Source organism: Castanea sativa, chromosome 12 (genome assembly GCF_040712315.1).
Source record: "Castanea sativa cultivar Marrone di Chiusa Pesio chromosome 12, ASM4071231v1".
NCBI classification, from domain to species: domain Eukaryota; kingdom Viridiplantae; phylum Streptophyta; class Magnoliopsida; order Fagales; family Fagaceae; genus Castanea; species Castanea sativa.
Window position 1 is genome coordinate 3,361,226 of NC_134024.1, and position 140,625 is coordinate 3,501,850.

General features: G+C 32.8%; 7 protein-coding genes, 2 long non-coding RNA genes and 3 pseudogenes across 15 annotated transcripts; 1 reads left to right on the forward strand and 11 right to left on the reverse strand.

Moving 5' to 3' along the window:
- The first annotated feature begins 8,949 nt into the window (after nucleotides 1–8,949).
- On the forward strand, nucleotides 8,950–13,954 carry LOC142618260 (uncharacterized). The gene is made up of 4 exons (XM_075791169.1): nucleotides 8,950–9,579; nucleotides 11,229–11,845; nucleotides 12,196–12,711; nucleotides 13,426–13,954. The coding sequence occupies exons 1-4, from the start codon at nucleotides 9,312–9,314 to the stop codon at nucleotides 13,582–13,584; spliced, it is 1,560 nt and encodes a 519-aa protein (XP_075647284.1). The 5' UTR covers nucleotides 8,950–9,311; the 3' UTR covers nucleotides 13,585–13,954.
- A 298-nt stretch (nucleotides 13,955–14,252) lies between these two features.
- Nucleotides 14,253–20,122, reverse strand: LOC142620851 (12-oxophytodienoate reductase 2-like). Its single transcript, XM_075794154.1, has 5 exons — nucleotides 19,889–20,122; nucleotides 17,131–17,271; nucleotides 16,889–17,019; nucleotides 15,180–15,365; nucleotides 14,253–15,020 (listed from the first exon to the last, which is right to left on the reverse strand). Exons 1-5 carry the CDS (start codon nucleotides 19,957–19,959, stop codon nucleotides 14,428–14,430), a joined length of 1,122 nt encoding a protein of 373 aa, XP_075650269.1. The 5' UTR covers nucleotides 19,960–20,122; the 3' UTR covers nucleotides 14,253–14,427.
- Nucleotides 20,123–26,856: 6,734 nt separating this feature from the next.
- LOC142618939 (putative 12-oxophytodienoate reductase 11) lies at nucleotides 26,857–32,577 on the reverse strand. The gene is made up of 5 exons (XM_075791994.1): nucleotides 32,362–32,577; nucleotides 29,590–29,730; nucleotides 29,348–29,478; nucleotides 27,798–27,974; nucleotides 26,857–27,617 (listed from the first exon to the last, which is right to left on the reverse strand). The coding sequence occupies exons 1-5, from the start codon at nucleotides 32,430–32,432 to the stop codon at nucleotides 27,025–27,027; spliced, it is 1,113 nt and encodes a 370-aa protein (XP_075648109.1). The 5' UTR covers nucleotides 32,433–32,577; the 3' UTR covers nucleotides 26,857–27,024.
- Nucleotides 32,578–40,010: 7,433 nt separating this feature from the next.
- On the reverse strand, nucleotides 40,011–45,656 carry LOC142618598 (putative 12-oxophytodienoate reductase 11). The gene is made up of 5 exons (XM_075791541.1): nucleotides 45,495–45,656; nucleotides 42,726–42,866; nucleotides 42,484–42,614; nucleotides 40,932–41,108; nucleotides 40,011–40,751 (listed from the first exon to the last, which is right to left on the reverse strand). Exons 1-5 carry the CDS (start codon nucleotides 45,563–45,565, stop codon nucleotides 40,159–40,161), a joined length of 1,113 nt encoding a protein of 370 aa, XP_075647656.1. The 5' UTR covers nucleotides 45,566–45,656; the 3' UTR covers nucleotides 40,011–40,158.
- A 3,573-nt stretch (nucleotides 45,657–49,229) lies between these two features.
- LOC142621315 (uncharacterized) lies at nucleotides 49,230–54,424 on the reverse strand. 7 transcript variants are annotated; one of them, XR_012841750.1, is made up of 4 exons: nucleotides 54,214–54,416; nucleotides 53,492–53,555; nucleotides 52,264–52,740; nucleotides 49,230–52,149 (listed from the first exon to the last, which is right to left on the reverse strand). It is a non-coding gene; the product is annotated as an uncharacterized LOC142621315 (long non-coding RNA). The 7 variants fall into 7 exon arrangements; XR_012841751.1 differs by having other exon boundaries at nucleotides 49,230–52,159; XR_012841748.1 differs by having other exon boundaries at nucleotides 49,230–51,431; nucleotides 51,987–52,740.
- Nucleotides 54,425–56,176: 1,752 nt separating this feature from the next.
- Nucleotides 56,177–61,286, reverse strand: LOC142618902 (uncharacterized). The gene is made up of 2 exons (XR_012841388.1): nucleotides 61,136–61,286; nucleotides 56,177–56,573 (listed from the first exon to the last, which is right to left on the reverse strand). It is a non-coding gene; the product is annotated as an uncharacterized LOC142618902 (long non-coding RNA).
- Nucleotides 61,287–69,664: 8,378 nt separating this feature from the next.
- LOC142619328 (12-oxophytodienoate reductase 1-like) lies at nucleotides 69,665–119,929 on the reverse strand (annotated as a pseudogene).
- LOC142619512 (putative 12-oxophytodienoate reductase-like protein 1) lies at nucleotides 85,506–93,660 on the reverse strand. The gene is made up of 5 exons (XM_075792634.1): nucleotides 93,446–93,660; nucleotides 92,468–92,492; nucleotides 92,256–92,317; nucleotides 92,014–92,144; nucleotides 85,506–85,660 (listed from the first exon to the last, which is right to left on the reverse strand). The coding sequence occupies exons 1-5, from the start codon at nucleotides 93,658–93,660 to the stop codon at nucleotides 85,506–85,508; spliced, it is 588 nt and encodes a 195-aa protein (XP_075648749.1).
- LOC142619326 (12-oxophytodienoate reductase 2-like) lies at nucleotides 94,313–100,004 on the reverse strand. Its single transcript, XM_075792394.1, has 5 exons — nucleotides 99,844–100,004; nucleotides 96,961–97,101; nucleotides 96,719–96,849; nucleotides 95,240–95,416; nucleotides 94,313–95,060 (listed from the first exon to the last, which is right to left on the reverse strand). The coding sequence occupies exons 1-5, from the start codon at nucleotides 99,912–99,914 to the stop codon at nucleotides 94,468–94,470; spliced, it is 1,113 nt and encodes a 370-aa protein (XP_075648509.1). The 5' UTR covers nucleotides 99,915–100,004; the 3' UTR covers nucleotides 94,313–94,467.
- On the reverse strand, nucleotides 103,902–110,546 carry LOC142619329 (12-oxophytodienoate reductase 2-like; annotated as a pseudogene).
- Nucleotides 114,444–120,240, reverse strand: LOC142619327 (12-oxophytodienoate reductase 2-like; annotated as a pseudogene).
- An 11,836-nt stretch (nucleotides 120,241–132,076) lies between these two features.
- Nucleotides 132,077–137,781, reverse strand: LOC142619334 (12-oxophytodienoate reductase 1-like). The gene is made up of 5 exons (XM_075792398.1): nucleotides 137,711–137,781; nucleotides 134,518–134,658; nucleotides 134,276–134,406; nucleotides 132,839–133,015; nucleotides 132,077–132,669 (listed from the first exon to the last, which is right to left on the reverse strand). Exons 1-5 carry the CDS (start codon nucleotides 137,779–137,781, stop codon nucleotides 132,077–132,079), a joined length of 1,113 nt encoding a protein of 370 aa, XP_075648513.1.
- Between the last annotated feature and the right edge of the window lie 2,844 nt (nucleotides 137,782–140,625).

A 140,625-nucleotide genomic window follows, 5' to 3' on the forward strand; every position in this document is an offset into this window, starting at 1 on the left:
TTTTTTTTTTTTTTTTTGAGAGAACAGTTAGCACTAACCTAACACAGCATATCTTAGTAGAAGATACATATTTGAGTACATAGTCAATTCCAATTTTTTGATACAGTGCTATTTTAGTATACATTACTAAGAATGGTGACACAAAATTTCACTATTATTAAAGTAGTATGTTATCATTGATATTCTATAATAAAAAAATTATGTCAATGGTAGGTTCTTATAAAAGTGAAATTACCCCACTCATAAATTATGATTTTTTTTAAATATCTCTAACATTGGTCTTTAGTCCAATGTTTTCCAGTTTAGTATAACTTCAATATATAACAGAATGGACTTTAATTTTCGTTTTTCTCTTTGATTCCTTTCACCATATTCCTCTTCCTTCTCTCATGATCTGGCTTCCATTAGAACAACGGAACAGACAAACGCAGAAACTTGCCTACTCTTAGTTATAGGGTAGCTAGTAGTGTTTGGAGAATATAAAAGTTTGGTGACCCTAGCCACAAGCCAAAAGTACCAATTAAGTATGCTTTTAATGGTTATTAGGACTTGATTCCATGTTGATGACCCAATTACTAATATGTGAAGAATCAATTATTAGAAATTTTTAGTAGCACCAGACCCACAAAACTATGCCACACCTTTAATGACCTTGACCAAGATAAATAAGCAAATCTTGCTTTTCTTTGTCTTGTGGACTATTTGGTCAAAAGCATGGGGATGAGGGCACTTACGTGGCCGTGGCAAACGTAAAGGAATGCGAAGTTGATTCTGAAAATCAGAATGTTGATGGATGAAAAGTGCACATTTGTGAAAAGCCTATAGAAGGCAAGAGAATTTGATTTCTAGTTTCATATTCTTATTTCCCTTTGAATCAAACTTCTAATGTCAAACTTGATAGTGAATTTATAATGGTCACAATTTGTAAGTAGAGAGATCCAATCATCCAACTATAACATGTTTATCAACGTTTACATGCACTCAACTAATGTTGGAAAGAGTATTTGTACAATATATATGAAACAATGAAATCATAGACATGAACTCTTAACGTGTAATAGGCTATGAGTTTTAGGCCCACCTTGTTTACTTGTATAGCATACATACTTATATTTCACACTCTATCTCCTATATAAAAGCACTCATGTATATTTTATTACTTGAGAAATACAATATATTCATTCAGAATTATTAATATGGTATCAGAGTCATTACTCTGACATTTTTCTTAGTAGTCTTGTCTCTCTTTAGTATTACTCCAAATTCATAGTCACTTTTGCCCTCATAGCCACCACTGCAGCCATTCATCGTTGAATCGCTAACATCTCTCAATGATCAACTCTAGTTCTGGACATGCACCCCCCGTCGTTTAGGAGTCTCACACTGCACCTTGCCCCAATTGTGTTTTTACAAATACCACTAAGATCGTTCTCCATTGATCTGCTATCCCATGGAAACCTCGCCCTCATTGAAGCCTTCATGCGCCCTCATGCGCCGCCTAAACATTCTACACCTCATTCATGCACTTCACGCGCGACACACAAACTCCTCCTAATCTCTCTATTGAACTAAACAAGGTTTGTTACCTTCGATGTACTCTTTGTGACCTTAAACAAGCTCCACGAGTTTGGTTTGCCAAGTTCAGTTCTACTATCTTTCGCTTGGGTTACTTTGCCAGTCATTATAATTCTGCCTTATTTCTTCATCGCATTGACAAATGCACTATTTTGCTTCTCCTATATATGGATGATATGATCATAACTGGTGATAACCTTAGTGGCATTCAAAAACTCAAGGATTTTCTCAATCAGTAGTTTGAGATGAAAGATCTTAGATATCTCAGCTACTTCTTGAGTCTTGAAATCACTCATTCTATAGATGAACATTATATTACTCAAGCCAAGTATGCTTCTGAACTTTTATCTCGAGCTGGACTCACTGATAGCAAAACTGTTGACATTCCAATTGAACTTAATGCACATCTGACTCCCTTATGGGAGAAACTATTGTCTAATTCCTCTCTTTACAGATACTTAGTTGGCAACCTAATTTATTTCACTGTCACTCATCTAGACATTTCCTATGTTATTCACCAGGTGAGCCAGTATCTGTTTGCTCCACGATCGACTCACTATGCTACTATTCTACACATTCTTCGAAATCTGAAGGGTACTTTCTTCTATGGCATTTTCTACTCTGCTTAATCTCCTCTTATTCTCCTTGCATTCTCTGATTCTGATTAGGCAGGAGATCCCACTAATCGCAGGTCCATCACTGGCTATTACTTTCTTCTTAGTTATTCTCTGATTTCTAGGCGAAATAAGAAACAAATCATTGTGGCCCGCTCCAATACTAAAGAAGTATATCATGCCCTTACTAATACCGCATTTGAGCTCTTTTAGTTTCGATGGCTTCTTAAGAATTTTGGTGTGTTTACATCTTCTAATATTCCTCTTTATTGTAATAACAAAAGTGTTATTCATATTGCTCACAATAATGTCTTCCATGAATGGACTAAACACTTCAAGTTCAACTGTCATTTTATTCGTTATCATCATATCCATGGTGCTCTCAAGCTGTTTTTGGTCTCCTTTAAAAATCAACTTGCAGATATCTTCATCAAGTCACATCGTAAAAGATACTTTCATGCTTTGGTTGATAACATCAAGTTGGTCTCACAACCACCTTAAATTTGAAGAGAGCTATTAACGTGTAATAGGTTGTGGGCCTTAGACCTACTTTGTTTACTTGTATAACACATATACTTATACTTCACACTCTACCTCCTATATGAAGGCACTCATGTATATTTTAATACTTGAGAAATACAATACATTCATTCAGTATTTCTAACATGAACAATTTTCTTAAAGCTATCAACCTTAGTGATTACTAGATATATATGAATCAAGAAAAATATGATACTTAAGTCGTCCCAAGATCACTTCCCTTTTAGACATTAATCTTTCATGCATCTATTTTTGGATTTTATTTTATCTAATGGTGAACCCTAATTTGTGAGATAATTGGGTGTTGGATTTGCTAGTTATTACAAAAGTAGAACTATATATAAAAAACAGTTCTTCAACATAGCTTGTCCATCTTTGTGCTTTATGTAGTTAAATTGGGATCCTTCAGAGTTTTTCTTTTAATGTTTATGACGTCGTAAAATTTAATATTTACTCATTTCAAAATAAATGGCTAAATTTAAAGTTTTACAAACTCTATGGTACTGGCCTTAAGAATTTTATAAAATCTTTCTCTATAATTTATAATAATCGAAATAATGTGTAAAGTACTATAATTTATAATAATTCTATATGTAATGTAAGAGTATAAGAGAGTCACCCTTAACAAGTGTTCCTACATATACTTGCGTAGAATTTGAAGTGCAAGGCACTGGTCACTTGTTAACTACGAAAATAAAACAGAGGAGCAAAAGCGCTCATACAAAGTGCCCACAGCATCAAAGCTAACCAACATCCCCATATCAGCTGGTGGGGATTGATAAAAAACAAAATCTTGAGAAAGTAAAGCACCTCTCCTAGCAAGGGTGTCGGATGGATTCAACTAGCTACTGTGAAATACAACATGTATTCCACTTACAAGTTACAAAAAAAAAAAAATTATTCTTACATGAAAGATGTGGAAGAAACTGTCCAGTTTAAACTTAATTTAAGCATAAACAAATGCAACTAGCCACTATAAAAAAAGAGTATGCAACGTACTACATGGTTTTCACGGAAAATTCTTAGGTACTCTCAGAGTATAGTGAAATGGTGCTCTCTCCTCTCACATTCATGGTAGACCCCACCATGAATTTAATGAGTAGACCCTACCATGAATGTGAGAGGAGGGAGCACCATTCTCCGTGCTCCGGGAGTACCTAAGAATTACTCTCCCACTGGGTACAAGAGAGAATCACGGACGCTTTAAATTTTCTTCTTTGGTTTTCAAGGCATTTTCTGGTTGATTTCCAATTTCTTTGTCACCTTCAGTTTGGCACTTTTTTTTTTTTTTGGGTAAGATTGGTAAATACTAAATAGTGGGAGGGGAAGGTTTCGAAATCACATACATTGGATGACGGCTTGTTAATAAGAGATGCATCTTGAAATGGATGCTTGAAAATTCTCTGGATCAACAGTGTAATAAATTGGGTCTAAGTCTTTTGACTTACATTATACTCCAAAATAATGAGCCCACTATTTGAGTACTCCCATGGGAGTGAGAAAGAGATTTTTTTTTTTTTTTTTTTTTTATGAGAAGAAAGAGATGTTTAATTGAAAAAAAAAAAAACTTTTTTAAGTGAGGGAGAAAGAAATTAAGGACCAAAAAGAAAACCAGCCACGAGTGACCAATTGTTTTTATTTTTATTTTATATTTTTTTGGAAAACATCTAGCTAGTGCCATCTAATTAAATTGATTGGTACTATATAATACATAACCAAGAAAAAAGGAACCAAGCTCAGGCTGCTTCCCTCAAAATGGGTTATTTCAAGCATTAACATCTTAGCATAAAAAGTCAGTAAGTCATAAACAAAAACCTCATAACAATTTTTTTTTTGCTGAGCCTCGTAACAAAAACTTGAATCTTCTAAGGTGAGTATTACTAATTTTACAAAAAAAGGTTTACAAATTATGTAAAATAAATAAATATGATCAATGCCATTTCAATAATATTTGTGTAGTAAAATTTATGATATCATTACCATCATTTTATATTCATAAAGGCAGGAACAACATGCATCTTACAGGTTGCTTTGGACGTCTCTTTCTCTTAGCTTCTGACTTTCCATTGCTCAATGCTCATAGCTCATAGGTGTTCAACCTCTTCCTTTATACTTATCTGGTCAATCTATCTACTTTATTCAAGCATCATATAAAAGACCAATGGCTTCTCGCCTAATATATAATTTTCTGAGCTCTCCATGGAAGTGGTCAGAATTTAAATGGCAGGATATATGGATATGTGACATATGTCGTGTTTCTAATGAGAGAGATGACATCTGGTCTAAAGACAAGAAGGATCTACATAAACATTATTCCAAAATATAAAGAATAAAAGAGAAAAAGGTGAAGGGTATCACAGTAGGGTGATTGACTAAATATATGAGTCGTGTAAAGATGATGGAAATAAACCACAATATCTGATCACCTGTCTAAATCATCTTTTTCTTTGGTTAGTGTCAATTACTTATTGGAGAGGGAAAAAACTTACATTCTCTCGGAACTGAACTCTCATAAAGGGAGTGGGCTTTACGCGTGAGACCCGTCCACCCCTTTTATGAAAGCTTAAAAAGTTGTTTCGAGAGTACTTAAAAATTGCTCATGAGAGTTTAAAAAACTATTTTGAGAGTACTTAAAAATTGCCTATCAAAGAGACTTTGATTAAGATTTTAATATTATATATAAAAAATACTCCTTAATTTAAAAGTTTAAGTTAATTTATGAATTTAAGTTTAATTGGAATCTTTAGGTATTTTTAATGGAAATTCTTCATTCCTTAACTATCAAATTATAAAAAATAAATTGGGTTCAATTATATTATATTAAATTTATAATTTCTTAATTTTTGTTCTTGTGAGTTTTCCATTCAAGCATATATATTCAACCGTTTCAGTTAGATGCTAGGAAGCATTAAGGACCTTAATTTTTTTTCTTTTTTGGAAAAAATATAAAAACCCTCCAAATAAACGTGTTTTTTCCTTTAGATCAGTCATCCATGAAAAGGACATAATTAGTGTGGTGTAAGACAGGTCACTGTCTTTGATCCTGGTAAGAATAATTCATATGGTATTATGGTGCAGTGCATGGTATGATCTAAATTACTATTTGAGATTACTTATCTATCTTTATCTCAACAACAAAAAAAAGATGTCTAATACTCTAATTACTATTATTTTTATTTCCCTCTTTTGGGTAATTAAGTAGTTATATATAGTATATAAAATAATCGGTATCAAGTTAGCTTAAAGCAATTCATTTTTCAAACAATTCAGATTCTAAAGCCATCTGATTAAACAATATAAAACTTAGACTATGCAAGAACAATTTTAGCCAATCAAGTCGCAGAGATTCTCTGAGCATGCTTTAGGCAGCAGGAGTAATACATTAACTTATCAGCATCACACTCCAACAGAAGAGTGGCATGTAAAAATAAATAAAAAAAGAAGGCTTCCTTGTTCTTATGCTTATCACTCTGTATGCCTTATGCTCTAATTATTTCCCACAACCAACGAAAGAGCATTTTGTTTTTGTGATTTGTGTTAATGTCAAAGGAAGTGACTGTGATTCCCGCTCTAATACTTTGTCTTTTTAGTTATGATAGAGTTTGAATTTACGACATTCATTCCTTGATAATTGTTATTTATTATTTTACCAATCAGTATTTAATGTAGGTAAAATTTAAATCAAGTTCCTTATTTGATCCCAAAATGCAAACCGGAACCCACCCAATACATTGTTGAGAATCAGCATGCAATTTGCCAAAGGCATGCATGTAGTTTGGAATATCATCAATTTCCCAACTATCTGATTTGATGTAAAGAATGTCCTTTTAAATGGTGAATATTTAGTTTTCTATAGTCCTTTAATTATGATCATAATTCATGAAATAAGGAATGATAACTTATTTTAGATTATATAACACCACCTTCAGATTCCTAAAACATCAAATTTTTATTCCATATTTTAAAAGCAAATAAAGTAGATATAGATCAAATTCTTAGAGCAATAAGTATATCTTTTGGATCAAACTGCAGTCCTTTTGGGCTATGCATGTTGGCTATTCGTCCGAGAAAACTTATTCGCATGTGAATGGGCCAGCCTTTTTATGCATTGGTGAATGATATTGGGAGCTTAGATGGTCTATACTTGTTCTAAAAGCCCGGAGTTGTATATGTTTCCATGATATGTAACACCTTGAATGTTAGTAACTCTCCTTCATAGCCAATTGGAATGAGATACCTTTCTCGTATAATTTATAAAAAAAATAATAATCAACATTAATACCAGTATATTCGATTGGAATAACACCTCATGATAACACCTATTTGTTTTTGTGTTTTTCTTTTTTCATAAACAGTGATATATTATTTAGAAAAATTCCTCTAGCACCTACTATCATGTATTATTTTTAATAAATTCATCAGTCAGAGGAGTCCATGAGATCAGCCTAATAGCTCTCAGATGAGCTTTGACTAGAGCCTGGCCACTAATATAGGTGAAGTCAATTGCATGGCTGATAATAATGTGGTCAATGGAAGCAAGAGATGTGGAAACAGTTTTAAAGATGAGATTATTTCGAGCCAACCAAATGGTACCGGTAGTGAAAGCAAATATAGTTGGCCATGTAGTATTGTGAAGATATGTGTAATGTGTTATTGACCAGGTTTGAATAGCTCGAGTGTTTGATGTCCATAGTATAGAAGTATGGGATGGTGATCATGATAGGAACAAGGAGGGAGACTACCAAATTTGTGAGGCCCAAGGGCAGTCACAAAGAACATGGATAGGGGTTTCTAATTGATTGCAAGGAGGGAAAAGTTGCATTGGGAAAAGGGGGGAGTGGAAGACAATACTTTTTTGATTTGATTTGATTTGATTCTTTAATTTTACAATCTCCTTTAGAATAAATAATTGATATACCCAACTCTAATCCTTGATGACAATGTTATTATGTACTTCTAAAATAACACATAAATTAGTAATATTGAAAAATTATTTATAACATATCTCCCTTCCTCCTTTTTGGATGAATAAAAAACTCATGTGTTAACAAAAATGTGTTACAAGATAGTGTCACAACACCATTAAAAAAAAAATTGTAACTTTGAGTTTGGGTTTAAAGAGAGATGAATTATAGTAGCAAGCCCTAATAATAGGGGGGAGAGTATCAAACCCATGGCACTAATTTGATCGTTGGACTTAGCACAACTTGGGACTTTAGGGTTGATATTGTCAATTGTTTTGGGTTAGCATCAGGTTTAACAGCATGAAACTTGACCCTTGTCAAGCATATATCAACTAGGGAAAGGTATTTAATCAACTATTATACTAATTGATCAAAAGCTATTCTAGCATTATGGGTGACTCTCGGTGTTGCACAAAGAGAAACTCCCCATCGTCATATTAGAAGGCTATTTTGAAGTTCGTGAGCCAAAACTTGGTTAGTGGGAGGCTGAATTTTCATTAAAAACTTTAAACCTAGTTGTGGGGAAGCCTCGATCTACAAGCGAAGATCATCACCTCCCTCCCTTCATTGATGTTAGTCTCTTCTCTTCATCATCAACATGTCATAATCTCAAAATCGATTGATCATCAATGGGCCATTAGCTGGCCAAATACTTGATCCTCAATGATTAACAATGGATTCTTACATTTCCAACCCAAAATAGTTGGGTTGAGGTGATGGGTGGAATAGTACCCTTCTAAACCCAACCCATGAACAATCTTACCTATAAATATTTCATAAATCTCTTAATAGATTATCAAATATTATTTGTTAATATATATATATATATATATATTTTTAGTAGAAATATATTGTTTTATATTTGTTACACACTAGACTTAGACTTCCTATGACACCAACTAAAAACACAACCGTCAAAATCTATTAAATTAAAGTTTCTCATCTATTTATTATTGAATATTATATACTTGTATTATGTTTTGTACCTTAAAAAGCAAGCAAATTATAGATTATTATTGAAGACCAATTATTAAAAATTTTGATTTAAAAACCTTTGTGTTAGATGGGGGATGTGGACAGGGATTTGGATAGAAATTTTTTCTCAGGGACAAGGATAGATTGCCATCCCTATTTATTCTTATCTTTATAAAAAAAAAAAAGAAGAAGTCATGTCAACCCCACACGTGCGAGGTTTAGATAATAGATAAAATGAAAATATCAATTATTTATAGTCTTCAACACTCACAATTTCAGTTAAAATAGTGCATATTAATAGAGTGTACATAGCTTTTATTCTATTTTTAGACTTGGGATTTCCGATTCCTCAAATCTTATGGTGTTTTCCATTTCTCCACGTCAACTTTGCTTCAAAGCAAAAACTCTCTCTCACTGTCTCTCTCTAATCTCCATCTGTATATCTCTAATTATCTGCTAGATTTTACTATGGATTTCACAAAAACCAAACAAAACCCATCTCCCCAACCCCAAGTCCCACATCTTCACGCGCATCCACGGCGCGTGCAGCACCACATGACTGACTAACTGTAGCGCCTCAAACTCAAACTGAGTGACTGAGAGACACTCTGACACAAACCCAATTCCTCTTCATTTCACAAACATGGGCTGTTGTTGTTATCGTTGTTGTTTTTCCTCTTGGTCACTTCTTTGTCAAACACTGTTTCTTTTGAATTTGGCTGCTTATCATTTAGCTCATGCCTCATCAGACGAGTACATATCAGCCATAGGAGACCCAGGTATGGAGAGCCCAGATGTGAGAGTTGGATTAGAAGCTTGGAACTTTTGCAATGAGGTTGGAATGGAAGCACCCAACATGGGTAGCCCCAGGCTGGCTGATTGTGCTGACTTGGACTGCCCTTTGATCATTGGTATAAATATATGCATGCTACTTTTCTCATTCCAGTTATAGATATTTGATTACAAAGTTAGCTAATTTATCTACATTGTTAACAATTAATGCTAATTTCATGTTGGAGTATGTATTTATTATCATGGATGTGTGTGTGTGTGTGGGGAAACCCATGTAGGTAATGAAGTAGTATGATCATTGATCAGTGGACATAGGTTCTAGTTTCTGAATTAAATGTGGCAAATTGTCTTATGTGAAATTATGCTGATTACAAGAATGTAATAAAAATGTTTCCTTTCTATTTTTTTTTTTTCTAAATTAGGACATAGGTTTTATTTTTTTGATAGATAAAGGTTAGGATTTGAATCTAGGACATAGGTTTTAGTTTGCAAATTAACTGTGGCAAATTGTCTTATGTGAAATTATGCTGATTGCAAGAATGTGCTAATAATGATTCCTTTCTCTCTAATTAGGACATAGGTTTTACCTTTTTATTTTTGATAGATAGGTTAGGATTTGAACCTAGACATAAGTTTTAGTTTCTAAATTCAATGTGGAAAACTTTCTTATGTGAAATCATGCTGATTACAAAAACGTGCCAAAAATTGATTCCTCTCTCTCTCTCTCTCTTAGGATTTTGTGGTACAATCAGAAGATTTTGATGGCTTAATCATGTTTCTCGGAAAATGGAAATTCTTGAATTGGTTTTGATATTTTACCTCAAGCAAATCCAGATATATAATCTATGTGTCCTATACATAGAAGATACAACCAAAACTATCAGATTTCAGATTGCAATTTTATCCTTAACCTTTTCTGTTAATTATTTTCAGTAATTCAGGTATGGTTTCCGGGGTCTAAATTATCTTGATGCTAATTGACACTCAATACCAAAATTTGTCACCATGGTTTGATTCACTACGGTGAGAATGGAATAAATGCAAACTTTACTTACTTTGATCTAAGCTTGGACGATAAATGAAATTGTGACTTTAGATAGTTATTTTACATATAACAACACATGCTCATATTTACAGACTTGTTCTTGATATTTGGTATTCCCCACGGTGTACTTTGCTTGTTTTTTTTGCTCCTTTGGAAATCCAAAGAGGGTATTTCTGGGACTTATCGAAAAAACATTAGACCAAGGAGTTGTTTTCCATTTGCATAGAGTAATATTGAGATGCACAACTTCTTATAATATATTTATTTTCCCATTTTAGATAAGTGACTCCAATGGGAGTTGGTAGGGGATATTTGAACCATTGACCTCTTCCATGATTCTTATTGAAAGTTTATAAAAGACCTATCATTTCTCACTTCCTTATCTTTCCTTACTCCACCGTTCTGTTTCAAGGCAGTTAAAAGGATAATTGTTCTGAAACATCTGCATAGCCATTAACTGGCCTAGCTTCTATTGATTTATGACACACATGTCATCTTTCTTTTGGTAATGCTTATTGTATTTTAAAATCCCCTTAAACCATCAGTTTTTCCCCCATTCAGTTTTGCTATATGTACACTTTTATCCAACCAACTCTTTTGAAGAATCTATACTTGATTTAGCTAAGATAACAGTGAATTATATAATATATAATTGAATGTAATCATCTACTACATTGATTCTTTACTTTGAGGCCATTGTTAGTTTTATGCTTCTGTAATCAGATACCTTGGGCCACACCACAAAGTGCGAAGTTCATCACAAAGTGAATGAATCAGATAACAGCTTAGGGGCTGGTGATAAGTTTCCTGTAACGAGATTCAAGCCATACACGGACCCTGACCTGTTTGCTGTGGAAAAGGAACAGTATCTTGCTTCTCTGTGTGAGGTGCATGATTCCTCAGATCCGTGGTACTTCTGGATGATTATGCTCAAGAATGGAAACTTTGACAAGAATACTACCCTTTGTCCTGAGAATGGCAAGAATGTCAGTAAAATCATAACAAAGAGAAATTTTCCATGCTTTGGTGAGGGGTGTATGAATCAACCACTTGTATTCCATAATTATACAAGATTGGTTTCTTCAGGGGACCAAATAGAGTCTTTAACAGGAGGATTTTATGGAACATATGACCTTGATGCCGATTTAAGCAAAGGTGTAGGAAATACATCATACTTCTCAGTCACATGGCAGAAGAATTTGAGCACAGGAAGTTGGGTTTTCTCACAAAGATTAACAACATCTTCAAAGTATCCTTGGCTTATGTTGTATCTACGTGCAGATGCAACTGAAGGATTTAATGGAGGTTATCACTACAGTGGCCGTGGAATCATAAGAAAGGTTTATTCCTTGTCTTCACTTGTTTCTTGCTAGCAGGAAAATTTTTTTGTCTAAACACATTGTCTCTATAAATGAATTCTTACTGATCACACTACCCTTGAGAGAAATCAGAATGCAGTTGAGTTGAAATTTATGTATTTCAATGTATAACAAGTAAATTAATAGTTCATAAAATTTAGATGATCTCTCTTAAACTCAATGAATCCTTAACCCAACTAATTGGGGTTGGCCAGATGCTCTCTCTACTTTGTTTTTTTTATCAAGGTTTCATGATCTGCTGTAATTGACACTTTTACTAGTTCTTTATATTCTATAGTTAATGAATTTGTCTTTTGGGATTTTATTTTTAGTTGCTAGAATCTCCAAACTTCAAGGTAAAGGTGACACTTGATGTCAAACAAGGAGGAGGGCCCAACAGTCAATTTTATCTTCTTGATATAGGAAGCTGTTGGAAGAACAATGGAGATCCATGTGATGGTGATGTTCTGACAGATGTGACTAGATACAGCGAAATGATAATAAATCCAGCTACTACAAGTTGGTGCCGTGCTGATAACCTGGTCTCCTGCCCGCCTTACCATGTTAGTCATACTGGTGAGAAAATATACAGAAATGAGACATCTCGGTTTCCGTATTCTGCTTATCATCTCTACTGCAGCCCAGGAAATGCCAATTATCTGGAGGAACCATATGATATCTGTGATCCATATAGCAATCCACAGGCACAGGAACTGGTGCAAATTCTGCCACATCCTGAATGGGCTGTGCATGGATATCCTGAAAAGCAAGGAGATGGATGGGTTGGAGACTCTAGGACTTGGGTGCTTGATGTGGGTGCTCTCTCTAGTCGATTATACTTCTACCAGGTAATTATGATATTTTTAGTAACTTAGCCATTATCAAATTTGTTATGAAATCCTGGTTGAAATCACACACACACAAAGGAATGATATGCGGATGTGGACACATAAAATTTGGCTAATTGCTAAGTTCACGTTCATAGTAAATGGATGTTTGTGTGCTATGCATCTAGGTGCATTCAAAATTTTTATCATCTACTTCTATGCATAGAAAATTCAACTAATTATAAGTCCTTACTGCTAACTGTAAGTTTCTATATGTTATCTTTGAGGTGAGACTCCCCAAAGGCCTCGTGAGACTTAAGAATTTTCAGGTCTTCCTCTATCTCCTGTCTGATCTTCTCTTATTCTTAATTTCTGCACTACTGTGCAAACTTGTCATCCGTATCTGTCCTTTATCCCATACTCATCCTTGAGGTGCTACAGCTTTGTCCAAAAATTCTAACCCTAACTCTATGGAGCTTTCAATCTTCAGATTGGATACAATTGAAAAATATCATAGGTTTGCTTTGGATTTATCATTTATTTAGACCTGCTCCCAGCACCCTGAAGGACCTGAACCCATTAGAATTCAGAGCAATTGCTTCCCTAATTCACATTAGTGAACTTTTGTAGTTTAGTCTACTTTAACTTGATTAATGCTGTTGAGTTTGTCCCTCTGCTTCAAGATGGACAATATAGTTATAGGGCACTAATGGGAAACATATTATTATTGCCCAGGATCCAGGAACTGAACCAGCAAGGCGTGTATGGTCTTCAATTAATGTTGGTACAGAGATATATGTTAGCAGCACAGGGATGACTGCAGAATGGTCTGTCAGTGATTTTGATATACTGGTTCCTGAAGATGTTGCTAGCTCTGGTGTTAGCTTTGACTGATCTTTGCACAGTATATTCACCTTTTCATTTAGTAAAGAATAAGTAAATAGAGTAAGTAGAACCCATTACAGTTCTACTTAAACCATGTTATCATGTCAGCAATAGATTCAACACACATACACATGATAAGTGTTGTGTATATGTTCTCTTAAATCCAGATAATCCTCCTGACTTTCTTCGCTTTTCAACTATAAACATTGGAGCTAACCTTATGATACCAATTGTCAATCATAATAACTTTTCTTAGACCCTTCTTGGTTGCCAAGAAACTGTTGAAATGTTATTTGCTAATCATGTGTATGTGTATAATTCCATATGTAAACTCCACTTGTGTTTGTGCTTAATGTAACATATTTCATTATTTTGTACACAACCGGTCTCAAGCTTAGACAGATAAGGTTGACAGCTAGCTTGAAATTTAGTCACTTTATTATGAGCAACTAAGCCTACATGCCCTAAATATGGATAATATCACAAGTAATTGAGTAAACGCTTATAATGGTTCAACGCAAAAAAGTAAAGGAGACTGGTCCTTTGTAGCTAAAGCTGAAAGCAAAATCCTATATGCGTAGTTGTCAATTTAAGTAAAGAATCATTACTTGTAATAGCCAAATTATGCTTCAAAATCATGATTAGTCTGGCACATAAGCAGATCAGCACCAATAATATTAGAATAACCACTTCAAAATTATTTAGATATATCAAATCTTTTTGTTGCAATTGTACAGTACAATGAAAACACACCTATAAAAAAAAAACAGTACATGAAAACACTAAAACAAGTAAGGAATTACATGGGGCAATGTTTTTGGACAATTTAGTTTCACTCTCCTCCTTGAAAACCTAAGCAATGTCTTCAAGGAATGGATAATCAGTGTATCCAAGGACAGGGTCAGAGGTGTAGAATGTCTCTCTGTTGTACTTGTTGAGGGGAGCATTGAGCTTAAATCTCTTAGGCAAATCTGGATTGGCTAGAAAATGACGACCATAAACAACAAGATCTGCATGGTTTTCAGCAATAGCTTTGTTCCCATCTTCCCTGTCATAACCACCAGCAACAAAAAAGTTACCCTTAAAAGCCTTTCTCATTGGCACAAGACTATGGGGACTTTCACACTTTTCTCCGGCTGTCTTCATTCTTGGCTCAACCATGTGGCAATAAAGAATACCATATTTGTTTAAGGATTCAACCATGTAAAGGCCTAAAGCTTTTGGATTTGAGTCCCCAGATTCCATATAGTCTGCAAAAGGAGATAGCCTTATTCCAACCCTGTCTGCTCCTATCTCATTAGAAACAGCTTCAACTATTTCCAGAGCAAACCGACAGCGATTTTCGAGGGATCCACCATATTGATCCGTTCGATTATTCACTTGATCCTTCATAAACTGGTCAATTAGGTAACCATGCGCCCCATGGATCTCTACTCCATCAAAGCCTGTGTATAAGACAAATAATGACATTTTAATAAAGGAGCTGTGTAATAACAAAGGTAACCATTTCATTTTTCTTTCATAAAGTACAAAGTACACTCCTTCACTCCTTTGTACTTGGTCAAATATCATTTATCTTATAAAAATACATGAAAAGAACTTACCAGCTTCAATAGCATTCCTTGCAGCAAGTCTAAAATCATTGACAATTTGAGGAATTTCCTCTATTCTCAGCCGCCTTGGAGGAGTGAATTCTGCACCATCAATTCCATAATTTCCTTTAGATCCAATTTCAGGGGTGAAAGGTCTGTCAGAGGCAGAAATTGGGGCTTGACCATTTGGCTGAAAACCTGTAGACAACAATATAAAGAAAAATAAACATCCAAATAATTCAAATGAACTTGATAAGAAATCATCAATCACCACTTAAAGAATTAGAAAAATGAGAGTTATGATTTGTTAAATTACTTAGAAAATGATCTTTCTTTTCTTCGCAAAGATTTTTTTTTCCTTCAAAAAAAAAAACATTTATCTAAAGAAGTAATTGACAAGACCTTTCTTGATTTGAAAAACACAAGAAAAATAAAAATAAATAAGAGACAAAATTAATGCTTCTTTTGGATTAAGAAGGCATAATAGCTTCATTATGTGTTTCACATGATTGTATAAATATTCCACTCTAAAAAAGGAAATTTCATGATCTTATCCCATTTATATATAAAAAAAAAAAAAAAGGAAAGCTCATGATCTTAGGGCAGTTTAACGCGCCAAAAAGTGATGGTTGAATGTTTGTGACTACCATAGATATAGGACTCAATAATGATTTTGAAAACTGATTTAGAGCAAGTGGTGTCTGCATATCTAAAACAAAACTACAAAGATTTTGAAAGACCAACCACCTGAAAGAACCATGCTTTTGAAAAAGTGGCAAGCAACCACACACTGGCGTTTTCTACCGAAATGACTACTAGTCCGTTTGGATTGAGGGGAACAGAGGGGAAAGAGAGTTGATTTGGCCCAAAATTAGCTTATTTTCAGCTAACTCTACTCTACTCTCCTCTATTCCCCCTTTTTCTCCCCTCAATCTAAACGAGTCCTAAATAACATTCTATTCAATGGTGATATAAAACAGCCTTTTAAGCCAAAGTGACAACATCATCAGCTTTTTATCAAAGCAACTACTGTGATTCCATTTTGTAAAAGCAGTGGGTTTCACCTTATTCTTATACATTAGATGCTAAAAAAAATGACATTAACATATTAGACTTATAATAGAAGATGCCCCTTCCGCTCTTCCATTGAGGCAATGATCATCATGAAAGCCCCCTTGTAATAAAAAAAATTCATTTATAGTAGAGTAGATTATGCAAAAAATAACACCACTATATTGATAGATCAATAATTTTTCAAAATAATTATATTGTTGCATAAATTTCTCATACTCCCTATATCCAACAACCATCACTTTTGCTAATTTTACTCTCTAAAATGAGAGTCAAGCCAATTAATGCTCTTCCTCAAAAAGTATGTTTATTTGTCAAATGTGACACTCATTATGCATTGCAGGGAATAGCATTCTACAGCACCAAGGCATGGTTATTTCAACAATCAATCAAAACTTCCATTCAATTTGATCTTTTTCAAATAGGTTCACATGCAATACTTCCTTCAAGATATCAATAGTTAAGTAAACTCAATATGGTATAGAAAACCCAAATCTACTCATTTACAATTCATGAATCATTCACCATAAAGTCTTTGTAATTTAGTATATTACAAAACATTCAACTCTCTCCATCCATTACAAAAGTTCAATTGTCTACAAGCAATATTAGAAGAGAAGATATAAATGTGGTCTTAGTCAAAGACAAACCTTGATTTGAAACCCTCCCCACATGCCAAATTTGACAAAAGAAAACTCCTCCTTTGGCATGAACAGCATCTACAATGGGTTTCCAGGCTTCAACTTGCTCTTTTGTCCATATACCAGGTGTGTCTGGATACCTTTACAATAGCAAAGAAACCTAAGAAGTCATAAAAATTTTCAAGGCAAGAAAGGGAACACTAAAAATGGAGATTGTCTTTCAGTGGGAAACATGGTAAGAAATTGATTACCCTTGAGCAGTGTCAGAAACTCCAGTGGCTTCAGTTATTAGTAGACCACCTTTGGTGGTTCTCTGAGAATAATATAAGATAGCATGTGGTTGAGGAACATTGCCATAAGATCTCTGTCTGGTCAATGGTGCTAAAACAACTCTGAAAATACAAATTAAATGATAAATTGAGTAAATCAAGTAAGAAATCTTTCTAACTGAAGAAAGTAGTACCCTATAAGAATCAAATATATATTGACTGTAACAAAGTCAGAAAGAATAATACGATTAAGCCCCTTTCTCCATGTTATAATAGATACTAAAATATAAAATAAAAAAGGCAAGTAACAAATGAAGCCAAATCAAACAATACATTTTTGAATGACTATGGCAGAGATAAGGTTTGAGAAGCTGAAGAAAAACACAAAATCAAAAAAACTTTGCAAATAATATAATGCTTTTCCTTGTGAGTAAACAAATAAATACCTAAATGAGAAAGAGTGACAGAGTCAGAGACAGAGAATGCTTGACTTGATCTATAATTTATTTTTTTCCTTTAGAGTTTGTTCATCGTTAAAGTTCAACCATATTGTCAAGTATTAAAGATATATTTCACAAAATGCAGTACTGGAGTGGGGTAGGAGAACCTCAAATATCCTATAGGTCCTTTAACTATGACAATTTCTATATCATTCATAGCTAATTTGCCATGCACTTGAAATTTGAAAATACTTTGTTTCAAGTTCAGGGCCTACGTTGTTTTTAATTCGTGTAACTCTCTTTTCAACCTATATCATAAGCTTACCTTTTTCCAAGACCTACAAAGCTGCAGCAAAGAGCACCAAGTTTTTTTTTTTTTTTTGAAAAGAAAAAAGAGTGGCACTTAGTTTATGACTGTTTTCAAACGTGAAACTTAACAATTCTAATGAGGGCATTTTGGAAAGAAGGCAAGTATATATTTGTGTAGTATGGACTTCAAAAGTGACTGCTTATGACATTTCAACTCGTATAGTATCCAAACCTAGCCTAGACTTAGTGTACAATAAGTTAAATTGGTCAGGTCGCTTCCACTCCTGGTCCAACCCCTGTACAAGCAAAGCAAACTGAATGCAGCAGTTGACCTCTGATATTTCTTATTTCAATAGAATCACAGTAACTGCTTTTCTGAGGTAGAAAATCATATTTTGGCAGATCCAAAAGGAAGTTTGGACTTCCTAGTTGTCTATTTTAAACACCCTTGAGTACAATCCCATGAGTACTGTAAATTTGTTGGTGAGGGGCCAGTGGCTTGTGCAATACATGCATGACCACGTTTTACTTTAAGAAAATACCAGAAAAGATAAGTAAGAAACAAAATGAAGCATGTTAAAACTTGGAACAATGAACTTGATGAATTTTTATGCACAAAATAGGGTGAATCCTGACAGCCAAGGTGATCAGATACCTTAATCTGCAAATCTAAAACCAATTTACACAATAGAGATGATTCACAAAATCCAAATAAACCAAATGCCAGATTTATTTTCCTTTTGAGATCAAAAGAAAAAATCATCACTAACAACTCATGAAATGAGCAGAGCGCAGCATGACAGTTAATGCAGTTCCAAAAAAATTCATCAATCTTAACAGTATCAAAAATTAGCAAAGTCTTACACTTTTAGCAGATTAATATAGAGAATTCTTGAAAAAATGTGTCATTTCTTGGTTAAACACAAAACAAACACAGATGTGAACTGACAAGAAAATGCTCAAAAGGGTAAGAGTGCTAACTAGCATAAGGTCTTCTAAACATTTTAGCATTTGATCCATCAAAAAATTACTTTATCTATTTTAATATATCATTTTATAATACACTCCGAATCACCTCTTCTATTTTAAGATTACATCACATTAAAATAATTTAAAACACTCATCTATATTAAAAAATTAACAAAACAAATATATTTTATTGTGGCCCCCATGTGACAAAGAGAGAGAGAGAGAGGGAGAGAGGACTTGGGATGTGACATGGGAGAGAGAAATTGAAGTAAAAAAAAAAAAATCAAAATATGTTTAGCACATATAAGCTCCTACAGTTCTAAATATGAAATTGTATTGTTCATCAATGCTAAATTTTTTAGCATTTAGAACATCTGATGTGAGAGGCTTTTTGGTGTGCCAAATGCCAAATTTTTGGCATTTGGTACACCTAATGCTAGTGCTCTAAATAATCAACGGATAAAGCTTAACTACAAAATTGGTTATAGCTTAAAGTTACAATTTTACTCAATATCTTTTTATTAGAGGTGAATTTTGATAATTCCACTATTGAATTACATCTTCTTCTTATATTTTTCATGTTTGCAAAATTTCTAGAAAATTAAAGATCAATAACTACGTCATCAATAAATTATTTAAATTGCTAGTTTTTATAATTTAAAATTATGCGTAAAATATAAACTTATAGATCATGTAGTATATAATATTCAATCGACACAAAATTTGATATGTGTATAAAAAATGTAAAGAACATACAATTCAACGGTTAGATTTTCAAAATATGTAATAACGTTTATTTTATTGAGTAATTACAAATAATTTTATAGCTAAATTTTGTCCATAATCAACTAAGATTTCTTGAAAGGTGAAACCTTTGTAAACAAAACAATTCATCATCCCAACTGGGATATGTCACAATCACAAAAAATCAAAACCCATCACACATATTAACAATTCTGATAATACTAAACAACAAAAACAAAAACAAAAAAGAAAGAACTTTGCAAGGTGTATTGGTATACCTATGGGAAAGGTTGAACTTGCCCAGTTTGTAAGGAGTAAGAAGAGGAATGGTGGGAGCTTCAGCAGCCATTTTCAACGATTCTATTCTATTCTTTCCTGTTGAATGCAAGTACTTTGCTAGTTTGCTTCTGTTTCTGATTTCAGACAAAAGTGGGAATGAAATGCTTGTTACACAAATGGGTATTTTATAGATTTGCGTCCCAAAAAAAAAGACAAAGTCTCACAATAAGCTAGCAGGATGGTTCCAATTGGACAATGATGGTATTCATAATGACGTCTGTGCTGAAATGGTATTCATAATGATGTCTGTGCTGACGATCGGAAATACCATACATTGAGCCCTCAAAAAATGTTTGGCCACCAATATGGACCATGACGCTATTATTTTATTTTTTTGGGTAAACGACCATGACCCTATGAACCATGTGTTCTGCTTCTATGAACAGCACCACTTTACGTCGGCAGTAAATTTCATAATTTTTTTAAAATTACAATTTTGAGAATACAGATTGTGTTTTAGATTTTAGTATATTATTTTTACATTATATCACCACTAATTTTATTTTTTATTTCAAGAAAAAATAACTTTTATTATTTATTACTCATAATTTTATTATGAAAATATTATTAAATTTGCCATGTCATCAGTTATTTTACTTATAAAAGAGCAATATTTGAAACATAAAATAGTTCACAATTTTTTTATAGCTTCTTAGAGCATCACATAAGTGAATACAAACTTTTCTTCTATTTTACGTAAAAAAATTACCTTTTTTATTTTACACGCTCATTCTTACAAAACAGTCATTCATTTATCTATATTACAAGTTTATTCAATAAAATATTTATTTTTTTACCATTTTTTATTATTCTCTCTGTGATAAAACTCATCTTTCCCTGCAACTGATAAAACCTACTAAAATACAGCAGCTTTTACAGATTTTGGAAGGCAAAATCGCATCTTGCAAAAGATATTCCTCAATTTTCTTACTGGGTTTTCTTTCTCTCTCAAAATTTTGCTTCTTCCTCAGTCACTGATCAAAATTCACCATACCAATCCTCAAAACTCTCAAAAAAGACATGGCCATGTCCAACCTTCTCTACCCATTAAACCCAACAACCTTCACTGTCTCTCTCGCGTAAGCCACTTCACTCAACCTTCCTATCTTCTTTCACAAAACAACCTTATCTCATCACTCTAACTAACTTTGCATTGCAACCAAACCCAGAAATAAAATCCCAACTAAAACCACTCCGACGAAGCACTCGTTCATCGCCTCATCGCTTCAGTGGGTTCCGACGAGCCAGCGGCGCCGGTGACGAGGACGGCAAGGGTTGGAGCCAGAAGGAGGTGAGAGAAGGAAAAAGAAGCAGAGAGAAAAATTGAAAAAAAAGGAGAGCAACAGATACACGAGGGAGAAAAAACTAATAATACAATAATTGTAAGTGTTACAATTAACCTGCATATATGAACTATAGCAATTATGCAGAAATGTGTAATTTTACACCTACTGGTAGGGTGTTTTTTTATGTACATCAAAATAAAAATTATAAATAGTTTTCTTAATATGAACTACATATATATTTTTTTATTTTGAAAGAAAATTGGAATATGCCCACTTTTATGAGGTTAAAAAAATTTATTTTTGTAAGGGAGGGACAAAGCCACCCAATGGGGCCATGGATCCTCTAGATTTTTATTTTTAAAATTAAGAGTATATATGTTTTATGAGATTTCTAGAATTTGGGCCAAAGAAAATTATTTTTAGCCCTGTAATATAATTTTAGTCCCCTTTAAATAATAATAAAAATAATTCAAATGACGGTGGTGACCACAAGAACAACATAATTAGTTCAAATAACAACAAAACATCTAGCCCATACAACAACAAAAATTAGCCCAATCAACTAGAACATCACTTTAAAAATCATTATTTATCAAATTTGATCAATAAATCTTAGATCTATTAATTATTTTTTATAAAAAAAATCCCTAAATTTATACAAATACCAATCGAATAAAAAGCGAATATTTCCTAGGCATTGTCAATTGAATAATACACATAGACACAATTAATTAATATCAAAATGATAAGTTATAAATTTATAGTTAGCTCAACTGGTAAAGTCTTTGATGATTAAATAAGAGATCTGTAGTTGCCTACATCAAAAACTTATTGATATTTTGGTCTCATGAGCGGATGCCATATGTTGATAAATTTATAATTAGTAACTGTTGGTGGATGGGTTGGAATCATTATTTTTTAACTTACTACCTAATACTTTAGTTTATTTTATCTATTTTGTCTTATCTATTTTATTGGGCAGTCCACTATTTTTGTGAGTCAAGCTATGAAGTACGGGTGCGGCGTTTGGGCCGCCGCACCCGCGTCGGGCGCGGCCCGACGTGGCAACGCGCAGGTGACGCCGCTGCCTGCGCGTTCGTGCCGCGTCGGGTAATAAAAAATCATTTTTTTCAACGCGATTCGTGCCGATTCGCGCCGATTCGGGCCGATTCGCGCCGATTCGGGCCGACGCACACGAAATCGAGCCGACGCGCGTTGATTCGGCTTGAATCGGTCCGTATCGGGCGCAACGCCGATATCGGCCGAAATTCAAAAAAAAAAAAAAAAGAAACAGGTGCGAAACGCATTGTTTTACTTAGCCCAAAAAAAAAAAAAAAAAGCCAAACGGTTGAGTTTTGTAAAAAAATTTTTGAAACCCTTATATGCCTAAGCTCCTTCACAGATCACTCGTCCCAGCAGCCATAAACCTCTCTTCATTTTTTTTCAAGTCTGGTTCTGTACTCTCAGCCGCCCCAGTCCCTGCCTCTTCAAGCTAGTGCTCTCAAGTCTCTCCCACTCTCTACCTTCAGTCCTTCACTCTTCAGCACATCTCATTTTTCAGTGCTCCACTTCGTCTCCCTTGCTCTCCGTCTCCCCTCATTGTCAGGTATCATAGCTGATGGCTCTCACACTCACACTCTTAGTTTATTGTTAATAGATGATTTTTAGTTAGTTAATAGCTAAATTTGCAACTATTAGTTATTATGATTTGTGATTGTGTTGTGGACTGTGATGAACTGATTTTTTTCTATTTTTTATTTTATTTTTTGTGAGTCTTGTGACGTTTAATTTTTTATTTAGTTAATACTTAATAGTTATTATTACTTAGATTTGTGATTGTGTTGTGAATCTGTGATGATCTGATTTTTTTTTTTTTGTGAGTCTGTGACATTGGGTTTGATTTTTTATTTAATTAATAGTTATTATATATTTGGAAATTATTTGTAGGTTAAATTGAATCTGTTGAATTTGAAATGGATGAAGCTACTAGCACAAAAAGTATGTGACTAAAATAGAAAAACCATATGGTTCTACTGTTAAATCAGGTGGAAACACACACTTTAAGTGCAACTATTGTGGTAATATTTATTTGGGATCCTATTTTAGGGTTAAGGCTCATTTATTAAGAATTGTTAATAAAGGTATTAAAGTATGCCTTAGTGTGACACCGAGCCATAGGTTGGAAATGCAGCAAATGCATGATCAAGTTGAGAATGATAAGTTAGAAAGAGAACTGAGAAAACAAATTCCCTTACCCCCACCTCCCCCAAGCCGTGGGCCTATTGAGAGTATTCCCCCATTTCGGACACAAGAAGAGAGTGATAGTACAAATCCCTTTGATGGTAATAAGAGGAGGAAGGTTGTGAATCCTACGGTGGAGAAATTATTCCAGAATAATGCTGGACATGAATTGGATAGTCAAATTGCTAGGATGTTTTACACCGGTGGGATTTCATTTAACTTTGCAAGGAACCCATATTATCGTAGTTCCTATTCATATGCCGCTACTCATAGCATTCCAGGTTATATTCCTCTTGGATACAATGCTTTGAGAGCAACACTTTTGCAAAGAGAAAAAGCTCATGTTGATAGACTTTTGAAACCAATTAAGGACTTTTGGGTTGAAAATGGTGTAAGTATAGTTTCTGATGGATGGTCAGATCCACAAAGGAGGCCTCTTATTAATATTATAGCTATATCAGATGGGGGTCCAGTGTTTATTAAGGCAATTGATGGGTCAGGTGAGTTCAAAGACAAACATTATATTGCTGGGGTGTTGAGGGATGTTATAAAAGAGATTGGACATGAGAAAATTGTCCAAGTCATCACTGATAATGCTAATGTGATGAAATCTGCTGGAGCTTTTATTGAGGGTGAGTATCCTAAAATATTTTGGACACCTTGTGTTGTCCACACTCTCAATCTAGCTTTGAAGAATATTTGTGCAGCAAAAAACACTGAAAAGAATGAAGTTACATATGAGGAATGTAGTTGGATTACACGTATTGCTGATGATGCATCCTTCATACGTGTTTTTATCATGAACCATTCAATGAGGTTGGCAATGTTTAATGAATTTTGTCCATTAAAATTGCTCCAAGTTGCTGATATTAGATTTGCTTCAGTTGTTATAATGCTAAAAATGTTGAAGTTGATAAAAAGATGCCTTCAAGCCATGGCTATTAGTGAGCAATGGGCTTCTTATAGGGAGGATGATGTTGGAAAAGCTCAAAAGGTGAAAGAGATGATTTTAAGTGATCTTTGGTGGGATAAGGTTGATTATATCCTTGAATTCACGGCACCTATTTATGATATGATACGAGTAGCTGACACAGATAAGCCTTGTCTTCATCTTGTGTATGAGATGTGGGATTCAATGATAAAGAAGGTAAAGGTAGCAATATATCGACATGAAGGCTTGGAAGATGATGAGTATAGCTCATTTTGGAGTGTGGTGTATGATATACTTATTGATCGTTGGACTAAAAATTGTACTCCACTACACTGCTTGGCTCATTCCTTAAATCCTAGGTAAGTACATTTATTTTCTATTTTTTATTTTCTTTAGTTCCCCTTTCTAGTAAAACACACGTTTCATTTATATTTGTTTTTTAATCTTTAACTCTAGGTATTACTCTACTGAATGGCTTTTGGAGAATTCAAAACGCATCCCTCCACATCGAGATCATGAAATTTCTATGGAAAGGAGCAAGTGTTTGGATCGATTCTTTGAAGATGTGAATGAATTAAATGTGGTGAAGTCTGAGTTTGCTGCATTTTCAGGAGGGAGGTTTCCTTCACCAGCTGTCTTGACAGATAGGTGGGTCTTACAACCTTTGGTTTGGTGGCAATACCATGGCTCCGCATTTCCAACTCTTCAAACCCTTGCCCTTAAACTTCTTGGACAACCTTGTTCATCCTCATGTGCTGAGAGGAATTGGAGCACATACAAATTTATTCATTCCTTAAAAAGAAACAAAATGGCTCTGCACGTGCTGAGGATTTGGTATATGTGCATTCTAATCTTCGACTCTTGTCAAGGCGCAATGCGGAGTACATAAATAGAGATACAAAGATGTGAGATATTGCAGGAGACTCTTGGAATGAGAGCGACATACATGGAGGAGCTAGAATTCTTGAGAATGCAGCTCTTACACTTGATGAACCAGAGTTGGAGGCCATGGTTATTGGGAATGTTAACACTAGTGTTACTACTAGTGAAAGTGAAGTTCGAAGTGAAACTATTGATCTTGATGATGATGAAATTGGTGTTTGATTGTCTTGTTGATTGTCTTGTTGATGTATCTTTTATTTTGTTTTAGTATCAAACTTGTGAGTTGTATTTTAATTTTCGAACATCATGGAATGTTTATATAATGAAGTTGTATTCTAGTTAATATTTACTATTGTTCTTAAATTTGGTATATGTTTATATAATGTGAAAAAAGTATGTTTAGCAATATATTAAAAATATAAATAAAAATATTTTTAATAATTTTTTAATCACCGCACCCCGCCGTACCCTACTTTTTCAGAAATTGCCGAGTCCCACACCCGCACCCGAATCCCGAAACGTACCCGTGCTTCATAGGAGTCAAGTTTGTGATCTATGTCTCTGTGTTTTGAGCACTTTGGCATTGTTTGGCTTACTAAATATAATTTCTCACTTGTTTATTTATTTAATTATTACTATTTTAGTTTGGCATTTTTTTCCTTTCTCAAAAAAATAAAAAAAGTTTGGCATTCTTTCCATCCGATTCCCCATATTGGATAGAGTAATTGTGGCTTTAGAAGACCAAACTTGCCTTTGCAATTTGGAAATTTCAGTGGAAAAACTCAAATCCATATTTAGTAACTTAGCCATTATCAAATTTTTATATGGAATCCTGGTTGAAATCACACACACACATGCACACAAAGGAATGATATGCAAATGTGGACACATAAAATTTGGCTAGATGCTAAGTTCATGTTCATAGTAAAGGGTTGTTTCTGTGCTATGCATCTAGGAGCATTCAAAAATTTTATCATGTACTTCTATGCATAGAAACTTCAACTAATTATAAGTCCTTACTGCTAACAGTAAGTTTCTGTATGTTATCTTTGAGGTGAGACTCCCCAAAGGCCTCATGAGACTTTAGAATTTTCCATTCTTCCTCTAACTTTATGATACCAGTTCTCAATCATAAATAACTTTTCTTAGACTCCTCTTGGTTGCCAAGAAACTGAGGAAATGCTATTTGCTAATTCCATTTGTAAACTCCACTTGTGTTTGTGCTTAATGTAACATATCTCATTATTTTGTACACAACCGGTCTTAAGCTAGGAAAGATAAAGATGATAGCTAGCTTGAAATTTAGTCACTTTATTATGAATGGAAGTGAGCAAATAAGCCTACATTCCCTTAATATGGATAATATAACAAGTAATTGAGTAGCCACTTATAATGGTTCAACACAGACCTTATGCACACGCCAAAAAGTAAAGGAGACTGGGTACTTTGTAGCTAAAGCAGAAGGCAATATCTTGTACACATAGTTGTCAATTTAAGTAAAGAATCATTGCCTGTAATAGCCAAATTATGCTTCAAAAACATGATTAGTCAAGCACAGAAGCAGATCAACACTAACAATACTGTCACTTGAAGAGAATAACCACTTCAAAATTATTTAGATCTATCAAATCTTTTTGTTGCACTTACACAGTACAATGAAAACACTTAAAACAAGAAAGGAATTACATAGGGCAATGTTTTTGGACAATTTATTTTCACTCTTCTCCTTGAAAGCCTAAGCAATGTCTTGAAGGAATGGATAATCAGTGTATCCAAGGACAGGGTCAGAGATGTAGAATGTATCTCTGTTGTACTTGTTGAGAGGGGCATTGAGCTTAAATCTCTTAGGCAAATCTGGATTAGCTAAAAACAAACGACCATAAACAATAAGATCTGTATGGTTTTCAACAATAGCTTTATTCCCATCTTCCCTATCGTAACCCCCAGCAACTAAAAAGCTACCTTTAAAAGCCTTTCTCATTGCCACAAGACTATGGGAACTTTCACTCTTTTCTGCAATTGTCTTCATTCTTGGCTCAACCATGTGGCAATAAAGAATCTCATATTTGTTTAAGGATTTAGCCATGTAAAGGCCCAAAGCTTCTGGATTTGAGTCTTCGGATTGCATGTAGTTTGCAAAAGGAGATAGCCTTATTCCAACCCTGTCTGCTCCGATCTCATTAGAAACAGCTTCAACTATTTCCAAAGCAAACCGGCAACGATTTTCAAGGGATCCACCATATTGATCTGTTCGATCATTCACTTGATCCTTCATAAACTGGTCAATTAGGTAACCATGAGCCCCATGGATCTCTACTCCATCAAAGCCTACGTATAAGACAAATAATGACATTTTAAAGAAGGAACTATGTAATAAAAAAGGTAACCATGAGCCCTGTTGTTCTTTCAGTTTTCTTTCATCAAGTACAAAGTACATTCCTTCACTCCCTTGTACATTTGACTAATCAAATATCTTTTATCTAATATAAACACAAGAAAAGAACTTACCAGCTTCAATAGCATTCCTTGCAGCAAGTCTAAAATCATTCACAATTTGAGGAATTTCCTCTATCATTAGCTGCCTTGGAGGAGTGAAGTCTGCAACGTCAATTCCATTAGATAAAATTTCAAGGGTCAAAGGCCTGTTAGAGGAAGAAATTGGGGCTTGACCATTTGGCTGAAAACCTGTAGACAACAATATAAAGAAAAATAAATATCCAAATAATTCAAATGAGTTTGATAAGACATCATTAATCACCATTTAAAGAATTAGAAAAAAAATGAGAGTTATGATCCGTTAAATTTATTAAAAAATGATATTTCTTTTCTTCACAAAGATTTTTTTTTCTTAAACAAAAACATTTATCTAATGAAGTAATTGACAAGAACTTTATTGATTTGCAAATCAAAAAAAAGAATAAAAATAATTAGAGGCAAAATTAATGCTTCTTTTGGATCAAGAAGGCATAATAGCTCTATTATGTGTTTCACATGATTGTACAGTAGAAGGATGGGGTTCCATAAATATTCCACTCCAAAAAAGGAAATTTCAAGATCTTATTCCATGTCAAAAAAGGAAAGCTCATGATCTTAGGGCTGTCTAACACGCCAAAAAGTGTTGGTTGGCTGTTTGTTACTACCATAGATATAGGACTCAATAATGATTTTGACAATTGATTTAGAGCAAGTGGTGTCTGCATATCTAAAACAAAAGTAGAAAGATTTTGAAAGACCAACCAACTAAAAGAACCACGCTTTTGAAAAAGTGGCATGCAACCATCCACTCTAGCCTTTTTCTACTGAAATGACTAAATAACATTCTATTCAATGGTGATCCAAAAATGTTTTTTAGCTGAAATGACAACATAAGCTTTTTGTCCAACCACCTGCTGTGATTCGATTTTTTTAAAGCAGTGGGTATCACCTTCGTATCCTAAAAAAAAAATGACATTAACATATCAGACTTGTAACGGAAGATGCCCCTTCCATTGAGGCAAGATCATCATAAAAGGCCCCCTGAAATAAAAAATCCATTTATAGTAGAGAAGATAATGCAAAAAATTACACCACTACAATGATAGATCAATAGTTTCTCAAAATAATTATATTGTTGCATAAATTTCCATTACTCCCTCAATCCAATAATGATCATCACTTTTGCTAATTTTACTCTCTAAAATGATAGTTAAGCTAATTAATGCTCTTCCTCAAAAAGTATGTTTCTTTTAAAATGTGACACTCATTATGCGGGAATAGCATTCTACAGCACCAATGCATGGTTATTTCAGCAGTCAATCAAAACTTCCACCTAATTTGATCTTTACCAAATAGGTTCATATGCAATACTTCCTTCGGGATCAACAACAATCAATAGTTAAGTAGCACAATGTGGTATAGAAAACCCACATCTACTCAATTCATGAATCATTTACCATAAAGTCTTTGTAATTTAGCATATTACAAAACATTCAACTCTCTCCATCCATTATAAAAGTTTCAATTGTCAACAAGCAACATTAGAAGAGAAGATATAAAGGTGGTCTTAGTCAAAGACAAACCTTGATTTGAAACCCTCCCCACATGCCCAATTTGACAAAAGAAAACTCCACCTTTGGCATGAACAACATCTACGATGGGTTTCCAGGCTTCAATTTGCTCTTTTGTCCATATACCAGGTGTGTCTAAATACCTTTATAGTAGCAAAGAAACCTAAGAAGTCATAAAAAATTTCAAGGCAAGAAAGGGAACCCTCAAAATGGAGATTGTCTTTTAGTGTGAAACATGGTAGGAAATTGATTACCCTTGAGCAGTGTCAGAAACTCCATTGGCTTCAGCTATCAGTAGACCACCTTTGGTGGTTCTTTGAGAATAATATAAGATAGCATGTGGCTGAGGAACATTGCCATAAGATCTCTGTCTAGTTAATGGTGCCAAAACAACCCTGAAAATACAAATTAAATGATAAATTAAGTAAATCAAGTAAGAAATCTTTCTAATTGAAGAAAGTAGTACCCTATAAGAATCAAATATATATTGCCTGTAGCAAAGTCGGGAAGAATAATACGATTAAGCCCCTTTCTCTATGTTATAATAGATACTAATATATAAAATAAAAAAGGCAAGTAACAAATGAAGCCAAATCAAACAATACATTTTTGAATGACTATGGCAGAGATAAGGTTTGAGAAGCTGAAGAAAAACACACAAAAAAAAAAAAAAAAACTCTGCAAATAATATAATGCTTTTCCTTGTGAGTAAACAAATAAATACCTAAATGAGAAAGAGTGACAGAGTCAGAGACAGAGAATGCTTGACTTGATCTACAATTTATTTTTTTCCTTTAGAGTTTGTTCATCGTTAAAGTTCAACCATATTGTCAAGTATTAAAGATATATTTCACAAAATGCAGTACTGGAGTGGGGTAGGAGAACCTCAAATATCCTATAGGTCCTTTAACTATGACAATTTCTATATCATTCATAGCTAATTTGCCATGCACTTGAAATTTGAAAATACTTTGTTTCAAGTTCAGGGCCTACGTTGTTTTTAATTCGTGTAACTCTCTTTTCAACCTATATCATAAGCTTACCTTTTTCCAAGACCTACAAAGCGGCAGCAAAGAGCACCAAGTTTTTTTTTTTTTTTTTTGAAAAGAAAAAAGTGTGGCACTTAGTTTATGACTGTTTTCAAACGTGAAACTTAACAATTCTAATGAGGGCATTTTGGAAAGAAGGCAAGTATATATTTGTGTAGTATGGACTTCAAAAGTGACTGCTTATGACATTTCAACTCGTATAGTATCCAAACCTAGCCTAGACTTAGTGTACAATAAGTTAAATTGGTCAGGTCGCTTCCACTCCTGATCCAACCCCTGTACAAGCAAAGCAAACTGAATGCAGCAGTTGACCTCTGATATTTCTTATTTCAATAGAATCACAGTCACTGCTTTTCTGAGGTAGAAAATCATATTTTGGCAGATCCAAAAGGAAGTTTGGACTTCCTAGTTGTCTATTTTAAACACCCTTGAGTACAATCCCATGAGTACTGTAAATTTGTTGGTGAGGGGCCAGTGGCTTGTGCTATACATGCATGACCACGTTTTACTTAAAGAAAATACCAGAAAAGATAAGTAAGAAACAAAATGAAGCATGTTAAAACTTGGAACAATGAACTGTATGAATTTTTATGCACAAAATAGGGTGAATCCTGACAGCCAAGGTGATCAGATACCTTAATCTGCAAATCTAAAACCAATTTACACAATAGAGATGATTCACAAAATCCAAATAAACCAAATGCCAGATTTATTTTCCTTTTGAGATCAAAAGAAAAAATCATCACTAACAACTCATGAAATGAGCAGAGCGCAGCATGACAGTTAATGCAGTTCCAAAAAAATTCATCAATCTTAACAGTATCAAAAATTAGCAAAGTCTTACACTTTTAGCAGATTAATATAGAGAATTCTTGAAAAAAATGTGTCATTTCTTGGTTAAACACAAAACAAACACAGATGTGAACTGACAAGAAAATGCTCAAAAGGGCAAGAGTGCTAACTAGCATAAGGTCTTCTAAACATTTTAGCATTTGATCCATCAAAAAATTACTTTATCTATTTTAATATATCATTTTATAATACACTCTGCATCACATCTTCAATTTTAAGATTACATCACATTAAAATAATTTAAAACAAACCTCATCTATATTAAAAAATTAACAAAACAAATATATTTTATTGTGGCCCCCATGTGACAAAGAGAGAGAGAGAGAGGGAGAGAGGACTTGGGATGTGACATGGGAGAGAGAAATTGAAGTAAAAAAAAAAAAAAACCAAAATATGTTTAGCACATATAAGCTCCTACCGTTCTAAATATGAAATTGTATCGTTCATCAATGTTAAATTTTTTAGCATTTAGAACATTTGATGTGACAAGCTTTTTGGTGTGTCAAATGCTGAATTTTTGGCATTTGGCACACTTAATGCTAGTGCTCTAAATAATCAACGGATAAAACTTAATTACAAAATTGGTTATAGCTTAAAGTTACAATTTTACTCAATATCTTTTTGTTAGTGGTGAATTTTGAGAATTCCACTATTGAATTACATCTTCTTCTTATATTTTTCATATTTGCAAAATTTTTAGAAAATTAAAGATTAATAGCTATGTCATCAATAAATTATTTAAATTGCTAGTTTTTATAATTTAAAATTATGCGTAAAATATAAAGTTATAGATCATGTAGTATATAATATCCAATTGACACCAAATTTGATATATGTATAAAAAATGTAAAGAACATACAATTCAACAATTAGATTTTCAAAATATGTAGTAACGTTTATTTTATTGAGTAATTACAAATAATTTTATAGCTAAATTTTGTCCATAATCAACTAAGATTTCTTGGAAGGTGAAACCTTTGTAAACAAAACAATTCATCATCCCAACTGGGATATGTCACAATCACAAAAAATCAGAACCCATCACGCATATTAACAATTCAGATAATACTAAACAACAAAAACAAAAACAAAAAAGAAAGAACTTTGCAAGGTGTATTGGTATACCTATGGGAAAGGTTGAACTTGCCCAGTTTGTAAGGAGTAAGAAGAGGAATGGTGGGAGCTTCAGCAGCCATTTTCAGTGATTCTATTCTATTCTTTCCTGTTGAATGCAAGTACTTTGCTAGTTTGCTTCTGTTTCTGATTTCAGACAAAAGTGGGAATGAAATGCTTGTTACACAAATGGGTATTTATAGATTTGCGTCCCCAAAAAAAAAACAAAGTCTCCCAATAAGCTAGGAGGATGGTTCCAATTGGACAATGATGGTATTCATAATGACGTCTGTGCTGAAGTGGTATTCATAATGATGTCTGTGCTGACGATCGGAAATACCATACATTGAACCCTCAAAAAATGTTTGTCCACCAATGTGGACCATGACCCTATTATTTTATTTTTTTTGGGTAAACGACCATGATCCTATGAACCATGTGTTCTGCTTCTATGAATAGCACCACTTTTCGTCGGCAGTAAATTTCATAATTTTTTTAAAATTACAATTTTGAGAATACAGATTGTGTTTTAGATTTTAGTATATAATTTTTACATCATATCACCACTAATTTTATTTTTTATTTCAAGAAAAAATAACTTTTATTATTTATTACTCATAATTTTATTATAAAAATATTATTAAATTTGCCATGTCATCAGTTATTTTACTTATAAAAGAGCAATATTTGAGACATAAAATAGCTCACAATTTTTTTATAGCTTCGTAGAGCATCATATAAGTGAATGCAAACTTTTCTTCTATTTTACGCAAAAAAATAACTTTTTTTATTTTAGACGCTCATTCTTACAAATCACTTATTCATTTATCTATGTTACAAGTTTATTCAATAAAATCTTTATTTTTTTTACCATTTTTTATTATTCTCTCTCTGTTGGATAAAACTCATCTTTCCCTGCAATTGATAAAACTCACTAAAATACAGCAGCTTTTATAGATTTTGGAAGGCAAAATTGCATCTTGCAAAAGATATTCCTCAATTTTCTTACTGGGTTTTCTTTCTCTCTCAAAATTTTGCTTCTTCCTCAATCACCGATCAAAATTCACCATACCAATCCTCAAAACTCTCAAAAAAGACATGGCCATGTCCAACCTTCTCTACCCATTAAACCCAACAACCTTCACTGTCTCTCTCGCGTAAGCCACTTCACTCAACCTTCCTATCTTCTTTCACAAAACAACCTTATCTCATCACTCTAACTAACTTTGCATTGCAACCAAACCCAGAAATAAAATCCCAACTAAAACCACTCTGACGAAGCACTCGTTCATCGCCTCATCGCTTCAGTGGGTTCCGACGAGCCAGCGGCGCCGGTGACGAGGACGGCAAGGGTTGGAGCCGGAAGGAGGCGAGAGAAGGAAAAAGAAGCAGAGAGAAAAATTGAAAAAAAAAAGGAGAGCAACAGAGACACGAGGGAGAAAAAACTAATAATATAATAATTGCAAGTGTTACAATTAACCTGCATATATGAACTATAGCAATTATGCAGAAATGTATAATTTTACACCTACTGGTAGGGTGTTTTTTTATGTACATCAAAATAAAAATTATAAATAGTTTTCTTAATATGAATTACATATATATTTTTTTATTTTGAAAGAAAATTGGAATTTGCCCACTTTTATGAGGTTAAAAAAATTTATTTTTTTAAGGGAGGGACAAAGCCACCCAATGGGGCCATGGATCCTCTAGATTTTTATTTTTAAAATTAAGAGTATATATGTTTTATGAGATTTCTAGAATTTGGGCCAAAGAAAATTATTTTTAGCCCTGTAATATAATTTTAGTCCCCTTTAAATAATAACAAAAATAATTCAAATGACGGTGGTGACCACAAGAACAACATAATTAGTTCAAATAACAACAAAACATCTAGCCCATACAACAACAAAAATTAGCCCAATCAACTAGAACATCACTTTAAAAATCATTATTTATCAAATTTGATCAATAAATCTTAGATCTATTAATTATTTTTTATAAAAAAATCCCTAAATTTATACAAATACCAATCGAATAAAAAGCGAATATTTCCTAGGCATTGTCAATTGAATAATACACATAGACACAATTAATTAATATCAAAATGATAAGTTATAAATTTATAGTTAGCTCAACTGGTAAAGTCTTTGATGATTAAATAAGAGATCTGTAGTTGCCTACATCAAAAACTGATTGATATTTTGGTCTCATGAGCGGACGCCATATGTTGATAAATTTATAATTAGTAACTGTTGGTGGATGGGTTGGAATCATTATTTTTTAACTTACTACCTAATACTTTAGTTTATTTTATCTATTTTGTCTTATCTATTTTATTGGGCAGTCCACTATTTTTGTGAGTCAAGCTATGAAGCACGGGTGCGGCGTTTGGGCCGACGCACCCGCGTCGGACGCAGCCCGACGTGGCGACGCGCAGGCGACGCCGCTGCCTGCGCGTCCGTGCCGCGTCGGGTAATAAAAAATCATTTTTTTCGGCGCGATTCGTGCCGATTCGCGCCTATTCGGGCCGACGCGCGCGAAATCGAGCCAACGTGCGCCGATTCGGCCTGAATCGGTCCGTATCGGGCGCAACGCCGATATCGGCTGAAATTCAAAAAAAAAAAAAAGAAACAGGTGCGAAATGCACCGTTTTACTTAGCCCAAAAAAAAAAAATGCCAAACGGTTGCGTTTTGTAAAAAAAATTTTGAAACCCTTATATGCCTAAGCTCCCTCACAGATCACTTGTCCCAGCAGCCATAAACCTCTCTTCATTTTTTTTCAAGTCTAGTTCTGTACTCTCAGCCGCCCCAGCCCCTGCCTCTTCAAGCTAGTGCTCTCAAGTCTCTCCCACTCTCTACCTTCAGTCCTTCACTCTTCAGCACATCTCATTTTTCAGCGCTCCACTTCGTCTCCCTTGCTCTCCGTCTCCCCTCATTGTCAGGTATCATAGCTGATGGCTCTCACACTCACACTCTTTGTTTATTGTTAATAGATGATTTTTTAGTTAGTTAATAGCTAAATTTGCAACTATTAGTTATTATGATTTGTGATTGTGTTGTGGACTGTGATGAACTGATTTTTTTCTATTTTTTATTTTATTTTTTGTGAGTCTTGTGACGTTTAATTTTTTATTTAGTTAATACTTAATAGTTATTATTACTTAGATTTGTGATTGTGTTGTGAATCTGTGATGATCTGATTTTTTTTTTTTTTTTGTGTGTCTGTGACATTGGGTTTGATTTTTTATTTAATTAATAGTTATTATATATTTGGAAATTATTTGTAGGTTAAATTGAATCTATTGAATTTGAAATGGATGAAGCTACTAGCACAAAAATTATGTGACTAAAATAGAAAAACCATCTGGTTCTACTGTTAAATCAGGTGGAAACACACACTTTAAGTGCAACTATTGTGGTAATATTTATTTGGGATCCTATTCTAGGGTTAAGGCTCATTTATTAAGAATTGTTAATAAAGGTATTAAAGTATGCCCTAGTGTGACACCGAGCCATAGGTTGGAAATGCAGCAAATGCATGATCAAGTTGAGAATGATAAGTTAGAAAGAGAATGGAGAAAACAAATTCCCTTACCCCCACCTCCCCCAAGCCGTGGGTCTATTGAGAGTATTCCCCCATTTCGGACACAAGAAGAGAGTGATAGTACAAATCCCTTTGATGGTAATAAGAGGAGGAAGGTTGTGAATCCTACGGTGGAGAAATTATTCCAGAATAATGCTAGACATGAATTGGATAGTCAAATTGCTAGGATGTTTTACACCGGTGGGATTTCATTTAACTTTGCAAGGAACCCATATTATCGTAGTTCCTATTCATATGCCGCTACTCATAGCATTCCAGGTTATATTCCTCCTGGATACAATGCTTTGAGAACAACACTTTTGCAAAGAGAAAAAGCTCATGTTGATAGACTTTTGAAACCAATTAAGGACTTTTGGGTTGAAAATGGTGTAAGTATAGTTTCTGATGGATGGTCAAATCCACAAAAGAGGCCTCTTATTAATATTATAGCTGTATCAGATGGGGGTCCAGTGTTTATTAAGGCAATTGATGGGTCAGGTGAGTTCAAAGACAAACATTATATTGCTGGGGTGTTGAGGGATGCTATAAAAGAGACTGGACATGAGAAAGTTGTCCAAGTCATCACTGATAATGCTAATGTGATGAAATCTGCTGGAGCTCTTATTGAGGGTGAGTATCCTAAAATATTTTGGACACCCTGTGTTGTCCACACTCTCAATCTAGCTTTGAAGAATATTTGTGCAGCAAAAAACACTGAAAAGAATGAAGTTACATATGAGGAATGTAGTTGGATTACACGTATTGCTGATGATGCATCCTTCATACGTGTTTTTATCATGAACCATTCAATGAGGTTGGCAATGTTTAATGAATTTTATCCATTAAAATTGCTCCAAGTTGCTGATACTAGATTTGCTTCGGTTGTTATAATGCTAAAAATGTTGAAGTTGATAAAAAGATGCCTTCAAGCCATGGCTATTAGTGAGCAATGGGCTTCTTATAGGGAGGATGATGTTGGAAAATCTCAAAAGGTGAAAGAGATGATTTTAAGTGATCTTTGGTGGGATTAGGTTGATTATATCTTTGAATTCACGGCACCTATTTATGATATGATACGAGTAGCTGACACAGATAAGCCTTGTCTTCATCTTGTGTATGAGATGTGAGATTCAATGATAAAGAAGGTAAAGGTAGCAATATATCGACATGAAGGCTTGGAAGATGATGAGTATAGCTCATTTTGGAGTGTGGTGTATGATATACTTATTGATCGTTGGACTAAAAATTGTACTCCACTACACTGCTTGGCTCATTCCTTAAATCCTAGGTAAGTACATTTATTTTCTATTTTTTATTTTCTTTAGTTCCCCTTTCTAGTAAAACACACATTTCATTTATATTTGTTTTTTAATCTTTAACTCTAGGTATTACTCTACTGAATGGCTTTTGGAGAATTCAAAACGCATCCCTCCACATCGAGATCATGAAATTTCTATGGAAATGAGCAAGTGTTTGGATCGATTCTTTGAAGATGTGAATGAATTAAATGTGGTGAAGTCTGAGTTTGCTGCATTTTCAGGAGGGAGGTTTCCTTCACCAGCTGTCTTGACAGATAGGTGGGTCTTACAACCTTTGGTTTGGTGGCAATATCATGGCTCCGCATTTCCAACTCTTCAAACCCTTGCCCTTAAACTTCTTGGACAACCTTGTTCATCCTCATGTGTTGAGAGGAATTGGAGCACATACAAATTTATTCATTCCTTAAAAAGAAACAAAATGGCTCCTGCACGTGCTGAGGATTTGGTATATGTGCATTCTAATCTTCGACTCTTGTCAAGGCGCAATGCGGAGTACATAAATAGAGATACAAAGATGTGGGATATTGCATGAGACTCTTGGAATGAGAGCGACATACATGGAGGAGCTGGAATTCTTGAGAATGCAACTCTTACACTTGATGAGCCAGAGTTGGAGGCCATGGTTATTGGGAATGTTAACACTAGTGTTACTACTAGTGAAAGTGAAGTTCGAAGTGAAACTATTGATCTTGATGATGATGAAATTGGTGTTTGATTGTCTTGTTGATTGTCTTGTTGATGTATCTTTTATTTTGTTTTAGTATCAAACTTGTGAGTTGAATTTTAATTTTCGAACATCATGGAATGTTTATATAATGAAGTTGTATTCTAGTTATTATTTATTATTGTTCTTAAATTTGGTATATGTTTATATAATGTGAAAAAAGTATGTTTAGCAATATATTAAAAATATAAATAAAAATATTTTTAATAATTTTTTAATCGCCGCACCCTGCCGCAGCTGCACCCTACTTTTTCAGAAATTGCCGAGTCCCGCACCCGCACCCGAATCCTGAAACGCACCCGTGCTTCATAGGAGTCAAGTTTGTGATCTATGTCTCTGTGTTTTGAGCACTTTGGCATTGTTTGGCTTACTAAATATAATTTCTCACTTGATTATTTATTTAATTATTACTATTTTAGTTTGGCATTTTTTTCCTTTCTCAAAAAAATAAAAAAAGTTTGGCATTCTTTCCATCCGATTCGCCATATTGGATAGAGTAATTGTGGCTTTAGAAGACCAAACTTGCCTTTGCAATTTGGAAATTTCAGTGGAAAAACTCAAATCCATATTTAGTAACTTAGCCATTATCAAATTTTTATATGGAATCCTGGTTGAAATCACACACACACACACACACGCACACAAAGGAATGATATGCAAATGTGGACACATAAAATTTGGCTAGATGCTAAGTTCATGTTCATAGTAAAGGGATGTTTCTGTGCTATGCATTTAGGAGCGTTCAAAAATTTTATCATGTATCTATGCATAGAAACTTCAACTAATTATAAGTCCTTACTGCTAACAGTAAGTTTCTGTATGTTATCTTTGAGGTGAGACTCCCCAAAGGCCTCATGAGACTTCAGAATTTTCCATTCTTCCTCTATCTCCCATCTGATCTTCTGTTACTTATTCTTAATTTCTGCACTACTGTGCAAACTTGTCGTCTGTATGTCTGTCCTTTCTCCCATACTCATCCTTGAGGTGCTACAACTTTGTACAAAAATTCTAAACCTAACTCTATGCAGCTTTCAATCTTAAGATTGGATGCAATTGAAAAATATCATAGGTTTGCTTTGGATTTATTATTTATTTAGACCTGCTCCCAGCATCCTGAAGAACCTGAACCCATTAGAATTCAGAGCAATTGCTTCCCTAAGTCACATTAGTGAACTTTTGTAGTTTAGTCTACTTTAACTTGATTAGTGTTGTTGAGTTTGTCCCTCTGCTTCAAGATGGACAATATATGTTAGCAGCACAAGGATGACTGCAAAATGGTCAGTTAGTGATTTTGAGATTCTGGTTTCTGAAGATGTTGCTAACTCTAGTGTTAGCTTTGATTGATCTTTGCACAGTATATTCACCTTTTCATTTAGTAAAGAATAAGTAAATAGAGTAAGTAGAACCCATTACAGTTCTACTTAAACCACGTTATCATGTTAGCAATAGATTCAACACACATACACATGATAAGTGTTGCGTATATGTTCTCTTAAATCCAGAGATTATCCTCCTGACTTTCTTCACTTTTCAACTATAAACATTGGAGCTAACTTTATGATACCAGTTCTCAATCATAAATAACTTTTCTTAGACTCCTCTTGGTTGCCAAGAAACTGAGGAAATGCTATTTGCTAATTCCATTTGTAAACTCCACTTGTGTTTGTGCTTAATGTAACATATTTCATTATTTTGTACACAACCGGTCTTAAGCTAGGAAAGATAAAGATGATAGCTAGCTTGAAATTTAGTCACTTTATTATGAATGGAAGTGAGCAAATAAGCCTACATTCCCTTAATATGGATAATATAACAAGTAATTGAGTAGCCACTTATAATGGTTCAACACAGACCTTATGCACACGCCAAAAAGTAAAGGAGACTGGGTACTTTGTAGCTAAAGCAGAAGGCAATATCTTGTACACATAGTTGTCAATTTAAGTAAAGAATCATTGCCTGTAATAGCCAAATTATGCTTCAAAAACATGATTAGTCAAGCACAGAAGCAGATCAACACTAACAATACTGTCACTTGAAGAGAATAACCACTTCAAAATTATTTAGATCTATCAAATCTTTTTGTTGCACTTACACAGTACAATGAAAACACTTAAAACAAGAAAGGAATTACATAGGGCAATGTTTTTGGACAATTTATTTTCACTCTTCTCCTTGAAAGCCTAAGCAATGTCTTGAAGGAATGGATAATCAGTGTATCCAAGGACAGGGTCAGAGATGTAGAATGTATCTCTGTTGTACTTGTTGAGAGGGGCATTGAGCTTAAATCTCTTAGGCAAATCTGGATTAGCTAAAAACAAACGACCATAAGCAATAAGATCTGTATGGTTTTCAGCAATAGCTTTATTCCCATCTTCCCTATCGTAACCCCCAGCAACTAAAAAGCTACCTTTAAAAGCCTTTCTCATTGCCACAAGACTATGGGAACTTTCACTCTTTTCTGCAATTGTCTTCATTCTTGGCTCAACCATGTGGCAATAAAGAATCTCATATTTGTTTAAGGATTTAGCCATGTAAAGGCCCAAAGCTTCTGGATTTGAGTCTTCGGATTGCATGTAGTTTGCAAAAGGAGATAGCCTTATTCCAACCCTGTCTGCTCCGATCTCATTAGAAATAGCTTCAACTATTTCCAAAGCAAACCGGCAACGATTTTCAAGGGATCCACCATATTGATCCGTTCGATCATTCACTTGATCCTTCATAAACTGGTCAATTAGGTAACCATGAGCCCCATGGATCTCTACTCCATCAAAGCCTACGTATAAGACAAATAATGACATTTTAAAGAAGGAACTATGTAATAAAAAAGGTAACCATGAGCCCTGTTGTTCTTTCAGTTTTCTTTCATCAAGTACAAAGTACATTCCTTCACTCCCTTGTACATTTGACTAATCAAATATCTTTTATCTAATATAAACACAAGAAAAGAACTTACCAGCTTCAATAGCATTCCTTGCAGCAAGTCTAAAATCATTCACAATTTGAGGAATTTCCTCTATCCTTAGCTGCCTTGGAGGAGTGAAGTCTGCAACGTCAATTCCATTAGATAGAATTTCAAGGGTCAAAGGCCTGTTAGAGGAAGAAATTGGGGCTTGACCATTTGGCTGAAAACCTGTAGACAACAATATAAAGAAAAATAAATATCCAAATAATTCAAATGAGTTTGATAAGACATCATTAATCACCATTTAAAGAATTAGAAAAAAAAAATGAGAGTTATGATCCGTTAAATTTATTAAAAAATGATATTTCTTTTCTTCACAAAGATTTTTTTTTCTTAAACAAAAACATTTATCTAAAGAAGTAATTGACAAGAACTTTATTGATTTGCAAATCACAAAAAAGAATAAAAAAAATTAGAGGAAAAATTAATGCTTCTTTTGGATCAAGAAGGCATAATAGCTCTATTATGTGTTTCACATGATTGTACAGTAGAAGGATGGGGTTCCATAAATATTCCACTCCAAAAAAGGAAATTTTAAGATCTTATTCCATGTCAAAAAAGGAAAGCTCATGATCTTAGGGCTGTCTAACACGCCAAAAAGTGTTGGTTGGCTGTCTGTTACTACCATAGATATAAGACTCAATAATGATTTTGACAATTGATTTAGAGCAAGTGGTGTCTGCATATCTAAAACAAAAGTACAAAGATTTTGAAAGACCAACCAACTAAAAGAACCACGCTTTTGAAAAAGTGGCATGCAACCATCCACGCTAGCCTTTTTCTATTGAAATGACTAAATAACATTCTATTCAATGGTGATCCAAAAATGTTTTTTAGCTGAAATGACAACATAAGCTTTTTGTCCAACCACCTGCTGTGATTCGATTTTTTTAAAGCAGTGGGTATCACCTTCGTATCCTAAAAACAAAATGACATTAACATATCAGACTTGTAACGGAAGATGCCCCTTCCATTGAGGCAAGATCATCATAAAAGGTCCCCTGAAATAAAAAATCCATTTATAGTAGAGAAGATAATGCAAAAAATTACACCACTACAATGATAGATCAATAGTTTCTCAAAATAATTATATTGTTGCATAAATGTCCATTACTCCCTCAATCCAATAATGATCATCACTTTTGCTAATTTTACTCTCTAAAATGATAGTTAAGCTAATTAATGCTCTTCCTCAAAAAGTATGTTTCTTTTCAAATGTGACACTCATTATGCGGGAATAGCATTCTACAGCACCAACGCATGGTTATTTCAGCAGTCAATCAAAACTTCCACCTAATTTGATCTTTACCAAATAGGTTCATATGCAATACTTCCTTCGGGATCAACAACAATCAATAGTTAAGTAGCACAATGTGGTATAGAAAACCCACATCTACTCAATTCATGAATCATTTACCATAAAGTCTTTGTAATTTAGCATATTACAAAACATTCAACTCTCTCCATCCATTATAAAAGTTTCAATTGTCAACAAGCAACATTAGAAGAGAAGATATAAAGGTGGTCTTAGTCAAAGACAAACCTTGATTTGAAACCCTCCCCACATGCCCAATTTGACAAAAGAAAACTCCACCTTTGGCATGAACAGCATCTACGATGGGTTTCCAGGCTTCAATTTGCTCTTTTGTCCATATACCAGGTGTGTCTAAATACCTTTATAGTAGCAAAGAAACCTAAGAAGTCATAAAAAATTTCAAGGCAAGAAAGGGAACCCTCAAAATGGAGATTGTCTTTTAGTGTGAAACATGGTAAGAAATTGATTACCCTTGAGCAGTGTCAGAAACTCCATTGGCTTCAGCTATCAGTAGACCACCTTTGGTGGTTCTTTGAGAATAATATAAGATAGCATGTGGCGGAGGAACATTGCCATAAGATTTCTGTCTAGTTAATGGTGCCAAAACAACCCTGAAAATACAAATTAAATGATAAATTAAGTAAATCAAGTAAGAAATCTTTCTAATTGAAGAAAGTAGTACCCTATAAGAATCAAATATATATTGCCTGTAGCAAAGTCGGGAAGAATAATACAATTAAGCCCCTTTCTCTATGTTATAATAGATACTAATATGTAAAACAAAAAAGGCAAGTAACAAATGAAGCCAAATCAAACAATACATTTTTGAATGACTATGGCAGAGATAAGTTTGAGAAGCTGAGGAAAAACACAAAATAAAAAAAAAACTCTGCAAATAATATAATGCTTTTCCTTGTGAGTAAACAAATAAATACCTAAATGAGAAAGAGTGACAGAGTCAGAGACAGAGAATGCTTGACTTGATCTACAATTTATTTTTTTCCTTTAGAGTTTGTTCATCGTGAAAGTTCAACCATATTGTCAAGTATTAAAGATATATTTCACAAAATGCAGTACTGGAGTGGGGTAGGAGAACCTCAAATATCCTATAGGTCCTTTAACTATGACAATTTCTATATCATTCATAGCTAATTTGCCATGCACTTGAAATTTGAAAATACTTTGTTTCAAGTTCAGGGCCTACGTTGTTTTTAATTCGTGTAACTCTCTTTTCAACCTATGTTTATATCATAAGCTTACCTTTTTCCAAGACCTACAAAGCTGCCGCAAAGAGCACCAAGTTTTTTTTTTTTTTGTTGAAAAGAAAAAAGAGTGGCACTTAGTTTATGACTGTTTTCAAACGTGAAACTTAACAATTCTAATGAGGGCATTTTGGAAAGAAGGCAAGTATATATTTGTGTAGTATGGACTTCAAAAGTGACTGCTTATGACATTTCAACTCGTATAGTATCCAAACCTAGCCAAGACTTAGTGTACAATAAGTTAAATTGGTCAGGTCGCTTCCACTCCTGGTCCAACCCCTGTACAAGCAGAGCAAACTGAATGCAGCAGTTGACCTCTGATATTTCTTATTTCAATAGAATCACAGTCACTGCTTTTCTGAGGTAGAAAATCATATTTTGGCAGATCCAAAAGGAAGTTTGGACTTCCTAGTTGTCTATTTTAAACACCCTTGAGTACAATCCCATGAGTACTGTAAATTTGTTGGTGAGGGGCCAGTGGCTTGTGCAATACATGCATGACCACGTTTTACTTTAAGAAAATACCAGAAAAGATAAGTAAGAAACAAAATGAAGCATGTTAAAACTTGGAACAATGAACTTGATGAATTTTTATGCACAAAATAGGGTGAATCCTGACAGCCAAGGTGATCAGATACCTTAATCTGCAAATCTAAAACCAATTTACACAATAGAGATGATTCACAAAATCCAAATAAACCAAATGCCAGATTTATTTTCGTTTGGAGATCAAAAGAAAAAATCATCACTAACAACTCATGAAATGAGCAGAGCGCAGCATGACAGTTAATGCAGTTCCAACAAAATTCATCAATCTTAACAGTATAAAAAATTAGCAAAGTCTTACACTTTTAGCAGATTAATATAGAGAATTCTTGAAAAAATGTGTCATTTCTTGGTTAAACACAAAACAAACACAGATGTGAACTGACAAGAAAATGGTCAAAAGGGCAAGAGTGCTAACTAGCATAAGGTCTTCTAAACATTTTAGCATTTGATCCATCAAAAAATTACTTTATCTATTTTAATATATAATTTTATAATACACTCTGCATCACATCTTCAATTTTAAGATTACATCACATTAAAATAATTTAAAACAAACCTCATCTATATTAAAAAATTAACAAAACAAATATATTTTATTGTGGCCCCCATGTGACAAAGAGAGAGAGAGAGAGGGAGAGAGGACTTGGGATGTGACATGGGGGAGAGAAATTGAAGTAAAAAAAAAAAAACCAAAATATGTTTAGCACATATAAGCTCCTACCGTTCTAAATATGAAATTGTATCGTTCATCAATGCTAAATTTTTTAACATTTAGAACATCTGATGTGACAGGCTTTTTGGTGTGTCAAATGCCGAATTTTTGGCATTTGGCACACTTAATGCTAGTGCTCTAAATAATCAACGGATAAAACTTAATTACAAAATTGGTTATAGTTTAAAGTTACAATTTTACTCAATATCTTTTTGTTAGAGGTGAATATTGAGAATTCCACTATTGAATTACATCTTCTTCTTATATTTTTCATGTTTGCAAAATTTTTAAAAAAGTAAAGATCAATAGCTATGTCATCAATAAATTATTTAAATTGCTATTTTTTATAATTTAAAATTATGCGTAAAATATAAACTTATAGATCATGTAGTATATAATATCCAATTGACACAAAATTTTATATGTGTATAAAAAATGTAAAGAACATACAATTCAACGGTTAGATTTTCAAAATATGTAGTAACGTTTATTTTATTGAGTAATTACAAATAATTTTATATCTAAATTTTGTCCATAATCAACTAAGATTTCTTGAAAGGTGAAACGTTTGTAAACAAAACAATTCATCATCCCAACTGGGATATGTCACAATCACAAAAAATCAAAACCCATCACGCATATTAACAATTCAGATAATACTAAACAACAAAATCAAAAACAAAAAAGAAAGAACTTTGCAAGGTGTCTTGGTATACCTATGGGAAAGGTTGAACTTGCCCAGTTTGTAAGGAGTAAGAAGAGGAATGGTGGGAGCTTCAGCAGCCATTTTCAATGATTCTATTCTATTCTTTCCTGTTGAATGCAAGTACTTTGCTAGTTTGCTTCTGTTTCTGATTTCAGACAAAAGTGGGAATGAAATGCTTGTTACACAAATGGGTATTTATAGATTTGCGTCCCCAAAAAAAAAAACAAAGTCTCCCAATAAACTAGGAGGATGGTTCCAATTGGACAATGATGGTATTCATAATGACGTCTGTGCTGAAGTGGTATTCATAATGATGTCTGTGCTGACGATCGGAAATACCATACATTGAACCCTCAAAAAATGTTTGGCCACCAATGTGGACCATGACCCTATTATTTTATTTTTTTTTGGGTAAACGACCATGATCCTATGAACCATGTGTTCTGCTTCTATGAATAGCACCACTTTACGTCGGCAGTAAATTTCATAATTTTTTTAAAATTACAATTTTGAGAATACAGATTGTGTTTTAGATTTTAGTATATAATTTTTACATCATATCACCACTAATTTTATTTTTTATTTCAAGAAAAAATAACTTTTATCATTTATTACTCATAATTTTATTATGAAAATATTATTAAATTTGCCATGTCATCGGTTATTTTACTTATAAAAGAGCAATATTTGAGACATAAAATAGCTCACAATTTTTTTATAGCTTCTTAGAGCATCATATAAGTGAATGCAAACTTTTCTTCTATTTTACGCAAAAAAATTACTTTTTTTTTTTATTTTAGACGCTCATTCTTACAAATCACTTATTCATTTATCTATATTACAAGTTTATTCAATAAAATATTTATTTTTTTACCATTTTTTATTATTCTCTCTCTGTTGGATAAAACTCATCTTTCCCTGCAACTGATAAAACTCACTAAAATACAGCAGCTTTTATAGATTTTGGAAGGCAAAATCGCATCTTGCAAAAGATATTCCTCAATTTTCTTACTGGGTTTTCTTTCTCTCTCAAAATTTTGCTTCTTCCTCAATCACCGATCAAAATTCACCATACCAATCCTCAAAACTCTCAAAAAAGACATGGCCATGTCCAACCTTCTCTACCCATTAAACCCAACAACCTTCACTGTCTCTCTCTCGTAAGCCACTTTACTCAACCTTCCTATCTTCTTTCACAAAACAATCTTATCTCATCACTCTAACTAACTTTGCATTGCAACCAAACCCAGAAATAAAATCCCAACTAAAACCACTCCGACGAAGCACTCGTTCATCGCCTCATTGCTTCAGTGGGTTCCAACGAGCCATCGGCGCCGGTGACGAGGACAGCAAGGGTTGGAGCCAGAAGGAGACGAGAGAAGGAAAAAGAAGCAGAGAGAAAAATTGAAAAAAAAAGGAGACCACCAGAGATATGAGAGAGAAAAAACTAATAAAATAATAAATCCAAGTATTGCATATATGAATTTTAGCAATTATGCATAAATGCAAAATTTTAGATCTACTAATATGGGTGTTTTTTATATACATTAAAAAAAAATATAAATAGTTTTCTTAATATGAGCTACATATTTTTCATTTTGAAAGAAAATTGGAATTGCCAACTTTTACGAGGAAAAAAAAAATATTTTTGTAAGGGAGGGACAAAGCCACCCAAGCGGGCCATGGATCCTCTAGATTTTTATTTTTAAAATTAAGAGTATATATATTTTATGAGATTTCTAGAATTTGGGCCAAAGAAAATTATTTTTAGCCCCCTAATATAATTTTAGTCCCCTTTAAATAATAACAAAAATAATTCAAACGACGGTGGTAACCACAAGAACAACATAATTAGTTCAAATAACAACAAAACATCTAACCCATACAATAACAAAAATTAGCCCAATCGACCAGAACATCACTTTAAAAATCATTATTTATCAAATCTTATCAATAAATCTTAGATCTATAAATTATTTTTTATAAAAAAATCCCTAAATTTATACAAATACCAATCGAATAAAGAGAGAATATTTCCTAGACATTGTCAATTGACTAATACACATAGACACAATTAATAAATATCAAAATGATAAGTTATAAATTTATAATTAGCTCAACTGATAAAAAATTTTGATGATTGAATAAGAGATCTGGAGTTGGGTACATCAAAAACTGATTGATATTTTGGTCTCAGGAGCGGACGCTATGGTAAATTTATAATTAGTAATTGTTTGTGGATGGGTTGGAATCATTATTTTTTAACTTACTATCTTAATACTTTAGCTTATTTTATCTATTTTGTCTTATCTATTTTATTGGGTGGTCCACTATTTTTGTGAGTCAAGTTTGTGATCTATGTCTCTGTTTTGAGCACTTTGGCATTGTTAGGCTTACGAAATATAATTCCTCACTTGTTTATTTATTTAATTATTATTATTTTAGTTTGGCATTTTTTTCCTTTTTCAAAAAAATTAAAAAAAGTTTGGCATTCATTCCATCCGATTCCCCATATTGGATAGAGTAATTGTGGCTTTAGAAGACCAAACTTGCCTTTGCAATTTGAAAATTTCTATGGACAAACTCAAATCCATATTTAGTAACTTAGCCATTATCAAATTTTTTTAGGGAATCCTGGTTGAAATCACACACACATGCACGTACAAAAAGGAATGATATGCGATTGTGGACACAAAATTTGGCTAGGTGCTAAGTTCATGTTCATAGTAAATGGATGTTTTTGTGCTATGCATCTAGGAGCGTTCAAAACTTTCATCATGTACTTTTATGCATAGAAACTTCAACTAATTATAAGTCCTTACAGCTAACAGTAAGTTTCTATATGTTATCTTTGAGGTGAGACTCCCTAAAGGCCTCATGAGACTTAAGAATTTTCAATTCTTCCTCTTTCTCCTGTCTGATCTTCTATTACTTATTCTTAATTTCTGCACTACTGTGCAAACTTGTCGTCTGTATGTCTGTCCTTTCTCCCATACTCATCCTTGAGGTGCTACAGCTTTGTACAAAAATTCTAAACCTAACTCTATGCAGCTTTCAATCTTAAGATTGGATGCAATTGAAAAATATCATAGGTTTTCTTTGGATTTATTATTTACTAGTATATAACTCGTGTATATGCACGGGTACAATTAAAATAATCGCAATTAAATAATTCAAATTATATATTTTTTAGAAGAAATTTAAATTATACATAGTATTAGCTTACACATTTTTTTAACCATACATTTTTAAAATATTTAATTAGATTTAAACTTTTCGATTTTTGTACCCAATAATTCTTTCTACATAATTTAAAAAATTAAATGGACACATTGCACAAAATTAGACTTCAATTGAATTTAGACTTTTTGATATTTACACTCAAATTCCCTTGACCCAAAAATTAAAAATTAAATAAAACACATGACGCAAAATTAAGGATCTAATTGAATTTTCTTTAAGCTTAATTTAGATTAATTATTTTGTTTAGCTAATGTCATAAAATTTATAAATTAAAAAAAAAACACTTATTAAGAATATCATATTCAATATGTAAATAACTATCAAAATCAAATATATAAATCATTGAATTATAGTTTTTTTTAATGATATTTGATAACTAATAAACTGAATATGTACACATATATTTAAAAAATTGTGCTTCTTTGGAAGATTGAAGTTGAATCATTTTTTTTTTTTTGAGATAGAATTCTACTATAGCCATTGATTATGAGGAGATATGAAATAGAATTTTAATAACATTTATTAATTAGAGATTAATAATAAATAGTTTTAAATGAGTCCTATGATAACACATAATTTCCATCACAATATGATTCTTACAAATAGATTTCTTTTAAGCATATTATAAGCAACTAAAGTGGATGGTAACTTTTTCTCAACAAAAAAAAAATAAAAAAATAAAAAGTGAATGATAACATCCCTTGTGATGGATACAAAATATTTCTAGCAATTAAGGGGAAAAAATCCTAGCTAAAAGAGAATGTTGAGAATATCCTTGGAAGCAATTTGGTAGAGAATCATGGTTGTAGTCAGTTTCATGTTCTTTGTCTTAATACTTCATCTAAAGAAATTGATCAAATGAGGCCAAGTTAAAGCTGCAAAAGAGTAAAGAAGTTTAGAAATCAAATTTAGCACCAACTTTGATAAGACAATAACAACTATAACCATTGTTATCGAGAAAAAAAAAAAAAAAAAAAAGGTATCACAATTATAGCCCATCATCAAGAAAATTTCCTCAATGAGCGAAATTGTTTTAGAAACCACTCTAAATAAACTATAGACAGCTTTAATTTCATAATGAAATATTTTAACTATATACGGTTTCATATGATTTAGAGGATAGGTGATTAGAGATGGCATCACAACATTGTCTCTAACCTCCATATATGAAAGAAAAGCCAATAGGCAATAACAAAATGCTATTCTAAAAGAGAACCAAATAATGATTAGAGCACAACTATCATTCAAAATCAATAGCCAAATGGGTCTTCTGAATTAGAATCTAATAGGAAATTTGCGTATCCCCAAATTCATCAAAAAAATGAAATTTAAACTCTAATCAACCACCAATCTATTTAAACTTATTGTATCTGAAATTTCAACTAAAAATTTTCTCAAATTTGAATCACACACATAATCCAAATTCAATAATATCAATAAAAAAAAAAAAATCAACCGGTACATACAATTCAAACAAAACCAATACTAAAAAAACACATTCTCTACTGCTTTTAGTTTTTCTTCATCATTCAACCTTAATCAAAATCAATAACTCAAATACCTAAATCAAAGACACTCAACCCAAAATGACAAAACTTAAATCATATTTAACATCAATTTCTTTTTAAAAAATACCAGCACTGTAGTGGCTCCGTCGGTATATGGGTGGAGGCTGGGCTGAAGGTGGGATGATGGTTTGACATGGTGGTAACCCTCAAAGGTTTTAAGAAAGATAGAGAACAGCTGAACTTGTTTGAACTCTGAATACATAAGGTTCGCATAAAACTATAAGGTGAGTTGGGTAATAGGTTTGGAAAAAAAAATGAAAGACATTAATTTAGATTTAAAAAATTGAGGAAAAAAATGCCGAGGTGGAAATTTGTGAAGCTAGCTAATGTGGCATCATATTATGAAGTCAACTGAAAGTCAAAGGCTTCGGTTTTATAAGATATATAGATAAGATAAAATTATTGAACATCATGAAAGCTACACAATTTTGAGAAAAAACATTGATGAATTGATAACAAATTTCAATGTCAAAGTCATAAAACCAAACATTCCTCAGATTTCATCACCAACCAAATGGGGCCAACCACACACACTTTTACATAACTGTCTTTATCATCAACCACACATAGGTCTCTCTCCCTCTCAAAATATACAATTCATTTATCATAATTCTAAAAATGCTTTGAATGTTCTGTCCTATGGGGAGCATAAAAAAAAAATTATCTCACTTTCCTATTTTTAACACTGAGAATCATGAATAGAATTACTAGGATAGATTGATATTAGGCATCAGATTTAATAAGCAAAATACCATTGTCAATAGCAATCTGCAAGAATTAAAAAAATCAGCAAAATGTGAACTCATCCAAATAGGTAACCTACTGGTATGAAATCATGCTCTTGTTGCATATTGGGTCTCCCAGTCAATTTTTACAATCTTGTTTTCCTACAATCACCAATAACAAAAGTCACGTCCTGCAAATCTATCCCATTTTACCTTTTTGTTTCTCCAAAGGTTGCAATTGCTAAATCCAATGCCAATTGCCCCTAACCTCCCCATACTTTATTCAAGAAACTCACTTCCAAAGGTGGTTTCTTTTCTGCTCAAATCTCCACAATTGCTTACCCAACAAAATTGGGTTAATAGTATCCAACTTTCTCACCCATAATCTTTCATTCCGAGCAATCTCAATGACTATAACAATAAAAAAAAAAATTGATAAATAGAACCAACATAAAGATTAACTTAGAAATCGTCAAAAATTAATAGGATGGAACCCTTCACTTACTAACCCAACAGCTTTTGAGTGTAAATATGCTTTATTAATATAAATATATATATATATATATATATATATATATTCCCAATGCCAAAGTTTACCTGTAAAATGCAGCAAAAATCATTCAAACGAAACCCAAATAACTCAACATAGCAAAGTATTCACCCTTTTGAGAGAGAGAAAGTAACAATTAGACAGCAAGGACCCAAGGTCATACACAAACCCAATTGGAAAACACAAATTAAATATACCAATATGAATATGTATGTTGAGCTTACATAGGCCAATCCCACATACATATGGTGGCTGCCCCTTAGATTCTTTTCTTTCTCTTTCTTACAAATGCTTTGTTAATATTAGGTCTTTTATTTTGGTGATACTAAGTGGAATGGAAGGTTGAAAGATAAGTGGAACAAAACTAAAAGATACATGCAGACCATATCATTTAGCTCAAAATCTTTAGTTCAGACCTGGAGTTTTGTGAGTTCATTTGAACAATGGTGTAGTTATTAACATCACCACAAAAGATTGATTCATAAACTATGTCCATTGCAGCTTTGGTTGTCCCCATTTACCCAAAACTGCTATTGAACTTCTATCTTAGAAGACCCAAAATATCAAACCTCTCCCAAGCTGCCAATGACTAAGATACATTAGTAAAAACTATTTAATCTACAATATGTTAAACACAAACTGATATTAATAGAGAAGGATGAATTATAAATCCATCACTAACCACATACATACCTTGACTGATTTCTAGAGCACCAATGTATAGGTTGAGAAGACAGTCATTGAAGCATGTGAGGAAAACAAAAAGAACATGAGTAAGAAACAGAAAAATTGAAGAGCCATTATGGCACAGCAGAATAAAATTTACTGGGTTTAACATCTTTACCTTTAAGAAACAGAAAAATTGAAGAGCCATAGGTGACATAAAAGAATCCATTATTTTTAAATGTGGCCTCTTTACCTTGTTGCTTATACTTGAATGTCCCAATTCAACACAGTTAACACCAAATAACAGTGCAATGATAAAAAAAATAACAGAGCGCAATGATACAAAAAATAATAATACTTCTCACAAAATTGGGATACCTGCCCAAATATAAAATCAATCCACTCATTTAAATACGAATTCCAAGAGATTTTAATAAAGTGAAAACTATACCTCGTTTTACTTCTTCTTAGACTTGGACTGCACCAAAGGATTTGTCTTTCAACCTAGAAACCCAGAAAATAAAAATTATAAGCTGTGCTTAAATTAATCGCAATATCAAATTTGAAGTATTTCCTTAAATTCCATGATTTCTGAACTATTAAATGGTGAAAATAATTTTGAAGCAACTCCTTGAATTCCATGATTTCTTAATTGTTAAATATTGAAATGGTGTTTTGAACATGATTTCTTCATCGGACTCTTCGGTTTTCACAATGTTGTTAAATGTTTGCAAAAAAATTAAGAAATTTAGTACGACATGTGGCACAAAATTAGGCCTCCAATTTTGAATTACTTGCTAGAAGCATCAAATATTGAGTGACAAATATAAATTGCAAACAACAATGTCTAAAGCTGACTTTCAAACATTTTTGAAATGACTAAGAAAATGAAACTTACATCTAGAATGGACATTAAAAGTAGAAACTTCAATTTATGTAGTTGGTTCAACAAATAAGTCTATTAATCAATGGACAATTTAAATAGATGTTGATTTTAGATATTAATAAAACACATACATACAAAACAAAACCCTACTGTAAGAAATAAAACATCATATTTTTGAAGTGAATGAGCATCAAATTAATTCTTCCTTCAAAAAGACATTGAAAACTTTGGGCCCATATTCGATCAACGTTACTGGGCCAATATTCAAGTGCATATTAATATTATAATAATGTGTTAAGAGAGCAATAAATTGGATTACTTAAGCAAACAAAGTCCAAAAAGAAAATTTTAAAAAGAAAAGAGATGTACATATTAGAATCTGTGCTAGGACGAGAACTTGCTGCAAGCTTTCATGAGAAGAGACTTCTGTTTCCTGAAAACCAAAAAAAGAAAGGTATATCTGAAATGAAGAAAAAACAAAACAAATTAGAAGTAGAAAGTAAAATGAAAATAAATAAATAAAATTTGTAGATTTTGGTTTACAGATGGTTCTAGGGCTTTTATGCTTTGAAGTTCTGCCTCCAAAACCAAACACAACAATAAAAAACTGGAAAAAGAGATTAAAAAAAAAAACAGAGCATGTCAAATTAACATTTAAATTATGGGAAAAAATAGTGGGAGAAAGAAGAGATGTTCTATCAAACTTTGCTCATTCAATCAGAGTCCCCAATTGAACCAAAAACAAATTCCGATTTCCCTCATCATTCCCTCACTTAATCCTCCATTTTCTCAACAATCAATCAAAAACCTCATTGTTTCTAATTACGCAAACTGAATAATCCCTTGAGTCATAGTCTTAAAGAAGAATAACAAATAACAAAGCATATATAATCACAACTTTCTTGGGAAAGAAACAGAGATGGAAAGCAAAAGAGAAAAAGTGAGTTAGGGCAAGAAGGAAAGAACCAAACAAACAACATCAAAATCTGAAATCTGCAAACCGTAACAGAAAATCCCAAAACATCAAAGCAAATATCTAAATCTATACCTATCCAACCAAAATACCCCAAAAACTAAATCATATTAAATACCCAAATATAAGAAAGGGACTCAGTTTCTCTCTCCGTGTCCCAGGCCTCATCGCCTCCTTCTATTTCTATCTCTGTGTGTATCGTATTTCTATCTCTTTCTCTACTTCTTTCCCCGTTTCCTCGTCGCCTCTCTCTCTCTCTCTCTCTCTCTCTCTCATCGCCTCTTTTCCTATTTCTCTCCGTGTCCCAGGCTTCTTTGTATTTTAACCGGTTTATTTTACTTCTATACTGAGAGGCTATCAAACGGTGTGTTAAGACAGTGAAACAATATAGTTTATCACTTTTAAACAGTGTTTTAGCTTTATCGAACAATGTAATTTATTGCTTTTCTACTTAAACTTGTCTGATTTTTAGATGGACATTTTTCCTACATGATAGCATTTTCTTAATTGTAGGCATTCACTTTTATCTCAGTTTTTGCTATTATATAGATATATAGAATATAGACTAGTGTTTAACTTGCACAATGCGAGAGATCATTTTATGATGGTAAAATAGGGAAAGAATTGTTCATAAGAAGACGAAATATAATTTAAAACATATATTAAAAGTTAAATGTTATAGAAAAAAAAAAAACTCATTTGTAACCATGAAACAATATTATTTTAAACAGAAACATTGTTTAAAAAAAGGACATTTTAAACTATGGACAAAACTTATGTATAGTAACTTAGGTGCTGTTTCTTAGGTTACCTTCTTAAGATTTTATCATGTGACTATTTAACTTAAAAAATACACTTCCATCAATGAAAAAAAAGCCACATCGCAGAAACACAATCGCAATGCATAGTATTCTCTCATTGTAACACCCACATATATTTAGCTCCATCTAGAGTTTTGGTGTGATTCCTAATTGACCAAGCCATCTATTAAATCTAACAATTTTCTATTATATTTTAGGATGTGAATTTTTAAGTCAATTACCAATTTGTTGCTACCCTATCTTTGTAGCTCAAAGAAAATGTCCACTCATAAAAAATAATTAGTATCTGAGAAAGTAAACATATTCAAATAATTTAAGATAAATATTTGAAGTGAATATTTTATATTAAAAGTTTTAGTTAAATAAATTTAATTAAATAAGTATGTAGCTAATGTATTAGAAATTAAATTTTTTTTAAATAGCACTCAAAATGTCAAAACCAAAATCAGAATTTAATACTAATTTATCATCATGGGTTTAATATTTTTTAAATCTTAAGATTTCTATCACTCTATCTCTTTTATATGTATTATCTTTGCATTTTTTTAAAATTTTTTTTTTGAAGAAAAGCTGTAATATATTTGTATCTAAAAATTCTTGGGACTTGCAAATGTCCACAAAGCAATTGGTTTTACAGAAGATATGCTCAATCTGTTTGATGGGAAAGGTCCTTAAAAGATATTTCTTTGATAACTTTAAAATATAAATATTAAAAAAAGGAAAAGGTTGCAATGTTTGGTTGTTAAGTGAACTGATCATAAATTCCAGAATTTTGTTGCTAATATGCCAAATTCATGACACATTAGTGTCTAGATTGGCATGGCAATCAAATTGGTTCATTTTGCAAACTTTAAACACGCTATTAATTTAATCTTTTGAACTTGTGTGGAAACTACAAAGTTGAAGTGCAGGTAGAAGCATGAACACAATTTTCCGCAAGCCATATATATATATATATATATACACTCGCAAAATATCATATTCTTTCTACCAATACCCACATTTACTATTTCACACCATCCAACTGATTGCTTTCACATGTCAAAAACATCGGGAAAATAGCACTAAGTTGAAAATTCCACATGATCATTGACATACAGATTTTAAAATGGTCTTTAACCATGATTAGATGTCCGTATATTATTGGTACAGTAGAATTTTTAGAAAATTAAAAGAAGTATCTGTAAATCAATTAAATCTTTGATACCCCTTTGCAGATTCAGCTTTGTGGTCATGCCACATTGGCTGCTGCACACAATCTTTGAATGTATTCCACAGTGTTAAACTCAAAGAATAAGAGGTGTCCTCCAACCAAACATGATATACTAAATGAATTACATGCAATTTCTATCAACTTAATAGCAATTACATTCACATTTCGAGATACACTTTTAAAACATTAACTATGCTCATACATTAGCTATGCTCATATATTAGCTAACAGACCTACACTAACAGATCATACATTAGCTATGCTCCTGTTAAATTACAGCAGCTAGCATCACTGCTATTCTTGCATCAGCTGGGATCACAGCACCTGTGTTGCACCAACTTCATGAGATAACACTCAAAGCTATACCAATCAGCAAAAGTGAGAGTACATATCCTATGTGTGGTAAGTACATATCCTATGTGTGGCATGCCACAGTGAAAACTTCTACAGAAACAGTCAAGATTTTAGTTTACTTGCCAAGTTAAAAAGGAAAAAACTGCTTCATTAATGAATAAAGATTTCAGTTTACTTGCCAAGTACAAATAGGGGCATCTTTGAATAACAACATGGTACTTTGGTTACCAATTGAGACTTGACCTCAATGGCTTGTATTTCACCTTCCTCATTCTTGAGTTGGCCTCAAATATCCTAGCATTACTTTGACGCAAAATAACAATAATAGACAAAACAGAACCCAAAATATTGGAAAAATAAAATGGGAAATCAGGTTACCTTTAATCTTGATTCAATAATTTTTTTTGGCATAATGACCCCTAGAAATGTATTAAAAAATTTAAAATATAAGTGACTGATGGGAAGCCAAAACTTTTTTTTTCTAATCAAAACATAGTCACTAACCAAATTGAGTCTTAAGAATTGAAAATGGTCTCTACCATATTTAGATGTACCAAAATCAAGACTTCAAAATATGGTAATTCAGTAACAATAATTAAATCCAAGTTCGTAATTATAGCATTTGGCAATCATAAGATCATAAAGTATTGTCTTTTTTTTTTTTTTTTTTTTTTTTTTTAATTTTAACTGTAATGTAAACTTCTAGACATATCAAATTTAGGTATAAACAGCACTTCATGTGTGGGAATCACTAATTTTTTTCTGTAAAGCATAAACCATGCATTTTCAAAGCTTACAAAATATCACTAATAGAACTCAAAACCATCAAAAGCAAGACAATGTAATCATTGAGTTAGACTGAATTGGAAAACCTCACAAACACAAATAAGCCAACTTGATTACAAAACATAGCAGACAAAAAAAATCAAAGAGAACTCTATCTATTTGGCTATCGGAAGAAGATTGAATAAGATTAATGGAATCATAATAGGGTTATAGGTCAATTGAATCCAGAACAAAAACCAATTCAAACCCAAATACATCAATTGGGAAATACTCATTTGAAATTCTATCTTTTAAAGTGCCACTTATATTTCACTCTTCTTTTTTTAAGGAATTCGACTAATATGTTATTTTGAAACTATTTCTTACTTTAAATAAATTAAGCAACGATTCACACAAAAGCCCTATACTTGCATTCGAATGTCTTAAAAAAACACCCAAATGTCTTATCTGAAAGAGAACTTCATAAATTTGTGCTTCAACAAAAGGATGGGAAAAGGAGGTTTCTTAAGTTATAGAAAATAAATTGAAGTTGTAATTTGGCTTGAATTGAAAAATGCGCAAGATTGATCCCATAGTACCATTGACTGCTCATGGGACACCAAGACTGAACTGGTTCAAAACATATTTCTAAATTTATCCATTTAAAAAATATTAAATTTCTTAATACTTTGTATATCAAGAAAAAGATTAAATATACACAGATTTAGGAGTAAGCATTGTTCTAAAAAAATTACTTAGAAACAACATCCATCCCATATAGCATCTTGCCAAAGACTAACCGGATTGAGAAACTTCAGCGGAATTTTTTATGGGGTGGCATTGGTGATGAACCTAAATTTCATCTGGTTAAATGGGCTACTGTTTGTTCCCCCATTTCTTCGGGTGGCTTAGGGATAAGGAATGTAAGACTTTTTAATGAAGCTTTGCTTGGGAAGTGGCTATGGAGATTTGGGATTGAGAAGGATGCCCTTTGGAGGCAAGTGATAGAGGTAAAATATGGATGTGTATGGGGGGCTAGTGTACCAGAACTGTTAATGGTCCATATGGTGTTGGTTTATGGAAAAATATTAGTCAAGGCTGGCCTTCTTTTTCACGCCATATTCTGTATGATATTGGTGATGGGTCTAGGGTGAAGTTTTGGCAAGTCCGTTGGTGTAGTGAGACATCCCTTGCAGTCAATTATCCTGAGTTATTTAGATTTTGCAGGGACAAGGAGGCTAGTGTGGCTACACTTATGAAGTATACCAATGGCGTCCTTGTTTGGGATATCAGTTTCTTTAGGGGCGTGCATGCTCGGGAATTAGAGGCTATATCAGGGTTCTTGGATACCATATATGGTTCTTCAATACGGGAGTTTGGTGAGGATAAGATGTGTTGGAAGCCTAATAGAGATAAAGGCTTTAAGGTTAATGATTATTATAGAATTTTAGTGGGCTCTACTGACTTCTATTTTCCTTGGAAAAGCATTTGAAAACAGAAGATTCCTTTTCAAGTAGCTTTCTTTGTTTGGACTGCTGCTTTAGGGAAATGCTTGACAATTGACAATTTACGAAAAAGGAAGGTTTGGATATTGGATTGGTGTTACATGTGCAAGTTCAATGGTGAATCAGTTGACCATTTCTTCTTTCATTGTTCGGTTGCTATGGATCTGTGGGCTATGGTTTTGGGTTTATTTGGAGTAAGCTGGGTTATGTCACAATCCGTGTTGGGGCTCTTAGAGTGTTGGCAAGGCGGGTTTGGTCGTCATCGAAATGGTTTTATTTGGTTAATTGTACCCCATTGCTTAAAGTGGTGTCTTTGGAGAGAGAGAAATAGTAGGTGTTTTGAGGATATTGAGAGATCCATACCAGACCTCAAGTCATTTTTCTTTAACACGTTATTGGATTGGTTGGTTGCTATGCAAAACTAATCATTCCCTTCTTATTTTGATTTCCTTGATTCTTGTAATTTTTGTCTTTGAGTTGTTGACCCCTTGTATACTCCCTGTGTACTAGGGTGATCCTTTTTTGCTATCAATAAAACTTATTACTTATCAACAAAAAAAAAATGGCATTCCATTAAAAAAAAAGAGAAACAAAAAAGTAAAAACAGACGATACAAATTATCATTGTTCAAATACATTTTAAAAATAATATAAAAAATCCTCCACACCGTTAATACAGCCAGAAAATGTCACCAAGTCTTAGTCTTCTTCTCCTATGTTATCTCATGTAAAGATATTGCCTTAAGGTGCACACATGTTGCTAATTCAGCGCATGGACACCCAAATTCATGTAATGAGTCTACCCACATCTAAATATGAAAAAAGATAGTGATCTACCTTAATCAATAAAATCTTCAAATTAGCACTTGAATCAAACCATTCACTTACAAACCAACAACTTTGAGAACAACACTACTTATTTAATAGGAAAAACAACAACTTGAGCCTATATGCAAAAATTACCGAAATTAAGATGGATGCATGGAGTTCCAAAATAACTCAACAAAACAAAGTATTCAACAGTATGAAAGATAAAGGCTAACAATTAAATAGATACTAATATAAGATACCTAAACTTGTAATAAATAATCTACTACTATCACAACTCAAATCTTACAAACATGGGTGGGGAAAAATGCTAGAGATCACAAACCATATATAAGAGCTCTATTTGAAATTGAAAGTTTCATTCATAGAATCATCACAAATAGCCACTGAAATCCCTCAAAATCAAGATAATTTGATCTGTGAGGTAGACTGAAATGTAAAGCTTAAAAAATGGGTTTTTATTTTCAAAAAATAAACCAAAGAGAACTCTAACAATCTAATTTTGCTTAGAACTATCCCAAATACATTAATCAACAAAATGTAATCCAAAATATTAGATAAATAGAGGGATAGTAAGGCCATCCTAAGGTGAAACAAAGTCTACAAAAAGAAGCTGAAGTAATCATTATAAGGAAGTTGATCGCAAAGCATGACACCAACAAAAAAAATAAATAAATAACAATTTTACAGGTTAGTTGAAAAAGAATCATGGAATGCATTTTTTTTTTTAATATAGAAAAAGCTGTCTAAAATATGCAAAAACAGAGGAAATTTAAACAACGAATACATAATGGACAGAATTATCAGATAAACAAAGGAAAAATTAGGCTTTCCTAACCTATCTTGCAAATTACTCAAGATATGTACTTGATGGAGAACTACAGCAAATCTAAATTTCAACAAAATGACAAGGTAAGAAGGTTTTTTATAATTTCAATAACATAGTGTCTAACAAACTGTTGGAAGGTGTATAGTAATCAGTTGGTTATTAATTAATTCATTTTTTTTTCAAAAACCCAGTAATTAATCCAAAAAACCATCATTTGACTTAGAAAAAAATTTTAAATTACTATGCACTCTAAACTTTCAGATTTTAAACCATCCAAGTATTTAAATCAAGGGCGAAATCCCTAATGTTACCAAAACTTAAAACCAAAAATAATTATTTCAGACCAAATCATCCATAGAGTGAGAATAAACCCATCATTACACACTCTAAACTTTCAGACTTATAACCATCCAAGTTGAAATTTGGCCACTAAAATCAAGGGCAAAATCCCTTATGTTACCAGTACTTAAATCCGGGAATTATAATTTTTCCATAGAAAGAGAAATAAACCCATCTATATTTCAAAAGGAGGCAAAGAAGAACCCTAGACAATTCGGTATGGAGAAAATTTTGAAATACAGATATATTGAAAAGGAAGATGGTAATTCTTGTAGTATAAACATCTGGTTTTAAACTAAAAACATATACTAATTCGAAAATGAAAAGCAATGGTGAAAAGTTTCAGAAAACCGAAACAGTATTTGAAGAAGAAAAGAGTATGCTGACCTTTAGAAAAATTTTGTTGCAGAGGAGAGATGAGGTAGAGTAGCAGATCAGATGGCAATGGCTGGCCGTTCTTTGTATCGCAGTATCGGTAGGGGTTTTTTTTTAGAGAGAGAAAATGTCAAGCGGAGTGATGAGAAGAGATGGCTAGGGTTTTTTTTTTAGTTTCAACGTGTTTATTATTTTATTGCAACCACTTTTTTTGAATATTAAAAAAAACACTGCCAAACGGTACTAATCTTGCAAAACAATATAATGTATCACTTTTTTAATTGAAATGTGTCTAAATTTTAGATAGGCAGTTATACTATTTGTCAGCACCTCTTTAATGGTAGGAATCCACTTTCTCTCAGCTTCTACTATTATATAGATAATGATGATACAAAGAAGATCAGTAGGCTGGATGCTTCAGACTTTAAAGGACTACGAGTTCTCTCTGCGTCCTAAAAAAGAAAGAAAAGCGAATCAAAGGCGACCGGGGCTGCCGGCCAAAAATCCTCCAATGGCAAAGTTAGTTTTTTCCTCTGTATTATCTGAGTTCCAACTTCTTTGGAGTAAAAACCGAACATACCTTGGCCTTGTCTGAAGCAGCCTTTATATAGTGTTCTTACAGGCGGTTATCAAAACTGGAACTTTTTCTGGATTCAAGGAGAGGTAGAAATCAAACGTAACTTGCATAACCGTTTGGAAGTTATGCTCTTGTTTCACAACGGATACATGACGGTTATGTGTGGGATAAGGGATTGTCACATTATGTTCGGAGATTCTTCTAAGTATGATCTCCTCGTCCTGGAGTTCCTTCGTTGAGTGTCCCTGAATTCCAAGTGTAGCATACTCGTCCACAAAGTTTTATGTGGACGAGTCCTCTCGGGGCAGGTCGCGCGCATCCCCTGGACGAAGGATGTAGCTTCGCTATCATCCTCTGGACGGCTTTGTCCGTTACCCTCGTCCTGAGGATAACTCCTGGACGGCTGCCGAGGTGATGACCGTCCAGGGACGGTCTCAGCGTTTTCGTCCCACATCAGATAATAATAACTAGCCGATGTTTTTATTTATTTAGTATTTATTGATAAGTGAAAGAAGAAATAAGTTTATAAGTATTAGTCTTAAACACAAAATTATATAATTATTTTTCTAATGGAGTATAATTGATGAGTAATGCTACAGCCACAAACTATTTTACAACATTTTTACAAAATGTTGATGTGATCAATCTCTTATTGGTTTTCATCAAGACCCATCATTAATATCACCTTTTCATTTATCAATAATCACTCACCACATCAGCAGTTTGTAAAAATTTCTATAAAATAGTTTGTATCTCTAGTCTTATTCATAATTGATGTAATGTAATATATATTTTGTAAGCTAAGCGGTTAATAATTGTTAACCTGCATAATAAACAGTTTGCTTTTATAAACTCCATTTACAAACAGTTTACTTTTATTAAATGCAAACTTATTGAAGACAAAACTGTTTATAAACGTCCATTTTTTTAACCTAAATTGTTTTAGGAAAGAGAAATGACACCATGGTCAAAGAAACATTAAGATGAGTACATTTGAACATGATTTAGTTTGCAATTTATCATACAATTTATGCTTTTGTAAAAAAGTTATGTAAATTATGTAAATATCTAGATCATGCATATGCTCATATGCTAAATCTGGTTTGACACCAACATTTGTTTTTGTGATACCATGGAATATTGAAGAATCACTTCATTATGTTGAGGTACTAATTGGAATATCATCTTAATTTCTTTTTGATACCAAAAAAAAAAAAATCATACATAATTGGAATATCATCTTAATTTCTTTTTGATACCAAAAAAAAAAAAAATCATACATAATTGGAATATCATCTTAATTTCTAAAAAATCACATAATTGGAATATCATACATGTGCAATACGGAAATAACAATTCTTAGTGGGCTAATTTTCCCGGAAAATTTGTAACTATATGCCAAATTCCCATCTCACAAAGAAGTCAAGAGGAAAAAAAATGAAACACTTATGAGCAAAAAAATTTATACATTTTACTCATTGCTTATTGAAATTTAGTTTCATGGACATTGATTGATTTTAAGAAAATCATGGTTCTTCCAAAGCAATTTTACTACTCTTGTTCTCTGAAGATTCATTTAGTAGCTTTGGAACCGCCTACCTCTTCAAGGTATTCAGTTTTCACCTAAAGCACAACATTTAAACCTATGATCATAGAAAAAGAACCTAGCAACTTAGCAAGCTGAAGACAAACACTTCTTTTTTTACATAAAAGGAAAATGGTTACATTGATTGTGAATAGAGAGTTGGACAATGTTAGGAAGAGGGGACCTCTTTGTGATGCACCAAGCCTAAACAAAAAAGTTAACTACAGATCCAATTCAACATCTGTAAGAAAAAATTTAAGTAATCAAAATGTGTACATTACAAAGAGTCATTGCAAAACATCCAAGTAAGAGGTATGGCCATGAAAACTTATTCCTTACTTTACATCAAAATTCCTCCAAAAAAAAAAAAAACACCAAAAGAGTTATATGCATATACCATTTTTCTGAGTCATACCCCGAGATTTTATATAATATAAACATTGACATTTTATAAAATAAATCAACATGGTCTAGTTGCTTTCCTATTTTATCTATCTATGTTATTTTTATCACATTTTTTAATATTCCAAATGAATCAGGAATTGAACAATAATATATCATGCTGTGGGCCTTGAAAAACAATAATAATAAATTTTTGAAAGACCCATTACACAAAAAGCCACCTACAAACACTTTACACTTGCATCCTCTGTATTACCGCAACACTTTCCTTTGTCTAGCAGTGAGCAATTAGAGTTTTTTTATAATGTTAAAATCAAACATTTAATCTTCTACATAATGGGAGAAAATACAATTTGTGCCAAACAAACCAATGAAGATGGAGGGGAAAACAGAAAAGGCAAAACTCACCTCAAAGGGACTTTCTAACTTTGCTTGTACTTTAGCGACTTTTGTAGGAGTGGAGAGAGAATTTGAAATATATATATAAATAAATAAAAAACAAATGAATGGGTTTTAATTCCAAAGGGGTAGGAATTGAAGGTTTTGATAAGGAGGGGAAGAGCCCAAAAAGTTAAAGGAGGGCCAAAATGATGAATGTGATTTAATGGGAAAGTAAATAAAGGGAGAATTGTTAACCATTTTGTGTTTTGATAAGGAGATGAGAAGTCTTGTGAGTGGATGGATAGTATAAAATATGTGGGACACTTGAACAGAATTATAGAGAGTTGAAGTAATAAATGAGGAAGTAGAGTTTATTAGAAATATTAGTGGGAAATATTGAATAATTGTAATTGATTAAAGCAAATTTGGGGGGAAAAAAGGAGAAGAAGAAAGACACAAAAGCTAAATGCAAATCACTCTAATAGAGTGCCATGGGAATAGCTACTGATGCATCAATACATTAGGTGGTGTGGCACATTGGAGTTAAAAGCAATGGTATTTTCTTTTGGAATTGGAAATCTGGCAAACAGGAGACCTATCCAGCAGATTCATTCTAATTTCTACCCCATGACAACTACATAGTAATGTCACTATGACATGAAAGAGACATTATAATGAGAAGTTCAAACAAATATACCTAAAAAATATGCAAAATTAAGAAATATATATGCAGTATGTATAATTTAAATGAAAGAAATAAAAGTATAAAGATAGCTTTAAATGAAAAACAAACCATGGGAAACTAATAAAAAAACTTGAGTTGTTGTTTCGAATTGTTTTGGCATTGCTAAAGGCCTTAAGAATTGGGTTGGACTGTGATATTAAAGGTCAAGGTGGACATAAACCTTGATTTTAACATAATTCTTCTGATAATATGTCAAGCATATGCTCATACAGGGAAATTTGAAATCCAATTGTGCGTCCTTCTACTCCAAATTGCCCACCTAAGTGTGCAAGATATCTCATGAGCATCTTTGTTGTCCTATTTACCAGCATCACTATCTCCACTAACCAAAAGAGAATTGTCATTTCCTTCATTAATCATTGCCCTATTTTCTTAAACAACACGTCAAATATGAAACTAACCCATAAGTAAACAAAAAAGCAGTCACATCCAGGAAGTGGTCTGAATTGCATACCTTTGAAATTTCATTAACTTGGCTTAGATATTTAGGAAAGTTAAGTGCCATTAATGGGAGTATGAGGTCTAAGAGTGGCTACACATAATTAGATGTATTTTTTTTTTATTCACTTTACTGCAATTAAATTATAAAGCATGCCTATCTAGATGATCTCAATCAAATTTAAAGCTATAGTTGTTTAGTTATATACATTTTAATGAAGAAGGTGTAGTTTAGAATACACTCCAATTTAAGAAGACTACTAAATTTTCTAATGTTGCAACTTGGGTTTTGATGATGGAAAATTCAAGTGGACAATGTACTAAATTTTTACTTACGCTGATGACATAGTATGCCTAAATGCGCATTAAAAAAAAATGCAATGGCCAACGGCAACTAAAACCAAAAGGCACAAACCATGTAGTGGACATAAACTAATGCAAGAGTAAGCAAAACATTTTGTCAAACACATGGTGTGCACAAAATTTCAGCATTAGAATGTACCATAAAGCCAATAATGAACAATCCAAAGTGTGAAATAAGCACATCAGATGGTCCATACAGTCAAAGCCAAGTCAGAAATCTACACCTCATGTAACAATCTCTAAGATATTAACAATTGTTATTATAAATAAAAGGAATTAAAACAGAAATACACAACTTATTGACACATTGAATAGTTCTTGTAACGCAATAAATAACTCAACAACAATAACATGATGAACAGGCAGAACAAACAAACTGAAAAGTAGCAAATACATGGAACTACATAACTAATAACTTATTCCATGAACAGTGTAAAGCCAAAAACTCAACTCTTCGATGGCTTTTATATTTTATATCATAAGAAAGCACATGATACCTTGCTGCAATTCTGAACCCAATGCAGTAGGCTGTAAGTGCCTGAAACACAATAGTATTTATAATATAAATGTCAATTTTTTTCCCAGGTACTTAAATGCTACATACCTTTCAATCACCCATATTATACCAAGCGCATAAAGAAACATAAAAATTTGTGTCCTGTGACTTCTCTTGCTTTTTTATTTATTTATGATCAAATGATAAACTTACCTTAATAGAGACTTAAAGAACACCATGAACTTCTTCTGGCACATGCTTATGTAAATTTGCAATAGTACCCAAACTTTAAAATTAGTATTCAATTTTTGTATCTAATTGACCTAATGCTTGACATCATGAATATATCCTATTTACTTTTAAAAAAAAAAGATTCCTTGTTTTGGTATTAATTTTGGTTGGTCGTGAAAATACTTTAGAAGATTTTTATCAAATAGATGGTGTGCGTCTATGGAAAGTGAAACTATTTTTGCCTTTATGAAAGTTATCTAAACCTGGGTGGGGTTGAAGGAGAAAAATGAAGAAGAAAAACAGAGGATGATGCAGCAGAAATTATAGAAGAGAGAATGTGTGTTTTCAAAAAAATGCTCTAATTTGCAATAAAGCTTATACAACAATTTTATCAAAAGAAAAAATATATAAACCAAGAGATAGTTAAACATATAGTATATTTGCCTATCATGTCCTTTTCGTGAGGAATGAATATAGTCCTTTGTAGATTTCGTTCAGCCCCAACATTTATATACTGCACAAAGTAAATGTATCTAAGAAGCTTGATAAGAAACTAAAATAAAATAAAATAATCATAAATGCATATAGACCACAAAGTTTTGATAAGAAACACAAATCAAATTCAGAAATACATTTTTCTATCCAAAAAAAAAAAGAACAGAAATACCTTAGTGAAACAATATTGAGTCACTAAATATCTTCGATGCGTCATTGAGAAGTCTAGGGTTTGTCATGGTTGAATGCATCTAGTAATAGTCGGATAGTAAATATTTAAAATATCTGAAGAGGGCCAGATAGGATAAATTGGAGAGAGGAAAATTGGTGTATGGACGGAGGTAGACAAAAACAATTTGGCTAGAAATAGGATATTGTATTTAAATAGGAATATAATCAGAATTTTACCTGTGACGATTCCGATAGTCTGACTGGCGGAGGTTCAGATGTCACTCTATCTGTGCTTTATGGTCTCAAATTTTTTCCTTTCAATAGCAAAAAAATGCACAATAAAACCAATTCTAACTACCTTATCATAAACCATAATTTTACCCTAAACCAATTCTAACTACCATTCGATCGTTTCTTACTACCATTGTTTAGATTGTGTTTTTTTAATAGTGATGAAATGGTTAAAAACTAATTGGTACACCGTTTTGTTCAAGAGGTATTTAAAATTGAGAAAAAAAAAACATTTTGATAGAGAATCCAAAAACCCAAAACAAAAATGAATTAAATCTAAACCTATCCAACAAAAAAACTCAACCAAAAGTAACATGTCAAACTGAAAGGCGAAGAGAAAAACTTAATTTGAATACCAAAATCGAAACCAATCCAAACAAAATATCAAACCCTAATCATAATTAATAAACAAACTTAAATCGAAGATAAAAACTCACTGGTATATGACGGCGGTGAGATGCTGAAGGAGTGAGAGAGCGGCAATGGGCTATGGTTTAGGGGTTTTGAGAATTGAGAGAGGCAGAGAAAACAACTTCAACTTCCTTCCCTTTCTCTGTGTCGCAGTATTGGTAGGTGTTTTCTTTTAGGCTCAGCTTGGGAGTTCATAAGGAAAGGGAATGGAATGGAATGGAATGATCATAAAGGAATGGAAAGGAATATAATGTATTTAAGTAAGGGAAAGGAATGAAAAAGAATGGAATAGAATGGAATTAAGTAACCTTGATTGGATGTTTTAAAATAAAGGAATGGAAAGGAATGGAATGTAAGTGATCTTGTTTGGGAGTAACATGGAGGGAATGGAATGGAATCATTTTATGACAATATTACTATTAGACCCCTATTTTAAAATAAAGGGTTGAATATATAGGAGTATCTTGGGAGTTTTAGTAAAAAATTCATTAAATCTAATTCCATTCCCTCCCATTCCTCCTAATTTCGGGGGGAATGAAAATTTGAGGTTTTAAGGGAATAGAGAGGAATGAGTGTTCTCTCCTATCCATTTCATTCCCTCCCACTTAAACTCTCAAACAAGGGAATGGACTTTCCATTTCCTCCATTAAAACTCCCAAATAAAGGAAGGGAATAATATTCTAAAATTATTCTTTTTATTTCATTCCATTCCATTTCATCCTCCCAAGTGGAGCCTTAGAGAGAGAAGATGTTAAGCGTAGTCTGATGAAAAGAGATGGCTAGGGTTTTTTTAATTGCAACGTTTTTTTTATATTGTTTTTTTAATATACCAAAAAAAGTAGCCAAACGGTGTTTTTATTGCAAGCATGTCAGAGTTTTTAAAGGCCAAACATGGTAACGTGCGGCTGTTTCACTTTAAAACTATATACATGCTTGAATTTTAGATAGCCATTTTTCCTATTTGTTAATACCTCCTTAAATATAGGAATCAATTTTCTCTCAGCTTCTGCTATTATATATATATTTAGACCTGCTCCCAGCATCTTGAAGAACCTGAATCCATTAGAATTCAGAACAATTGCTTCCCTAATTCACATTAGTGAACTTTTGTAGTTTAGTCTACTTTAACTTGATCAGTGCTGTTGAGTTTGTCCCTATGCTTCAAGATAGACAATATATGTTAGCAGCACAGGGATGACTGCAGAATGGTTTGTCAGCGATTTTGATATTCTGGTTCCTGAAGATGTTGCTAGCTCTAGTGATAGCTTTGATTGATCTTTGCACAGTATATTCACCTTTTCATTTAGTAAAGAATAAGTAAATAAAGTAAGTAGAACCCATTACAGTTCTACTTAAACCACGTTATCATGTCAGCAATAGATTCAACACACATACACATGATAAGTGTTGCGTATATGTTCTCTTAAATCCGGAGATTATCCTCCTGACTTTCTTCACTTTTCAACTATAAACATTGGAGCTAACCTTATGATACCAGTTGTCAATCATAAATAACTTTTCTTAGACTCCTCTTAGTTGCCAAGAAACTGAGGAAATGCTATTTGCTAATTCCATTTGTAAATTCCACTTGTGTTTGTGCTTAATGTAACATATTTCATTAATTTGTACAAAATCGGTCTCAAGCTAAGAAAGATAAGGAGGACAGCTATCTTGAAATTTAGTCACTTTATTATGAATGGAAGTGAGCAAATAAGCCTACATGCCCTAAATATGGATAATATCACAAGTAATTGAGTAGCCACTTATAATGGTTCAATGCAGACCATATGCATGCCAAAAAGTAAAGGAGACTGGGTCCTTTGTAGCTAATGCAGAAGGCAAAATCTTTTACGCATAGTTGTCAATTTAAGTAAAGAATCATTGCTTGTAATAGCCAAATTATGCTTCAAAATCATGATTAGTCTAGCATAGAAGCAGATTAGCACCAACAATACTGTCACTAGAAGAGAATAACCACTTCAAAATTATTTAGATCTATCAAATCTTTTTGTTGCACTTACACAATACAATGAAACGCCAAAAACAAGAAAGGAATTACATAGGGCAATGTTTTTGGACAATTTATTTTCACTCTTCTCTTTGAAAGCCTAAGCAATGTCTTCAAGGAATGGATAATCAGTGTATCCAAGGACAGGGTCAGAGATGTAGAATATGTCTCTGTTGTACTTGTTGAGAGGGGCATTGAGCTTAAATCTCTTAGGCAAATCTGGATTAACTAAAGACTGAACACCATGAACAACAAGATCTACATGGTTTTCAGCAATAGCTTTATTCCCATCTTCCTTGTGATAACCCCCAACAACTAAAAAGCTACCTTTAAAAGCCTTTCTCATTGGCACAAGACTATGGGGACTTTCACTCTTTTCTCCAACTGTCTTCATTCTTGGCTCAACCACGTGGCAATAAAGAATCTCATATTTGTTTAAGGATTCAGCCATGTAAAGGCCCAAAGCTTTTGGATTTGAGTCTCCAGATTGCATGTAGTTTGCAAAAGGAGATAGTCTTATTCCAGCCCTGTTTGCTCTGATCTCATTAGAAACAGCTTCAACTATTTCTAGAGCAAACCGGCAACGATTTTCAGGGGATCCACCATATTGATCCGTTCGATCATTTACTTGATTCTTTATAAACTGGTCAATTAGGTAACCATGAACCCCATGGATCTCTACTCCATCAAAGCCTGTGTATAAGACAAATAATGACATTTTAATGAAGGAACTATGTAATAACAAAGGTAACCATGAGCCCCGTTGTTCTTTCAATTTTCATTCATCAAGTACAAAGTACATTCCTTCACTCCCTTGTACATTTGACTAATGAAATATCTTTTATCTAATATAAACACAAGAAAAGACCTTACCAGCTTCAATAGCATTCCTTGCAGCAAGTCTAAAATCATTCACAATTTGAGGAATTTCCTCTATCCTTAGCCGCCTTGGAGGAGTGAAATCTGCAACGTCATTTCCATTAGATAGAATTTTAGGGGACAAAGGTCTGTCGGAGGAAGAAATTGGGGCTTGACCATTTGGCTGAAAACCTGTAGACAACAATATAAAGAAAAATAGATATCCAAATAATTCAAATGAGTTTGATAAGACATCATTAATCACCATTTAAAGAATTAGAAAAAATGAGAGTTATGATCCATTAAATTACTTAAAAAATAATCTTTCTTTTTTTCACAAAGATTTTTTTTTCTTAAAGAAAAAAACATTTATCTAAAGAAGTAATTGACAAGAACTTTATTGATTTGCAAATCACAAAAAAGAATAAAAAAATAAGAGGCAAAATTAATGCTTCTTTTGGATCAAGAAGGCATAATAGCTCCATTATGTGTTTCACATGATTGTACAGTAGAAGGATGGGGTTCCATAAATATTCCACTCCAAAAAAGGAAATTTCAAGATCTTATTCCATGTCAAAAAAGGAAAGCTCATGATCTTAGGGCTGTCTAACATGCCAAAAAGTGTTGGTTGGCTGTTTGTGACTACCATAGATATAGGACTCAATAATGATTTTGACAATTGATTTAGAGCAAGTGGTGTCTGCATATCTAAAACAGAAGTACAAAGGTTTTGAAAGACCAACCAACTAAAAGAACCATGCTTTTGAAAAAGTGGCATGCAACCATCCACTCTAGCTTTTTTCTACTGAAATGACTAAATAACATTCTATTCAATGGTGATACAAAAATGCTTTTTTAGCTGAAATGACAACATTAGCTTATTGCCCAACCACCTTCAGTGATTCGATTTTTTTAATGCAGTGGGTATCACCTTCGTATCCTAAAAACAAAATGACATTAACATATCAGACTTGTAATGGAAGATGCCCCTTACACTGAGGCAATGATCATCATAAAAGGCCCCCTGAAATTAAAAAATCCATTTATAGTAGAGAAGATAATGCAAAAAATTAGACCACTACAATGATAGATCAATAGTTTTTCAAAAAAATTATATTGTTGCATAAATTCCTTTACTCCCTCAATCCAACAATGATCATCACTTTTGCTAATTTTACTCTCTAAAATGATAGTTAAGCTAATTAATGCTCTTCCTCCAAAAGTATGTTTCTTTTCAAATGTGACACTCATTATGCAGGGAATAGCATTCTACAGCACCAATGCATGGTTATTTCAGCAGTTAATCAAAACTTCCACCTAATTTGATCTTTACCAAATAGGTTCATATGCAATACTTCCTTCAGGATCAACAGCAATCAATAGTTAAGTAGCACAATGTGGTATAGAAAACCCAAATCTACTCAATTCATGAATCATTTACCACAAAGTCTTTGTAATTTAGCATATTACAAAACATTCAACTCTCTTCATCCATTACAAAAGTTCAATTGTCAACAAGCAATATTAGAAGAGAAGATATAAAGGTGGTCTTAGTCAAAGACAAACCTTGATTTGAAACCCTCCCCACATGCCAAATTTGACAAAAGAAAACTCCATCTTTGGCATGAACAGCATTTACGATGGGTTTCCAGGCTTCAATTGGCTCTTTTGTTCATATACCAGGTGTTTCTGGATACCTTTATAGTAGCAAAGAAACCTAAGAAGTCATACAAATTTTCAAGGCAAGAAAGGGAACCCTCAAAATGGAGATTGTCTTTCAGTGTGAAACATGGTAAGAAACTGATTACCCTTGAGCAGTGTCAGAAACTCCAGTGGCTTCAGCTATCAGTAGACCACCTTTGGTGGTTCTTTGAGAATAATATAAGATAGCATGTGGCTAAGGAACATTGCCATAAGATCTCTGTCTAGTCAATGGTGCCAAAACAACCCTAAAAATACAAATTAAAGGATAAATTGAGTAAATCAAGTAAGAAATCTTTCTAACTGAAGACAGTAGTACCCTATAAGAATCAAATATATATTGCCCGTAGCAAAGGCTGGAAGAATAATATGATTAAGCTCCTTTTCTATATGTTATAATAGATACTAATAAATAAATAAAAAGGCAAGTAACAACTGAAACCAAATCAAACAATTCATTTTTGAATGATTATGGCAGAGATAAGGACAGCTTCACAACTTCACCTGTGGATTGCTAAAATACAAACCATTAAATAAGGTTGGAGAAGCTGAAGAAAAACACAATCTGCAAAACTCTACATATAATATAATGCTTTTCCTTGTGAGTAAAAAAATAAATACCTAACTGAGAAAGAGTGACAGAGACAGAGGCAGAAAATGTTTGATTTGGTCTACAATTTCTTTTTTTTATTTAGAGTTTGTTCATCGTTAAAGTGTACAACCATATTGTCATGTATTAAAGATAGATTTCACAAAATGCAGTACTTGAGTGGGGGAGGAGAACCTCAAAGATCCTATAGGTCCTTCAACTATGACAAATTATCCATCATTCATAGATAATTTGCTATGCACTTGAAATTTGAAAATACTTAGTAGTTTCAAGTTCAGGGCCTACGTTGTTTTTAATTTGTGTATGTCCCTTTTCAACCTATGTCTATATCAAAAGCTTACCCTTTTCCAACACCTGCAAAGCTGCAGCAAAGAGCACTAAGTTTTCGACTGTTTTCAAACATAAAACTAAACAACTCTAATGATAGCATTTTGGAAAGAACGTAAGTATATCTTTGTGTAGTATGAACTTCAAAAGTGGCTGTTTCATGACATTTCAACCCTTATTGTATCCAAACCTAGCCTAGGCTTAGTGTAAAATAAGTTAAGTAAGAAACAAAATGAAGCATGAAAATGGAGAAGGAGATATTACAGATGAATGATGAAATAGTAAAAACTTGGACCAAATAATTTGATGAATTCTTATGAACAAAATAAGGTGATTAGTTTTGTTAATTACATATAGGTCGAAGATTATCAAATGATAACATAGAAAATTTCAAGAATGACTTGGGAACAGTTGTAGGAGCCAAATTGGATTACTTTTCACCATACAGCATAATTATCAACATAACACTCATAAATAGAAGGATCTCATCCCTCCTTTCCAGCCCCAAAAAAGTCAGACCAAAATTGTTGAGAAATGATGTTATAACTATAGATTGATATCTTATATATCAAAGCAACTGTAAATAGATGTAAGCACTCTCAATCTCACGATGAAGCTGCAAATACATTACTTAGAGGTTCTGAAAACACAAAGAATCCTGACAGCCAAGGTCATCAGATACCTTAATCTGCAAATATAAAGCCAATTTACACAATAGAGATGATTTACAAAATCCAGATAAACCAAATGACAGAGTTATTGTCCTTCTGAGATCGAAGGAAAAAATCATCACTGACAACTCATGAAATGAGTAGAGCTCAGCAAGACAGCTAATGCAGTTCCAACAAAATTCATCAATCTTAACACTACAAAAATTAGCAGAAGTCTCACACTTGTAGCAGATTAATATTGAGAATTCTTGAAAAAATGTGTCATTTCTTGGTTAAACACAAAACAAACACAGATGTGAACTGACAAGAAAATGCTCAAAAGGGCAAGAGTGTTATGTAACAGAAATATATTATCATAAACTACGATTTCTTGAAAGTTGAAACCTTTGTAAGTAAAACAATTCACTAATTGGGATATGTCACAAACACCCCCTTTTTTTTTTACAAAAATCAAAGTCAAACAAAAAAAACCAACCAATAACATGTGATTTCATCCCAAAAAAGACCAAAAAAAAAATCAAAACCCATCACACATATTAACAATTCAGATCATATTAAAAAAAAAAAGAAAAAAAAAAAAGAAAGTACTTTGCAAGGTGTGTTGGTATACCTATGGGAAAGGTTGAACTTGCCCAGTTTGTAAGGAGTATGAAGAGGAATGGTGGCAGCTTCAGCAGCCATTTATAATGATTCTATTCTATTCTTTCCTGTTGAATGCTAGTACTTTGCTTCTGTTCTTGATTTCAGACAAAAGTGGAAGTGAAATGCTTGTTTACACAAATGGGTATTTGTAGAAATGAAAAAGCATTAAAGATTTGTGTCAAAAAATTCTCCAATAATCTAGCAGGTTGGTGAGTTTGCTTTAAAAAGGGGAAAATTATTAAGTACTCTCGGAGTACCATAAATACGTACTCCCCCCTCTCATATGAATTGTGGGTCTCACTATGAATTTAATTAGTATGACTCACCATTTATATGAGAGGATGGAGTACATATTGATGGTACTTCGGGAGTACACAATAATTTCCCTTAAAAAGGTATTCAAAACTTTTTTCACAGTGCCTAATTTTTGTGGTGACGTTTGGAAATACGTGGCTGTGGATGGGAATGGGGTCTACACTATACATTGAACCCTCAAGAAAAGTTTGGCCACCAATGTGGACCATTGCCCTATTTATTATTAAGGCTAAAATCTAAAATTGACCCTTTAAGTTTAACTTTTTGTCATTTTAGTCCTAAAAATTTTAATTTTGTCATTTTAATCTTCTAAGTTTTAAATTTTATCAATTTAGTCCTTCATTACCCTTCTGTTAAGTGCTGCCATTTACTAAACCAAAACGACGCTGTTTTGGATGATTTTTTTTTTAATTTCTTAATTGAACTTTATTGAAAAATGTTAATTTAAAAAAAAAAAAAAAAAAGAAACTAAGGGTCCGTTTGGTATATGCATTTAAAAATTGAAAATTGTTGTTTGAAAACATTTGTAAAAATACGTGAGGGTGAAAAAGTGTGTGAAAATCCATGAAATGTTGTTTAAAAACTGAAAATGGTTGTTTGAAAATACCAACCAAACACCCCCTAAGGGAATGACGTACAACAACGCTATCTAGCATTCTAGCTTCTCTATCTCTAAGACAATCAAATCAACCTAATGGGTCAAGGAACTCTGAGCGGTCTTAACCGACAAGGCTTACCGGGTGATCGAAAACCCAATGGATCCAACAAGAAGGAGAAGAAATTCGAGCTGACGGCGCCACAAGCTCGAGCAGGTTGCAAACAATGAAAATAGAAAGGCCCAGATGCCGATTCTCAACTTCCAGGCGTTACTCCACACACAAAGTGCCATCTCTGAATCTTAAAGCTCGAGCGTGTCAAAGACTATCTGTTAATGAAGGAAAAGTTAGTGAGCAACCAAGAAAGACATAAACCCTAAGAGGAAAAAGCCGAGGAAGACAAATCTAAAGTCAATGATCTCAAAGGCTCACCTATGAGTGTTGGAAATTTGGAAGAACTCATAGATGAGAATCACATGATTGTTTCGTAGTCGGTGGGGTCGGAATAATATGTGGGGATTTTGTCTTTTGTGGATAAGGATCTGGAGCCTTGTTGTGCAATATTAATGCATAAGCATAACAAGGTGCTTTATGTTCTGGGGTTGTTGTAAGATGATGTTGATCCTATGTGATGAAAGTTGAGAAAGCTCCCATGGAATTGAATGCAAATATTGGTGGTTTGGATGCACAGATTTAGCAGATTAAGGAGGCTGTTTTTTTTTTTTTTTTTTTGATAAATAAGGAGGCTGTTGTTGAATTGCCATTAACACATCCTTAGTTCTCTTTTTCTTTTTTCTTTTTTTTTTAATTTTTAAAATTAACGTTTTCAGTATAATTAAATTAAAATATTAAAAAAATTCATCCAAAACGGCGTCGTTTTGGTTTAGTAAACAGCAGACTTAACAGAAAGGTAACGGAGGACTAATTGATAAAATTTGAAACTTAGAGGGCTGAAATGACAAAACTGAAACTTAGAGGACTAAAATAACAAAATGTAAAACTTAGAGGGATTTTAGCCTATTATTAACCATTTGTTCTGTCCTATGAATATGATAGCACGACTTTACGTCCACGATCAATTTCATAATTTTTTAAAAATAAAATTTTTGAGAATATAGATTTTGTTTAGATCTTAGTATATTAGTTTTATACTATGTTTGCTTTTTAATTTTTAAATTTAATGAAATAATTTTTAAAAGTGAGATAGAGATAATATCCTAATTTTTAGGATCTTTCACAATATGAATATTGATAAAAACTTGAAAGCCTAAAATTTATGAATTTTTTAAAAAATAGTAAATTATTCTTTTAACTTGTTTGTATTTATAAATTTAAAATTATTTAACTAAAAGATAGGAATATTTTAGAGAGTTTAAAAATTTATTTGAGGATATTTTAGTACGCAAAATAATGAAACTCAAACGAAAAAAATTCTATTATTAATAGTATATATGAGATCACTATTAATTTTACTTTTTATTTAAAGAAAAAACATTTTTGTTATATATTACTCATAATCTATGACCTCAAAAATTATGAAAATATTGTTAAATTTGTCATGGCATCAGTTGTTCTACTTAAAAAAGAGCAATCTTTGAGACATAAAACAATTCACAATTTTTTTTATAGCTTCTTAAGGCGGTAAATTAGTATGGGCAGCCAAAAAAATTATAAATATTTTTCTTAATATGAACGACATATTTTTTATTTTGAAAGAAGATTGGAATTTGCCAACTTTTTTGACGAAAAAAAAAATTTTTGGAAGGTAGGGATAGAGCCACCCAAGGAGGCCATGGCCCCTCTAGATTTTTATTTTTTAAAATTAAGAGTATATATGTGTATGGTCAATGGGCTCAAGAATATGTGTTGGGTTGGCCCAGGAATGTTTGTTGGGCTAAAGGCCAAATTCGAGGACACTGAATGGTCCGAGGGTGTGGGAGTTTCAACCCACGAAGCAATACTAATAAGTAAAGAAGTGAAATCTGATCAAGTTTATCTAGGAAGGTGATCCGAGGAAGAATATGTCCTCGGCTTACATAGCCGAGGTAGGAAAAGGGCTGTCTAACGACCAAAGACAATATTCTAGAAGATCTTATAGGTAAGGGTAAGCATGGTGGATCTACAAGATAAGAAGAAGCGCTGTGAAATATCTAAGATAAAGCTGTTACCACCGCATTGAATGCTCTGCAATCACTTCTCTGACCGCATTAATGGGGAAGTGATGCATGAGCATTAGAGTTCAGCCTTATAGCTGCCTCCAAAGACTTCAAGGATATGGAGATGTGACAAGTATCTAAATCAGGAATTTGATCCATACGTGGAAGATGGGGAGAAGAAGGAGGATGATATAAAAGTCGAAGGAAGACGTTCATGAAGGGGCAGAGAGGAAGAAAGAGAAAAAACATTGTACATTGTAGTATGAACTTCGAAAGTGGCTGCTTCATGACATTTCAACCCTTATTGTATCCAAACCTAGCCTAGGCTTAGTGAAAAATAAGTTAAGTAAGAAACAAAATGAAGCATGAAAATGGAGAAGGAGATATTACAGATGAATGATGAAATAGTAAAAACTTGGACCAAATAATTTGATGAATTTTTATGAACAGAATAAGTTGATTAGTTTTGTTAATTACATGTAGGTCAAAGAATATCAAATGATAACATAGAAAATTTCAAGAATGACTTGGGAACTGTTGTAGGATATAGAGGAGAAATTGGATTACTTTTCACCATACAGAATTTGCGGGCATACTTATCAACATAACACTGATAAATAGAAGGATCTCATCCCTCCTTTCCAGCCCCAAAAAAGTCAGACCAAAATTGTTGAGAAATGATGTTATAACTATAGATTGATATCTTATATAATCAAAGCAACTGTAAATAGATGTAAGCACTCTCAATCTCACGATGAAGCTACAAATGCATTACTTAGAGGTTCTGAAAACAAAAAGAATCCTGACAGCCAAGGTCATCAGATGCCTTAATCTGCAAATCTAAAGCCAATTTACACAATAGAGATGATTTACAAAATCCAGATAAACCAAATGACAGAGTTATTGTCCTTCTGAGACCAAAGGAAAAAATCATCACTGACAACTCATGAAATGAGTAAAGCTCAGCAAGACAACTAATGCAGTTCCAACAAAATTCATCAATCTTAACATTATAAAAAATTAGCAAAAGTCTCACACTTTTAGCAGATTAACATTGAGGATTCTTGAAAAAAATTGTCATTTCTTAGTTAAACACAAAATAAACACAGATGTGAACTGACAAGAAAATGGGCAAAAGGGCAAGAGTGTTATGTAACTGAAATACATTATCATAAACTACGATTTCTTGAAAGTTGAAACCTTTGTAAATAAAACAATTCACTAATTGGGATATGTCACAAACACCTTTTTTTTTTTTTAAAACAAAAATCAAAGTCAAACAAAAAAAAACCAACCAATAACATGTGAATTTATCCAAAAAAATCAAAACCCATCACACATATTAACAATTCAGAACATATTAAACAACAAAAACAAAAAAAGAAAGTGCTTTGCAAGGTGTGTTGGTATACCTATGGGAAAGGTTGAACTTGCCCAGTTTGTAAGGAGTAAGAAGAGGAATGGTGGCAACTTCAGCAGCCATTTATAATGATTCTATTCTATTCCTTCCTGTTGAATGCTAGTACTTTGTTTCTGTTCCTGATTTCAGACAAAAGTTGGAATGAAATGCTTGTTACAGAAATGGGTATTTATAGAAATGAAAAAGCATTAAAGATTTGTGTAAAAAAAGTCTCCAGTAATTTAGCAGGATGGTTCCAATTCCAACTGTTACTGGACAACGAAGTTTGCTTTAAAAAGGTATTCATAACTTTTTTCACAGTGCCTGATGTGTGGTGACGTTTGGAAAGACGTGGCTGTGGATGGGAATGGGGTCTACAGACTCTACACTATACATTGAACCCTTAAGAAAAGTTTACCATTTCCCTATTAGAGCATTCGTATCAATTTTAACATACCATTTTACAATCCACCAAACATCAAACATCAAACATTAAACATTCTATTTTTTTTTTTACAACTTCATTTAAATAATATTATTTTTATTTTACCACTTTCTCTTTCCACCACTTTCTTCTCAACGGCTAGCCATTGTCAGCCACCACCACCACCATAAACCATCAACATTCAACAACAAACCCAGACCGGCCAACCCACTGCCACCACAATCAGCATCCATCCAAAAATCAACCCCATAGCAAAAAAAAAAAAAAAAACAGTAACAACAACAACAAAAACTAGACTAAATTTGAGAGAGAGAAACTCACCGTGAGAGGAAGAGAGGGGGCCGGAGGATAGAGCGGCGAACAAAACCCACAAACCCAAGACCCACGACGGCCACGGCAAGCAAAACCCATCAAACCCAAGACCCACACCTCAGCCACAGCAACCCACCTCAGGCACCACCCACCCACCTCGTTCTCAACCCTAGCCAAAACCCACTGCCCCGATCTCAACCCCGGTCACGTCGATGATCTACGAACGTAGACCCACGAACCCAGACCCCTGAATCCAGACCCACAAACCCAGACCCACAAAATCGTCGGAGCACATCAGACCACGACCCACAACCCATGACCATTGGCGGAGCACAATCATTGGCAGAGCACACTCATCGGCGAAGCACAGAGAGTGAAGAGAGAAGAAAGAAGTGGAGAGAGGAAAGAGAAAGATAGAAGAGAGAGAGAAAGGCTAAGGGAATAAAAAAATAATTTTTGTTTTACAATTGTAGCTACAGTGCGGTCTCAAATATGAGATTGCGCTGTAGCTTGAATCTTAAAATTTTAAGATTTAACCGGTTTAGTGGAGGGGCCTTTTTATCTCAAAAATGCTAAAAAATAGGATTTTTAGGAGGTGCTTGGTAGAGTAGTCTGAAATGGAATTTTTGTAATTTTTTGTAATGTTTTGAAATAGGTGTGAGTGAAAAAGTGTGTAATGTTGTTTAAAATGTAAAAATATGAATTTGAGATGTAGTACCAAACAGGCCCTAAAGCATTTGAGAGGCCTAATAAGAATGCTTTTATTATTAACCGTGTGTTCTGTTCTATGAATGACACGTCCACAATCAATTTCATAATCTTTTTAAAATAAAATTTTTGAGAATATGGATTGTGTTTAGATTTTAGTATATTAGTTTTATGCTATGTTTGTTTTTATTTAGTAAAATAATGTTTAAAAGTGTATGCGACACTAACTATCGTATGCATTTTTGGTGTTGTCGTGTGAATGTATTCCCTTATCTCATCATCTTTCCCCTATATGTGTGTGTTTCTCAAAAAAAAAAAAAAAAGTGAGATAGAGATTCTTCTAAAAAAAAGTGAGATAGAGATAATGTCCTAATTTTTAGAATCTTTCACCATATGAGAATTGATAAAAGTTTTTTTTTTTTAACTTTAATTAATTCTCATAGAGTAAATTACTCTTATAGTAAAAAAATAAAGCTTGAACGCCTAAAATTTATAAACCTTTTTAAAAATAGTAAATTATTCATTTTAACTTGTTTGTATTTTTAAATTTAAAATTACTCTTATAGTAAAAAAATAAAGCTTGAACGTCTAAAATTTATAAACCTTTTAAAAATAGTAAATTATTCTTTTAACTTGTTTGTATTTTTAAATTTAAAATTATTTAACAAAAAAATAGGGGTAATTTAGAGAATTTAAGAATATGTGTAAGGATATTTTATTACGTAAAATGATGAAACTCAAACAAAAAATTATGTTATTAATAGTATAGATGAGATCACTATTAATTTTACTTTTTATTAAAAGAAAAAAAATTATTATATATTATTCATAACTATGACCTCAAAAATTACGAAAATATTGTTAAATTTGTCATGACATCAGTTGTTCTACTTAAAAAAGAGCAATCTTTGAGACATAAAACAATTCACAATTTTTTTTATAGCTTCTTAAGGCGGTAAATTAGTATGTGCAGCAAAAAAAATTATAAATATTTTTCTTAATATGAACAACATATTTTTTAATTTGAAAGAAAATTGGAATTTGCCAACTTTTTTGAGGAAATCTTTTATTTTTTATTTTTGGAAGGTAGGGACAGAGCCACCTGAGGGGGCCATGGCCCCTCTAGATTTTTATTTTTAAAATTACAAGTATATATGTTTTATGAGATTTTTAGAATTTGGGTAAAAGAAAATTATTTTCAGCCCTCATAATATAACTTTTTTCACCTTTGAATAATAAGAAAAATGTTCTAAACGACGCTAGTGACTATAAGAACAACATAATTAGTTCAAACAACAACAAAACATCTAGCCTATACTGCAACAAAAATTAGCCCAATCAACCAAAACATCACTTTAAAAATCATTATTTATCAAATATGATCAATAAATCTTAGATCTATTAATTATTTTTTTATTAGAAAGAATCCCTAAATTTATACAATACCAATCAAATAAGGAGAGAATATTTCCTAGACATTGTCAAATGACTAATACATAGATACAATTAATTAATATCATAATAATAACTTATAAATTTATAATTAGTGATTGTTAGTGGATGGGTTGGAATCATTATTTTTTTAACTTACTACCTTAATACTTAAGTTTATTTGATCTGTTCTGTCTTATCTATTTTAATTTATTGGGCGGTCCACTATCTATTGGAATCATTATTTGTTAGTTTTGGCATTTTTTCCCCATCCGATAGTGGTTTTAGAAGACCACACTTGCCTTTTCAATTTGAAATTTTCTATGCACAAACTGAAATCCATATTTGATTGATTTCACATGCTTGAGAGCGTCATCTTGTGGTACATAAATATATTTTTTTTTTCATCAACTACTAGCAGCTAGAGGAGGTATATCATGTTTCGGATACATAAGTCCTTTCACTCATATGAGGGTCCACTCTCATGTGATGGGGAGCATCTGAAACATGATGTACTTTCTCCCGCAGTTGACCTATACATAAGTGTGAAACCAACCTTCATGTGAGGAGGAGTACTCATGTATCCGAAACATGATGTATTTTCTCCCGCGATTGACCCGAAACCAATTGGCAAATTGATAACCAAACATTTTATTTTTACCCTTGTTTGAGGCAACTGATTTTTATTTTTATCGAGTAAGTCCATAAGCACTCTCTTTCATTTGTGTCATGGTGGGTCAGGTGGGGCTGAAGCTGAATATACGTGATAGTATGTCCCTAGCCGACTTTTTTTAATTTTGGTCAAGAATTGAAACTCATTAAGTATTATGACTTATGAGAACGACCAAAAAAAAAAACCTCATCATTCTCAAAAAAAAAAAACCTCATTATTATGTATATACAACAAGGTAGTCAATCTCAAACCGGGGGCTGTACCGGTTTGACTAGTGAAACGATATATTTTAGTACCGGTCAATATCAGTGTACCGTTTCAGGTTTTCCGTTATTTACACACATACATACATATATATATATATATATATATATATATATATATATATATCTGTGTGTGTGTGTATTATAATAAATATAAAAGTTTACCATAAAACATTATCTCAATTCAAAACAAATTATTCATGGTTTTAGAATTTAGCATCAATTAAAAGAAAAAAAACACAATATAAAAAATAGAAAGCTTTATTGTTCACTGCATACTAAAAAAACAAATAATACTAATAAGTTAATACAATTAAGTTACCATTCTGCCTTTACAAAAATTCAAAAATTACAAAAAAAAAAAAAGTTTTTTCCTGTACCGATCAGTATTGCCTGAAATTGGCCGGTATGGCTGGTACATGGCCGGTATGAAATGTTGGTGTTTCGATACAGGTATACGTACTGGTACGGTATCGACCACACTGATATATAGTGGACTCCAATGATGTGGATGGATCACCTGTTTTCTTATGATATGAATTTAGACGAATGGCTATAGAAATTCAGATTAGATAGGAAATACTATAGAAAAGAGCTTCTTGTTCTTGACCAAGAAAAAACCAATGGATGGTCAAAGAATAAATACTTTATATATATATATGGATTGGGTTCAAGTTACATCTAATGTAACTCTAAGTAATGTTACACCACTCAATATTTTTTAATTGGATGCGAATATTGACAAATCTACCGTTATATTACATTATCTTCGTATATTTTTCATGCTTACGAAATTTTGAGGTGATCAAAGATTAATAGTCATGCCATCAATCAATTGTTAAAATTCGAATTTTTGTAATTTAAAATAATGCATAAAAGATGAGTTTATAGATTAAATGGTAAATAACATCCGATTGATATGAAAATTGGCATGTATGTTAAGAACATATAGAACATGTAATTCAACGGTTGGATTTTCAAAATATTAATTCAATAACAAGTTATAGGTTGGTGTAAATCAGGTGTAACTTGAACCCAACCCTATATGGAGATATATATATATATATATATATATATATATATATATATATATATATATATATATATATATATATATAAAACCCAAGTCTTGACTTTTTGTTGACTTCTCCAGGGCTTGCCACATCATTATCATCTTTTTAAAATCAAACTATTTTTATTTAGTCCAAACTTAACAAGGAGTGAAACTAATATCTCTCTAACAAGTCCAAGTTAAACTCAAACTAGGAAGCTACAAATTATTTGTACCAATATTACATAATATAAACTTGGCAAACAATGATGGCAACCTTCATGATAAATCATCAGCACACCAGCGGTGAAAGCAAATAAATTTCAATATAATAAGCATTAGATTTCAAATAATGACAATGTGGTGAGTAAGGCTTTTCCAATAGTAACAAAAATATAAAATATAAAATATTAACTCCTTACGTACCTACAACTTAATTTAATTTGAAAATTAAGTATCACATTTTATTTTGGTGGAATTATGATACCTCAACTCATTTCATATTTATGGAATTGGCAATCCTTTTACGTAGAAGATTTGGAATTATAGACAAGCAAGATTTGTCCAACAAATTAGTTTATTTATTTATATATTTTATTTTTTGTTATTTTTATGAAAAAGATGATTTGTCCAACAAATTAGTTAACTTTGTAGCCTTTACAAGTTTACATCTCTATGTCATCAATTCAGTACATGTGGCAATAATTTAAGCTGAAGTCATTGATAGAGATCTCTGCATAGACTAGTAGGATATTAGCCAATTTCTTGTGATCTCAGTCGTTCCAATAGTGGAAATCACCCAAATGAAAAAATGTTTTAGGCCCCTTTATATTTTTTCTTTTAAAAAAAATTGAACAAGCTATATATTTAAAGGATAAAAGGCACATTAGGTATTAATTAATTGTGGTCATTCTACATAGGCAAAATGAGCATATCATTTTTTAGGTGACTCAATTTTTCTCAGTTTTGCTAGGTAAAATAGAAAATGAAAACAGTACAAAAAGAGAGAGCTCTGACATGAAAGTCTATGGCCTTCTAATCACTATTGATTCCCTATCATGTGGTTTTGGTGGATACATTACTAAATTCTATATCCCAATGAGAAAACAAAATTCTATGTCTTTACTTCACCTCATGATATGAAAGTATGTTAATTTCTTAGACAAAAAACTTATATATAATATATTAAGAGGAGGTATGGCTTTCATTATTTCAACGTAGGCTCCTGCTCAATATTTTTTAGCGTGGGCCACATGCTGATAAAGTTTGTTTAAAGTTTAGACCCGCTAAAATATAAACTTATTGCTTTATAAGTTTGTGTACTTTTTCTTTTTCTTATATTTCTCTTTTGAATAGTCATATATTTTTTGAATTGTTTCAATAACTTATTTTTTAATTATATATCTTTTTTGGCATTTTGGAAATTTTAACATCTGAATTTTTGTAGTCACGCACACACGCGCGCACACACACACACACCCCCCCCCCCCCACACACACACATATATATATATATATTATCTCTAATTTGTAGGCTCTGAATCTTTTGATTCCTTTCAATAGTTATAGCCATAAATTATTATTTTGAATGTAACCTATTGTGATGGGTCTTTTTTGGGTCTTGGGCTGGATCACTCCTGTTGTGCCATGACCCTACGATTTTGGGGTAGGAGAGTCGGGACAAGCCTAACTGAGACACTCCTTTGGCCAGCTTGTGCACAAGTTGGGCCATTCTTGTACTGACGCGTTCTAGCAGGAATCTTGAGTGTGCTCATGGCAGGAATAACTGTAACAAGAATTATAAGAGAAAAAATGCAATATAGCAGAACAGCTAAAACGCTTTAATTAAGATATTTTTCTTTGCTAACAACAATGATACGTGAATAGTTCCACAAAAGGAAGAGGTATTAATACACGATTATAGCAGGAATAGATTAATAGCGAGATGTCATGTTAATCATTAGTCAACCATGGCAAAGGAAAAAAGGAATAATCTACTAAAGAATGGACTTGATCCTTCGGCAAATTCAAGTCCAAAAGGGAATCAATCCCCAATGTGGATAACCGCAAAGAGGGATCCTACTGTAGAAGTTACTCACTTGGGAAATGGACCCAGATAACTTAAACTTAAAATCTTAACTTATTAAAGAGTGGGCTATTGAGAGAGAGAGAAGTGGGTAGCCTATTGACGCATGCCTTTACTCCTATCACTCAAGTTTTTCTTCCTCACTCTTGGTTTTCTGTGTTCTCTATTCCTCTTCCTCTGTTGTTCTTCTTGTTTAATGTGCACGTCTATGATCCTTTTTATACTGCCTGTCATGACAAGATTTACCATTTTTACCCATTCAACCGTTTTGGCCCATTGTGGTGTCCTTCCAAGCCTGCTCACTGGCCTGTCGGTTGCCCAACCACCACCACTACATTGTGTTGGCCGTGCCACGCCCCATTCCCAGACAAAAGTGGTTTTCTTTTGTTTTTTTATCCCCTTTTGGCATTCCCCTCTAGATAAGAATTAATTCTCTCCCTTACCAACCTTTACAGCATGCATCTAGTGGCCCTAACTCATGTTTACCTCTTTTGGGTGAAATGTCAACCTAGCAAGACATTTTCTCCAAAAGAGCTTGAGCGGGAACCCCAAAATAGACTTTCCCTTCTCCCCACCGCCACACCATACCCTCTCTTACCTCTAACCCGTGGCCTACCTCCCCTGTATTGGTTGGGTACATGTAGGTGGTGCTTGGGCCTTGTGCGTGCTCCACTACCATATGTGTCCATTGCTTTTCTGCCCCTCACGCATTTGCCATTGCCTCTAGGTTTGTTTGATTCTGCTACACGCTATGGTGTTCGTTTAACTCTTGCGGCATGAAGGAGTTTTTGGGTCTTCATTCTCTGCATCTCATTTCTTCCTTAGGTTGGACATTGCTTAGGTATGGGCTTTCTCTTGTTTAGTTCAGCCTATGTCCCCTTTTTTATCCTTTGTCCGTGGGCTGGCTGTTGCTTCTGCTATGCCACTGCATTGTTCCTGCTGTGATATCATTCATCTATTTTTGCCTTATTATTTCTTCTAGGCTTGCGGTTTGCAGTGCTTGCCATGTCAATTTCTCATATTCCTTTTAGTTTTTGCTGCCTAATATTGCTGTTGAGCTAGTCCATTCAACACCTCAGGCTTCCTTGGCCCATTTCATTCCTTAAGAATTCTTGGTCCATTTCATTCTTTAGGCATCCTTGGCCCATTCCCTTCTTTAGGCATCCTTGGCCCATTCCCTTCTTTTCTACCTCTTTCGCTCCCATGAGTTTTCGCTAAATCCTTTGGGCTTCCCTGGCCCAATTACCACATCCTTTGCCTTTGAGTTTATTGGCCTTTGGACCAATCCCATTTGCTACTTCCTTACTTTGGGGCTCCTTTGGCCCCTTTTTGCTTTATTTCTATTTCTTATGATTCCCATGGGCTTACTACTTCATCCTTTGGGACTTTCTCGGCCCATTTTGCTTTCTTTGAGGCCACTTATTATTTTGTGGGCTTGTGGACCATTATTCTTTTCATTCTGGCCCAATGGTCTTTATGTTTCTTTCTCCACCCTTTTCATATTTTTGGGTTTCTTTTGCCATTGGGCCCCTTTTGTCAAAAAATGGGTATCGACACCCATCTTTCTCTTATATTTCTTTATTGTTTAATCATATATATTTTGTTTTGTTTCAATAATTTCTAAGCAGCGAATCATCTGATTCTTTAATATTTTTTGGTCTTTCGGAAGTTTTAATATCTGAATTTTTGAACTAGCAATACAGAAATTGTCTAACAAATTTTTTGTAAACCATTGCATGTTCAAGCAATGGCTTACAAAAAATTAAAGTTTAGCCCCCATAATATAACTTTTTTCACCTTTGAATAATAAGAAAAATATTCTAAACAACAGTGGTGACTATAAGAGCAACATAATTAGTTCAAATAACAACAAAACATCTAGTCCATACAACAACAAAAATTAGCCCAATCAACCAAAACATCACTCTAAAAGTCATTGTTTATCAAATCTAATCAATAAAACCTAGATCTATTAATTGTTTTTTTTATAAAAAAAAAATCTCTAAATTTATACAATACCAATCGAATAAAGAGAGAATATTTCCTAGACATTGTCAAATGACTAATACATATAGACACAATTAATTAATATCATACTGATAACTTATAAATTTATAATTAGTGATTTTTTTTTGAGTTTCAACCTATGGCGTCTATTCTTGATGATAGCTCTTTAGACCAAGACACCAATCAGTTTATGATGTAGGCGGAGATTGAACCCCCAAATCTCTTATTTGGTATTATTTTAGTTTTGGCATTTTTTTTCCATCCGATTCCCCATATTGGATAGAGTAATTGTGGTTTTAGAAGACCACACTTGCCTTTTCAATTTGAAAATTTCATTGGACAAACTCAAATCCATATTTGATTAATTTCACATGCTTTTTTTTTTTTTTTTTGAGGGTGGATTTCACATGCTTGAGAGTATCATCTTGTGGTACATAAATATTTTTTAATTTTTCATCAACTATTAGTGGCTAGAGGAGGTATACCATGTTTTGGATACATTAGTCCTCCTACTCACATGAGAATCCACTCTTATGTGAGGGGGAGTATCTAAAACATGATGTATTTTCTTCAGTAGTTGACCCACATATAAGTGTGAAACCACCCTTCATGTGAGGGGGAGGACTCATATATTTGAAACATGATGTATTTTCTCTAACGATTGACCCATTTATAAGAGAATAAACCAATTGACAAATTGATGACCAGACATTTTATTCTTTCATTTGTCTCATGGTGTGGGGCGTTGAAGCTGAATATATGTGACAGTATGTCCCTAGCTGACCTTTTTAATTTTTCTCAAGAATGGCAACTCATTAAGTTAAGTATTATGACTTATGAGAATGACAAAAAACAAAAAAAAAAAAAACAAAAACTCATTATCATGTATATACAATGGACTCCAATGATGTGGATGGATCACTTGTTTTCTTATGATATGAATTTAGACGAATGGCTGTCCAAATTCAGATTAGTCAGGAAATATTGTAGAAAAGAGCTTCGTGCTCTTGACCAAGAAAAAACAAATGGTTGGTCAAAGAATAAAAAATCTATATATATATTTAAAAGTTAAGGTGTAGTATTTATTGTTGTTACGCTCTTGTTGAGCTACATTAATAGTCACGTTATCGGTCTCAATAACTTTCTTTTTTTGTTTTTCTTTTCCTTCCTTTTGCAAATTAACATTTTTCCAATCACATCAAAAAAATTAAAAAACTCCATCTCTTAATTAACATTTCCTAACTTTTCAACTTTCCATTTATTATACGATCAAACCCAATTTGATAATAATTCAAACTTCTTTGAACTCTATGACTCTCCTTCTCCCTAATCAAACCGTTATAAAAATTGTTCAATTACCACTTTATTAGAATTCCAAAAAAAAAATACATCTAATTTTTTTTGTGTGTGTGTATATATATATATATATAAATACAAAAAATTGCCACTCTATTAGAATTCCCCATATTCTTCAGGTTTTTCTAATTAATTTTGTTAGTGATATGCCATCGAAGATCTCAGGTGCCAATAACATTGGTTTCCATAAACCAACTAAAAATAAAAAACAGTAATAATAGAAATAACACAAAGAGAAATTGAAAAATACTTCTGAATATTAACTTGTCTCCCCCAGGATACAACAACCCAACAAGAGGCCGACTCATTTCCATTTTTGACACCTCGTCCCTTCACCTCCCCCTTGCGCACATATCTAGTCCAATATCTGAATCAACACATATTAGCCCGTTAATCACCATAATTAAAAGGAATAATATAATCTCTCTTTTTTTAACGTGGGATTAAACATTTTCACTAATTCCTCATCTTTCATATTAACTTCCACATCTTTACATTTATGTTGTAATATAAACCAATTTTATTATATAATATTAAAATGCTCCAACAAATCGCATGGGGTCTTACTACTATAGTTTATGTGGTCGTTAATCATGGATGAGTGTTTTTTCCACTTTTTTTTTTTTTTTTTGGTATTGTAACAAATTTATATATTATTATGGGATGTGTTTACTGTAAGACCTTTACCAGAATTGTAAAATTTGATGTCAATGGAAAGAAAATTAAATCAAAGGACATGTATAAAACTAAATAAGGTAGCAATAGACAACCAAAAATAGACTAGGTTGAAAGATTATCCAAGTTTGGACAAAGAAGACCAATTGGATGGGAGAAATTCCATGAAGATGTATGCTTGGCTATGTGAAGAAATTGAATTTGGATAAAATATGAAGAAGACCAATTGAATTGAATTGAGTTTTCTATCACAAGTCCTCTCTCTCCTTCTTATTGTTTTTATTTAATTTTTGTTTGAGCTAATACTTAGTTAAAATGTTTAGTTGTATTCTAGATATTCAAGAGGAGAAAATTCTAAAAAGAAAATCAAGCTGTTGAAAAAAATAGCATAATCTAAAATCTAAAACTAAAAACCAAATTAGGAAAACATAACGCACTATATCATAATTTAGAGGAATATGAACCACCTAAAAAATGGATAAATGTCAATCAAATGCACCCAAAAATAATAGAATTATATATTTGTATTTTTAGAGATATTGAGATGAAAAATAATTTTAGAAAATCGTCAAATTTTTTAGAAGTGCTACGTCTACAATGATTTTACAACAAGTTATAGTTGATAAGTTATTATTAGTTTTAATTTAAAACTATCATTAAAATTACTTTTTTGCCAACCAATAACAACCTATTACATATGATTTGTTGAGAAATTATTGGCTGAAAACCTATAGACAACAATTAAAGAAAAATAAATATCCAGATAATTCAGATGAGTTTGATAAGACATCATCCATCACCATTTCAAGAATTAGAAAAAATGAGAGTTATGATCTGTTAAATTACTTAGAAAATGATCTTTCTTTTCTTCACAATTTTTTTTTTCTTAAGAAAAAAAACATTTATCTAAAAAAGTAATTGACAAGACCTTTATTGATTTGCAAATCACAAAATAAATAAATAAATAAGAGGCAAAATTAATGCTTCTTTTGGATCAAGAAGGCATAATAGCTCCATTATGTGTTCCACATGATTGTACAGTAGAAGGATGGGGTTCCATAAATAATCCACTCCAAAAAAGGAAATTTCAAGATCTTATTCCATGTCAAAAAAGGAAAGCTCATGATCTTAGGGTTGTCTAACAAGCCAAAAAGCGGTGGTTGGTTGTCTGTGACTACCATAGATATAGGACTTGATAATGATTTTGACAATTGATTTAGAGCAAGCGGTGTCTTATCTAAAACATAACTACAAAGATTTTGAAAGACCAACCAACTGAAAGAACCATGCTTTTGACAAAGTGGTATGCAACCACCCACTTTGGCCTTTAGCCAAAGTGACAACATTATCAGCTTTTTGTCAAAGCAACTACTGTGATTCGATTTTGTTAAAGCAGTGGGTTTCTCCTTATTCGTAGATATTAGATGCTAAAAAAAATGACGTTAACATATTAGGCTTATAATAGAAGATGCCCCTTCCGCTCTTCCACTGAGGCAATGATCATCATGAAAGCCCCCTTGTAATAAAAAAAAAAAACATTTATAGTAGAGATAATGCAAAAAATAACACCACTACATTGATAGATCAATAATTTTTCAAAATAATTATATTGTTGCATAAATTTCCCTTACTACCTCAATCCAACAATGATCATCACTTTTGCTAATTCTACTCTCTAAAATAAGAGTCAAGCCAATTAATGCTCTTCCTCAAAAAGTATGTTTATTTTTCAAATGTGACACTCATTATGCATTGTAGGGAATAGCATTCTACAGCACCAACACATGGTTATTTCAGCAATCAATCAAAACTTCCATCCAATATGATCTTTATCAAATAGGTTCACATGCAGTACTTCCTTCAGGATCAACAAAAATCAACAGTTAAGTAAACATAATATGGTATAGAAAACCTAAATCTACTCATTTACAATTCATGAATCATTACAAAAGTTCAATTGTCTACAAGCAATATTAGAAGAGAAGAAATAAAGGTCGTCTTAGTCAAAGACAAACCTTGATTTGAAACCCTCCCCACATGCCAAATTTGACAAAAGAAAACTCCTCCTTTGGCATGAACAGCATCTACGATGGGTTTCCAGGCTTCAACTTGCTCTTTTGTCCATATACCTAGTGTGTCTAGATACCTTTACAATAGCAAAGAAAACTAAGAAGTCATAAAAAAATTTAAGGCAATAAAGGGAACCCTCAAAATGGAGATTGTATTTCAGTGGGAAACATGGTAAGAAATTGATTACCCTTGAGCAGTGTCAGAAACTCCAGTGGCTTCAGCTATCAGTAGACCACCTTTGGTGGTTCTCTGAGAATAATATAAGATAGCATGTGGCTGAGGAACATTGCTATAAGATCTTTGTCTGGTCAATGGTGCCAAAACAACTTTGAAAATACAAATTAAATGATAAATTGAGTAAATCAAGTAAGAAATCTTTCTAACTGATGAAAGTAGTACCCTATAAGAATCAAATATATGTTGCCTGTAGCAAAGTCAGGAAGAATAATATGATTAAGCCCCTTTCTCTATGTTATAATATATACTTAAAAAAAGTGTTAGGCTTACTAAATATAATTCCTCACTTGTTAATTTATTTATTATTATTGTAGTTTGGCATTTTTCCATCCGATTCCCCGTATTGGATAGAGTAATTGTGGCTTTAGAAGACCAAACTTGCCTTTTCAATTTGAAAATTTCTATGGACAAACTCAAATCCATATTTAGTAACTTAGCCATTATCATTTTTTTTTTTTTTTATGGAATCCTGGTTGAAATCACACACACACACACACACACACAAAGGAATGATATGCGAATGTGGACACATAAAATTTGGCTAAATGTTAAGTTCACGTTCATTGTAAATGGATGTTTCTATGCTATGCATCTAGGAGAGTTCAAAATTTTATTATCTACTTCTATGCATAGAAAATTCAACAAATTAAAAGTCCTTATTGCTAACGGTAAGTTTCTATATGTTATCTTTGAGGTGAGACTCCCTAGAGGCCTCATGAGACTTGAAGAATTTTCAATTCTGCTTCTATCTCCTGTCTGATATTCTCTTACTTTTTCTTTATTTCTACACTACTGTGCAAACTTGTCATCCGTATCTGTCCTTTCTCCCATACTCATCCTTGAGATACTACAGCTTTGGCCAAAAATTCTAACAATAACTCTATGCAGCTTTCAATATTCAAATTGGATACAAATGAAAAATATCATAGGTTTGCTTTGGATCTATCATTTATCTATACCTGCTCCGAGCATCCTAAATTACCTGAACCCATTACAATTCAGAGCAATTGCTTCCTCAATACACATTAGAGAACTTAGTTTAGTCTACTTTAACTTGATTAGTGATGTTGAGTTTGTCTCTCTGCTTCAAGATGGACAATATAGTTATAGGACATTAATGGGAAACAAATTGCTATTGACCAGGATCCAGGAACTGAACCAGCAAGGCATGTATGGTCTTCAATTAATGTTGGTACAGAGATATATGTTAGCAGCACAGGGATGACTGCAGAATGGTCTATTAGTGATTTTGATATATTGGTTCCCGAAGATGTTGCTAGCTCTGGTGTTAGCTTTGATTGATCTTTGCACAGTATATTCACCTTTTCATTCAGTAAAGAATAAGTAGAACCCATTACAGTTCTACTTAAACCACGTTATCATGTCAGCAATAGATTCAACACACATACCGTTGATATGTGTTCTGTATATGTTCCCTTCAATCCAGAGATAATCCTCCTGACTTTCTTAGCTCTTTTTTCTTTTTTTCTTTTTTGAGAGATAATTATAATATTTTGCTAACCCCACAGCTCGAACCCTTTTCCCCCAATTCCCTAAGCACTATGTGCATGGGGAGGTGTCAATTCAACTACAAGGTCTTTGGCTCTTCGCTTTTCAACTATAAACATTGGAGCCAACCTTATGATGTCAATTGTCAATCATAAATAACTTTTCTTAGACTCCTCTTGGTTGCCAAGAAACTGATGAAATGCTGTTTGCGAATCATGTGTATGTGTATAATTCCATTTGTGAACCCCACTTGTGTTTATGCTTAATGTCACATATTTTGTACACAATTGGTCTCAAGCTTAGAAAGATTAGCCACTTATAATGCTTAACTGCAGACCTTATGTATGCCAAAAAGTAAAGGAGACTGTAGCTAAAGCTGAAGGCAAAATCCTATACGCATAGTTTTCAATTTAAGTAAAGAATCATTGCTTGTAATAGCCAAATTATGCTTCAAAATCATGATTAGTCTGGTGCAGAAGCAGATCAGCGCCAAAAATATTATCACTAGAAGAGAATAACCACTTCAAAATTATTTAGATCTATCAAATCTTTTTGTTGCACTTATTCAATACAATGAGGACACTAAAAACAAGAAAGAAATTACATAGGGCAATGTTTTTGGACAATTTATTTACACTCTTCTCCTTGAAAACCTAAGCAATGTCTTCAAGGAAAGGATAATCAGTGTATCCAAGGATAGGGTCAGAGATGTAGAATGTGTCTCTGTTGTACTTGTTGAGAGGAGCATTGAGCTTAAATCTCTTAGGCAAATCTGGATTGGCTAAAAACAGACGACCATAAACAACAAGATCTGCACGATTTTCAGCAATAGCTTTGTTCCCATCTTCCCTGTCATAACCCCCAGCAACAAAAAAGTTACCCTTAAAAGCCTTTCTCATTGGCACAAGACTATGGGGACTTTCACTCTTTTCTCCAACTGTCTTCATTCTTGGCTCAACCATGTGGCAAAAAAGAATACCATATTTGTTTAAGGATTCAACCATGTAAAGGCCTAAAGCTTCTGGATTTGAGTCTCCAGATTCCCTGTAGTCTGCAAAAGGAGATAGCCTTATTCCAACCCTGTCTGCTCCTATCTCATTAGAAACAGCTTCAACTATTTCCAGAGCAAACCGGCAACGATTTTCGAGAGATCCACCATATTGATCCATTCTATCATTCACTTGATCCTTCATAAATTGTTCAATTAGGTAACCATGAGCCCCATGGATCTCAACTCCATCAAAGCCTGTGTATGAGACAAATAATGACATTTTAATGAAGGGACTATGTAATAACAAAGGTAACCATGAGCCCCATTGTTCTTTCAGTTTCTTTCATCAAGTACAAAGTACATTCCTTCACTCCCTTGTACATTTGACCAGTCAAATATCTTTTATCTTATATAAACACATGAAAAGAACTTACCAGCTTCAATAGCATTCTTTGCAGCAAGTCTAAAATCATTGACAATTTGAGGAATTTCCTCTATCCTTAGCTGTCTTGGAGGAGTGTATTCTGCAAGGTCAAGTCCATTAGCTAGAATTTGAGGGGTCAAAGGCCTGTCAGTGGAAGAAATTGGAGCTTGACCATTTGGTTGAAAACCTGTAGACAACAATATGAAAGAAAAATAAATATTCAAATAAATCACATGAGTTTGAAAAGAAATCATCCGTCACCACTTAAAGAATTAGAAAAATGAGAGTTATGATCCATTAAATTACTTAGAAAAAGATGTTTCTTTACAAAGATTTAATTTTTATTTAAAAAAAATTATCTAAAGAAGTTATTGACAAGACCTTCATTGATTTGAAAACCACAAAAAAAAAAAGAGGGACAAAATTAATACTTCTTTTGGATCATGAAGGCATAAAAGCTCCATTATGTGTTTCACATGATTGTATAAATATTCCACTCCAAAAAACGAAATTTCAAGATCTTATTCCATTTAAAAAAAAGGAAAGCTCATGATCTTAGGGCGGTCTGACACGCCAAAAAGTGGTGGTTGAATGTCTGTGACTACCATAGATATAGGACTCAATAATGATTTTGACAACTGATTTAGAGCAATTGGTGTCAGCATATCTAAAACAAAACTACAAAGATTTTGAAAGACCAACCAACTGAAAGAACCATGCTTTTGAAAAAGTGGCACGCAACCACCCACCATGGCCTTTTTCTACTGAAATGGCAACATCATTAGCTTTTTGTCCAACCAACCACAATGATTTGATTTTGTTAAAGCAGTGGGTGTCACCTTCTTCATATATACTAGATGCTAAAAAAATAATGACGTTAACATATCAGACTTATAATAGAAGATGCCCCTTCCACTGAGGCAATAATCATCATAAAAGGCCCCTTGAAATAAAAAATCCATTTGTAGTAGAGAAGATACTACAAAAAATAACATCACTACATTGATAAATCAATAATTTTTCAAAATAATTATATTGTTGCATAACTTTCCCATACTCCCTCAATCCAATAATGATCATCACTTTTGCTAATTTTACTTTCTCCAAAATGAGAGTCAAGCCAATTAATGATCTTCCTCAAAAAGTATGTTTCTTTTTCAAATGTGACACTCATTATGCAGGAATAGCATTCTACAACACCAATGCATGGTTATTTCAGCAATCAATGAAAACTTCCATCCAATTTGATTCTCTACCAAGTAGGTTCACACGCAATACTTCCTTTGGGATCAACAAAAATCAATAGTTAAGTAGCACAATGTGGTATAGGAAACACAAATCTACTCAATTCACGAATCATTTACCATAAAGTCTTTGTAATTTAGCATATTACAAAACATTCAACTCTCCCCATCCATTAAAAAAGTTCAATTGTTAACAAGCAATAATAGAAGAGAAGATATAAAGGTGGTCTTAGTCAAAGACAAACCTTGATTTGAAACCCTCCCCATATGCCAAATTTGACAAAAGAAAACTCCACCTTTGGCATGAACAGCATCTACAATGGGTTTCCAGGCTTCAACTTGCTCTTTTGTCCATATACCAGGTGTGTCTGGATACCTTTACAATAGCAAAGAAACCTAAGAAGTCATAAAAATTTTCAAGGCAAGAAAGGGAACCCTCAAAATGGAGATTGTATTTCAGTGGAAAACATGGTAAGAAATTGATTACCCTTGAGCAGTGTCAGAAACTCCAGTGGCTTCAGCTATCAGTAGACCACCTATGGAGGTTCTTTGAGAATAATATAAGATAGCATGTGGCTGAGGAACATTGCCATAAGATCTCTGTCTGGTCAATGGTGCCAAAACAACTCTGAAAATACAAATTAAGTGATATTGAGTAAACATGTAAGAAATCTTTCTAATTGAAGAAAGTAGTACCCTATAAGAATCAAATATATAATTCCTGTAGCAAAGTCGGGAACAATAATTAATATGATTAAGCCCCTTTCTATATGTTATAATAGATACTAAAAAATAAACTAAAAAGGCAAGTAACAAATGAAACCAAATCAAACAATACAGTTTTGAATGATTATGGCAAAGATAAGGTTTGAGAGGCTGAAGAAAAACACAAAATCAGAAAAACTCAGCAAATAATATAATGCTTTTCCTTGTGAGTAAACAAATAAATACCTAAATGAGAAAGAGTGACAGAGTCAGAGACAGAGAATGCTTGACTTGATCTACAATTTATTTTTTTCCTTTAGAGTTTGTTCATCGTTAAAGTACAACCATATTGTCAAGTATTAAAGATATATTTCACAAAATGCAGTACTGGAGTGGGGCAGGAGAACCTCAAAGATCCTATAGGTTCTTTAACTATGACAATTTCTATATCATTCATAGCTAATTTGCCATGCACTTGAAATTTGAAAATACTTTGTTTCAAGTTCAGGGCTTACGTTGTTTTTAATTCGTGTAACTCTCTTTTCAACATATGTTTATATCATAAGCTTACCTTTTTCCAAGACCTACAAAGCTGCAGCAAAGAGCACTAAGTTTTTTTTTGAAAAAAAAAAAAGAGTGGCACTTAGTTTATGACTGTTTCAAACATGAAACTTAACAATTCTAATGAGAGCATTTTGGAAAGAAGGCAAGTATATATTTGTGTAGTATGGACTTCAAAAGTGACTGCTTATGACATTTCAACTCTTATAGTATCCAAACCTAGCCTAGACTTAGAGTACAATAAGTTAAATTGGTCCAAGTCGCTTCCACTCCTGGTCCAACCCCTGTACAAGCAGAGCAAACCAAACGCAGCAGTTGACCTCTGATATTTCTTATTTCAATAGAATCACAGTCACTACTTTTCTAAGGTAGAAAATCATATTTTGGCAGATTTAAAAGGAAGTTTGGACTTCCCAGTTGTCTAGTTTAAACACCCTTGAGTACAATCCCATGAGTACTGTAAATTTGTTGGTGAGGGGCCAGTGGCTTGTGCAATGCATGCATGACCATGTTTTACTTTAAGAAAATACCAGAAAAGGTAAGTAAGAAACAAAATGAAGCATGTCAAAACTTGGAACAATGAATTTGATGAATTTTTATGCACAGAATAGGGTGAATCCTGATAGCCAAGGTGATCAGATACCTTAATCTGCAAATCTAAAACCAATTTACACAATAGAGATGATTCACAAAATCCAAATAAACCAAATGCCAGATTTATTTTCCTTTTGAGATCAAAGGAAAAAATTATCACTAACAACTCATGAAATGAGCAGAGCTCAACATGACAGTTAATGCAGTTCCAACAAAATTCATCAATCTTAACAGTATCAAAAATTAGCAAAGTCTCACACTTTTAGCAGATTAATATAGAGAATTCTTGAAAAAATGTGTCATTTCATGGTTAAACACAAAACAAACACAGATGTGAACTGACAAGAAAATGCTCAAAAGGGAAAGAGTGCTAACTAGCATTAGGTCCTCTACCAATTTTAGCATTTGACACATCAAAAAGTTACTTTATCTATTTTAATATATCATTTTACAATACACTCTACATCACATCTTCTATTTTAAGATTACATCACATTAAAATAATTTAAAACAAACCTCATCTATATTAAAAAATTAACAAAATAAATATATTTTATTGTGGCCCCCATGTGACAAAGAGAGAGAGAGAGGGAGAGAGGACTTGGGATGTGACATGGGAGAGAGAAATTGAAGTAAAAAAAAAAACCGAAATATGTTTAGCACATATAAGCTCCTACTGTTCTAAATATGAAATTGTATTGTTCATTAATGCTAAATTTTTTAGCATTTAGAACATCTGATAGGAGAGGTTTTTTGGTGTGCCAAATGCCAAATTTTTGGCATTTGACACACCTAATGCTAGTGCTCTAAATAATCAACGGATAAAACTTAACTACAAAATTGGTTATAGCTTAAAGCTACAATTTTACTCAATATCTTCTTATTAGAGGTGAATTTTGAGAATTCCACCATTGAATTACAACTTCTTCTTATATTTTTCATATTTGCAAAATTTTTAGAAAATTAAAAATCAATAACTATGTCATCAATAAATTATTTAAATTGCTAGTTTTTATAGTTTAAAATTATGCGTAAAATATAAGCTTATAGATCATATAGTATATAATATTCAATTGACACAAAATTTGACATGTGTATTAAAAGTGTAAAGAACATACAATTTAACGGTTAGATTTTCAAAATATGTAGTAACGTTTATTTTATTGAGTAATTGCAACCAATTTTATAGTTAAATTTTGTCCATAATCAACTACGATTTCTTGAAAGTTGAAACCTTTGTAAACAAAACAATTCATCATTCCAACTGGGATATGTCACAATCACAGAAAATCAAAACCATAACACATCTGTTTGGTACACCCACTCAAACACATGTTTTTAGTTTTTAAATAATATTACACGTATTTCTACACACTTGTTTACCCATATATATTTCTACACATGTTTTTAGTTTTAAGTGTATGTACCAAACATCCTCTAACAATTCAAATAATACTAAACAACAAAACAAAAACAAAAAGAAAGAACTTTGCAAGGTGTATTGGTATACCTATGGGAAAGGTTGAACTTGCCCAGTTTGTAAGGAGTAAGAAGAGGAATGGTGGGAGCTTCAGCAGCCATTTTCAATGATTCTATTCTATTATTTCCTGTTGAATGCAAGTACTTTGCTAGTTTGCTTCTGTTTCTGATTTCAGACAAAAGTGGGAATGAAATGCTTGTTACACAAATGGGTATTTATAGATTTGCGTCCCAAAAAAAAAAAAAACAAAGTCTCACAATAAGCTAGCAGGATGGTTCCAATTGGACAATGATGGTATTCATAATGACGTCTGTGCTGAAATGGTATTCATAATGATGTCTGTGCTGACGATCGGAAATACCATACATTGAACCCTCAAAAAATGTTTGGCCACCAATGTGGACCATGACCCTATTTTTTTTATTTTTTTTGGGTAAACGACCATGACCCTATGAACCATGTGTTTTGCTTCTATGAATAGCACCACTTTACGTCGGCAGTAAATTTCATAATTTTTAAAAAAATAAAATTTTGAGAATACAGATTGTGTTTTAGATTTTAGTATATTATTTTTACATCATATCACCACTAATTTTATTTTTTATTTCAAGAAAAAATAACTTTTATTATTTGTTACTCATGATTCTATTATGAAAATATTGTTAAATTTATCATGTCATCAGTTATTTTACTTATAAAAGAGCAATATTTGAGACATAAAATAGTTCACAATTTTCTTAATGCTTCTTAGAGCATCTACGTAAGTGAATGCAAACTTTTCTTCTATTTTACACAAAAAGTTACTCTTTTTTATTTTACACGCTTATTCTTTCAAAATACTCATATTAATTTATTTATATTACACGTTTATTCAATAAAATATATATTCTTTTTACCGTTTTTTATTATTCTCTCCCTCCAACTGATAAAACTCATCTTTACCTGCAACTGATAAAACTCACTAAAATACAGCAGCTTTTATTGATTTTGGAAGGCAAAATCACATCTTGCAAAAGATATTCCTCAATTTTCTTACTGGGTTTTCTCTCTCTCAAAATTTTGCTTCTTCCTCAGTCACCAATCAAAATTTACAAAACCAATCCTCAAAACTCTCAAAAAAGACATGGCCATGTCCAACCTTCTCTACCCATTAAACCCAACAACCTTCACTCTCTCTCGTAAGCCACTTCACTCAACCTTCCTATCTTCTTTTACAAAACAACCTTATCTCATCACTCTAACTAACTTTGCATTGCAACCAAACCCAGAAATAAAATCCCAACTAAAACCACTCCGACGAAGCACTCGTTCATGGCCTCGTCGCTTCAGTGGGTTCCGACGAGCCAGCGGCGCCGGTGACGAGGACGGTGAGGCCGGTGACGAGGATGGTAAGGGTTGGAGCCAGAAGGAGGCGAGAGAAGGAAAAAGAAGCAGAGAGAAAAATTGAAAAAAAAAGGAGAGCAACAGAGACACCAGAGAGAAAAAACTAATAATATAATGATTGCAAGTGTTACAATAAACTGCATATATGAACTATACCAATTATGCAGAAATGTATAATTTTACACCTAGTAGGGGTGTTTTTTTATGTACATCAAAATAAAAATTATAAATAGTTTTCTTAATATGAATTACATATTTTTTATTTTGAAAGAAAATTGGAATTTGCCAACTTTTATGAGGGAAAAAAAAAATTATTTTTGTAAGGGAGGGACAAAGCCACCCAAGGGGGCCATGGATCCTCCAGATTTTTATTTTTAAAATTAAGAGTATATATGTTTTATGAGATTTCTAGAATTTGGGCCAAAGAAAATTATTTTTAGCCCTGTAATATAATTTTAGTCCCCTTTAAATAATAACAAAAATAAGTTAAACGACGGTGGTGACCACAAGAACAACATCATTAGTTCAAATAACAACAAAACATCTAGCCCATACAGCAACAAAAATTAGCCCAATCAACCAGAACATCACTTTAAAAATCATTATTTATCAAATTTGATCAATAAATCTTAGATCTATTAATTATTTTTTATAAAAAAAATCCCTAAATTTATACAAATACCAATTGAATAAAGAGTGAATATTTCCTAGACATTGTCAATTGAATAATACACATAGACACAATTAATTAATATCAAAATGATAAGTTATAAATTTATAGTTAGCTCAACTAGTAAAGTCTTTGATAATTAAATAAGAGATCTGTAATTGCCTCCATAAAAAACTGATTGATATTTTGATCTTATGAGCGGACGCCATATGTTGATAAATTTATAATTAGTAACTGTTGGTGGATGGGTTGGAATCATTATTTTTTAACTTACTACCTAATACTTTAGTTTATTTTATCTATTTTGTCTTATCTATTTTATTGGGCAGTCCACTATTTTTGTGAGTCAAGTTTGTGATCTATGTCTTTGTGTTTTGAGCACTTTGGCATTGTTTGGCTTACTAAATATAATTTCTCACTTGTTTATTTATTTAATTATTACTATTTTAGTTTGGCATTTTTTTCCTTTCTCAAAAAAAAAAAAAAAAAAAAAAGTTTGGCATTCTTTCCATCCGATTCCCCATATTGGATAGAGTAATTGTGGCTTTAGAAGACCAAACTTGCCTTTGCAATTTGGAAATTTCTTTGGACAAACTCAAATCCATATTTAGTAACTTAGCCATTATCAAATTTTTATATGGAATCCTGGTTGAAATCACACACACACACGCACACAAAGGAATGATATGCAAATGTCGACACATAAAATTTGGCTAGATGCTAAGTTCATGTTCATAGTAAAGGGATGTTTCTGTGCTATGCATCTAGGAGCGTTCAAAATTTTTATCATGTACTTCTATGCATAGAAACTTCAACTAATTATAAGTCCTTACTGCTAAGAGTAAGTTTCTGTATGTTATCTTTGAGGTGAGACTCCCCAAAGGCCTCATGAGACTTCAGAATTTTCCATTCTTCCTCTATCTCCTATCTGATCTTCTATTACTTATTCTTAATTTCTGCACTACTGTGCAAACTGGTCATCTGTATGTCTGTCCTTTCTCCCATACTCATCCTTGAGGTGCTACAACTTTGTACAAAAATTCTAAACCTAACTCTATGCAGCTTTCAATCTTAAGATTGGATGCAATTGAAAAATATCATAGGTTTGCTTTGGATTTATTATTTATCTAGACCTGCTCCCAGCATCCTGAAGAACCTGAACCCATTAGAATTCAGAGCAATTGCTTCCCTAATTCACATTAGTGAACTTTTGTAGTTTAGTCTACATTAACTTGATTAGTGTTGTTGAGTTTGTCCCTCTGCTTCAAGATGGACAATATATGTTAGCAGCACAAGGATGACTGCAAAATGGTCTGTTAGTGATTTTGAGATTCTGGTTCCTGAAGATGTTGCTAACTCTAGTGTTAGCTTTGATTGATCTTTGCACAGTATATTCACCTTTTCATTTAGTAAAGAATAAGTAAATAGAGTAAGTAGAACCCATTACAGTTCTACTTAAACCACGTTTTCATGTCAGCAATAGATTCAACACACATACACATGATAAGTGTTGCGTATATGTTCTCTTAAATCCAGAGATTATCCTCCTGACTTTCTTCACTTTTCAACTATAAACATTGGAGCTAACTTTATGATACCAGTTGTCAATCATAAATAACTTTTCTTAGACTCCTCTTGGTTGCCAAGAAACTGAGGAAATGCTATTTGCTAATTCCATTTGTAAACTCCACTTGTGTTTGTGCTTAATGTAACATATTTCATTATTTTGTACACAACCGGTCTCAAGCTAAGAAAGATAAGGATGATAGCTAGCTTGAAATTTAGTCACTTTATTATGAATGGAAGTGAGCAAATAAGCCTACATGCCCTTAATATGGATAATATAACAAGTAATTGAGTAGCCACTTATAATGGTTCAACACAGACCTTATGCACGCCAAAAAGTAAAGGAGACTGGGTACTTTGTAGCTAAAGCAGAAGGCAAAATCTTGCACACATAGTTGTCAATTTAAGTAAAGAATCATTGCCTGTAATAGACAAATTATGCTTCAAAATCATGATTAGTCAAGCACGGAAGCAGATCAACACTAACAATACTGTCACTTGAAGAGAATAACCACTTCAAAATTATTTAGATCTATCAAATCTTTTTGTTGCACTTACACAGTACAATGAAAACACTTAAAACAAGAAAGGAATTACATAGGGCAATGTTTTTGGACAATTTATTTTCACTCTTCTCCTTGAAAGCCTAAGCAATGTCTTGAAGGAATGGATAATCAGTGTATCCAAGGATAGGGTCAGAGATGTAGAATGTATCTCTGTTGTACTTGTTAAGAGGGGCATTGAGCTTAAATCTCTTAGGCAAATCTGGATTAGCTAAAAACAGACAACCATAAACAACAAGATCTATACGGTTTTCAGCAATAGCTTTATTCCCATCTTCCCTGTCGTAACCCCCAGCAACTAAAAAGCTACCTTTAAAAGCCTTTCTCATTGCCACAAGACTATGGGAACTTTCACTCTTTTCTCCAACTGTCTTCATTCTTGGCTCAACCATGTGGCAATAAAGAATCTCATATTTGTTTAAGGATTTAGCCATGTAAAGGCCCAAAGCTTCTGGATTTGAGTCTTCGGATTGCATGTAGTTTGCAAAAGGAGATAGCCTTATTCCAACCCTGTCTGCTCCGATCTTATTAGAAACAGCTTCAACTATTTCCAGAGCAAATCGGCAACGATTTTCAAGGGATCCACCATATTGATCCGTTCGATCATTCACTTGATCCTTCATAAACTGGTCAATTAGGTAACCATGAGCCCCATGGATCTCTACTCCATCAAAGCCTGCGTATAAGACAAATAATGACATTTTAAAGAAGGAACTATGTAATAACAAAGGTAACCATGAGCCCCGTTGTTCTTTTAGTTTTCTTTCATCAAGTACAAAGTACATTCCTTCACTCCCTTGTGCATTTGACTAATCAAATATCTTTTATATAATATAAACACAAGAAAAGAACTTACCAGCTTCAATAGCATTCCTTGCAGCAAGTCTAAAATCATTCACAATTTGAGGAATTTCCTCTATCCTTAGCCGCCTTGGAGGAGTGAAGTCTGCAACGTCAATTCCATTAGATAGAATTTCAAGGGTCAAAGGCTTGTTAGAGGAAGAAATTGGGGCTTGACCATTTGGCTGAAAAACTGTAGACAAAAATATAAAGAAAAATAAATATCCAAATAATTCAAATGAGTTTGATAAGACATCATTAATCACCATTTAAAGAATTAGAAAAAAATGAGAGTTATGATCCGTTAAATTAATTAAAAAATTATATATCTTTTCTTCACAAAGATTTTTTTTCTTAAACAAAAACATTTATCTAAAGAAGTAATTGACAAGAACTTTATTGATTTGCAAATCATAAAAAAGAATAAAAAAATTAGAGGCAAAATTAATGCTTCTTTTGGATCAAGAAGGCATAATAGCTCTATTATGTGTTTCACATGATTGTACAGTAGAAGGATGGGGTTCCATAAATATTCCACTCCAAAAAAGGAAATTTCAAGATCTTATTCCATGTCAAAAAAGGAAAGCTCATGATCTTAGGGCTGTCTAACACGCCAAAAAGTGTTGGTTGGCTGTCTGTTACTACCAAAGATATAGGATTCAATAATGATTTTGACAATTGATTTAGAGCAAGTGGTGTCTGCATATCTAAAACAAAAGTACAAAGATTTTGAAAGACCAACCAACTAAAAGAACCACGCTATTGAAAAAGTGGCATGCAACCATCCACTCTAGCCTTTTTCTACTGAAATGACTGAATAACATTCTATTCAATGGTGATACAAAAATGCTTTTTTAGCTGAAATGACAACATAAGCTTTTTGTCCAACCACCTACCGTGATTCGATTTTTTTAAAGTAGTGGGTATCACCTTCGTTTCCTAAAAACATAATGACATTAACATATCAGACTTGTAACGGAAGATGCCCCTTCCACTAAGGCAAGATCATCATAAAAGGCCCCCTGAAATAAAAAATCCATTTGTAGTAGAGAAGATACTACAAAAAATAACATCACTACATTGATAAATCAATAATTTTTCAAAATAATTATATTGTTGCATAAATTTCCTTTACTCCCTCAATCCAATAATGATCATCACTTTTGCTAATTTTACTCTCTAAAATGATAGTTAAGCTAATTAATGCTCTTCCTCAAAAAGTATGTTTCTTTTCAAATGTGACACTCATTATGCGGGAATAGCATTCTACAGCACCAATGCATGGTTATTTCAGCAGTCAATCAAAACTTCCACCTAATTTGATCTTTACCAAATAGGTTCATATGCAATACTTCCTTCGGGATCAATAGTTAAGTAGCACAATGTGGTATAGAAAACCCACATCTACTCAATTCATGAATCATTTACCATAAAGTCTTTGTAATTTAGCATATTACAAAAAATTCAACTCTCTCCATCCATTATAAAAGTTCAATTGTCAACAAGCAACATTAGAAGAGAAGATATAAAGGCGGTCTTAGTCAAAGACAAGCCTTGATTTGAAACCCTCCCCACATGCCAAATTTGACAAAAGAAAACTCCACCTTTGGCATGAACAGCATCTACGATGGGTTTCTAGGCTTTAATTTGCTCTTTTGTCCATATACCAGGTGTGTCTGGATACCTTTATAGTAGCAAAGAAACCTAAGAAGTCATAAAAATTTTCAAGGCAAGAAAGGGAACACTCAAAATGGAGATTGTCTTTCAGTGTGAAACATGGTAAGAAATTGATTGCCCTTGAGCAGTGTCAGAAACTCCAGTGGCTTTAGCTATCAGTAGACCACCTTTGGTGGTTCTTTGAGAATAATATAAGATAGCATGTGGCTGAGGAACATTGTCATAAGATCTCTGTCTAGTCAACGGTGCCAAAACAACCCCGAATGTACAAATTAAATGATAAATTGAGTAAATCAAGTAAGAAATCTTTCTAACTGAAGAAAGTAGTACCCTATAAGAATCAAATATATATTGCCTGTAGCAAAGTTGGGAAGGATAATACGATTAAGCCTGTTTCTCTATGTTATAATAGATACTAAAAAAATAAAACAAAAAGGCAAGTAACAAATGAAACCAAATCAAACAATACATTTTTGAATGATTATGGCAGAGATAAGGTTTGAGAAGCTGAAGAAAAACACAAAATCAGAAAAACTTTGCATATAATATAATGTTTTTCCTTGTGAGTAAACAAATAAATACCTAAATGAGAAAGAGTGACAGAGTCAGAGACAGAGAATGCTTGACTTGATCTACAATTTATTTTTTTCCTTTAGAGTTTGTTCATCGTTAAAGTACAACCATATTGTCAAGTATTAAAGATATATTTCACAAAATGCAGTACTGGAGTGGGGTAGGAGAACCTCAAAGATCCTATAGGTCCTTTAACTATGACAATTTCTATATCATTCATAGCTAATTTGCCATGCACTTGAAATTTGAAAATACTTTGTTTCAAGTTCAGGGCCTACATTGTTTTTAATTCGTGCAACTCTCTTTTCAACCTATGTTTATATCATAAGCTTACCTTTTTCCAAGACCTACAAAGCTGCAGCAAAGAGCACTAAGTTTTTTTTTTTTTTGCTGAAAAAAAAAGAGTGGCACTTAGTTTATGACTGTTTTCAAACATGAAACTTAACAATTCTAATGAGAGCATTTTGGAAAGAAGGCAAGTATATATCTGTGTAGTATGGACTTCAAAAGTGACTGCTTATGACATTTCAACTCTTATAGTATCCAAACCTAGCCTAGACTTAGTGTACAATAAGTTAAATTGGTCAAGTCGCTTCGACTCCTGGTCCAACCCCTGTACAAGCAAAGCAAACCGAATGCAGCAGTTGACCTCTGATATTTCTTATTTCAATAGAATCACAGTCACTGCTTTTCTAAGGTAGAAAATCATATTTTGGCAGATCTAAAAGGAAGTTTGGACTTCCCAGTTGTCTAGTTTAAACACCCTTGAGTACAATCCCATGAGTACTGTAAATTTGTTGGTGAGGGGCCAGTGGCTTGTGCAATACATGCATGACCACGTTTTACTTCAAGAAAATACCAGAAAAGATAAGTAAGAAACAAAATGCAGCGTGTAAAAACTTGAAACAAGTTAATTTGATGAATTTTTATGCACAGAATAGGGTGAATTAGTTCTGTAAATCACATGTAGGTTCAAGATCATCAAATGATAACATACAGAATTTGAAGAATGACAGGATATAGATGAGGGAACCAAACTGGATTGCTTTTCATCATACAGAATGTGTAGTCATAGGTATCAACATGACACTGATAAACTGGAGGGTCTCATCTTCCCTCCCAAGCCCAAAAAAAGTCAGACCAAAATTGTTGAGAAATGATTTCATAACTATAGATTGATATCTTATATAATCAAAGCAACTGTAAATAAATGTCAGCACGCTCATGATGAAGCTACAAATACATTACTTAGAGGTTCTGAAAACACAAAGAATCCTGACAGCCAAGATGATCAGATACCTTAATCTGCAATCCAAAACCAATCTACACGATAGAGATGATTCACAAAATCCAGATAAACCAAATTCCAGATTTATTTTCCTTTTGAGATCAAAGGAAAAAACCATCACTAACAACTCATGAAATGAGCAGTGCTCAGCATGACTGTTAGTTCCAACAAAAAAATGTGTCATTTCTTGGTTAAACACAAAACAAACACAGATATAAACTGACAAGAAAATGCTGAAAAGGGCAAGAGTGCTAACTAGCATAAGGTCTTCTAAACATTTTAGCATTTGACAAATCAAAAAGTTTCTTTATCTATTTCAACATATCATTTTATAATACACCCTATATCATATATTCTATTTTAAAATTAAATCACATTATAATAATTTGAAACAAACCTCATTTATATTAAAAAATTAACAAAACAAATATATTTTATTGTGGCCCCCATGTGACAAAGAGAGAGGGAGGTAGAGAGAGAAAAAAAGGGAGAGAGGACTTGGGATGTGACATGGGAGAGGGATATTGAAGTAAAAAAAAAAGTACCAAAATAAGTTTAGCACATATAAGATTTTATGCCTCTACAATTCTAAATATGAAATTATATTGTTCATCGATGCTAAATTTTTTAGCATTTAAAACATTTAATGTGGGAGGTTTTTTGATGTGCCAAATACTAAATTTTTTGTATTTGATATAGTTTGAGCATCTCCAACAGTATAGCTAAACCCAAAATTCTTTCCATAATAAAGAATAAAACCATAACTTATTGCTCCAACGGTATATCTATATCTCAAAAAGTGAGATACTGTAGATTAGGAAAAGAATTTAACACATTAAAAAATTCCAGAGCTAACTATTATATTAATTTTTTCTCTTTCTTCTTCATTTCTTTTTCCCACACCCTCCCTTGGTTTCTTCTCACAGACCAAAGAAAAGGAGACGAAACACAAAACTCAAGTCAACCAACAAAATCAAACATCTTGAATAAAGGAAAGAATTTAGCATCCGGGCTGCATGCCGTTGGCGATGGGGACAAGGACAAGCAATGGTGGAGGCGGAGTAGGCAATGGAGGACGAAGAAGACTTCTCTCTCACTTAAGCATTTCCTTCTCTCGGCTCTCTTCCTCTCCCTTTCCATTTGATGAGAAGATAAATTTTTTGTTGGTCTGGTTTTGTTCAAATGAAATGTGTGGGCTTTATTGTTTTTTTTTTTTTCTGGAAGTAACGTGTGATGGGTGGGTGTGCCAGCGTGAATAAAGAAAGAATAAAAAAAATAAAAAAAAATAACAAAGAATAAAAAATATTAAAGAAATAGCAAAAAAATAATATTTTAATGGGATAGAGAAAATATAGAGAGTGAGTTAGAAAAATATATTTTATAAAGTAGGTAGATAAAAAATAAAAGGTAAAACTTACTGTTTACTCACTAAACAGTATAAAAATTTAAAGAAATTGCTAGAGATGCTCTAATGCTAGTGCTCTAAATAATCAACAGATAAAGTTTAGTTACAAAATTGATTATAGCCTAAGACAATAATCTTACTCAATATCTTCTTATTAGAAGTGAATTTTGAGAATTCCACCATTGAATTACATCTTCTTCTTATACCCTTCATGTTTACAAAATTTTTAGAAAATTATAGATCAATAGTTATGTCATCAATAAGTTATTTAAATTGCTAGTTTTTATAGTTTAAAATTATGCATAAAATATAAGCTTATATATCATATAATATGTAATATCTAATTGACACAAAATTTGACATGTGTATTAAGAATGTAAAGAACATATAATTCAACGGTTAGATTTTCAAAATATATAGTAATATTTATTTTATTGAGTAATTACAACAATTTTATAGCTAAACTTTATTGATAAACAATTACAATTTCTTGAAAGTTGAAACCTTTGTAAACAAAACAATTCATCATCCCAACTGGGATATGGCACAATAACAAAAAACCAAAACCCATCACACATATTAACAATTCAGATAATACTAAACAACAAAAACAAAAACAAAAAAGAAAGAACTTTGCAAGGTGTATTGGTATACCTATGGGAAAGGTTGAACTTGCCCAGTTTGTAAGGAGTAAGAAGAGGAGTACTGGTGGGAGCTTCAGCAGCCATTTTCAATGATTCTATTCTATTCTTTCCTGTTGAATGCTAGTACTTTGCTAGTTTGCTTCTGTTCCTGATTTCAGACAAAAGTGGGAATGAAATGCTTGTTACACGAATGGGTATTTATAGATTTGTGTCAAAAAAGTCTCCAATAAGCTAGGAGGATGGTTCCAAGTCAATTGGACAATGATGTTTGCTTTAAAATGTTATTCGTAACGATGTATGTGCTGACGTTTGGAAATACTATACATTGAGCCCTCAAAAAATGTTTGGCCGCCAATGTGGGCCATGACCCTATTAACCGTGTGTTCTGCTTCTGTGGATAGCACCACTTTACGTCGGCGATAAATTTCATAATTTTTTAAAAAAATAAAATTTTGAGAGTGCAGATTGTGTTTTAGATTTTAGTATATTATTTTTACATCATATCACCACTAATTTAATTTTTTATTTCAAGAAAAAATAGTTTTTATTATTTATTACTCATTTTTTTATTATAAAAATATTGTTAAATTTGTTGTGTCATCAGTTGTTTTACTTAAAAAAAGAGCCATCTTTGAGACATAAAATAGTTCACAATTTTTTTATAACTTAAGGCAGTAATTAGTATGTACATCCAAAAAAAAATTATAAATAGTTTTCGAACTACATATTCTTTATTTTGAAAGAAAATTGGAATTTGCCAACTTTTTTGAGGAATTTTTTTTTTTTTTGGAAGGGAGGGACAAAGCCACCCAAGGGGGCCATGGATCCTCTAGATTTTTATTATTAAAATTAAGAGTATATATGTTTTATGAGATTTCTAGAATTTGGGCCAAGGAAAAATATTTTTAGCCCCGGTAATATAATTTTAGTCCCCTTTAAATAATAACAAAAATAATTCAAATGATGGTGGTAACCACAAGAACAACATAATTAGTTCAAATAACAACAAATCATCTAGTCCATACAACAACAAAAATTAGTCCAATCAACCAGAACATCACTTTAAAAACCATTATTTATCAAATCCGATCAATAAATCTTAGATCTATTAATTATTTTTTATAAAAAATCCATAAATTTATACAAATACCAATCGAATAAAGAGAGAATATTTCCTAGACGTTGTCAACTGACTAATACACATAGACCCAATTAATTAATATCAAAATGATAACTTATAAATTTATAATTAGCTCAACTGGTAAAGTCTGTTTTAGTCTTAGGAGTAGACGTCATAAGTTGATAAATTTATAATTAGTGATTGTTGGTGGATGGGTTGGGATCCTTATTTTTAACTTACTACCTTAATACTTAATTTATTTTATCTATTTTGTCTTATCTATTTTATTGGGTGGTCCACTATTTTTGTGAGTCAAGTTTGTGATCTATGGGGGATATTTGGTACTAGCATAGTAAGGGAATAGAATATAGTAAGTTAACATGTGTTTGAAAGATAATTGCAAACTAGCATCTTGAGTTTTAGAAACTCAAGTTCCATATAATACTCGAGGCTTAAAGACTCGCTTCCTACTTACTGAGTTGGACATTATTATGCACTATTATGCCATATAGATCTCGAGTCTTAAAAACTCGAGTTCTACAGAGTAAAACCAAGTCTTTAAGACTCGATTTTCTTCGGAAAATGCCATTGATCTCGAGTCTGCAAGACTCGATTTCTATTGGAATAAAACTCTAAGTGTTTTATGCATCTAGTTTGGGGTTATGTGGAAATGAGGGAAAAACAAAATTCCTTCTGGATTGATGTGGTTTGATAATGAATAAATGAGAGTAGTGATAAAAGATAGGAGAACTGCCAAATGTTTGTGAGTAAATATAGAAGGAGAGGGGCTGTGTTTTACTATTGACCTCATTGTGAGACAGTGAGAGAGTTGAGTGAGAGGTCGTCGATGAGAGGAGACGAGAGTTTTCTGCCGCTGATGAGATGCGCTTGTCTCTGTTAAAGTGAGGGTTTGCCGATGAATTTTCTGCCGCCGATGAGATGCGCTTGTCTCCGCTGATGGGTTTGGAGTTTGTATGCTTGGGTGTGAAGAAGAGTGAAAGTGTTCTAGAGTCTGGACGCTTAAGTGGATGAAATATGATCACAAATCGAGTATTAGAAACTCGATTTCAATGTGGCTCCATGTGGAAAACGGTCCATGTCAGATGTTTGTAGCTTAGGATCTCGAGTATTAGAAACTCGATTTCTACCCGGAACTCGAGTTTTAAAAACTCGAGATGCTATTTTTCAACTTTGTTTTGAAACTGGGCAATTAACGAAATTCTTAGCAATCTAATGTTAAATGAAAAAAAAAATTTGTGATCTATGTCTGTGTGTTTTGAGCACTTTGTCATTGTTAGGCTTACTAAATATAATTCCTCACTTGTTTATTTATTTTATTATTATTATTATTTTAGTTTGGCATTTTTTCCTTTCTCAAAAAAATAAAAAAAGTTTGGCATTATTTCCATCCGATTCCCCATTTTGGATAGAGTAATAGTGGCTTTAGAAGACCAAACTTGCCTTTTCAATTTGAAAATTTCTATGGACAAACTCAAATCCATATTTTGTAACTTAGCCATTATCAATTTTTTTTTTAATGGAATCCTGGTTGAAATCACACACACACGCACACAAAGGAATGATATGCAAATGTGGACACACAAAATTTGGCTAGATGCTAAGTTCATGTTCATAGTAAATGGATGTTTCTGTGCTATGCATCTAGGAACGTTCAAAATTTTTATCATGTACTTCTATGCATAGAAAATTCAACTAATTATAAGTCCTTACTGCTAACAGTAAGTTTCTATATGTTATCTTTGAGGTGAGACTCCCCAGAGGCCTCATGAGACTTAAGAATTTTCAATTCTTCCTCTATCTCATGTCTAATCTTCTATTACTTATTCTTAATTTCTGCACTACTGTGCAAACTTGTCATCTTTATATCTGTCCTTTCTCCCATACTCATCCTTGAGGTGCTACAGCTTTGTACAAAAATTCTAAACAAACTCTATGCAGCTTTCAATCTTAAGATTGGATGCAATTGAAAAATATCATAGGTTTGCTTTGGATTTATTATTTATCTAGACTTGCTCCCAGCATCCTCAAGAACCTGAACCCATTATAATTCAGAGCAATTGCTTCCCTAATTCACATTAGTGAACTTTTGTAGTTTAGTCTACTTTAAATTGATTAGTGTTGTTGAGTTTGTCCCTCTGCTTCAAGATGGACAATATATGTTAGCAGCACAGGGATGACTGCAAAATGGTCTGTTAGTGATTTTGATATATTGATGACTGCAAATGGTCTGTCAGTGATTTTGATATATTAGTTCCTGAAGATGTTGCCAACTTTGGTGTTAGCTTTGATTGATCTTTGCACAGTATATTCACCTTTTCAATTAGTAAAGAATAAGTAAATAGAGTAAGTAGAACCCATTACAGTTTTACTTAAACCACGTTATCATGTCAGCAACAAATTCAACACACACACACATACACGTGATAGGTGTTATGTATAAACATTGGAGCTAATCTCATGATGCCAATAGTCAATCACAAATTAACTTTTCCTAGATTCCTCTTGGTTGCCAAGAAACTGAGGAAATGCTATTTGCTAATCATGTGCATGTGTATAACTCCATTTGAAGACTCCACTTGTGTTTGTGCTTAATGTCGCATATTTTATACACAACCGGTCTCAAGCATAGAAAGATAAGGTTGACAGCTAGATTGAAATTTAGTCACAAGTAATTGAGTAGCCACTTATAATGGTTCGACGCAGTCCTTATTTATGCCAAAATGTAAAAGAGATTGAGTCCTTCGTAACTAAAGCTGAAGCCAAAATCCTATACGCATAGTTGTCAAGCTAAGCAAAGAATCATTGCTTGTAATGGACAAATTATGCTTCAAAATCATGATTAGTGGCGCAGAAGCAGATCAACACCAACAATACTATCACTAGAAGAGAATAACCACTTCAAAATTATTTAGATCTATCAAATCTTTTTGTTGTACTTACACAGTACAATTAAAACACTAAAAACAAGAAAAGAATTACATAGGGCAATGTTTTTGGACAATTTATTTTCACTCCTCCCTGAAAACCTAAGCAATGTTTTCAAGGAATGGATAATCAGTGTATCCAAGGACAGGGTCAGAGGTGTAGAATGTGTCTCTGTTGTACTTGTTGAGAGGAGCATTGAGCTTAAATCTCTTAGGCAAATCTGGATTAGCTAAAAATAGACGACCATAAACAACAAGATCTGCACGGTTTTCAGCAAATGCTTTGTTCCCTTCGTCCCTGTCATAACCCCCAGCAACTAAAAAGCTACCTTTAAAAGCCTTTCTCATTAGCACAAGACTATGGGGACTTTCACTCTTTTCTCCAGCTGTCTTCATTCTTGGCTCAACCATGTGGCAATAAAGAATCCCATATTTGTTTAAGGATTCAGCCATGTAAAGGCCCAAAGCTTCTGGATTTGAGTCTCCGGATTGCATGTAGTCTTGAAAAGGAGATAGCCTTATTCCAACCCTGTCTGCTCCTATCTCATTAGAAACAGCTTCGACTATTTCCAGAGCAAACCGGCAACGATTTTCAAGGGATCCACCATATTGATCCGTTCGATCATTCACTTGATCCTTCATAAATGGTCAATTAGGTAACCATGAGCCCCATGGATCTCTACTCCATCAAAGCCTGTGTATAAGACAAATAATGACATTTTAATGAAGGGAATATGTAATAACAAAGGTAACCATGAGCCCCATTGTTCTTTCAGTTTTCTTTCATCAAGTACAAAGTACATTCCCTCACTCCCATGAACAATTGACCAATCAAATATCTCTTATCTTATATAAACACATGAAAAGAACTTACCAGCTTCGATAGCATTCCTTGCAGCAAGCCTAAAATCATTGACAATTTGACGAATTTCCTCTATCCTTAGCCGCCTTGGAGGAGTGAAGTCTGCAACGTCAATTCCATTAGCTCGAATTCGAGGGGTCAAAGGCCTGTCAGAGGAAGAAATTGGGGCTTGACCATTTGGCTGAAAACCTGTAGACATCAATATAAAGAAAAATAAATATCCAAATAATTCAAATGAGTTTGATAAGACATCATCAATCACCACTTAAAGAATTAGAAAAAATGAGAATTATGATCTGTTAAATTACTTAGAAAATGATCTTTTCTTTGCAAATATTTTTTTTTCTTTAAAAAAAAAACATTTATCTAGAGACGTAATTGACAAGACCTTTATTGCTTTGAAAAATCACAAAAAAAAAAAAAAAAAAAATCAGATGAAAATTAATGCTTCTTTTGGATCAAGAAGGCATAATAGCTCCATTATGTATTTCACATGATTGTACAGTACAAGGATGGGGTTCCATAAATATTCCCCTCCAAAAAAGGAAATTTCAAGATCATATTTCATGTCAAAAAAGGAAAGCTCATGATCTTAGGGCTGTCTAACATGCCAAAAAGTGGTGGTTGGCTGTCTGTGACTACCATAGATATAGGACTCAATAATGATTTTGACAATTGATTTAGAGCAAGTGGTGCCTGCATATCTAAAATAGAAGTACAAAGATTTTGAAAGACCAACCAACTAAAAGAACCATGCTTGTGAAAAGTGATATGCAACCATCCACTCTGACCTTTTCTACTGAAATGATTAAATAACATTCTATTCAATGGTGATACAAAAAAGCCTTTTTAGCTGAAATGACAACATCATTAGCTTTTTGTCCAACCACCTACAGTGATTCGATTTTTTTAAAGCAGTGGGTGTCACCTTATTCGTATCCTAAAAACAAAATGACATTAACATATCAAATTTATAATGGAAGATGCCCCTTCCACTGAGGCAATGATCATCATTAAAGGCCCCCTGAAATAAAAAAATCCATTTATAGTAGAGAAGATAATGCAAAAAATAACACCACTACAATGATAGATCAATAGTTTTTCAAAATAATTATATTGTTGCATAAATTTTCCTTTTACTCCATCAATCCAACAATGATCATCACTTTTGCTTATTTTACTCTCTAAAATGATACCTAAGCCAATTAATGCCCTTCCTCAAAAAGTATGCTTCTTTTCAAATGTGACACTCATTTTGCAGCGAATAGCATTCTACAGCACCAACGCATGGTTATTTCAGCATTCAATCAAAACTTCCATCTAATTTGATCTTTACCAAATAGGTTCCTATGCAATACTTCCTGTAGGATCAACAGCAATCAATAGTTGAGTAGCACAATGTGGTATAGAAAACCCTAATCTACTCAATTCATGAATCATTTACCATAAAGTCTTTGTAATTTAGCATATTACAAAACATTCAACTCTCTCCATCCATTACAAAAGTTCAATTGTCAACAAGCAAGAATAGAAGAGAAGATATAAAGGTGGTCTCAAAGACAAACCTTGATTTGAAACCCTCCCCACATGCCAAATTTGACAAAAGAAAACTCCACCTTTGGCATGAACAGCATCTACAATGGGTTTCCAGGCTTCAACTTGCTCTTTTGTCCATATACCAGGTGTGTCTGGATACCTTTACAATAGCAAAGAAACCTAAGAAGTCATAAAAATTTTCAAGGCAAGAAAGGGAACCCTCAAAATGGAGATTGTCAATCAGTGTGAAACATGGTAAGAAATTGATTACCCTTGAGCAGTGTGAGAAACTCCAGTAGCTTCAGCTATCAGTAGACCACCTTTGGAGGTTCTTTGAGAATAATATAAGATAGCATGTGGCTGAGGAACATTTCCGTAAGATCTCTGTCTGGTCAATGGTGCCAAAACAACCCTGAAAATACAAATTATATGATAAATTGAGTAAATCAAGTAAGAAATCTTTCTAACTGAAGAAAGTAGTACCCTATAAGAATCAAATATATATTGCCCGTAGCAAAGGCTGGAAGAATAATATGATTAAGCCCCTTTTCTATATGTTATATTAGATACTAATAAATAAAAAAAGGCAAGCAACAACTGAAACCAAATCAAACAATTCATTTTTGAATGATTATGGCAGAGATAAGGACAGCTTCACAACTTCACCTGTGGATTGCTAAAATACAAACCATTAAATAAAGCTGAAGAAAAACACAAAATCAGCAAAACTCTACATATAATATAATGCTTTTCCTTGTGAGTAAAAAAATAAATACCTAAATGAGAAGGAGTGACAGAGGTAGAGCCACAGAATGTATGATTTGGTCTACAATTTTTTTTTTTTTAGAGTTTGTTCTTCGTTAAAGTGTACAACCATATTGTCATGTATTAAAGATAAATTTCACAAAATGCAGTACTTGAGTGGGGGAGGAAAACCTCAAAAATTCTATAGGTCCTTCAACTATGACAAATTATCCATCATTCATAGATAATTTGCTATGCACTTGAAATTTGAACATACTTAGTTACAAGTTCAGGGCCTACGTTGTTTTTAATGTGTATGTCCCTTTTCAACCTATGTCTATATCAAAAGCCTACCCTTTTCCAATACCTACAAAGCTGCAGCAAAGAGCACTAAGTTTACAACTGTTTTCAAACATAAAACTTAACAACTCTAATGAAAGCATTTTGGAAAGAACGTAAGTATATCTTTGTGTGGTATGAACTTCGAAAGTGGCTGCTTCATGACATTTCAACCCTTATTGTATCCAAACATAGCCTACTCTTAGTGTAAAATAAGTTAAGTAAGAAACAAAATGAAGCATGAAAATGGAGAAGGAGATATTACAGATGAATGATGAAATAGTAAAAACTTGGACCAAATAATTTGATGAATTTTTATGAACAGAATAAGGTGATTAGTTTTGTTAATTACATATAGGTCGAAGATTATCAAATGATAACATAGAAAATTTCAAGAATGACTTGGGAACAGTTGTAGGATATAGAGGAGGGAGCCAAATTGGATTACTTTTCACCATACAGAATTTGCGGGCATACTTATCAACATAACACTGATAAATAGAAGGATCTCATCCCTCCTTTCCAGCCCCAAAAATGTCAGACCAAAATTGTTGAGAAATAATGTTATAACTATAGATTGATATCTTATATAATCAAGGCAACTGTAAATAGATGTATGCACTCTCAATCTCATGATGAAGCTACAAATACATTACTTAGAGGTTCTGAAAACATAAAGAATCCTGACAGCCAAGGTCATCAGATACCTTAATCTGCAAATATAAAGCCAGTTTACACAATAGAGATGATTTACAAAATCCAGATAAACCAAATGACAGAGTTATTGTCCTTCTGAGATCAAAGTAAAAAATCATCACTGACAACTCATGAAATGAGTAGAGCTCAGCAAGACAGCTAATGCAGTTCCAACAAAATTCATCAATCTTAACATTATAAAAAATTAGCAGAAGTCTCACACTTTTAGCAGATTAACATTGATGATTCTTGAAAAGAAGTGTCATTTCTTGGTTAAACACAAAACAAACACAGATGTGAACTGACAAGAAAACGCTCAAATGGGCAAGAGTGTAATGTAACCGAAATATATTATCATAAACTACGATTTCTTGAAAGTTGAAACCTTTGTAAATAAAACAATTCACTAATTGAGATATGTCACAAACACCTTTTTTTTTTATTACAAAAATCAAAGTCAAACAAAAAAAACTAACATGTGATTTCATCCAAAAAAAGACCAAAAAAAAAAATCAAAACCCATCACACATATTAACAATTCAGATCATATTAAACAACCAAAACAAAAAAAAAAGTACTTTGCAAGGTGTGTTGGTATACCTATGGGAAAGGTTGAACTTGCCCAGTTTGTAAGGAGTAAGAAGAGGAATGGTGGGAGCTTCCGCAGCCATTTATAATGATTCTATTCTATTCTTTCCTGTTGAATGCTAGTACTTTGCTTCTGTGCCTGTTTTCAGACAAAAGTGGGAATGAAATGCTTGTTACACAAATTGGCATTTATAGAAATGAAAAAGCATTAAAGATTTGTGTAAAAAAAAGTCTCCAATAATCTAGCAGGATGGTTCCAATTCCAACTGTTACTGGACAACGAAGTTTGCTTTAAAAAGGTATTCATAATTTTTTTCACAGTGCCTGATGTCTGTGGTGACGTTTGTAAAGACGTGGCTGTGGATGGTAATGGGGTCTACAGACTCTACACTATACATTGAACCCTTAAGAAAAGTTTGACCCCCATTTTACAATCCCCCAAACATCAAACATTCTTTTTTTTTTTTCAACTTCATTTAAATAATATTATTTATATTTTACCACTTTCTCTCTATTTCCACCACTTTCTTCTCAACGGCTATAGCCACTGTCAGCCACCACCACCATATACCATCAACATTCAATAGCAAACCCAGACCGGCCAACCCACTGCCACCACAATCAGCATCCATCCAAAAATCAACCCCATAGCCAAAAAAAAAACAGCAACAAGAACAACAAAAACTAATCTTGAGAGAGAGAAGCTCACCGTGAGAGGAAGAGAGGGAGGCGGAGGACAGAGCGGCAAACAAAACCCATAAACCCAAGACCCACGGCGGCCACGGTAAGCAAAACCCATCAAACCCACCGCCCCGATCTCAACCCCGGTCACGTCGATAATCTACGAACGCAGACCCACGAACCCAGACCCACAAAATCGCCGGAGCACATCAGACCACGACCCACGATCCACGACCCATGACCATCGGCGGAGCACACTCTTCGGCCGAGCACACTCATCGGCGAACCACATCGGCAAAGCAGAGAGAGAAGAGAGAAGAAAGAAGTGGAGAGAGAAAAGAAAAAGATAGAACAGTGAGGGAGCCTGAAGGAATAAAAAATAATTTTTGTTTTACAATTGCACTGTAGCATGAATCTTTTAATTTAATATTTTGCCGGTGTGGTCTTTTTATCTCAAAAATGCTAAAAAAAATAGGATTTTTATTTAGTTTTGAGAGGCTTAATAAGAATGCTCTTATTATTAATCATGTGTTCTGCCCTATGAATGACACGTCCACAATCAATTTCATAATCTTTTTAAAATAAAAATTTTGAGAATATGGATTGTGTTTATGAGTCTTTTGGGTAAATATTGGTAAAAATGAAGTTTTTTGGGGTTATAGTCACTGTTCGAAGTTATTTGGGAAAATGAGGAGAGAGAGTGAATTTCGGCAACAGTGTTGCCGAAATTCGAAGAAAAGTATGAGAGAGAAAATCCAAACTGAGGAGAGAGAAATTTTGAGAATTTCGGCAACAGTGTTGCCGAAATTCCTTCTGCCCAAACCCTGCCCGCTTCATTGAGTGCCCATGCGCGTGAGTGCCAAAAGGAAAAAATAAAAAAGGTTTGTGGCAATCCCATTGCCGAAAATGGAGGGAAAAGAAAAAAAAAGAAAAAAAAAAGAATTACAGCAATGGGATTGCCGAAATAGGGGGGAAAGAAAAAGAAAAAAAAAAGTGGCCATGTAGTGCCGAAATAGGAAAAAAAAAAAAAAAAAGGAAAATTCGCAATGGGTTGCCGAAATAGGGTAAAAAAAAAAAAAAAAAGGTGGCCATGTAGTGCCGAAATAGGAAAAAAAAAAAAAAAAAAAGAGGAAAATTGGCAATGGGGTTGCCGAAATAGGGGAAAAAAAAAAAAAAGGAAAATTGGCAATGGGGTTGCCGAAATAGGGAAAGGAAAAAAAAAAAAAAAATTGGCAATGGGGTTGCCGAAATAGGGGGGAGAAAAAAAAAAGAAAAAAGAAGGTGGCCATGTAGTGCCACATTTGTTTTTTTTCTTTCCCCCCCTATTTCGGCAACCCCATTGCCAATTTTCCTTTTTTTTTTTTTTTTCCTATTTCGGCACTACATGGCCACTTTTTTTTTTCCCCCTATTTCGGCAACTCATTGCAAATTTTCCTTTTTTTTTTTTCCTATTTCGGCACTACATGGCCACTTTTTTTTTTTTCTTTTTCTTTCCCCCCTATTTCAGCAATCCCATTGCTGTAATTCTCTTTTTTTTTTTTTTTTTTTTTTCCCTCCATTTTCGGCAATGGGATTGCCACAAACCTTTTTTATTTTTTCCTTTTGGCACTCACGCGCATGGGCACTCAGTGAGGCGGGCAAGGTTTGGGTAGAAGGAATTTCGGCAACACTGTTGCCGAAATTCTCAAAATTTCTCTCTCCTCAGTTTGGATTTTCTCTCTCATACTTTTCTTCGAATTTCGGCAACACTGTTGCCGAAATTCACTCTCTCTCCTCATTTCCCCAAATAACTTCGAACAGTGACTATAACCCCAAAAAACTTCATTTTTACCAATATTTACCCAAAAGACTCTTGTGTTTATGCTATGCTCGTTTTATTTTTTATTTAGTAAAATAATGTTTAAAAGTACATGTGACACTAACTATTATATGTAGTTTTGGTGTTGGTATGCGAGTGTATTTCCTTATTTCATCTTTTTTCCTATATATATATATATATATATATATATATATATATATATATATATATGTATGTGTGTGTATGTGTTTCTATTAAAAAAAATGTGAAATAGAGATAATGTCCTAATTTTTAGAATGAGAATTGATAAAAATTTTTTTTTTAACTTTTATTAATTAAATTACTCTTATAGTAAAAAAATAAAGCTTGAACGCCTAAAATTTATAAACTTTTTTAAAAATTGTAAATTATTCTTTTAACTTGTTCATATTTTTTTAATTTAAAATTACTCTAGTAAAAAAATAAAGCTTGAACGCCTAAAATTTATAAGCCTTTTTAAAAATAGTAAATTATTCTTTTAATTTGTTTGTATTTTTAAATTTAAAATTATTTAACAAAAAAATAGGGGTAATTTAGAGAATTTAAGAATATGTGTAGGATATTTTAGTACAAAAATGATGAAAAATTATGTTATTAATAGTATAGATGAGATCACTATTAATTTTACTTTTTATTTAAACAACAAGAATTATTATATATTATTCATAACTATGACTTCAAAAATTATGAAAATGTTGTTAAATTTGTCATGTCATCAGTTGTTCTACTTAAAAAAGAGCAAATCTTTGAGACATAAAACAATTCACAATTTTTTTTTTATAGCTTCTTAAGGCAGTAAATTAGTATGTGCAGGAAAAATAATTATAAATATTTTTCTTAATATGAACAACATATTTATTAATTGGAAAGAAAATTGGAATTTGCCAACTTTTTTGAGGAAATTTTTTATTTTTTATTTTTGGAAGGTAGGGACAAAGCCACCCAAGGGGGCCATGGCCCCTCTAGATTTTTATTTTTAAAATTAAGAGTATATAGGTTTTATGTGATTTTCAGATTTTGGACCAAAGAAAATTATTTTTAGCCCTGATAATATAACTTTTTTCACCTTTGAATAATAAGAAAAATATTCTAAACAACGGTAGTGACTATAAGAACAACATAATTAGTTCAAATAAAAACAAAACATCTAGCCTATACAACAACAAAAATTAGCCCAATCAACCAAAATATCACCTTAAAAATCATTATTTATCAAATCTGATCAATAAATCTTAGATCTATTAATTATTTTTTATAAAAAAATAATCCCTAAATTTATACAATTCGAATAGAATAAAGAGAGAATATTTCCTAGACATTGTCAAATGACTAATACACAGATACAATTAATTAATATCATAATGATAACTTATAAATTTATAATTAGTGATTGTTAGTGGATGGGTTGGAATCATTATTTTTTAACTTACTACCTTAATACTTAAGTTTATTTGATCTATTTTGTCTTATCTATTTTAATTTATTGGGCGGTCCACTATCTATTGGAATCATTATTGTTAGTTTTGACATTTTTTTTCCCATTTGATTCTCCATATTGGATAGAGTAATAGTGGTTTTAGAAGACCACACTTGCCTTTTCAATTTGAAATTTTCTATGCACAAACTGAAATCCATATTTGATTGATTTCACAATTGAGAGTGTCATCTTGTGGTACATATATATTTTTTTATATATATTTTTCATCAACTACTAGCGGCTAGAGGAGGTATATCACGTTTCGGATATATGAGTTCTTCCACTCATATGAGGGTCCACTCTCATGTGATAGGGAGCATCTGAAACATGATGTACTTTCTCCTGCAGTTGACCTATACATAAGTGTGAAACCAACCTTTATGTGCGGAGAAGTACTCATATATCCGAAACATGATGTATTTTCTCCCGCGATTGACCTGAAACCAATTGGCAAATTGATAACCAAACATTTTATTTTTACCCTTGTTTGAGGCAACTGATTTTTATTTTTATCGAGTAAGTCCATAAGCACTCTCTTTCATTTGTGTCATGGTGGGTCAAGTGGGGTTGAAGCTGAATATACGTGACAGTATGTCCCTAGCCGACTTTTTTTTTTTTAATTTTGGTCAAGAATTGAAACTCATTAAGTATTATGACTTATGAGAACGGCCAAAAAAAAAACCCTCATCATTCTAAAAAAAAAAAAAAAAACCTCATAATTATGTATATACAGCAAGGTAGTCAATCTCGTACCGAGAGTTGTACCGATTTGATCAGTGGAACGATATATTTTGGTACGGGTCAATACCGATGTACTATTTCGAGTTTACCGTTATAAATATATGTATGTATGTGTGTGTGTGTGTGTGTGTGTATTATAATAAATATAAAAGTTTACCAAAAAACATTACCTCAATTCAGAACAAATTATCCATAGTTTTAGACTTTAGCATCAATTAAAAGGAAAAAAAAAACACAATATAAAAATTAAAAAGCTTAATTGTTCATTGCATACTAAGAAAACAAATAATACTAATAAGTTAATGAAATTAAGTTACCATTCTGCCCTTACAAAAATTCAAAAATTACAAAACTAAAAAAAAAAAAGCTTTTTTTTTTTTTTAACGATCAGTATTGCCCGAAATTGGTCGGTACAGCCGATATTTAAACCAGTATGAAATGTTGGCATTTCGATATCGGTATATGTACTGGTACAGTATCGACTACACTAATATACAGTGGACTACAATGATGTGGATGGATCACCTGTTTTCTTATGATATGAATTTAGACAAATGGCTGTAGAAATTCAGATTAGATAGGAAATACTATAGAAAAGAGCTTCTTGTTCTTGACCAAGAAAAAACCAATGGATGGTCAAAGAATTAAAAAATTTATATATATATATATATATGGGTATATATATATAACCCAAGTCTTGACGTTTTGTTGATCTCTCCAGAGCTTACCACATCATTATCATTTTTTTAAATCAAATTATTTTTATTTAGTCTGAACTTAATAAGGAGTGAAACTAATATCTCTCTAACAAGTCCAACTTAAACTCAAATTAGGAAGCTACATATTATTTGCACCAATATTACATAATATAAACTTGGCAAACAATGATGGCAACCTTCATGATAAATCATCAGCCTACCAGCAGTGAAAGCAAATAAATTTCAATATAATAAGCATTGTATTTCAAATAATGACAATGTGGTGAGTGAGGCTTTTCCAACAGTAACAAAAAAATTAAAATATAAATATTAACTCTTTAGGTACCTACAACTTAATTTAATTTGAAAATTAAGTATCACATTTTATTTTGGTGGAATTATGATACCTCAACTCATTTAATATTTATGGAATTGGCAATCCTTTTACGTAGAAGATTTAGAATTATAGACAAGCAAGATTTGTCCAACAAATTAGTTTATTTATTTTATTTTTTGTTATTTTTATGAAAAAGATGATTTGTCCAACAAATTAGTTAACTTTGTAGCCTTTACAAGTTTACATCTCTATGTCATCAATTCAGTACATGTGGCAATAATTTAAGCTGAAGTCATTGATAGAGATCTCTGTCTAGACTAGTAGGATATTAGCCAATTTCTTGTGATCTCAGTCGTTCCAATAGTGGAAATCACCCAAATGAAAAATATATAGGCCCCTTTATATTTTTTTCGTTAAAAAAAATTGAACAAGCTATATATTTAAAGGATAAAAGACACATTAGGTATTAATTAATTGGGGTCATTCTACATAGGCAGAATGAGCATATCAATTTTTAGGCGACTCAATTTTTCTCAGTTTTGCTAGGTAAAAAAGAAAATGAAAAAAGAACAAAAAAAGAGAGCTCTAACATGAAAGTCTATGGCCTTTTAATCACTATTGATTCCCTATCATGTGGTTTTGGTGGATACATTACTAAATTCTATATCCCAATGAGAAAACAAAATTCTATGTCTTTACTTCACCTCATGATATGAAAGTATGTTAATTTTTTAGACAAAAAGCTTATATACAATATATTAAGAGGAGGTATGGCTTTCATTATTTCAATGTAGGCTACTGCTCAATATTTTTTAGCATGGGCCACATGTTGATAAAGTTTGTTTAAAGTTTAGACCCGCTAAAATATAAACTTATTGCTTTATGAGTTTGTGTACTTTTTCTTTTTCTTACATTTCTCTTTTGAATAGTCATATATTTTTTTGAATTGTTTCAATAACTTATTCTTTAATTATATATCTTTTTTGGCATTTTGGAAGTTTTAACATCTGAATTTTTGTAGTCACACACACACACACACACATATATATTTTATCTCTAATTTGGAGGCTCTGAATCTTTTGATTCCTTTCAATAGTTATAGCCATAAATTATTCTTTTGAATGTAACCTATTGTGATGGGTCTTTTTTGGGTCTTGGGCTGGATCACTCTTGCTATGCCATGACCCTATGATTTTGGGATAGGAGAGTCGAGACTGGCTTAACTGAGACACACCTTAGGCCAACTTGTGTACAAGTTGGGCCCTTCTTGTATTGATGCGTTCTAGCAGGAATCTTGAGTGTGCTCACGTGCTCATGGCAGGAATAACTGTAACAAGTGTTATAAGAGAAAAAATGCAATACAATAAAATAGCTAAAACGCTTTAATTAAGATATTTTTCTTTGCCAACAACAATGATATGTGAACAGTTCCACAAAAGGAAGAAGTATTAATACACGATTATAGCAAGAATATATTAATAGAGAGATGTCATGTTAATCATTAGTCAACCATGGCAAAGGAAAAGAGGAATAATCTACTAAGGAATGGACTTGATCCTTTGGCAAATTCAAGTCCAAAAGGGAACCAATCCCCAATGTGGATAACTGCAAAGAGGGATCCTACTGTAGAAGTTACACACTTAGGAAACAGACCCAGATAACTTAAACTTAAATTCTTGACTTGTTAGAGAGTGGGCTATTGAGAGGGAGAGAAGTGGATAGCCTATTGATGCATGCCTTTACTCCTATCACTCAAGTTTTTCTTCCTCATTCTTGGTTTTCTATGTTCTCTATCCCTCTTCCTCTGTTGTTCTTCTTGTTTAATGTCTATGACCCTTTTTATATTGCCTGTCATGACAAGATTTACCATTTTTACCCATTCAACCGTTTTTGGCCCGTTGTGGTGTCCTTTTAGGCTTGCCCACTGGCCTGTCGGCTACCCAACCACCACCACTGCACTGTGTTGGCCGTGCCACGCCCCATTCCTTGACAAAAGTGGTTTTTATTTTATTTTATTTTATTTTTATCCTCCTTTGGCATTTCCCTCTGAATAAGGGTTAATTCTCTCCCTTACCAACCTCTATAGCATGCATCTAATGGCCTTAACTCATGTTTACCTCTTTTGGTTGAAATGTCATCTCAGCAAGACATTTCCCCCAAAAGAACTTGAGTGGGAACCCTAAAATAGACTTTCTCTTCTCCTCACCGCCAGACCATACTCTCTCTTACCTCTAACCCGTGGCCTACCTCCCCTGTATTGGTTGGGTACAAGTAGGTGGTGCTTGGGCCTTATGCGTGCTCCACTTCCATATGTGTCCATTGCTTTTCTACCCCTCATGCATTTGCCATTGCCTCCAGGTTTGTTTGATTCTGCTACACGCTATGGTGTTTTTTTAACTCTTGTGGCATGAAGGAGTTTTTGGGTCTTCATTCTCTGCATCTCATTTCTTCTTTGGGATGGACATTGCTTGGGTATGGGTTTTCTCTTCTTTAGTTCAGCCTATGTCCCCTTTTTTATCCTTTGTCTATGGGCTGGCTGTTGCTCCTGCTATGCCACTGCATTGTTCTTGCTGTGATATCATTCATCCATTTTTGCCTTATTATTACTTTTGGGCTTGCGATTTGTAGTGCTTGCCATGCCAATTTCTCATATTCCTTTTAGTTTTTGCTGCCTAATATTCTTGTTGAGCTAGTCCATTCAACACCTCGAGCTTCCTTGGCTCATTTCATTCCTTGGGCATTCTTGGCCCATGTCATTCTTTAGGCATCTTTGGCCCATTCCATTCTTTGGGCATCCTTGACCCATTTCATTTTTTCCTACCTCTTTCACTCCCATGAGCTTTTGCTAAATCCTTTGGGCTTCCCTGGCCCAATTACCACATCCTTTGCCTTTGGGTTTATTGGCCTTTGGACCAATCCCATTTGCTACTTCCTTACTTTGGGGCTCTTTTGGCCCGTTTTTGCTTTATTTGTATTTCTTATGATTCCTATGGGCTTATTACTTCATCTTGTAGGGCTTCCTCGGCCCGTTTTGCTTTCTTTGGGGCCACTTATTATCTTGTGGGCTTGTGGACCATTATTCTTGCCATTTTGGCACAATGGTTTCTATTTTACCATTTTCTTTCTCCACCCTTTTCATATTGTTAGGCTTCTTTTGCCATTGGGCCCCTTTTGTCAAAAAATGGGTATCAACACCCATCTTTCTCTTATATTTCTCTATTGTTTAATCATATATATTTCGTTTTGTTTCTATAATTTTTAAGCAGTGAATCATCTAATTCTTTAATTTTTGTTGGTCTTTCAAAAGTTTTAATATTTGAATTTTTGAACTTGCAATACTGAAATTGTCTGACAAATTTTTTGTAAACCATTGCGTGTTCAAGCAATGGCTTACAAAAAATTAAAGTTTAGCCCCCATAATATAACTTTTTTCACCTTTGAATAATAAGAAAAATATTCTAAATGACGGTGGTGACTATAAGAACAACATAATTAGTTCAAATAACAACAAAATATCTAGTCCATACAACAACAAAAATTAGCCCAATCAACCAAAACATCACTCTTAAAATCATTGTTTATCAAATCTAATCAATAAATCCTAGATCTGTTAATTATTTATTTATAAAAAAAAAATCTCTAAATTTATACAATACCAATCGAATAAAGAGAGAATATTTCCTAGACATTGTCAAATGACTAATACGCATAGACACAATTAATTAATATCATATTGATAACTTATAAATTTATAATTAGTGATTTTTTTTAAAGTTTGAACCTATGACGTCCGCTCTTGATGATAGTTCTTTATCATCAGACCAAGACACCAATCAGTTTTTGATGTAGGCAGGGATTGAACCACAGATCTCTTATACTACCATTAGAGACTTTACCAGTAAAGCTAACTGGAACCCACTAGTGATTGTTAGTGGATGGGTTGGAATCATTATTTTTTTACTTACTAACTTAATACTCAAGCTTATTTGATCTATTTTGTCTTATCTACTTTAATTTATCGGGTGGTCCACCATTTTTGTTCGTCTAGTTTGTGATCTATGTCTCTGTGTTTTGAGCACTTTGGGATTGTTAGGCTTACTAAATATAATTCCTTACTTGTTTATTTATTTAGTATTATTTTAGTTTTGGCATTTTTTTTTTCTATCCGATCCCCCATATTTGATAGAGTAATTGTGGTTTTAGAAGACCACACTTGCTTTTTCAATTTGAAAATTTCAATGGACAAACTCAAATCCATATTTGATTGATTTCACATGCTTTTTTTTTTTTTTTGAGGGTGGATTTCACATGCTTGAAAGTATCATCTTGTGGTACATAAATATTTTTTAATTTTTCATCAACTATTAGTCGCTAGAGGAGGTATATCATGTTTTGGATACATTAGTCCTCCTACTCACATGAGGGTTCACTCTTATGTGAGGGGGAGTATCTAAAACATGATGTATTTTCTTCAGTAGTTGACCCACATATAATATAAGTGTGAAACCAACCTTCATGTGAGAGGGAGGACTCATATATTTGAAACGTGATGTATTTTCTCTAGCGATTGACCCATTTATAAGAGAAGAAACCAATTGACAAATTGATGACCAAACATTTTATTCTTTCAATTGTCTCATGGTGTGGGGCGCTGAAGCTGAATATATGTGACAGTATGTCCCTAGCTGACCTTTTTAATTTTGCTCAAGAATGGCAACTCATTAAGTTAAGTATTATGACTTATGAGAATGACAAAAAAAAAAAAAAAACTCATTATCATGTATATACAATGGACTCCAATGATGTGGATGGATCACCTGTTTTCTTATGATATGAATTTGGACGAATGGCTGTCCAAATTCAGATTAGTCAGGAAATACAGTAGAAAAGAACTTCTTGCTCTTGACCACGAAAAAACCAATGGGCGGTCAAAGAATAAAAAATCGATATATATATATATATATATATATAGTTGAAAGTTAAGGTATAGTATTTATTGTTATTATGCTCTTGTTAAGTCACATTAACAGTCACGTCATCGGTCTCAGTATTTTCTTTTCTTTTTCTTCCTTTTGCAAATTAACATTTTTCCAATCACATCAAAAAAATTAAAAAACTCCATCTCTTAATTAACATTTCCTAACTTTTCAACTTTCCATTTATTATTCAATCAAACCCAATTTGATAATAATTCAAACTTCTTTCAACTCTATGACTCTCCTTCTCCCCAATCAAACCGTTATAAAAACTGTTCAATTGCTACTTTATTAGAATTCCAAAATAAAAAATACTACAAATTTTGTGTGTGTGTGTGTATATATATATATAAATACAAAAAATTGTCACTCTATTAGAATTCCCCATATTCTTCAGGTTTTTCTAATTAATTTTGTTAGTGATGTGCCATCGGAGATCTCAGGTGCCAATAACATTGGTTTCCATAAACCAACTAAAAAGAAAAACAATAATAATAGAAATAACACAAAGAGAAATTGAATGATACTTCTGAATATTAACTTGTCTCCCATAGGATACAACAACCCAACAAGAGGCTAACGCATTTCCATTTTTGACACCTCCTCCCTTCACCTCCCCCTTACGCACGTATCTAGGCTAATATCTAAATCAATACATATTAGCTCATTAATCACCATAATTAAAAGGAATAATATAATCTTTTTTTTTAATGTTGGATTAAACATTTTCATTAATTCCTCATCTTCCATATTAACTTTCACATCTTGACATTTATGTTGTAATATAAGTCAATTTTATTATAAAATATTAAAATGCTCCAACAAATCACATGGGATCTTACTATTATAGTTTATGTGCTCGTTAATCATGGATGAGTGTTTTTTCCACTTTTTTTTTTTTTTTTTTTTTTGTATTGTAACAAATTTATATATTATTATGGGATGTGTTTGCTGTAAGACCTTTACCAGAATTGTAGAATTTGATGTCAATGGAAAGACAATTAAATCAAAGGACATGTATAAAACTATATAAGGTAGCAATAGACAACCAAAAATAGACTAGGTTGAAAGATTATCCAAGTTTGGACAAAGAAGACCAATTAGATGTGAGAAATTCCATGAAGATGTATGCTTGGCTATGTGAAGAAATTGAATTTGGATAAAATATGAAGAAGACCAATTGAATTGAATTGAGTTTTCTATCACAATTCCTCCCTCTCCTTCTTATTGTTTTAATTTAATTTTTGTTTGAGCTAATACTTAGTTAAAAAATTTAGTTGTATCCTAGATATTCAAGAGGAGAAAATTCTAAAAAGAAAATCAAGCTATTGAAAAAAATAGCATAATCTAAAATCTAAAACTAAAAACCAAATTAGGAAAACATAACGCACTGTAACATAATTTAGAGGAATATGAACCACCTGAAAATGGATAAATGTCAATCAAATGCACCCAAAAATAATAGAATGATATATTTGTGTTTTTAGAGATACTGAGATAAAAAATAATTTTAGACAATCGTTTAATTTTTGAGAAGTGCTATGTCTACAACGTTTTTACAACAAGCCATAGTTGATAAGTTGCTATTAGTTCTAATTTAAACCAATCATTAAAATTACTTTTTTGCCAACCAAAAACAATCTATTACATATGATTTGTTGTGAAATTATTGTCAACATAACATTCACTTAATTTTTTGGTAGAGCAAATTATTTTCAATAAATTTAGGAGTACAAGTTATACTTATATCAAAATTACAAAGTAATTATCCATTTCCACACATTGCATGGATTTGCGACTAGTTTAAAACAAATACTAGCACAATGTAATAGCATTTGTCTCATTATTAATGTTTGCAAGAAATTTTAATTTCTATTCTTATAAACTATTAGTTTGCAAGAAATTTCATATGCATATACATACCTTAACCAATGGTAAAATGTATAAATAGAATTATTTAGATCTATCAAATCTTTTTGTTGCACTTGTACAGTACAATGACAACACAAAAAACAAGAAAGGAATTACATAGGGCAATGTTTTTGGATAGTTTATTTTCACTCTCCTCCTTGATAACCTAGGCAATGTCTTCAAGGAATGGATAATCAGTGTATCCAAGGACAGGGTCAGAGATGTAGAATGTGCCTCTGTTGTACTTGTTGAGAGGAGCATTGAGCTTAAATCTCTTAGGCAAATCTGGATTGGCTAAAAAATGACGACCATAAGCAACAAGATCTGCATGGTTTTCAGCAATAGCTTTGTTCCCATCTTCCCTGTTATAACCCCCAGCAGCAACAAAGTTTCCCTTAAAAGCCTTTCTCATTGGCACAAGACTATGGGGACTTTCACTATTTTCTCCAACTGTCCTCATTCTTGGCTCAACCACGTGGCAATAAAGAATCTCATATTTGTTTAAGGATTCAGCCATGTAAAGGCCCAAAGCTTCTGGATTTGAGTCTCTAGATTCCATGTAGTCTGCAAAAGGAGATAGCCTTATTCCAACCCTGTCTGCTCCTATCTCATTAGAAACAGCTTCAACTATTTCCAGAGCCAACCGGCAACGATTTTCGAGGGATCCCCCATATTGATCCGTTCGATCATTCACTTGATCCTTCATAAACTGGTCAATTAGGTAACCATGAGCCCCATGGATCTCTACTCCATCAAAGCCTGTGTATAAGACAAATAATGACATTTTAATGAAGGGACTATGTAATAACAAAAGTAACCATGAGCCCTGTTGTTCTTTCATCAAGTACGAAGTACATTCCTTCACTCCCTTGTACATTTGACCAAGCAAATATCTTTTATCTTATATAAACACTTGAGAAGAACCTACCAGCTTCAATAGCACTCCTTGCAGCAAGTCTAAAATCATTGACAATTTGAGGAATTTCCTCTATCTGTAGCCGCCTTGGAGGAGTGAAGTCTACAATGTCAATTCCATTAGATCGAATTTGAGGGGTCAAAGGCCTGTCAGAAGAAGAAATTGGGGCTTGACCATTTGGCTGAAAACCTATAGACAACAATATTAAGAAAAATAAATATCCAAATAATTCAAATGAGTTTGATAAGTCATCATCTATCATCACTTCAAGAATTAGAAAAAATGAGAGTTATGATCTGTTAAATTACTTAGAAAATGATCTTTCTTTTCTTCACAATTTTTTTTTCTTAAGAAAAAAAAACATTTATATAAAGAAGTAATTGACAAGACCTTTATTGATTTGCAAATCACAAATAAATAAATAAGAGGCAAAATTAATGCTTCTTTTGGATCAAGAAGGCATAATAGCTCCATTATGTGTTCCACATGATTGTACAGTAGAAGGATGGGGTTCCATAAATAATCCACTCCAAAAAAGGAAATTTCAAGATCTTATTCCATGTCGAAAAAGGAAAGCTCACGATCTTAGTGCTGTCTAACACACCAAAAAGCGGTGGTTGGTTGTCTATGACTACCATAGATATAGGACTCGATAATGATTTTGACAATTGATTTAGAGCAAGTGGTGTCTGCATATCTAAAACAAAACTACAAAGATTTTGAAAGACCAACCAACTAAAAGAACCATGCTTTTGACAAAGTGGCATGCAACCACCCACTCTGGCCTTTAGCCAAAGTGACAACATTTTCAGCTTTTTGTCAAAGCAACTACTATGATTCGATTTTGTTAAAGCAGTGGGTTTTACCTTATTCGTAGATATTAGATGCTAAAAAAAATGACATTAACGTATTAGATTTATAATAGAAGATGCCCCTTCTGGTCTTCCACTAAGGCAATGATCATCATGAAATCCCCCTTGTAATTAAAAAAAAAAACATTTATAGTAGAGATAATGCAAAAAATAACACCACTACATTGATAGATCAATAATTTTTCAAAATAATTATATTGTTGCATAAATTTCCCTTACTACCTCAATCCAACAATGATCATCACTTTTGCTAATTTTACTCTCTAAAATAAGAGTCAAGCCAATTAATGCTCTTCAAAGTATGTTTATTTTTCAAATGTGACACTCATTATGCATTGTAGGGAATAGCATTCTACAGCACCAACGAATGGTTATTTCAACAATCAATCAAAACATCCATCCGATTTGATCTTTATCAAATGGGTTCACATGCAGTACTTCCTTTAGGATCAACAGAAATCAACAGTTAAGTAAACATAATATGGTATAGAAAACCTAAATCTACTCATTTACAATTCATGAATCATTACAAAAGTTTGAAGAGAAGATATAAAGGTGGTCTTTGTCAAAGACAAACCTTGATTTGAAACCCTCCCCACATGCCAAATTTGACAAAAGAAAACTCCTCCTTTGGCATGAACAGCATCTACGATGGGTTTCCAGGCTTCAACTTGCTCTTTTGTCCATATACCTGGTGTGTCTAGATACCTTTACAATAGCAAAGAAACCTAAGAAGTCATAAAAATTTTTAAGGCAATAAAGGGAACCCTCAAAATGGAGATTGTATTTCAGTGGGAAGCATGGTAAGAAATTGATTACCCTTGAGCAGTGTCAGAAACTCCAGTGGCTTCAGCTATCAGTAGACCACCTTTGGTGGTTCTCTGAGAATAATATAAGATAGCATGTGGCTGAGGAACGTTGCCATAAGATCTCTGTCTGGTCAATGGTGCCAAAACAACTCTGAAAATACAAATTATATGATCAATTGAGTAAATCAAGTAAGAAATCTTTCTAACTGAAGAAAGTAGTACCCTATAAGAATCAAATATATGTTGCCTATAGTAAAGTCGGGAAGAATAATATGATTAAGCCCCTTTCTCTATGTTATAATATATACTAAAAAAAGGCAAGTGACAAATGAAACCAAATCATACAATTCATTGTTTCTAAAAAAAAAAAAAAAAAAAAATCAAACAATTCATTTTGGAATGATTATGGCAAAGATAAGGACAACTTCACAACTTCACTTGTGGATTGCTAAAATATAAACCTTTAAATAAAGTTTGAGAAGCTGAAGAAAAACACAAAATCAGAAAAACTCTGCGTATAATATAATGCTTTTCCTTGTGAGTAAACAAATTAATACCTAAATGAGAAAGAGTGACAGAGACAGAGAATGTTTGACTTGATCCACAATATCTTTTTTTCCTTTAGGGTTTGTTCATCGTTAAAGTACAATCATATTGTCTAGTATTAAAGACAGATTTCACAAAAAATACAGTACTGGAGTGGGGTAGGAGAACCTCAAAGATACTGCAGGTCCTTCAACTATGACAATTTCTGTATCATTCATAGCTAATTTACTTTAAGAAACATGCATGGCCACGTTTTACTTTAAGAAAATACCAAAAAAGATAAGTAAGAAACATAATGAAGCATGTAAAAACTTGGAAGAATTAATTTGATGAATTTTTACGCACAGAGTAGGGTGAATTAGTTCTGTTATCACATGTAGGTTCAAGATCATACAGCATTTGAAGAATGACTTGGGTACTATGGCATGATATAGAAGAGGGAGCCAAACTGGATTGCTTTTCATCATACAGAATGTGTAGTCATAGGTATCAACATAACATAACACTGATGAACTGAAGGGTCTCATCTCCCCTCCCTAGCCCAAAAAATTCAGACCAAAATTGTTGAGAAATGATTTCATAACTATAGATTGATATCTTATATAATCAAAGAAACTGTAAATAAATGTCAGCCGCTCATGATGAAGCTACAGATACATTACTTAGAGGTTCTGAAAACACAAAGAATCCTAACAACCAAGGTGATCAGATACCTTAATTTGCAAATCTAAAACCAATTTACAGAATAGAGATGATTCACAAAATCTAGATAAACCAAATGCCAGATCTATTGTCCTTTTGAGATCAAAGGAAAAAATCATCATGAACAACTCATGAAGTGAGTAGAGCTCAGCGTGACAGTTAATGCAGTTCCAACAAAATTCATCAATCTTAACATTATCAAAAATTAGAAAAGTCTCACACTTTTGGTAGATTAATGTAGAGAATTCTTGAAAAAATTTGTCATTTCTTGGTTAAACACAAAACAAACACAGATGTGAACTGACAAGAAAATGCTGAAAATGGCTATAGTTTTTTTTTTTTTTTAAGCAAAAGGGTAAGAGTGTTAGTACCAGCATCAGTTTTTCTCAAAATTTTAGCATTTGACACGTCAAAAAGTTATTTTATCTATTTTTAACATACCATTTTACAATACACTCTACATCGCATCTTTTATTTTAAGATTACATCACATTAAAATGATTTAAAACAAACCTTATCTATATTTAAAAAAATTAACAAAACAAATATATTTTATTGTGGCCCCATGTGACAAAGAGAGAGGTAGAGAGAAAGAAAGGGAGAGAGGACTCGGGATGTGACATGGGAGAGAGAAATTGGAATAAAAAAAACCAAAATATGTTTAGCACGTATAAAATTTTATGCCCTACATTTCCAAATATGCAATTGTACGGTACATCAATCCTAAATTTTTTAGCATTTAAAACATCTTATGTGAAAGGGTTTTTGGTGTTTAGTATGCCAAATGCCAAAATTTTGGAGTATCAGTACCCGATCTTGCATATGCTATCATATGATGTATTTTAGCATCAAAGCACAATAATAGCCCATTACATGGTTTTGCAATTGTAAAAAAAATTTGCAATTGTGCAACAATACCATCCTAAATTTAGAATTGTATTGTAGCTCACTTGCAAAATTAAAATAATATTTTTTATTCATTCACCTCAAAAACATCTCCTCTTTCTCTCTCTCCCTGACTCACCATAAAATTAAAATACTGTTTTTTATTGTTTCGGGTTATATATTTTATTATGTAATATATTATCTTAATGTGTTGTGTAGGAATATAAAAATTAAGATGTTAGGTGTGTTGTAAAATAATATGATATAAGAGTATTCTCATTGGCAATTGTAAATGGTATATGTAGAGAAAATCTAGCATAAAGGCACAAAAAGAGCCCAACTGCCGGACTTGTAAAATCTTACAATTGCCAAAAAAATTATAATATATTTTAATTGATAAAGTGGAAGAGAGGTCGAGGAGAAAAAAAAGATAGAGTTGTATTGGAATATATTATATTATTTTAGTAGGTAATATATATTATTTTAATGAGTAGAATGGGAAAATAAAAGTTGAGATGTTGATTGTATTGTAAAATGGTATAGTATAATTGATAAAGTAGCTTTTGAGATGGTAAAATAGGATAGGATACAATTTTCGGATGGAGATGCTCTAATAGATAAAATAACTTTTAAGATGGTAAAATAAGATATTTTTGTAGAAAATGCTAATGCTTAGTGCTCTAAATAATAAGCTACGATTTCTGAAGGTTATTTTCAGTTTTTAAACAACATTTTACACACTTTTTCACCCACACATATTTTCATAAATATTTTCAAACAATAATTTTCAGTTTTTAAACACATGTGCCAAACGGGCCTAAACCTTTGTAAACAAAACAGTTCATTATCCCAACGGGATATGTCACAATCACAAATACTTTTTTTTTTTTTAAGGCAAAACCAAAGTTAAACAAAAAAAAAACATATAAAATCATTTCATCAAAAAAGACAAAAAAATAAAAATAAAAATTCAAAACCCTTCACACATATTAACAATTCACGTCATACTAAACAACAAAAACAAAAACAAAAAGAAAAAAGAAAGAATTTTGCAAGGTGTATTGGTATACCTATGGGAAAGGTTGAACTTGCCCAATTTGTAAGGAGTAAGAAGAGGAATGGTGGGAGCTTCAGCAGCCATTTTCAATGATTCTATTCTACTCTTCCCTGTTAAATGCTATTGCTTTGCTTCTGTTCCTGATTTCAGACAAAAGTGGGAATGAAATGCTTGTTACACAAATGGGTATTATAGATTTGTGTCCAAAAAAAAAAAACAAAACAAAGTCTCCTATAAGCTAGCAGGATGGTTCCAATTGGACAATGACGTTTGCTTTAAAATGGTGTTCATAATGATGTTTGTGCTGACGTTTGGAAATACTGTACATTGAACCCTCAAAAAAAGTTTGGCCACCAATGTGGACCATGGCCCGATTAACCATGCGTTCTGCTTCTATGAATAGCACCACTTTATGTCCGCAATAAATTTCATAATTTTTTCAAAAAATAAAATTTTGAGAATACAGATTGTGTTTTAGATTTTAGTTTTTTTTTTCTACATCATATCACCACTAATTTTATTTTTTATTTAAAGAAAAAAAATCATTTTTATCATATATTACTCATAATTTTATTATGAAAATGTTGTTAAATTTGTCATGTCATCAATTGTTTTACTTAAAAACGAGCAATCTTTGAGACATAAAATAGTTCACAATTTTTTTTATAGCTTCTTAGGGCAGTAATTAGTATGTATTATAAATAGTTTTCTTAATATGAACTATATATTTTTTATTTTGAACGAAAATTGGAATTTGCAAACTTTTTTGAGGAAAAAAAATTTTATTTTTGGAAGGGAGGAACAGAGCCACCCCAGGGGGCCATGGCCCCTCTAGATTTTTTTTTTCAAAATTAAGAGTATATATGTTGTATGAGATTCCTAGAATTTAGGCGAAAGAAAACTATTTTTAGCCTTCGTAATTTAATTTTATTCCCCTTTAAACAAGAACAACTTAATTAGTTCAATTAAGAACAAAATATCTAGTCCATACAACAGCAAAATTTTTTTCAATCAACCGGAACATCACTTTAAAAACCATTATTTATCAAATCTGATCAATAAATTTTGGATCTATTAATTATTTTTATAAAAAAAATCCCTAAATTTATACAAATACCAATCAAATAAAGAGAGAATATTTCCTAGACATTGTCAAATGATTAATACACATAGACACAATTAATTAATATCATAATGATAACTTATAAATTCATAATTATTGATTGTTGGTGGATGGGTTGGAATATTATTTTTAACTTACTATCTTAATACTTTAGTTTATTTTATCTATTTATTGGGCGGTCCACTATTTTTGTGAGTCAAGTTTGTGATCTATGTCTCTGTGTTTTGAGCACTTTGGTATTGTTAGGCTTACTAAATATAATTCCTCACTTGTTTATTTATTTGTTTGTTATTATTGTAGTTTGGCATTTTTCCCATCTAATTCCCCATATTGGATAGAGTAATTGTGGCTTTAGAAGACCAAACTTGCCTTCTCAATTTGAAAATTTCTATGGACAAACTCAAATCCATATTTAGTAACTTAGCCATTATCAATTTATTTATTTATTTATGGAATCCTAGTTGAAATCAAACACACACACACACACACACACAAAGGAATGATATGTGAATGTGGACACATAAAATTTCGCTAAATGCTAAGTTCATGTTCATAGTAAATGGATGTTTCTGTGCTATGCATCTAGGAGAGTTCAAAATTTTATTATCTACTTCTATGCATAGAAAATTCAACTAATTAAAAGTCCTTACTGCTAACGGTAAGTTTCTATATGTTATCTTTGAGGTGAGACTCCCTAGAGGCCTCGTGAGACTTGAAGAATTTTCAATTTTGCTTCTATCTCCTATCTGATATTCTCTTACGTTTTCTTAATTTCTGCACTACTGTGCAAACTTGTCATCCGTATGTCTGTCCTTTCTCCCATACTCATCCTTGAGATGCTACAAATAACTCTATGTAGCTTTCAATATTCAGATTGGATACAAATGAAAAATATTATAGGTTTGCTTTGGATTTATCATTTATCTATACCTACTCCGAGCAGCCTAAATTACCTGAACCCATTACAATTCAGAGCAATTGCTTCCTCAATTCACATTAGAGAACTTAGTTTAGTCTACTTGAACTTGATTAGTGCTGTTGAGTTTGTCCCTCTGCTTCCAGATGGACAATATAGTTATAGGGCATCAATGGGAAACAAATTGCTATTGACTAGGATCCAGGAACTGAACCAGCAAGGCATGTATGGTCTTTAATTAATGTTGGTACAGAGATATATGTTAGTAGCACAGGGATGGCTGCAGAATGGTCTGTCAGTGATTTTGATATATTGGTTCCTGAAGATGTTGCTAGCTCTGGTGTTAGCTTTGATCGATCTTTGCACAGTATATTCACCTTTTCATTTAGTAAAGAATAAGTAAATAGAGTAAGTAGAACCCATTACAGTTCTACGTAAACCACGTTATCATGTCAGCAATAGATTCAACACACATACCCTTGATATGTGTTATGTATATGTTCTCTTCAATTCAGAGATAATCCTCCTGACTTTCTTTGCTTTTTTAAAAAATTTTTATTTATAGATAATTACAATATGCTGCTATTTCCGCAGCTTTAACTCTTTTCCCTCAATCCTCCAAGCAATATGTGCATAGAAATGTGTCAATCCAACTACAAGGCCTTTGGCTCTTTGCTTTTCAACTATAAACATTGGAGCCAACCTTATGATGCCAATTGTCAATCATAAATAGCTTTTCTTAGACTCCTCTTGGTTGCCAAGAAGCTGATGAAATGCTGTTTGCAAATCATGTGTATGTGTATATTTCCAATTGTAAACTCCACGTGTGTTTGTGCTTAATGTCACATATTTTGTACACAATTGGTCTCAAGCTTAGAAAGATTAGGTT

Excerpts from the sequence above, each read along its gene's own strand:
- LOC142620851 (XM_075794154.1), bottom strand. The coding sequence starts at position 19,959 with ATGGCTGCTGAAGCTCCCACCATTCCTCTTCTTACTCCTTACAAACTG. Across the intron at positions 17,272-19,888 it reads AAGTTCAACCTTTCCCATAG|AGTTGTTTTAGCACCATTGA; the intron begins GTATACCAATAC and ends TTGTATTTTCAG. Across the intron at positions 15,021-15,179 it reads AAGGAATGCTATTGAAGCTG|GCTTTGATGGAGTAGAGATC; the intron begins GTAAGTTCTTTT and ends TCTTATACACAG.
- LOC142619512 (XM_075792634.1), bottom strand. The coding sequence starts at position 93,660 with ATGGGTTCTACTTATTCTTTACTGAATGAAAAGGTGAATATACTGTGC. Across the intron at positions 92,318-92,467 it reads ATATATTTGATTCTTATAGG|AGAACCACCAAAGGTGGTCT; the intron begins GTACTACTTTCA and ends TATTATTCTCAG. Across the intron at positions 92,145-92,255 it reads GTTTCTGACACTGCTCAAGG|GTATCTAGACACACTAGGTA; the intron begins GTAATCAATTTC and ends GCTATTGTAAAG.
- LOC142619334 (XM_075792398.1), bottom strand. The coding sequence starts at position 137,781 with ATGGCTGCTGAAGCTCCCACCATTCCTCTTCTTACTCCTTACAAATTG. Across the intron at positions 134,659-137,710 it reads AAGTTCAACCTTTCCCATAG|AGTTGTTTTGGCACCATTGA; the intron begins GTATACCAATAC and ends TTGTATTTTCAG. Across the intron at positions 134,407-134,517 it reads GTTTCTGACACTGCTCAAGG|GTATCTAGACACACCAGGTA; the intron begins GTAATCAATTTC and ends GCTATTGTAAAG.
- LOC142618939 (XM_075791994.1), bottom strand. The coding sequence starts at position 32,432 with ATGGCTGCTGAAGCTCCCACCATTCCTCTTCTTACTCCTTACAAACTG. Across the intron at positions 29,479-29,589 it reads GTTTCTGACACTGCTCAAGG|GTATTTAGACACACCTGGTA; the intron begins GTAATCAATTTC and ends GCTACTATAAAG. Across the intron at positions 27,975-29,347 it reads GGGGAGGGTTTCAAATCAAG|GTTTTCAGCCAAATGGTCAA; the intron begins GTTTGTCTTTGA and ends TGTTGTCTACAG.
- LOC142618260 (XM_075791169.1), top strand. The coding sequence starts at position 9,312 with ATGGGCTGTTGTTGTTATCGTTGTTGTTTTTCCTCTTGGTCACTTCTT. Across the intron at positions 9,580-11,228 it reads GGACTGCCCTTTGATCATTG|ATACCTTGGGCCACACCACA; the intron begins GTATAAATATAT and ends TTCTGTAATCAG. Across the intron at positions 11,846-12,195 it reads GCCGTGGAATCATAAGAAAG|TTGCTAGAATCTCCAAACTT; the intron begins GTTTATTCCTTG and ends TTTTATTTTTAG.
- LOC142618598 (XM_075791541.1), bottom strand. The coding sequence starts at position 45,565 with ATGGCTGCTGAAGCTCCCACCATTCCTCTTCTTACTCCTTACAAACTG. Across the intron at positions 42,867-45,494 it reads AAGTTCAACCTTTCCCATAG|GGTTGTTTTGGCACCATTAA; the intron begins GTATACCAAGAC and ends TTGTATTTTCAG. Across the intron at positions 42,615-42,725 it reads GTTTCTGACACTGCTCAAGG|GTATTTAGACACACCTGGTA; the intron begins GTAATCAATTTC and ends GCTACTATAAAG.
- LOC142619326 (XM_075792394.1), bottom strand. The coding sequence starts at position 99,914 with ATGGCTGCTGAAGCTCCCACCATTCCTCTTCTTACTCCTTACAAACTG. Across the intron at positions 97,102-99,843 it reads AAGTTCAACCTTTCCCATAG|AGTTGTTTTGGCACCATTGA; the intron begins GTATACCAATAC and ends TTGTATTTTCAG. Across the intron at positions 95,061-95,239 it reads AAAGAATGCTATTGAAGCTG|GCTTTGATGGAGTTGAGATC; the intron begins GTAAGTTCTTTT and ends TCTCATACACAG.